This window comes from Polypterus senegalus, chromosome 18 (assembly GCF_016835505.1).
Source record: "Polypterus senegalus isolate Bchr_013 chromosome 18, ASM1683550v1, whole genome shotgun sequence".
NCBI lineage: Eukaryota > Metazoa > Chordata > Cladistia > Polypteriformes > Polypteridae > Polypterus > Polypterus senegalus.
Genome location: NC_053171.1, coordinates 75,701,468 through 75,816,001, shown reverse-complemented (window position 1 = coordinate 75,816,001; position 114,534 = coordinate 75,701,468). Strand labels below are relative to the sequence as shown.

At 39.7% G+C, this 114,534-nt stretch overlaps 3 protein-coding genes and 1 non-coding gene across 5 annotated transcripts; 2 read left to right on the top strand and 2 right to left on the bottom strand.

Annotated features, from left to right (window-relative positions):
• Positions 1-4,208: 4,208 nt before the first annotated feature.
• On the top strand, positions 4,209-4,280 carry trnaq-cug. The gene has a single exon. It is a non-coding gene; the product is annotated as a tRNA-Gln (tRNA).
• Positions 4,281-16,301: 12,021 nt separating this feature from the next.
• On the bottom strand, positions 16,302-41,960 carry LOC120518416 (serine/threonine-protein kinase pim-1-like). The gene is made up of 9 exons (XM_039741199.1): positions 41,912-41,960; positions 41,029-41,094; positions 40,280-40,372; positions 35,414-35,514; positions 28,298-28,342; positions 23,870-24,245; positions 23,610-23,777; positions 21,793-21,929; positions 16,302-16,958 (listed from the first exon to the last, which is right to left on the bottom strand). Exons 1-8 carry the CDS (start codon positions 41,958-41,960, stop codon positions 21,832-21,834), a joined length of 996 nt encoding a protein of 331 aa, XP_039597133.1. The 3' UTR covers positions 16,302-16,958; positions 21,793-21,831.
• A 13,365-nt stretch (positions 41,961-55,325) lies between these two features.
• rps9 (ribosomal protein S9) lies at positions 55,326-59,182 on the bottom strand. Of its 2 annotated transcripts, XR_005631278.1 has the most exons (6): positions 59,114-59,182; positions 58,256-58,366; positions 57,850-57,972; positions 56,744-56,930; positions 55,816-55,966; positions 55,471-55,580 (listed from the first exon to the last, which is right to left on the bottom strand). XR_005631278.1 is itself a non-coding variant. In XM_039741615.1 (5 exons), the coding sequence occupies exons 2-5, from the start codon at positions 58,350-58,352 to the stop codon at positions 55,403-55,405; spliced, it is 585 nt and encodes a 194-aa protein (XP_039597549.1). In that variant the 5' UTR covers positions 58,353-58,366; positions 59,114-59,180; the 3' UTR covers positions 55,326-55,402. The 2 variants fall into 2 exon arrangements, 1 of the variants encoding a protein (XP_039597549.1); XM_039741615.1 differs by lacking the exon at positions 55,816-55,966 and having other exon boundaries at positions 55,326-55,580; positions 59,114-59,180.
• Positions 59,183-64,800: 5,618 nt separating this feature from the next.
• Positions 64,801-97,664, top strand: mboat7 (membrane bound O-acyltransferase domain containing 7). The gene is made up of 9 exons (XM_039741580.1): positions 64,801-64,875; positions 66,832-66,931; positions 67,079-67,208; positions 71,088-71,214; positions 71,368-71,524; positions 86,072-86,267; positions 93,010-93,162; positions 93,303-93,479; positions 96,494-97,664. The coding sequence occupies exons 2-9, from the start codon at positions 66,856-66,858 to the stop codon at positions 96,861-96,863; spliced, it is 1,386 nt and encodes a 461-aa protein (XP_039597514.1). The 5' UTR covers positions 64,801-64,875; positions 66,832-66,855; the 3' UTR covers positions 96,864-97,664.
• The last annotated feature ends 16,870 nt before the right edge of the window (positions 97,665-114,534 follow it).

Sequence of the window (114,534 nt, the reverse complement as noted above, 5' to 3'; positions counted from 1 at the left end):
ACCTGAAAGCTGTGTTTATACGGCCAAAGTAATAATAAATGGTTAATTAATAATAAGAAATAAATACACAGCCAAAGCGTCTTAGTTGCGACACTAGAACCAGCTATTATATTGGGTTTTTCCTATCATTCTGCCGGGTTAGCTGCCCAATTTCCCAGCTCAGCACTTTACCAGATGCCAATTCTGTCAGGTGAGCTTTGTCCTAATGTTTTTTTCTAATTCCCGTGTTATTGGTCTAATGGCAGGAATCAACCTTCACAGACCAGATTCAAGATTAGAAACACGCACTGATACAGCGCATTGCCGCACCCACCACATGACAAACCAACTTAGGATCAGGATTTTTATGGTGGCTGGAGTGCCAATCCTGCCACCTTCCCCCAAGTTTTCCCTGTAAGTTAGAGGTCCCACTTGCAGGGCTGGATGCAGATTAAGGGTCTTGCTCAAGGGCCCAATGGAGTAGAGTCACTTTTGTCATTTTAAGGGATTTGAACCGGCAACCTTCCAGTTGCAGCACAGATTCAATGAATATGGCTAATTCTTTCCAGCTTCCCTGCAAAATACTGTGGACACACAATGCCGTGTAGTTCACATTCTAGTTTATTAGGTTACTTTCGCTATTCTTCTTTCAGGCTGTCACCACTCCTATGTCCCTTGATTTCTCTTGAAGAAAATTCCTTCTGGGACAAACTTTATAATCACTGTGGCTTCTGCATGCTGGCAGTTGTTCCTGTTCACACTGACATGTTCAACTTGGTTATTTTTTTTATAGCCCTGTTCACTAAGTACAAGGCACACTAGTTTGCACAGATTTATAGCAATGATGCAAATCCAGACAAATTCAACTAAATCATTCATTATTTACATACATAAACCATGCAAATTAGAGTGGACAAACAATTAAACAGAGCAATTTTAATGTGACTAATATAAACAGATTATTGTAATATACTGTAGCATTGTCATTATAACTGAGAGAAAGCCAGTGGACAAAAGCTTCAAGGAAACAAAACACTCAAGTCAGCAAACACTTCTGCAGAATAGAAACCTCGAGGGTGTCTATGATAATTGTAACATTAGAAGTTAGACAACCTCTGGGATTACACGCTGAACAGTCTAACAAGAAAATCTTTTCATCCTTGGATGTCAATTGTTCAGTAATCCTGCGTCACTTTCCATGGGTAGGAATAGCAGCTTGGCAGTATAGCAGTAGAACCAAGGCAAACAGAACAGCGAAGGGCATTAAAAGTTAATAATGAGTGTCATGCAAATGACGAACAAACAACAATGACTAACAGAGAGCAAACATGAGCAGCTAATCAGCAGCTCTAATCAGGGTATGCTAGACCTGGGGTGTCGAACTCCGGTCCTGGAGGGCCGCAGTGGCTGCAGGTTTTCATTCTAACCATTTTCTTCATTAGTGACCAGATTTTTCTGCTAATTAACTTCTTTTGCTTTAGTTTTAATTAACTTGACTCAGGTCCTTTAGTTGTTTCTTTTTCCTTAATTAGCAGCCAGACAATAATGAGACACAAATCAAGCTGCCACATGACCAGCTCATCTGTACCAATCACACAATATCTGAAAATAAAGAAGGGTGAAGGTCTCAGTAAGGTTGATCTCCCAGGTCACCAAAACACTTTGACGTGTTCTTAGAAAAAACATAAAAATCAACAGTTTTGGAAATGTCTGCTGTGGTAGAATGAGAGCAGCAACAAGCCATGGAATTAAATAACGGGTTTAATTAACAGCAAGAATCAACTTCTAATTAGGAGATTGGTTGAAGTGAATGTTGGACGTTCCAGTATAGCTTGTGTGGACGCTAGCAGCGCTGTTACCTCATTGAACCCACCAGAAAGACATCCAAGACACACTTTTAAAAGCACCAAGAATAATTTTAATAACTTTTTGAAGTAAAGTGCCCAAAGCACCGCACACTCCAAATCAATAATAATAACAATAATCACAATAACCAATCCTCGAATCCCAGCAGCTCCGTTCCTCTACCACCCAATTCAGGCTCAATCTGCTGGGTTTCCCATAGTCCTTTTAAAGTCCATGACCCGGAAGTATTCCTTCTCTGCGTCAAAAACCTTCTTCAAATATCCTGGAAGTGCTGCGGGTTTTCGTCCTCGTGACTCTGAAGTACTTCCAGGTTAGCGTCATTGTAATAGTCCCCAGGTTCTTGGTGAGCTCACCCCTGGTGGCACCCATGGTACCCAACAGGGCTGAAGAAACGGACTCCATGTCCCATGCTGCCCTGCGGGAATCCGGGGAGCTATTTCCATAGAGGGGAGCTGCCATCTGGCGTCCCGAGGAATGTAGTGCCCTGAAAAGGCTCTTTCTTTCAGTTGAGGGACGTCCCGGCCAGACTGAAACGGCGGTTGTCCATCACACTGGTCATCTGTTGGCTCATTTCACGTCTCATTTCTGTTTGGCTGTCATTAATGAAGAAAAGATTCAATTCAGAAGACTGAATCCTTACAGATGGGGCTATTAACATAAAGGGAGAAGAAGATAATTAGCAGGGAAAACTGGTCACTGATTAGGAAAAGAGTTAGAATGAAAACCTGCAGCCACTGCGGCCCACCTGGACCGGAGTTTGACACCTGTGTGCTTGACTAAATTTTGTGCATTTTGAATGTAGATTTGAAAGCTGAGAGTGAATGGGGCATTTGTTTATAAAATTAGGCAAATCATTCCACAGCTTGGCACCCAACTGTTGTTCTAATAATGTTTGACCTATTTAGTAGAAAAGTATTTTAAGAACATTCAATATGCTCTGTTATGTATATACTAATAAATTAAGAAAATGGGGCCTTGGCCATTGAAGCCTTACAGTACAGCCTTACAATATATGCAAGAAGGATTTTAAAATGACCTGGAAGCCAGTGTAACGCCGTAAGAACAGGAGTTATGTGCTTGTATTTGTGGTTCTAATAGTGTTTCTCTTAGCAGTGCTTAACTGAAAACTACAAATAGAACAATGTGAACTGCATATGAATAACCTATTGCAGTAGTTAGTGGCTGACGTAATTAATGTATGAGTACATTTTTTATGCACTGCATAGCTAGAAAACATCTTAATTTGACAATATATTAGGGGTGGGAAAAGTAGATTATAGCGAGTGTAGTAATGTAACAATGGTATTTTGCCGGAAAATTCTGATTGGGCCACACAGTCCAAGCAGAAAGATGGGATGAAGAGAAGCCATGCAGAAGGCGTGTGTATTTATGTATGTGTGAGTGAAAGTGAGGGGATGAAGCACTTTGAGATCAGAGCATGGGAGACCCACTCCTCTGCTTAAATCAATTGGCCTGGGTACATTGAGGCCAACAAGATGCATGATGGCTCCTGGCTTGGATTGGCTCACTGAGTTGGGGAAAGTGAGTTTAGATTGTGCTGCCTGTAAAATCAGATAAGTTGAGGTGGCACCAGAGGTGTGAACATGCAGTCAGAGGATCCATCCATCCATTTTCCAACCCACTGAATCCAAACACAGGGTCACGGGGGTCTGCTGGATCCAATCCCAGCCAACACAGGGCACAAAGCAGGAACCAATCCCGGGCAGGGTGCCAACCCACTGCAGAGAAAAAAATCATTGGAGTTGCCTGAATGGAACTATGGAAGAACAGAGTAGCAACAGTGGTGTTAAAGGGTGGCTCAAGAAGAATGGCCTCCAGTAAATATTGTGTGAAGCAGCAAGGATGAGACACTGAATTTCACAAAGTATTAGCTTACCAGTGATGATTAAATGCCACCAAAACATATTGTCATACAGTACAAGCAACAACAGATGGTATTAAAGGATATTTTAATAACAAAAGTAAATGGCCACCACCTAAAGCAAAACCTCAAGTGCTTGTTAATAAATTATATTGAATGGGCAAAATGCTAAAATGTAGGTTACTAATCAACATGATTCATAATAATGGTGACAACTACTTAAAAGTAGCTCTGTTTAAACTGTGTCACAAAATAAATTAACTGATGGATCGTTTAAAAGGGCTTTATCCTTCAAGTCCCAGGACAGAACTGAAAGGTTCAGGCTGGACGTGAGCAAAGGTTCAACAAGAACACTGCAGGGTCAAAGGGCCTGCCAGAGCAACCTGAAATCATGCTAGTGGAGCCTGGCGCAAGGAAAAGTTCAAATACTCAAAACAAATATATTTTTTTTTCTAGATGAGAAGTCGCATTAAGCATATCAGGTTCCATGGTGTAATGGATAGCACTCTGGACTCTGAATCCAGCGATCTGAGTTCAAATCTCGTTGGAACCTTCTTGTGGGCAGAGTGGTGGCTCTGAGGCTAGAGATCTGCACTGGCAATTGGAAGGTTGCCAGTACGAATTCTGTAAATGCCAACAGGGCCTCTGCTCTGTTGGGCCCTTGAGCAAGGCCCTTAACCTGCAATTGCTGAGCGTTTTGAGTAGTGAGAAAAGTGCTATATAAATGCAAAGAATTATTATCATGGAAAAATAGACAAACAAACATTGAACATGACAACCACGCTGAGTTTGCTGTAAACATATTAATCATGCATTCATTAACTTACCACTTGTCTGCTTTTTTGCACAGCTGCTAGGAAATGTAGGAAGAGTGAGCCACCTGCTCTTAATGCAGAGCCACCTCTGGTTTTTAAAATACTTACTGTTGTCAAAGATCAAAGATAATTCTGAATCCCCCTTAGACCCTCTTGCTCTCCATATCATTCTCACCACTTAGTTCAGACGCCCTTTCTTCAGGTTTAATTCTGTTTCCCCAGGTGTTCACTCTGTGTGCTACACTTGGCAATTCTTTGAAAGATACACACAGACAGTCCATTAGAGAGGATATTGATTGTTAAGTCATTCATGGTGGGAAAAGAAAATGCTGGTGAGGTAGTATGGCAAGCCAAATTAACATTTAGAGATATCTCAAAATGAATTTTAAGATATCTGGAAATGCATTTTAGATATCTAAAACTGAATTACAGATATCTAAAAATGCATCTATTTTAAGATATCTAAAAAGCATTTTATGATATCTCAAATAGATTTCTTTGAATGATATGCTGTACATTTTGAGATATCTGAAATGCATTTCAAGATATCTTAAATGCAATTCGAGATATCTCGAAATAAATTTCTGTGCATTTTGTGATATCTCAAATACCTCATATATACCTCGAAATCACTTCCTGTAAAATTTCCTATTCTTTCAATGGGACTTCCTGTTTATTTTAAGATATCTCAAAATGTATTTAATTTAAAATAACTTCTTGTGCATTTCAAGATATCTCAAATACATCTTGAAATTCATTGTTGCTTCAGATATCAGAAATACATTTTTAGATATCTAAAATGAATTTCATGATATCTTAAAATGGGTCTCTGTTCCATTTCAGATATCTGACAATGTATTTCAAGATATCTAAAATGCATTTTAAGATATCTTTAAAAGGACGCTCAGTTTTTTCAAGATATCTCAAATACATTTCCAGATATCTCAAAACAGCTTCCTGTCCATTTTCAGATATCTCAAATACATTTTCAGATACCTCAACATCACTTCCTGCTCATTTCAAGATATCTCAAATACATTTTAAGATATCTTATAATAAACAAGAAGTCCAATAATAGGCAGTTTTACAGGAAATGCTTTTGAGATATCTTAAAATGCATGAAAGGTCAATTTAAAATATCTGAAAATTCATTTGAGATATCTTGAAATGCAGACAGTTATTTTGAGATATTTGAAAATGTATTGCAGATATCTTAAGATGTAAAGGAAATGAATTTAAAATATCTCAAAGTGAGTTTCAGATATCTTAAAAAGTAAATTACATTTTAAGATATCTGAAATTCATTTTGAGATATCTCTAAATGTTAATTATTCAGACTGCAGAAGCAAATGTGTAACTTAGTCAGTGGAGCACCAAGCAGGAAAATGAACAGAACAAGAGTCACGTGGTACTTTTAATGGGATGATAAGGAGGCATCATGCCATCTCACTTATTGTTTGGTTAATGTTTTCTTTTGTTTTTATTTATTTATGTATTTTTTTAAAGGAGGCCCAATGGGTCACCCAATTATATTTTTCAATGTGCTGGTTAGCCCAAGAGAGGTTGTGTTCTTTACTACATTGTACTGCTAATCCTCTAAATGTACGTACTGTATTTACCTATATCTAAAACTATTTTAAATAAGGCAGGTATAATTGGGATCAGATTGTGACAGTGATGATCACTGGGGTCTCTCAGATCCTGCATGCTCTGCTGGACTAGATCTAGATCCGTTTCGACCCTGTGCTTCTTCTTACCAACTTTCCTTTATGCCTAATGAGACATTTGTGATGTTTCTGATTAAATCAAGGCAACTGAGACAGATGAGCCAGGCAGATGAGGACATATGTGCAGCCAGACAAGGGTTAGGTGCAGGGCTGGTGCCACCATTAAGGTGAAACCAGCATTTGCTTATGGCGTGCATCATTAGAGGGGTAAAAAATGAGCCACACAGGTTAGCTACCGAACAGTTGGTTGGTGCACTAATAAGCTTGGCCTAGGGCACAAAATAACCTAACACCGGAACTGGGTAGATGCAAAAAGGTGCCAAAGTGCTTTTATTTAAAACAATCCAAAAAGCCAAGCAAAATGACACCTTTTATTGGCTAACTAAAAAGATTACAATATGCAAGCTTTTGAGGCAAGAAAGCTTGCATATTGTAATCTTTTTAGTTAGCCAATAAAAGGTGTCATTTTGCTTGGCTTTTCTCTACATTCATAATAGCTAACACGGTACAACACCCTAGTACTACAAACAATCCAAAAACAAATCAGTGTCCAAATTATAGGGCAGTGCTCCATCCATTATAAATAAATAATCCATAAAATAATCGTGAATCTGGAGGTCACACTTCAAATAAATAAATCCAGAAAAGCAAGGTTAAAACATGGCAGGAATCTTCTCATTAAAATCACAGTTCCCGGTGCTACCCTTTAAAACTAACATCTCTCTGGCTTATCCTCTTCAGATCTCACAGCACGGAGAGACGTCATCAAACAGGCGCAGACAACCTTCAATCCTACTCGTGTACCCACTGCCCATCCCATGGCAATCCATGGGGTGCCACTGAGCAGCCACCCCTTTGACTCCCGCTGCCATCTCTGGCCTTGCGGGAGAGTCCATCATTGTTATGCATTTCTATGCACGTTCTTATTGTACCGGCTTTCGCTTGCTCTTGCACTTCTCTTCTGTCATTTAACCTTCACTCTCTCAAAGCTCTGCTTTTCATGATGTTTGTCCCCCTTCTGTCCCGGGAAGGCTTAACTCTGCTGTCGAATTGAGTGCAGGTGGGATTTCCATTGATTGAGGCACCTGACTGATCTGATCCCCCTATAATAATCTATACTAATAAAAGGCAAAGCCATCACTGACTGACTGACTGACTCACTCACTCACTCACTCACTGACTGACACACTGACTCATCACTAATTCTCCAACTTCCCATGTAGGTGGAATGCTGAAATTTGGCAGGCTCATTCCTTACAGCTTACTTACAAAAGTTAGGCAGGTTTCATTTCGAAATTCTACGCATAACGGTCATAACTGGAACCTACTTATGTACATATATACGGCTATAGCCTGCTGCTTGGTCGCTATGTGAGGCGGAGTTGCGTCCCGCATCATCACACCTCCCACGTAATTGAATGCCTGCCCATATAAGGCCGTCCATCAGCAGCTATACAATAGACACGTGCCGCGAAATATTCGCGGGTGAAGGACTGTGCTTATGCAAACAAAGATGAGATGGTCAGGCACAAACTCAGCGAAAGTGCGAGAGAAACTTTTAAGTGCCGGGTCTTAGCTAACATTAAATAAACCCGTGGACATCGCAAGATCGCACGACATAGCACAAGCACAGCTGAGAACCTTCAATGCATGTACTCCGAGCGGCTCACGTGAACTGACTTTGCAGGACTGGGAAAGGTAAACCCGTGCGTGCAGTGTGTGATGTAACAGCCCTCTGACACTGAACAAGCCTTTTGTACACATATCAATAGGAAAGCAAGGTGTAAAGCTTAAGTTTAAATTACGTTCACAGACACGCTGCCGCTAAATATTCGCAGGCAAATCCACAACTTAATACCGGGAATGCCTGTTAAACATCTTAGATTCACGAGTACCGATTTGGGTAGTGATCACTTCAATGAATGAAACCTGTTCAAAAAACGCATTACACGATTGAGAAGGCAGCAAAAGAATATGAAGTGAGTGATGCATACAAGCATATTCATAAGTGTAGCTACTGCGGAAACAAAGCACAGTGTAAATCCATCCATTTTCTAACCCGCTGAATCCGAATACAGGTCACGGGGGTCTGCTGGAGCCAATCCCAGCCAACACAGGGCACAAGGCAGGAACCAATCCTGGGCAGGGTGCCAACCCACCGCAGCACAGTGTAAACCTTAAGTTTAAATTAAGTTCATAGACAGGCTGCCGCTGGCGTTTGACATGCCTACGACGAATACGATATTCGCGAGATACAAGTTTAATGAGAAGACTCCAGGGTATAAAGGAGACTTTGATCACTTTGTAGCAGAGTTAAAATTGCTGTAACGGAGTTAAAATTGCTGGTGAAGGACTGTGCTTATGCAAACGAATAGGAAAGCAGGGTGTAAAACTTAACTTTAAATTAGGTTCATAGACACGCTGCCGCTGGCGTTTGTCATGCCTAAGACGAATATGATATTCGCGAGATAGATCACACAAGATAGCACAAGCACAGCTGAGAAGCTTCGATGCATGTACTCTGAGCGGCTCACGTGAACTGATTTTGTTCTGGCTTTAACTACTGTGAAATAAACAGACATAAACTGCAAGTGTGAGTCTGTGCCTTTTAATAATCTCGAGAGAGAAACATGGTGGAAGCGTAGGTGACGGAACTTCGCCAAAAGTCACACAAGTTTGCTGTTAAAAGTTCAGGACGCGGAGACTCTCACACGAAAGGAAAATGGAGGGTCTGAGACCACCGCTGGCATTAAGCCTCGATGCATTAAGACCTGGCGAAGTCATGGAGAACATGGAAGGACAAATTCAAATTATTCACAGAACTTGCAATGCCGGAGACAGAGGAAAACACTAAGGTCAGATTATTCCATTATCTTATTGGAGAGAGCGGCAGAGAATTGTGTCAGGCGCTGACTGGTGATATAAGACCTGATGAGTTAACCATGAGCTTGATGATACATAAATTTGATTAACATTACAACCCGAAAAAAAACTAAACTGTAGAGAGGTACAGATTTTTTTCAAGAAATCAGGCAAGGGGAGAAAATATAGATGACTATGTCACAAATCTGAGAGTGTTAGCAGGCACATGCAATTTCAAGGAGATTAAAAGTTCCCTTATACGTGACCGAATTGTGTGTGGAACCAGTGATGCAAGTTTGCAACAAAGATTACTGAGAGAAGACAAACTGACTTTAGAGAGGTTCGTGCAAATATGCAGAGCCACAGAACTGTCAAAGGAGAACAGCAGAACAATCACACGAGGTTCCCTATTCTATACTTCTCCCGGTGCGTCTCTCTAAACCCTCCGTGCGTGAACATTATAATAAGGCTTAACAATCCTATTGTTACACCTTCTACGTTCACCCAACCGTCCTTATTACGGAGTCTTCCTTGCTTTACCGCTGGCTGCTTCTTTCCATTCATCTTCCCAGCTCTTTATTTAAACAGTTTTCCTTCTCACTTTTCCGGTCCTTCGCTGTCTTCTCCCTTTTCATTCAAAATACGCGCCTCCTTGCCTTTAGCGATTTGGGTAGTGAACACTTCGATGAATGAAACCTGTTATCTTTACAACAGTTGACAAACACGGAATGTGACTTCAACATAACACATCCTCCAAATACGAACCTGATTGAAAGAAATAACGATAACCAAATCCTTGATGACAGCAACACTCATAACAGTCACAAAACGACTACATTAACAATCATGTTACGTTATTTTTAAAATGTTTCCTTTTCTTTTTCATAACTTCTTTAACACACTACTTCTCCGCTGCGAAGCGCGGGTATTTTGCTAGTAATAATAATAATAATACATTTTATTTATACAAGGCACCTTTCTAACAACTCAAGGACACTGTGGTGTAGCAGGTCCACAGCTCACGATGAAAGAGCCACTTTTAAATAAATAATCACCGTGCTTGCAGCTTAGTGATGGGGCGTGGTAGTGTGGCTGAAGCGGTCCCTGGGTGGATTCGTGCTGCGGTCGTTTCTCACCTAAGTGCACAGCTGAGAGACAGTCCGCTCCGTAATTGTTCCTGGGAACTGTTGATTGCCACAGCTGCCTCGTCCATTATAAAGAGAAGCCCGAGATGGTTAAGGAAAAAAAAAGAGAAAGAAAGAAGAGAACAGAGGTTGTGGAGAAAAAGCAGGAAGCAATGAGGAGAGAGAGAAAGTCGGTGCGGGAGAACAAGCGAGCGAGAGCAGGCTCACGGCAGCTGAGCAGGCAGCCTGGGTGTTTGGCCAACACCCGGGGGAGTAGTAGTCATGGTCGCTCCCGCAGAGTTTACTTTGAAGGACGGGAGTGACCGGAAGGCGGAGGACTCTCCACGGAAGGCAGCAGGAGTCGGGACTTGGGACGTGGTGTCCCCAGCGTGAGAGCCTTGGTCGTTGGGGAATCCCAAGTCGCTGATCGTAGAGCCTACCGGAGCCAGGAATCGGTAAAGCGACCGACCAGCAGCGAGAATGGACAGAAGGCCAGCAGCAGTAGGGTGACTCCCTTGTTGAGGAGCCCTGATGGGAGGAGTAGGGGAGTTACCACAGGAAAGAAGACACCGGGCTTTGTTGTTTTAAAAGATTGCTTCCTGTTGTATTTTAACCTCGTTATTTTTAAGAAGACTTTTTTCTATTGGTTTTAACCTCCACATTTTCACTTACTTTTATTGGATTATTTATTTATTGTCTTTTGAAACACTGCACTCTTAATTTGAACACTTTGTTTTGTTGATTGTTTTTACTTTTGCACCATTCTCTTGTTATGTTGTTGCCTCACTGCTAAGCTCATCGGTGACATTACCGACGGTGACGGGTTGAAGGGCTCCCGGACACCAGATGGGAGCATGGAACCAACCCGCATCGTCACAGACACCGAACAAACAATAAAAAAACCACAAACAACTTAAAACATCAGAAAATATAAAAGTTAAAACCAAACAAAGCCAATGTAATCATAGAGAAAAATCTATTTTAAACAGGTGGGTTTTAAGTTTACATTTGAAGGTTGAAAATGATTCAGTATTTCTAAGCTCAGTAGGTAGTGAGTTCCAGAGCTTGGGAGCAGAACGGCTGAATGCTCCACTCCCCATGGTGGTTAGACGAGCGAGAGGGACAGTCAGATGGATGGAGGAAGAGGAACTGAGGTTACGGGAGGGAATGGCAAGATGAAGAAGGTCGGACAGATATGGAGGGGTGAGGATATGAATGGCCTTAAATGTTAATAGAAGAAATTTAAAATCAATTGGAAACTTAATTGGGAGCCAATGAAGCTGCTGCAAGACCGGAGTAATATGGAGAATAGACAGGGTTCGAGTAATGATGTGGGCAGCAGAATTCTGGACCAGCTGAAGCTTATGGAGAGATTTATTAGAGAAACCAAAGAGGAGTGAATTGCAATAATCCACACGAGAAGTAAGAAGACTGTGAACAAGAATGGCAGTGGTGTGAGGAGTGAGGGAGGGGCGGATGTGGTTAATATTATGTTGGTGGAAGTAAGCAGACTGGGAGATGTTATTAATGTGAGATTGGAAAGATAGAGTACTGTCAAGGATGACACCCAGACTCTTGACCTGAGGTGAAGGGGAAACAAAAGAGTTATCAATAGCAAGTGAAAGATTATCAGCTTTGGATAATGTTGACTTTGTACCAATGAGGAGAACTCAATTGTGTCACTGTTTAATTTAAGAGAATTTGAAGAAAACCAGGATTTAATTTCAGCAATGCAGTCTGGCAAGGTAGAGCTGGGTGTCATCAGCATAGCAGTGAAAATTAATGTTATATTTACGAAAGATACTGCCAAGGGGAGGAAGGTAAATAATAAAAAGAAGAGACCCCAGGACAGAGCCCTCCTGAAGTAACAGCAGTGGGATGGGATGGGAAAATTATGCACGTGTGTGCGACGCGATCAGCCTGAACCTCAATTAACCGCAGATCAAAATGCACTCACGCAGACCCGCATCAGATTGGAGTCCTGCACCCTTATGGGGAAGCGATTATTTATTTAAAAAGTCACCCTGCACCACAGACCACTTGTCACACTGATGTGGTAGTCACAGTGAGCCATTATGAATGAGTACTGGTTGATCTACTCTAAGGGAGCCCCCGTAGTGTCCCTTGACCCACTTCTGCTGAATAATTCATTGGCTGAAAGTCCTCAGTGTTGGTGTGTCACAGACAGGATGTGCAGCATTGCTCCTAATGGCACTCAGTTTTGTTTTCATTTTCTCCTTTGCCACCACCTCCAAAGGGTCCACAGTGTGTCCCATAGCAGAGCCTACCCTTTAAATTAGTTTGGTAATTCAGTGGCTGTTGTGGGAACTGTTTTCTTGGCATTAATTAGAATTAAAATAAATGAATTGACTTATTACCATCTAAGTCTCATATTAATACCACAACATACTTGAGAATTTCTAATAAACATATGCACAGTTGTGACAGTCTGGGTTGGCGCCATGATCTTTGGCAGCAGTAGCACTCGAACTTGTCAAAAGTCAGGCAAATGAGGACACATAGTCAAGAGGTGGGGTAACGTGTAAAAAACAAAAATGGTACAAATAGTGCAGTGCTTCTTTATATAAAAAATAAATAATCCTCAATAAAACAAGCATCCAGCAGAGGTTAAAAAGTTCAAACATATTCCAATAAAACTGAGATCAAAAACTCATGGCAGATCCTTCTTCTTGAAATGCCACCCCTAATGCTTCTTTCTAAAATCTCGCATCCCTTCGGCTTAACCCTTCAGGGCCTTGCAGCAAGAAGAGACACCCACTGACAGGTGCAGTCAACCATTAAAACTGCCTCAGGTCCCCATTGTCAGTCCTTCAGCATCCATGAGGAACCACACTGAGCCACACGTGTGCCCCATCGCCAGTCCTTCTGCGTCTGCAGAGACAGCACATAACAGGCCTCTCTTACTCCCCAGCGCTGCTCAGTACAAGCTCCCTCTTCAGCCATATTGAGCACTGGCCACATGCACTCCTCACTCCCAGGCTCACTCCTGACCACATGCCTCCATTCCTCAAAGTATGAGCTCTCTGTATCCTGCTCTCGCTTACTCTTTCTTTAACCTCCCTTCTCTTTCTTCTCTTTTTGTTCTTCCACCGTTCTCTTACCCAGGTTCTCTTCAAAACCATGACCGGACACAGGTGCTGCAGTCACCCACTCTCAAGGCATTATTGAGGCACTCGACTAGCCCCCAAAAGCACATTCCTAAAGCCTGCATGCTCTGAATTATTTCTTTAAAATCACACATGCCGTGGACCTCCATATCACAACAGTTTCCCCTTATTGAAATTGATACTTCCAGAAGGATAATATGCTATGTCACTTGAAGCTGGTTCCATGAATGTAACTGTGATTTCCGCTCAATCGATTGGCCTCCAAAATCCACAAACCTTTTCTCCAATAAAGCACATCTGTGGGTGGAATGGCAGGTTCCCAACATGAACTGTGTGGTCAAAAATCTGCAGGACAGCCTAGACCAGAATCCTTAAGGAGCATTTACAGCACCTTGCTGAACCCAAGGCTTGAAGAATGTAAGTTGTTAAGGAGGGAAAACTGACTCCGTCCTGGTATTAGGTGGGTGGACTTAGTAAGTGGTCACTGACTGTATAACTTAAAATAAAGAATATTTTTGAAAATATCGACTTGACGTTATCTATCTCTACCTTTTGATGTTGAACTTTGGGACTGTTTAATTACAGACGTTTGTGTAAACTTGTTGAGCTTCTATACTCTAAGGATTTCATACCCTCCATGAACTCTGATTTATCCTACTGTCAACTATGGGTATCTGTACATACAGTATACTGTATCTGTGTATATCTCTGTGAATATAAGGCATTGTATCACTGTGTCTTGTTACATATTACTTTATGTTTTAACTGTTTATTTATAAATGTGTACAGCACTCTGTTCTTGTAAATTGAAGACAAGAATAAACTGACCTGAACTAAATGTTTAATTAGAAGTCAGTTCTTGCTGCTAAAAGTAAGAGGCATTAAATTAGATGGCTTGGACTTTTTTTTCACTCTGCTAAATCACTTCTTTTGAAATAATTGTTTATGCACTGGGGTGGAATAAAGACAATGAAATGCATGAACACTGAGTTTCCTTATCTTCTTTATCTTTTGTCCGCTCCCATTAGGGATCGCCACAGTGAATCATCTTTCTCCATATCTTCCTGTCCTCCTCATCTTCCTCTGTTTTCACCCAGCATGTCCTCTCCCCCCACATCCATAAACCTTCTCTTAGGCCTTCCTCTTTTCTTCTTCCCTGGCAAATCTATACTCAGCATCCTTCTCCCAATATACTCAGCGTCTCTCCTCTGCACATGTCCAAACCAACGCAATCTCACCTCTCTGACTTTGTCTCCCAACCGTCCAACTTGAGCTGACCCTCTAATGTACTTGTTCCTGATCCTGTCCATCCTCATCACACCCAATGTAAATATTAGCATCTTTAACTCTGCCATCTCCAGCTCTGTCTCCTGTTTTCTGATCAGTGTTTCTCCTTCAGTCACTTCTTCTTCTTCTTCTTCTTTTGTCCGCTCCTGTGAGGGATCACCACAGCAGATCATCTTCTTCCATATCTTCCTGTCCTCCTCATCTTCCTCTGTTACCCCCATCACCTGCATGTCCTCCCTTACCACATCCATAAACTTTCGCTTAGGCCTTCCTCTTTTCCGGCAGCTCTATCCTCATCATCCTTCTCCCAATATACTCAGCGTCTCTCCTCTGCACATGTCCAAACCAACGCAATCTCACCTCTCTGACTTTGTCTCCCAACCGTCCAACTTGAGCTAACCCTCTAATGTACTCGTTTCTAATCCTATCCATCCTCATCACACCCAATGTAAATATTAGCATTTTTAACTCTGCCACCTCCAGCTCTGTCTCCTGTTTTCTGGTCAGTATTTCTCCTTCAGTCACTTCTTCTTCTTCTTCTTTTGTCCGCTCCTGTGAGGGATCACCACAGCAGATCATCTTCTTCCATATCTTCCTGTCCTCCTCATCTTCCTCTGTTACCTCCATCACCTGCATGTCCTCCCTTACCACATCCATAAACCTTCTCTTAGGCCTTCCTCTTTTTCTCTTGCCTGGCAGCTCTATCCTCATCATCCTTCTCCCAATATACTCAGCATCTCTCCTCTGCACATGTCCAAACCAACGCAATCTCACCTCTCAGACTTTGTTTCTCAACCATCCAACCTGAGCTGAACCGCTGATGTACTCTTTCCTAATTTTTCTTATATATTTCTTAATTCAGTGAGCAATTGAATTATGAATGATCTCTTCTCCTATCAACATTTGTAACCTGATTTTGTATGAAAGTTTAAATTTGACATTAAAAGTCTAATGTACTGCAATCACTTCATAGGTTGCCCAAAATATAGCAAGACAGAATTCAAATGATACGTTTCATCAGCAGCAGCCCAAGCACAAATAGTTGACCGAGAAAATATTGATTCTTGCCATACTGGACACCTACTTTGTAACCACTTTGATTATATCCCTGCTCACAAGAAAGCTGACAAAGCAGGTTACTTCCATGTATACACTTTCTTCATTTCAGAAAAAGTGTGTCGATTCAATATAATACACTGTATCGTTCAGTGCACCATGGCTCTCGACTCCATCTTTTGGACAGAAAAGATATTGCAGGTTAAGAGAAGAATATCCACAGCCACAGAAAAACGGGCAGCCCCTGCATTGGTCCCTAACTTCCCAGCTAGGTGACACTGTACCCGCTGGATGAGTAAACCCATTTAGGGATGTGCTTGTGCTCTTCACAGTCATTTCAACAAGTCACCTCAGTGGCAAGGACATTGTCCCTCTATGGCTAGACAAAGTCGAAACAAATGGTCTTGTTGAATAATTTAATAGACAAATACGAAAGTACAATTGTAAGACACTCAAAAACGAACACAGAATCCTTCATTTATACATTAAGGAATCCTGTTTATGTTTTCCTTGCACCAGTTCTTACCACAGGATTAATTTCTGCAGAGATATTAATATTCATCTATGTGGAGAAATCAGACATAAACCCAAAAATTAAGGAGAAACGTGGCCATTAGATTAAACATCTTAAGCTTAAACTAGTTGCCTTTACTAATTGGGAGACTCCAAGTTCTGTGAGAAATGTCTTCCAAGTAACAATAAAGAGAATATTGGAGAGCTTTCAATTGTTGTGTTGGAACAGACTGCATGATGTATGCTGGTGCTTGTATGTTTTAAATTACAGTAACCTCATATTGTCCACTTTGTATGAAAGTTTATTTACTTTTACTATTAGTGCATCGTGGGATTCTTGATGTTTCCCTTCAAAAGCCATGTTTTGGTCTAATAAACTACAAATCCACCACTCCTCCACTCTTCCCTCAGCCATTAACGTCAGCCTGCATAAGCTTGCCATTAAACTTCATCAGTGACTTGTTTGCTTGTTCCTCCTGTTATTGTCATGTTTATTAAATATCCTGACATTTTTAAAACACATTATTTGTCCTCCTCTATAGCAATTTGACCTCATCTCCTTCCTTTTCCATTACAGCTCAATTTCTGTGTCTGTTATTCCATTTTCTTTATGTCACCCATTTGATGCACTAACTGGTGTTGCTGAACACCCTGCCATAAGAAGAATGTGGCCGAGTCAGAAGATTCCAGAATACTCCCCTGTTACTGATAGGACGCTTCTGTAGGGAGAGAAAAGGCAAAAAAAGAGACATGTAATAAGTATTTATGACTATAAAGCTTCAGGCACATTATATGATCAAAATATTTGGAGCCTAAACAAGAGTGTTCAAAATTATCAAGTAGATCGAGACAGACCGTCAATTTAAAATGAGTTCATGAGCCATCCTTAAGCTGCAAAAATAGAAAAAACCCATCTGAGAAATTGACAAAATCTACAGTTTGGTACATCCTGAGAAAGAAAGCAAGCACTGGTGAACTCAGCAATGCAAAGTATTAGAAATGAACATTTTATTTCCAGTTACAGTGGTGTGAAAAACTATTTGCCCCCTTCCTGATTTCTTATTCTTTTGCATGTTTGCCACACAAAATGTTTCTGATCATCAAACACATTTAACCATTAGTCAAATATAACACAAGTAAACACAAAATGCAGTTTTTAAATGATGGTTTTTATTATTCAGGGAGAAAAAAAATCCAAACCCTACATGGCCCTGTGTGAAAAAGTAATTGCCCCCTGAACCTAATAACTGGTTGGGCCATCCTTAGCAGCAATAACTGCAATCAAGCGTTTGCGATAACTTGCAATGAGTCTTTACAGCTCTGGAGGAATTTTGGCCCACTCATCTTTGCAGAATTGTTGTAGTTCAGCTTTATTTGAGGGTTTTCTAGCATGAACCGCCTTTTTAAGGTCATGCCATAGCATCTCAATTGGATTCAGGTCAGGACTTTGACTAGGCCACTCCAAAGTCTTCATTTTGTTTTTCTTCAGCCATTCAGAGGTGGATTTGCTGGTGTGTTTTGGGTCAGTGTCCTGTTGCAGCACCCAAGATCGCTTCAGCTTGAGTTGACGAACAGATGGCCGGACATTCTCCTTCAGGATTTATTGGTAGACAGTAGAATTCATGGTTCCATCTATCACAGCAAGCCTTCCAGGTCCTGAAGCAGCAAAACAACCCCAGACCATCACACTACCACCACCATATTTTACTGTTGGTATGAAGTTCTTTTTCTGAAATGCTGTGTTCCTTTTACGCCAGATGTAACGGGACATTTGCCTTCCAAAATGTTCAACTTTTGTCTCATCAGTCCACAAGGTATTTTCCCAAAAGTCTTGGCAATCATTGAGACGTTTCTTAGCAAAATTGAGACGAGCCCTAATGTTCTTTTGCTTAACAGTGGTTTGCGTCTTGAAATCTGCCATGCAGGCCGTTTTTGCCCAGTCTCTTTCTTATGGTGGAGTCGTGAACACTGACCTTAATTGAGGCAAGTGAGGCCTGCAGTTCTTTAGATGTTTTCCTGGGGTCTTTTGTGACCTTTCGGACGAGTCGTCTCTGCGCTCTTGGGATAATTTTGGTAGGCCGGCCACTCCTGGGAAGGTTCACCACTGTTCCATGTTTTGCCATTTGTGGATAATGGCTCTCACTGTGGTTCACTGGAGTCCCAAAGCTTTAGAAATGGCTTTATAACCTTTACCAGACTGATAGATCTCAATTACTTCTGTTCTCATTTGTTCCTGAATTTCTTTGGATCTTGGCATGATGTCTAGCTTTTGAGGTGCTTTTGGTCTACTTCTCTGTGTCAGGCAGCTCCTATTTAAGTGATTTCTTGATTGAAACAGGTGTGGCAGTAATCAGGCCTGGGGGTGGCTACGGAAATTGAACTCAGGTGTGATACACCACAGTTAGGTTATTTTTTAACAAGGGGGCAATTACTTTTTCACACAGGGCCATGTAGGTTTGGATTTTTTTTCTCCCTAAATAATAAAAACCATCATTTAAAAACTGCATTTTGTGTTTACTTGTGTTATATTTGACTAATGATTAAATGTGTTTGATGATCAGAAACATTTTGTGTGACAAACATGCAAAAGAATAAGAAATCAGGAAGGGGGCAAATAGTTTTTCACACCACTGTATTTAATTTGTCCAATTACTTTTGAGCCCCTGAAATAAAGGGATTGTGTTAAAAACAATACTTTAGTTCCCTCACATTTTTATGCAATCTTTTTGTTCAACCTACTGGATTAAAGCTGAAAGTCTGCACTTCAACTGCACCGGAGTTGTTTCATTTAAAATTCATTGTGGTAATGTACAGAACCAAAATTAGAAAAAAGGTTGTCTCTGTCCAAATATTTATGGACCTAACTGTAGATAGATAAATAGATAATGTGAAAGGTACTTTTAAAACTCTTTTGATCAATAGTTTTGGAACATTTTGGCTATTTGAGACCTTGCCATACCTGTTCAGAGTTTGCCTTACCTAAGTTGTCCTCTAGTGACTGCTTACCCAGACAGTATCCCACCTTGTAATACATAATCTAGGCGTACAAAGTGTGTATTAGAACATGTCTGCCTGTGGCTATTTGCCATCACCTGCTTCTCTCAAGCTTGGCACCCGGTCACAGAGCAATCTTAAAAACTAAATTACTGCAGAAAAAGTTAATAATTATTTGTAACTTTACAATAATATTAATATTTACTTCAAGTAAATTCTATATTGAAAGGTATTCAGTGATCTGTCCCTATAACCATAAAGAGTGCTAAAAAATCATTAATTAAAATGAATTCAAACTTCCTTGTAAGCAATAAAATGTTAATAACAACTTTTTAACATTAAAAATCTGATTAAACATTTTAGTGCACAAAAAACATTCCTAAATACATTTATTGTAAATGTAACAATTTGCAATCAGATTGCCTCATGTGTAAAACACATTTTGATTGGCCAGCGATCACCAAGTATAGTGTAATGGCAGTGGCCAGCGTGTCCGTCTGTGTTTTCCTGCTCATCGCAATAGGTTTGGACTGTGCTGAGGAGCCGTGAGCTTTTACTGAATTATTTAATGCACTGTAACTCCATTTTTAATTAGTTAATTTTTTCCAGTTTGGAATGGGCCAACACTCCAATCAGGATTGTTTTTTATGTTGTGCCCAATGCTGCCAGGATAGGCTCCTTCTGCATGGCCAATGCACTGAATTAGAGGCTTTTAGTAATGGATAGTGGATTTTGCTTTTTTTGCCTTACAGGTTTCCCATAATCAGCTGCACCAGACTTTTGCTTCTTTCATTGTTACCAGGTCCACAACTGAAATTTTAAATAAAGTGACAGTGCAGCTCATTTAATGAAGAACAGGCTGGGATTAGAGTAAGAACTGTGTTAGTTATTACCAAAGTGATTTTAAATATATAGTGACATGTGCTGACAGCTAATGAAACTGCAACATGGCCAATGAGGATTTATACACCTGTACACACTTCACTTTTTAGTTTAGTTTATTTTAGTTTAGTTTAGTTTTGTGTAGCGCTCTTTACTGAGTGCAGCTTCAGAGTACTGTAACAAGTTCACAAACGTTACAAATTGCTAATTACATGATGAGTGCAAATAAAGACACAAACATGTTTAAACTGGCAGGAAAGAAAGTGGTGTGAAATTGATTCACATAAATGCAAGAGCGGCGTTTGGGGGTGGCAAGTGGGGCGACAGCCCCAGGCCCCGTGCCTAAGGGGCCCCACTTTTGAGGTCCCGTTCGAGTGGATTTGTCAAGTTATAGTCTCCAGTATATGTATATTTGAGATGCTTCTAAGAGGAACCCTTTTAAAATCCCTCTGCAAGGTCAAGTTTTGTACATGTACACCTTTGAAAATATTCCACAGTCCACCTTCATCGCCCGAAAAGGGTTGCCAGTATAATTGGTATAGCCCATTGGTCACTGGGTTGGCTTCTGTTTTGACTTTGTAACAATTGATGGCTTGTTGCTTCTGAGTCATTCATGTCCGGAGAGCCTACCATCATTTCTTAGTCGAGTCTTTAGTTCAGTTTGCTACAGTAGGCCGAGTTGAAACAGGACGAGAAGTGTTTGGTAGCGGAGTGCGCGGCAACGTTTGATTACTGGTTTAGCCGTATCGCTGTTGACGCCATGAGTGAAAGAGATTGTGGCACACCTTCTTAATACATTATATCTTTATATTTTGATAAACTCCATGTGTTATCTTGCAAAAATTTAGCTGAATACTGTAATGAGAAAATCTGGTGTATGTTAACATTATTTTTATTAAATTTGTGCGCAGGTTTATACATTCCACACATACCGGTAACAGCGTTTGACGTAACCAGCCCCGTGTGGGGTTGGTCAGCACTAGGCCCTGCACACCCTCTGCATAAAGGGAGTCGAGCAATATCTGCCTATGAATTAATTGTTGAACTCTGGCCAGTTGATGATAGAGTAGTGGACGGGATGCTCTTTCACTCTGTGAATTAAATTTCAAACACTGTAGCTCCACATATTTTGATTTATTTATGTAAAAATGGTGGCTATCAGCATTGACATCTCATAATGCCACTGCTGCTTTGACTAGGCAACAACATGTCCGAGTATTTGAGAGACAGAAGTACATTGTCAGCCATGGAATCAGATAATTATAATATTAGATATAGGACACTATACAGATGTTTATAGGCAGGCAGTCTGGTGTAGTGGTTAAGGCTTTGGACGTCTGACCTGGAGGTTGTGGGTTCAAATCTGACCCTGTGTGACCCTGAGCAAGTCACATGACCTGCCTGAACTCCAATTGGAAAACCAAAAGAAATGTAACCAGCTTTATCATAAATGTTGTAAGTGACCTTGGATAAAGGCATCAGTCAAATAAGTAAGTTGTCATTTTAAAGGGTCGTTACTGCATGTGTACAGCGGACAGTGAACTTCTCACTTGCATGTACATATTATTCAAGGATCAGGTGGGCCAGAGTACATTTTGGCAGCTACTGGCCTACAGCAGGATCCATTTGTGGATGGAGCATCGGTCGAGGTGCCATTTCAGTTTGTCACAAGTTTACCTGGAATTCTTATCACACAATAGTCCCATGTTCCTAAGGTCACTTTTCATTCATCCAGGGATGCAGGAGGATTTCCTCTAGCCCTGGCCTATCCTCGGGTTCGTAGCAAAGACACCAACAAAGAAGATCCTGCAGCTCTGGAGGAAACACACAGAGAAAAAAGTATTACACACCAAAAACAACACAGATATTTTGTAAAGGAGAAGAGATGCATCACATATCAAACTTTGGCCATCACATTTCAAGCTCTTACTTAGGGCTAACACACGAGCATCGATAAAAGTCTGTAAGCTCCTTTGAAGATACTTTTTCAACTAATTATATGTTTGTCTACTAAAATGGCTTCCAGAGAGAAGAAAGAGGTGCAATTATAAAATTATAAACTGTTTCATCATATTCACCTTTTTACTTAAAATCAGGACTGTTTATTTATCCATGAAATATAAAAACACTTCACTGTCCAGTTACTGCAGTGGTTCAGTCATACAGTAAGGGGTGCAAATCCTGTTCAGGCGGCCATCTTTGTGGAGGTCTCCCCTTCTTTACAAATTTGCACTGCTTTTCTCCATCTACGACCTTTTTACATTGCATAGCCAGTGACGTGCATTAGCATATGACGTGTGACTTGGTTGTTTTTAGAGTTTTGTCTTTTCATGTACTATTACCCAACTTGCTGTGGGTTTTTGCCTTTCATCTCATATTGCCTGCTAAGATTCTGGCTTTCCAAGATCATGGATTGCAATAAAACAGTCTGGAAAATGAGTCTTCTAATGGTTGTTTTCAACATGTCAATACAGAGTGTGTGCGCGTCTGTGTGTGTGTGCAAGTACAAGAACACAGTTACGGGTTCAAATAAAGTGTATTGGGATCAGATAAAGTGTATTTTATTACACCAGATACCTTTCACAGGTTCTTCTTCCAACACTCCATTAATCGCAAGCACAATCTAATAATATATCTCCTCCACTCTCCTCCAGGAGAGCCTTGTCCTCTTCCTCCAAGGTAGACAGCACCTTTTTATGCCAGACCTGGGAGTAATTCCAGTGTCACAGCATTGCACATTGGAAACACTTCCAGGCCAGGCTCAAGTTCTCCAAAACAGGGAGGTCATCTCCTAGCAGTGGCCCCTGTAGGCTCCCAAGGACCCCAATGGAGCTGCTCCTTCAAAGTCCCATGGATTCTTGGGATCACACCTGAGATGCACTGCAACCTAACACATCGGACAATCCATATCCGAAACACAGTCTCCCCCAACCCATTTATTATTCTTTCTGCCTGACTGGGACAACAGCTGGGAACCATTTCTGTACAGTTGAACCATTTAATATGGCCTCCTGGTAGGGCAAGGTATTACACATCTATCCCAGTCAGGGTGCCAGTCCATCCGTGTCAGCATTCACAATATGCATATTGTACTCTCATCTACAATGTGTTTATCTATCTACAGTATGTTTTGTAAGTGTTTGTGTCTGGGTTATCACTTCAAATATTTGCGTTAAATGCAGGAAAAACTTCTTATACAGTTCATTGCATACTGCAATATTCTCAAATTGCTGTTAGTCTTTTCTCAGATTAAAGAAACTAGTATGGCTATCCAATGAGGGAGTGGCGTGAAAGACTGTCTTCTTATTCAGTCTGGAATTTTACCTTGCACCCAAGGCCACCAAACCTCAACAAAAATATCCAATTTTAACAAACCGCAGCACTTTATTTTCTTTAGTGCTAGCTGCTTTTCATACCAATCCTGGCACAAATCTTTTCACTTTCTTTCTGTCGTTTCGCTTTTCTCCAAATGGTATCTTTTCCTTGTGTCTTACCTTGGGAAACATGACTGGGAATGAAAATACATTCATTCTTTCCTGGCTCGAAAGGCAAGTGGCCACTCACAATGAAGGCAAGAGTCAAACCCAAGGTCCAGACAGTTGTTGGGGTGGAGTAGTACCCATGATTCTTCAGGCATTCAGGTGGTGCATATGCTTTTGTGCCTGAGCATTAAAAGATTTGTTTCAGTCTTGTTGTATTAGTTCTCTAATATTATAACATTCTATAATTATACAAAATAAAAATGGCATCCTACCACAAAACTCTTCATAAGCAGTTTCTTCATGCAGGTCACCACACCCAAAATCAATTAATTTTATATCATTGGTAGTCAACAGAACCAGTATGTTTGACGGCTTAACATCTCTGTGAAATACTTCCCGAGACTCGCAGTGCTGAAGGGCTTTGACAAGCTGATAGCAGAAGTGACGCGCGAGGGGCTCCCCAATTCTGCCCCGCTGCTTGATAAACGTGTGCAGGTTCTGGCACAGCTCAGGCCTCTCCAGCACAAGGACCACATGGGTGTCTGTTTCACACCAGTCTAGCAACTGGATGACGTGAGGGCATGCTGGGTTCCTGGAGACGAGCTTCATCAGTCCTACTTCAAGTGGGATGGGGTCTGGTTCATCAGGCTGAAAAAGTGAAGATAAAGGGCAAAGGGCAAAAAGAGGGGAAGACAGTTTCAGGAAATACTTGATTGTTTCCATCCCACCTGTCCTTCTTCAAGATTATATGGCATTATTATTATTATTATTATTATTATTATTATTATTACTGGCACCCTGTCCAGGATTGATTCATTGCACTTGAGGCTGCTTAGGTAGGCTACAGTCCTTGTGACCATGAATTGAATTATACAGGTTTGAAAATGTTATTATTATTTGTTGTCTGTTTATTCTTAATATCACATTCTTTATTTGTCTCATTTGATATTGTATTGCAGTTTTATTATCCCTCTAACATTTTTTGTGATGGTACATTCAGTTAATAAGCCTTTTATGGCATCCCACCCAAATTCATATGGGTGATTGCCAGCTTGTACCATAGCAGCGAATTTTGCGTCAAATTAGACCGAGGCATGACAGCATGATTACAGGTGTGAAACAAGGATGTGCGTCATCCTCTCTTCTGTTCAGCCTTGCCATCGACTGGTTGATGCATAGCACTGGTAATGGGAAAGGCCTACAATGGATAGATGGCAACCAATTGGAGTCGATGGAATTTGCTGATATCATTGTGATTGAGACTAATACACAGAGGGCACAAGACAAGATTAATCGCTTAGCAGTCACTGGGCAGAAACTAGGATTGCTCATCTCGACCAAAAAAATGAAATACTGCAGGCTCCTCCCTATACATCAACGACAATCGCGAGGACAATGTTCAAGAGTTCACTTATCTTGGCTTACACTATGGCTGAGATCAAGACAAGCATTGACAAGGCATCCTCTACCATAAGCACAGTGAGAAACATTTGGGATGATGAGCAGCTCTCCATATACACCAAGATGAAGGTATATAACAGTGTTATTATCCCAATTCTTCTATGTGGAGCTGAGACATGGTCCCTCATGACGGCACAATGCAGTAAACTGGACAGGTTTGATTCACACTGCCTACGCCAAATCATGCACATACGATGGCAACAAATGACCACTACAGATATGATCCAGACTAGAGCTGCCCAGTTACACATCAAACTGCACAAAAGACGAACAACAGCAGATTACCCAAACAAGCCATGCAGTGGGCCCTTCCTGGAAAACGCCGACCACGCAGACTAAGGACAACCTGGGCACAAAACATTAGTGAAGACCTTCACCTACTGGGTATGAATTGGACAGAAGCACAATCACTGGCACTTGACAGATCTGCTTGCGTCATCTTATGTACCACAGGGCAAAAAAAGTCATAAGAAAAAGATAGAGACATGCAGATAAAGGCACTATATACAAGATTCAGTACATACAGTATCTCAGTCTTTACAAGTAAACAATAACAAGAGCTGAACACGATAAAGACATAATTAATATGTCTTTAGACTTCCAAAAAGTGTTAGAATTCCAAGAGCCAAACTTAAAAGAAGTGGTGACGTGGCCTTCTGCTGTTATGCACCTAAAATCTGGAATAGCCTGCTAATAGGAATTCGCCAGGCTAATACAGTGGAGCACTTTAAAAAACTGCTAAAAACACATTACTTTAACATGGGCTTCTCATAACTTCACTGTAATCAAAATCCTGATACTCTGTATATCCAACTCATTATAATAACTATTCATGGTGGCTCTAAAATCTGTACTAACCCCTACTCTCTCTTCTGTTTTTTTTTCCGGTGTCCTTTTGGTGGTGGCGCATCTACTCAAAGCACCGTGATGTTCCAACAATGATGGATTAAAAGCCAGAAGTCTGCATGACCATCATCATCAAGTCTGTCCGTGAGAACCCTAACTACAAAGAGGACAGTAGAATGCCCAGAGGGGACTGAGTAGTCTCGTGGCCTGGATTTCATTTTTTTCTCCAGCCGTCTGGAGTTTTTTTTTTGTTTTTTCTGTCCTCCCTGGCCAACGGACCTTACTCTTTTTCTATGTTAACTAATGTTGTCTTATTTTAATTTCTTATTTTGTCTTTTATTTTTCTTCATTATATAAAGCACTTTGAGCTACTTTTTTGTATGAAAATGTGCTATATAAATAAATGTAGTTGTTGTTGTAATAAGTTGAAGGAAAAACAAATTACAACTTTTAATGCAACCTATTTAAAAAAAAACCACAATATTATAATTATATATTTTATATTACAAAAAATGCAAGTCTTGATCTGAAATTGTCAAATGGAGCATTAAACAGACATAAAACACATTTAAAAACTTGAATTTCCTCCATCCATCCATGATCCAACCCACTATATCCTAACTACAGGGTTACGGGGGTCTGATGGAGCCAATCCCAGCCAACACAGGGCGCAAGGCAGGAATAAACCCCGGGCAGGGTGCCAGGCCACTGCAGAACTTGAATTTCATTTATACAAAATACAGCCTTATAAAACTAACATACGAGGTGCAGTCGGTAATTCTCTACACTCTTGTAATAATTTTGTTTGGGTTGCCAGTACACAGTCTCGAAGTTTCAACTTTAATCAGTCAGTTTCTTTTGTTGTTTTTTAGGAGTAAACATGGCCACTCGAATCTCTGTACCTACAAAGAGGAACGAACAGTGATCCATTTTTTACAGGGGGCCGATATCCTAATCAGTTGTTAGAGCAAATTCACATCATTTTTAGGATGATTTCTTTAAGCCCATAATGTTATTCTATTGCCCTTTAAAAAACACTGTGCCATTGATCAGCGGTGCCTCCCAATGCTGAATGTTCTGCCAATTCTAAGACTTTCCACCAGTTTGCAAACCTTTCTTTGACATTGTGTGTTAATATAAGAGTCCGTCCTGCCAAAATACCAAATCAGATTAGTCCTTGACTGCACAATATTGAATTGAATATTGAGCAAACTACCTGTACAAACCCACAGAAGTGGGTTTCTTTAAGGCGCATGAATTGTAGACTAATCTTCCTTTAATTTTTGATTTACATAGGTGATACTAAAGTCTACAAAAGTGCTTATTTTGTATTTTAACGTATTATATTTGACTGTATCTTTTTTGTTTATTTCATTAAGATGATCAGTTGTCCATATTTCATTATTATTATTACCTCACTTATTTAATCTTCACCTGTTTGTTGTTTGGTAAAAATCTTGTAATTGCTATTTAACCCACTTCCTATTGTCCAAATTACTTGAAATTTTGCACACTTACTCACTTCCTATGACAATACATGAATCCATAATCAGTTTCACTAACTGATCAATTAATCCATGTTAATTAAGAAATGAAATTTTCATATGAAGAATAGTTAAAGATTTCACCAATAGATGGCGCTAGTAACGCATAGAACTATTAAAGGAAGTGTTAAAATATTGATTACAAAATTATACTAAAACAAACCCAAGACTAAAAAGTTGAAAATAATATATATAAATAAAAATAATTTTTAAAAACCACACTTATATTAAGTTAAAAAGTGTACTAAAAAGTAAGAAATAAGTCTCTCATACATCACTTGTAAAATAAATCAACATTCAAAAAACACTTCTTAAAATCATAGCAAAAGCACCCATGCTTTTATTTTACGAGTGATTTATGACAGACTTGTTTATTTTTTAGTACACGTTTTAACTTAATATAAGCGTGGTTTTTAAAAAGTATTTATATATATATATATACTTGTCCCTGAGCAGTCCCAGTTTGAGATGCTTCACGATAGCAGACTGTTCTCTGCCCACTCAGGCCTCTTCTCTGGTTTTCTAGTTTACCGCCCTCACAATTTATAAAGTGGTTCAAAGCTACCTCATACCTTCAAAGTACAGCACCTTGGCTTCAGTTAATTTTCAAACCAAATTCTTGTCCACTGATCCATTCACAGCCACTACCTCCCACCCAGCTGTATCCTACAACATCCCAGAAAGGCATTTTAAGGATGCAGTCCTTCTAATGTCACTCTGGAGGCTCCACTACTAAATAATTACTTTTAAAACATTTCAGAGTCTCTTCATAGATGTCAGTAACTCGCCACATTTTTTCTTCATGGAGTAATGAAGGATGATTGCATGAAAATGTATAAGTGCACCTACCAGTATCATAGTTTCACCATTCTTTTCAACAACTTTTAATGCAACCTATTTTAAAAAAAAAACACAATATTATAATTATATATTTTATATTACAAAAAATAAGTCTTGATCTGAAATTGTCAAATGGAGCATTAAACAGACATTAAACAGATTTAAAAACTTGAATGTCATCCATCCATTATCCAACCCGCTATATCTTAACTATAGGGTTGTGGGGAGCCAATCCCAGCTAACACAGGGCGCAAGTCAGGAACAAACCCCGGGCAGGGCGCCAGCAGAATTTGAATTTAATTTATACAAAATACGGCCATATAAAACTAACATACGAGGTGCAGTCGGTAATTCTCTGCACTCTTGTGATAATTTCACTTGGGTTGGCTGTACATAGTCTGGGAGTTTCATCTTTAATCAGTCAGTTTCTTTTGTTGTTTTCTAGGAGTAAACATGGCCACTCCACTCTCTGTACCTAAAAAGAGGAGCGAGCAGTGATCCATTTTTTATAGGGGGCCGATATCCTAATCAGTTGTTAGAACCATGGCACGGATTTGCTCAGAGCTGTCATTGGTAGTGGGCATGGATGGGCATCCTGCTCCTTCGTCATGTTTAACACTTGTCCAACCATTTTTGAACTCTTCAGGCCATCTGGAAACACTCCGCCTTGGCATGCCAATATTGTGCAGAAACTCCTTCAGCCCATAAAGAGTGGATCACTGCTCACTGCTCTTCTTTGGTGCAGTTGAGTGGACATGTTTACTTCTGGAAACCTACAAGAGAAACTGACTGATCAAGGTCGAAACTTTACCACTGTGACCACGAGCACACCGTATTTCCACATGTGCAAGGGAAAAAAGCTGTGCAGCCAACCCAAACAAAATTACCACAAACTCTGGATAATTATTGACTTACTATTGTATGACGCCAGATAATGAGTTGTTTCAAATATGGGATGATTCACTCCAAATGGATGGTGTTAGGGCATTCTTCATTTGAAAAGGTTAGTGTAGAGATTTTAAAAGAATAATTAATATACCATAGTATATTATTGTATTACACCACCTATCACTGCAAATGATTCCTGTCCTTCAGGTGAAACCATGTGGTGGTTCTTTACATCATCTCATGTGTTCATTGTGATCAGACTGTGGGTGGTGAACAAAAAGTTAAAATTGTGGGCTCAGGAAGCACATCATTTTCCATATGGAACAGTTGTGAGAGGCCAAGGATCTTCATAATCTAAGAAGATCCACTCGCCACTGGTTAACATCTTTCAAACTGTACAGGTGAGATCAGCTGACAGTCAGCAACCTAATGGGAACTCGGACACACATTACTGTATGTCTCACATTTGGTGAAGGAATAGTTCACAGTGCTAACGCTGCTGCCCTCAGCCGACTGAGCGGACTGGGTTTTAGTGCGATCTGGGCATTGTTGATGTGCATTTTGCACGCCAGCTCTGTGTTTTATTGCTTTTCGCCAAGTGCACTACTTTTCCTGGTATAGGAGGTATTTTCTGCAAAAATGAAAATGAAAAATTATAAAATGAAAATGCAATCTCTCTTTTGCAATTTCATTTTCAAAGTCTGCACGCAAGAATACTGCGAAAATGAAAATGAAAATGAAACAACCCCATTTGCAATTTCATTTTCAGCCTGATCCATTCGTTATGAAGCTGCAAAACTGAAAAGTAACATGCAAATAAGCACTGGCGCCACCTGTAGCTCATTGAATTTTCATCTTCCACTTCACATTTTAATTTTCAAGTTCTCATTACGCAAATAGTGAGGGTCAATGGGCAGGACTTGGTGATTTTCCTCAATTTTTTGTCCTTTGTACCTGTAGAGCCACTTCAATCGATAGAATACTTCTCACTTCGACTCTGTTTAATTCACATGATTTTGAACCTCCGCCCAAGGGTCATGACGGTTCTCGGCACCAACAGTACAATATAAAACTACAAAAATACAAATTATCCCATTTCCACTTTAGTGTAAATAAGTGTAAACTATCCATCCATCCATCCATTTTCTAACCCGCTGAATCTGAACACAGGGTCACGGGGGTCTGCCGGAGCCAACCCAGCCAACACAGGGCACAAGGCAGGAACCAATCCTGGGCAGGGTGCCAACCCACCGCAGAGTGTAAACTATGATGTAATAAAGTTAAATATTCCAATTAAATTGCACATTAATTTCTTCTGAACTACAATTATATGTGGTCGTCAGATTTTGTGAGATGGTTTCATTGTGAAGCTCACAATATGGGGGTGAAAAGATCAAAATCAAGTGAATTAAACACAGTAAAAGTGATAAGTATTTTATCGATCAAAGCAGCTCTACAACTGCAAAGGACAAAGAATTGTGGGAAATTGAGGGGCAAAACCCCACCTATTGACCTTTACTATTTGCAGGCTGAGAACTTGAAAATGAAAATGCAAAGTGGGAATATGTTTTACTTTTCATTTTTGCAGCTTCATTGAGGTTCAGACTGAAAATGAAATTAAAGAGGAGAGATTATGTTCTTATTTTAATTTTGCAGCATTCTTGCATGCAGACTTAGAAAATGCAATTGCAAAACAGAAATTGCATTTTAATTTTATAATTTTAGCTTTTATTTTCATTTTTGCTGAAAATACCTCCTATACTTTTCCTACATCTTCCCTACATTTACAAGAGAAATTCGCTTTAGGATGACAGACGATACGCTAGTCAAATGTAGGGGTGTGTGTGTGAACGTTGGCAGAAATGGACAGGTGTCCTTTCCAGTACTTGGCTCTCTGCAACTCTAAGATTGGATCATTACAGTTTAGTAATAGGATGAATGCACATGGATCTGGGTTTCTCTCAAGAAAAGATAAGAATTTCTTGAACAGGCAAAAATTAGTACTGTTTTTCAGGAAATTAAGGGGAAGTGCATTTAAGAGTAGCACTTCTTCATAAGAAAGGGCCAATGGAATATAAAGCAAACTACTTGTATAAAGCCACTCTGTAGAAGCAAAAAACTCAGCAAGTTTTAAAAAGTATTGGGAAGACATAACGATTAGTGTGGGGATGTGGATTTGTTCACACTACAATTCTACATCCCTCAGTCCAATCTCAACAAACCTTTCCACACATATCCCACTTTATCAGGAACAGATCCTAGACTACTTTGGAATCCAAAATTTGCACTCTATGGCTACCATTATTCTTGTTTTTTTTTTTTTTTTTACTTTTTACTGCAGTGGATGCACAAACCAGTGTGTTTCTTTGTGCTGGTCCCAAGCCCGGATAAATGTGGTTTACGTCAGGAAGGGCATCTGGTGTAAAAGTTTGCCAAATCAATATGCAGACAACAATACAAATTTCCATACCGGATTGGTTAAGCCCTGGGTTAACAACGACCGCCACCAGAGCTGTTAGTCAACAGAGTACTGGTGGAAATTGGGCTGCTGTTGGCCAAAGAAGAAGGAGAGGAAGAGGGAGGAGACGTGTCTGGAGGCAGGAGGAGAGGAGGAAGGTAAAGAGAGAGGAACTGAGGGTCGGAACTTTGAATGTTGGCAGTATGACTGGTAAGGGGAGAGAGTTAGCAGATATGATGATCTCTCCATCAAACACAATCTGCAAGAGACTAAATAGAAGGGGAGTAAGTCCAGGTGGATTGTAGGTGGATTCAAATTGTTCTGTCATGGTGTGGATGGGAGAAGAAATGGGGTAGGGGTTATTCTGAAGGAACAGTATGTCAAGAGTGTTTTGGAGGTAAAAAGAGTGTCAGGCAGAGTAATGATTATGAAGCTGAAAATTGGAGGTGTGATGATGCCCCACAAGTTGGGTGTGCAATGGGTAAGAAAGAAGATTTTTGGAGTGAGTTGGATGAAGTGATGAACAGTGTACCAAGGGACAGAAAGTGGTGATTGAAGCGGATTTCAATGGGCATGTTGGTGAAGGGAACAGTGGAGACGAGGAGGTGATGGGTAGGTATGATGTCAATGAGAGAAATGAAGAAGGTCAGAGGATAGTGGATTTTGCCAAAAGGATGGACATGGCTGTGGTGAATAAGTATTTTAAGAAAAGGAAGGAACATAGAGTTACATACAAGAGTGGAGGAAGATGCACACAGATAGATTGCATCCTATGCAGAAGAGTTGATCTGAAGGAGATTGAAGACTGCAAAGTGATGGCAGGGGAAAGTATAGTTAAGCAGCATAGGATGGTGGTCTGTAGGATGATGTTGGAGATCAAGAAGAGGAAGAGAGTGAGGGCAGAGCCAAGGATCAAATGGTGGAAGTTGAAAAGAAAGACTGCAAGTATGAGTTTAGGGAGGAGGTGAGACAGGCACTGGGTGGCAGTGAAGAGTTACCAGACAGCTGGGAAACTACAGCAGATGTAGTAAGGGTGACAGCAAGAAGGGTGCTTGGCATGACATCTGGAAAGAGGAAGGAGGAAAAGGAAGCCTGTTGGTAAAATGAGGAAATACAGGAGAGTACACAGAGGAAGAGGATGGCAAAGAAGATATGGGACAGTCAGAGAGATGCAGAAAGTAGACAAGAGTACAAGGAGATAAGGCACAAAGTGAAGAGAGAGGTGGTGAAGGCTAAAGAAAAGGTGTACGATGAGTTGCATGAGAGGTTGGGCACTAAGGAGGGAGAAAAGGACCTTTACCGATTGGCTAGACAGAGGGACCGAGCTGGGAAAGATGTGCAGCAGGTTAGGGTGATAAAGGATAAAGATGGAAACATACTCACAAGTGAGGAGAGTGTGTTGAGTAGATGGAAAGAGTACTTTGAGAGGCTGATGAATGAAGAGAACAAGAGAGAGAAGAGGTTGAATGATGTGGAGATAGTGAATCAGGAAGTGCAAAGGATTAGCAAGGAGGAAGTAAGGACAGCTATGAACAGGATGAAGAATGGAAAGGCTGTTGGTCCAGATGACATACCCGTTGAAGCATAGAGGTGTTTAGGAGAGATGGCAGTGGAGTTTTTAACCACATTGTTTAATGGAATCTTGGAAAGTGAGAGGATGCCTGAGGATTGGAGAAGAAGTGTACTGGTGCCGATATTTAAGAATAAGGGGGATGTGCAGGACTGCAGTAACTACAGGGGAATAAGATTGATGAGCTACAGCATGAAATGGGAAAGAGTAGTGGAAGCTAGATTAAGAAGTGAGGTGATGATTAGTGAGCAGCAGTATGGTTTCATGCCAAGAAAGAGCACCACAGATGCAATGTTTTCTCTGAGGATGTTGATGGAGTAGTTTAGAGAAGGCCAGAAGGAGTTGCATTGCATCTTTGTGGACCTGGAAAAACATATGAAAGGGTGCCCCGAAAGGAGCTGCGGTATTGTATGAGGAAGTCGGGAGCGGCAGAGAAGTACGTAAGAGTTGTCGAGGATATGTATGAGGGACATGTGACAGTGTGACGGATGCATTCAAGTTGGAGATGGAATTACATCAGGGATCAGCTCTGAGCCCTTTCTTATTTGTAATGGTGATGGACAGGTTGACAGACGAGATTAGACAGGAGTCCCCGTGGACTATGATGTTTGTTGATGACATTGTGATCTGTAGCGATAGTAGGGAGCAGGTTGAGGAGACCCTAGAGAGATGAAAATATGCTCTAGAGAGGAGAATAATGAAGGTCAGTAGGAACAAGACAGAATACATGTGTGTAAATGAGAGGGAGGTCAGTGGAATGGTGAGGATGCAGGGAGTAGAGTTGGCAAAGGTAGATGACTTTAAATACTTGGGATCAACAGTACAGAGTAATGGGAATTGTGGAAGAGAGGTGAAAAAGAGAGTGCAGGCAGGATGGAATGGGTGGAGAAGAGTGTCAGGAGTAATTTGTGCAGAGGAGAGATGCTGGATATATTGGGAGAAGGATGCTAAGGATAGAGCTGCCAGGGAAGAGGACAAGAGGAAGGCCTAAGCATAGGTTTATGGATGTGGTGAGAGAGAACATGCAGGTGATGGGTGTAACAAAACAAGATGCAGAGGAAAGTAAGATATGGAAGAAGATGAACCGCTGTGGCAACCCCTAACGGGAGCAGCCCAAAGAAGAAGACTTTTTACTGCAGTGGGTTTAAGAACAGTGCCACCTAGTGGTTTGCAGCAAGTGAAACACCAGAGCAGACTGAAACTGGGCAATGCCAGGGGCTGATGCTAGTATTCTATATAGTGCTCTAGTGCAATTTTGGTATCATTATATCATATTACCTTTAGGTGATCTATCATAGCACAAAGATTAGATTACGTCTAGACCCTAAAACATAATGTTAGAAACACAGAGTTAATACATTATGGTTTAGTGACATGACGGGGTCAGGGGATGATAAGACCTGTTAGTGAGTATAAAGAAGAGAAAGAGAGGCAGAGCAATCAAACAATACAGTCAAACAAACTTTTTGCAGAGGTGAAAGTTTACAGTGGTGTGGAGAACAACAGCTGAGTACCTCTAACAGGTCAGAAGATTTGTGAGATGGATGTTAATATGTTACATTAATATGTGCTCAATGGAATTGCAGGACTGGTATCCTGTCCAGGGATTGTTCCTGCATTACACCTGCTGTATTTTGGGATTGGCTGCCAGCTTCCCTACCTCCTGGTCCTGGATTTAGCTGTTGGATGGATAGAACTGCAGTGGACCTGTGCCATACACAAAGCTAAGGAGATGTGGAGGAGATGCATGTTGCTATTGCCTGATGTGAGGTGAAAGGAAATCAAGGCCATATGACAGGAACTAGAGTGAGGTTAATGACGGTTGTGTGCTCTCACCAAAGGCCCTGAAAACATGGGAGAGTCACTTGTCCTGGAGGATTCTGTTCATGTGCCTTTTCATAGCATGGCCATCAGGCTAATCTTTGAGGATATTGGATTTTTAGTGCTCTGATTGATTTCATTAGACTGCCTATACACTTACCTAACCTTTCCTTTTCATGATCTCCCTCATTAATTAGAGCACCACATCCCTACACTGCACCCATGCATTTGCTAACATTGGGTTATAATGAATATTAATGTGAATAACAACTTCACAAGCAAGATCTTTAACTTACTTCCCTCTCTTTAAAAACAAGAAAAACACAAGATCACACGGAGAGAGAATTACATGATGTAGGATAAAGCGATTAGATGACCAGTTTCCTACCCGCTGCTTGTCAGATTTTCTGATGCCTTCAAAGATGGTTCCTAGGCCCCCATTGGCTAGCTGCTCTCCAATCTGATATTTTTCATCAACATATACAAATCCTAAACAGAAACAAACACGTTCATGACAAAAATATAGATAATTAGTGTGTGACAAGTTCAATCCATTGGTGAATTACGAGGTGTTCAGGTTGTATTGTTGACTCAGCTAACCATGGCAGTGAGAGCTTAGGGTTGAACAGTGATGTCCTGACTCACCTTTCTTCCTTCGTTTCACTTGTTCCTCATCCCCTGTGCTAATGGATGTTTCACTATATGATCCTGATAAATCTATAATAGAACAGTTATTGTCATTGTTCAAAAGAGTATTTGAGTGAGGATTTTGTGTTGCAGAAGTGTGTCATTAAAAAAGACTAAAATTGGTAACGTAAGACAGGAAAATCTTTTAATATTTAATGTGATGTTTGATTGCAGTTCATTAATTCATTTATAGAATTAACCATAACAAAACATATATGTTATACAAAGAGCCGAGAATATTCCATGAATAATATAGCATTAATAAAATAATATTAAATCAAGTACGTCTATGGAAGCATATTGGTTTACATTGATGTCTCATGGTGTCTCCAGCACCCTGGGTTTGAACTGTTTGCAAGACACAACATGACGTCAGTGGTCCACATTGCCTCCTTAGTGCACCTCTCCAATCCTAAAATTCTCCTAATCCTGGGTCACGCATACACCATTCAGCCCCGCCACCAAAAAATCTTGGGCCCCTGACAATTATGTCTGAGCACCTGAGCCCCTGGTTCCATTCTACGATAATTTTGCCTCCCCAAGCTGATCGAGTGACGTGCCTATGCTACACTCAAGTTTAACGGCAATCACATTGAAATTTCACGCAACCGTAATAAAATTTCTATAATATCGTATACCATGTCGTGTCTCATGATGCGTGGAGGGTCTGGTAGCTCTGAATTAAAATTAGTAACGGAGACAACGTGTCTGTTTGTAACGTTTTTATTTCTGTATGTGTATCTCATGATATTATATTAACGATCACAATGCCTACCTTCGGACCTTAACATTTGCAAAATCAGATATGATTTCATCAAAATCGATATTTTTAGCAAGCTCTCCTCCGTGCTCATGCTCCAAAAGTTTAAAATTGGACATATGTTGTTTAGGCTTTCAAAACACTCAGACAATTCTGAAATGAAGGAATCTATCATAACGTGAAACATGCCTCTTCTGAATTATACTTCCGGATCTTGGGATTCCTGATCATCTGTTTCTGCGTCAGATCCTTTGGACTCAATAAGACGTCTTGGTCTTTTGTGACGCCAGCCTAATTTGAACACTGGAGGGATTTCCATTTCATTTGCTGTAGCTTTAGGTGTCGTGGTTGCCTCCCCCTGGTGGCGGCTCTGCACCATCCTAACCCAAATTGCATGACACACATGAGAGGGGAGGTGGACAACATTTTTTCAATAAAATGAAAGGGAGCTGAAACATTAGGGGGGAAACATTTTCAAACCAAGGGGTAGCAATGACTAAGAAAACTAGCATTATGTGAGTGAGGAGTGAGAGGCTGCAGTGGGGTCAGAGTGCACAAGTGGTCAGCAGAGCTACCTGTTTACCAAGACCTCTTAGCATGCTGCAGAAGACAAGACAGTCCTCAAAATTACCAGAAAGTTTCAAAGATTTTTGTAGACAGTCACTGCAGTGGTGAAGGCAAAGGTGAAAGTGTAGGAGCACAGTGTTGACATCATGGCTAAGAGAATTTTCTTTGATTTTAAATCCTCCAGTTTATATACCTAAACTGCTTCACACTTATTAACACCAGCTTTCAAACATATGTTAACATTAGCTTGAAAACAGTGAATAGAACAGCGATGGCAAAACTTTTGGGCTCAGCGTTTCAAAAATTCTGAAAATGCCTAACTTGGCTCTACTGGCATGTCGCCCTGCTAAACAAAAGAGAAACAATTTTTTACATATTCATTTATTTAAAAAAAAAATACAGCCCAATCATGTGTGGTGCTATGCATTATAAAAGTAAAAGAAAAATCAGGGACTTACAATAGAGAATATTATAATGTATGTGCGCAGATAATTGGGCTTAAATTACTGCACTAAAATATTACCCTACTTTTAATATAGTGACAAATCAATAAAATGACACCTTTTATTGGCTAACTAGAAAGATTACAATATGCAAGCTTTCAAAGCAACTCAGGCCACTTCTTCAGGCAAGATGTTTAGGACCTGAGTTGCCTCAAAAGTTTGCATATTGTAATTTTTTTAGTTAGCCAATAAAAGGTGTCATTTTGCTTAACATGTCACTACATTCATAATGGCTAAAACGGTACAACACCCTAGTACTACTTTTGATAATAATTTTAAATTGAACTGAAAAAAATATGAAACACATAGATAGATAGATATGAAAGACACTAAGATAGATAGATAGATATGAAAGACACTAAGATAGATAGATAGATAAATAGATAGATAGATACTGTAGATACTTTATTAATCCCAAGGGGAAATTGCATTTGATTTGGCATCAATAAATGTCTTTTTTGTTGCTGAGTTTTAATAGAAAAGTCTGAAATTGATGGTAGGTACTTTGTGCACATTAAGCTCAAGCAAGCAGCACTAACTTCATCTGGAAGTCATTTCTTTTGTCTGTTTTTATGTTGTTTAATGTCGAAAATAAGGTATCACAAAAGTGTAAAATGGAAAATAAGCCAGTTTAAGAAGGGATTAAGAGGGACAGTTGAGAGAAAACAGCAAATTATTAGAAATGGAGTCTACTTGCCCTTTGCAGAAGTGTAACCACGTAGAGAAAACGTCAGCACTATCCTTTGCAGACTCTTATCGAGATAGAATACCAAAATACAGTAGTTTGAGGTTAATAACGTCCTTACCTTTGCAGCAGTGTTGTTTGGTGAACCTCTGAACCACACAATCTCGTACGTATCCCATATGTATGTGAAAATATCATGAATGTAGTACGTACGAGATTAGGGTTATCCTGTGTACAATATAAATATATTTTTTTCATTGTGCACTTCAGAGCTTTCATAGTTTTTGAACTGGATCCTGGCATAAAATAATTCAATACACAAAAAACAAATACAAAAGTAGATTTCACGCAAATGCTGATAGTGCGCTTATTTTGGAGACTGCAGTTCCAGATATCACACTTGCGCCATGAAAATGAGCTTCAAGTGCAGTGGTGAGAAGCCAACTGAACTGTGCGGCTGCCATGATGACCAATGATGTGCTGTTCCGGGGGTGAGAATCCATTTTAAGCTCTGGGTGGTGCAGGGTCCATTATTTTTGTAATTACTTATATTTTTATTCGTTCAGTTTCTTTGGTAACTCGAGTCTTGGTGAACACTGGCGAGCATGTTGTAAGAGTTGAATTTGAATCCTGGTCCAATGGAGTCTCGTATCCTTCTGAGCGTATGCTTTTAAGCTAATGCTGTGATTTTATTATTCACTATGATAAATGCATTTTTTGTTATTTTATATAACCCTTAAGAGAACATGTTATATTTTAAGGTATAATCATTTTTCTATATTTTGCTTAGTACTGAGTTTCCTGTTGATGTACCCAGCTGGATTGTAAATTTAGACCATTGTTCTACAAACCATGAGAAACAGGATAAACATGAAAAAACTCACACATTTACTAAAATAAGTATAAAAATAATGCATTTTTAAAAAGCCATGTACACCCTAAGCAAACAGGACTATCAATCAACGCAGTGGATGGGGTTACATTGTGGTCATTTCAGGCATCAACGTTTTGTCGTGTCCCGTTGGCAGCTGGGTGTAGCCAATCATGTTAAAAGTTTTTCTGATTATGTATTCTTTTTTTTTTTTTTGGCCAATTGGGTAGTGACCTAATTAATGGATTGTATAAATATGGCGCAGAGGACACAGTTTTTGCCTCTTGCAAGATTTAGATAAAGAATAATGATTTACGCTTTCTCCTGCCTGTGTTTTATTGCTTAAATCGGGGCATTCCAATGGGAGGTCCTTCAAATTTTCTTCCACATTTTCACCTTTGATATTTGTGTCATAGGTTCGTCATCACTGGCCTAGCTGGTGAGAGGCAGGAGGACAACACATCTGTAGGAGTGACAGAGAGAGGCAGGGGGACGAGACAGCATCTGCAGAGTCTGTGCTCTTCTGTCCGTCACTGTACTGAGGTACTTGACTTGCAAATCAGTAGGCAATGATGCGTGTGCACCCACTGTGGCGCAAACGACGTTTGGTGTCTGGTCAATTGTGGTGGGCCATTATCAGCCAAATCCATCCATTATCCAACCCGCTATATCCCAACCAACATAGGAAGCAAACCCCGGGCAGGGCGCCAGCCCACCGCAGGGCACACATACATACATACACACCCACTAGGGACAATTTAGAATCACCAATGCACCTAACCTGCATGTCTTTGAACTATGGGAGGAAACCCACGCAGATACAGGGAGAACATGCAAACTCCACGCAGGGAGGACCCGGGAAACGAACCCGGGTCTCCTAACTGCGAGGCAGCATTGCTACCACTACACCACCATGCTGCCCTTCCAGCCTTAAATCATTAAAGAAAAAACACAATCCCATAGCTGAATAGTCCATTCTTGCTGATGACCTCTGGTTGATTTATTTAGATAATATTTGGAAAGTTTGATTTCTTCATCTCTATTAAAGTCATAAAAATGTCATTTAAATACACATTTAAGCCAAAAACCTGCTGGAGGCCATCACTCGCCATTTGTCACCTTGGGATAACTGGCAAACCTACACCTTCACTTGCTACATATTTATTAAAAAAAAACTTAACCTTGGTCTGAAGAAGCAGAGGGCACCAGCAAGTTGTTGTCCACCTTATCCTCCTCCTCCTCCTCCTTGTCAGTTTTTGATGACTGAGACGTACCTGACGACAAATGAAATGCTAATTGGTGAACACCAAAGCACTGAGTAAGAATCAAAGTTGGACTTGAAGAAGATTTCACAAAGTGGAAGAACCCCTAGCTTGTTAAAAATGTTAGTATGGCTGACTGATAACCTTAAAAGGAATCGACTGGCTGTGACAACAGAATGCTGGGTGAAACAAAGTTGATCATTTCAACATTTTCCCAGAATAAGGTAATGGTGTGAGTTTTATATCTGCAAACCCATCTTGTCTGTTAACTTTCTGAACCTGCTTATTCTAAATCAGGGTTACAGTGGGACATCAGGTGCAAGGCAATAGTCAGACCGGCTCATGCTTGGTCAATTAACCCAACGTCATGGCATGATCTAGAAATGGGAAGATCATGCAATCTGCATGCTGGTAGGGTCCTTACTGCTTTGAGCCACATGGCTACCACTGTGGTCATTAACATAGAAAATCTTCACTCTGAATATATTTCACCAGATGTACCATCCTAAAGAACTTTATATGCTTTACACAAAAAGCTAATAATAAACAGATTCTTACTACAGTACAGAAGAACAAACTCAACCGTTATGGCCATTTGACGTCACCAGGCTCTATTTTTAAATAGAAAGTCATTAGTCTAAAATAGAAAGCATTGCAAAGTCACCAACCTTCCTCACAAGAAGAACTTCCTGCTTTCACCTCTTCGCTCCTCTGCTCGTGCTTAGGCGCGCTTTCTTGAGAAGAAAATAAAAACTCGTTAGCAGCACAAGTCTACACTAGTAGAGCATCGCGTGGAGTAAATGCAGCTTAACGTGCAACTCACTGCAAAGGGCTGCAAGCTACGCCAAGAGGACAACATTTAAGACATTCGGTCTCAAATAAGATTTGTTTTATAGTGACAGCGCACCGCTAGATATCTGAAGAGGAGAAAAACAAAACTGCACTCCACCTCAGGAAATCCCATCCAGTATTTGTCAGAGAACATCGTCATTTAAACCTGAGCTGATCATCCATTGCTTCTGCAGTATTGCATTTATGTTTTCTGAGCTATTCTTGTCTTCCAGATGCTATCCATCACACTACACTGTGGATATCCAACTACTTGTTTTATTTCATTTGCTTTAAAACTTCCCAATCTCATTATAAAGTTATTTTAAAGTAGTTGTCACTGCGTAAAATATACTATAATAAAATAAAATAAGAATTAAAATCTGATTGAATGATAGAAAAGAAAGCAAATAAATACAATGCAATAAATATGCAATAATAATATGAGGCCCTGTAAATTTCAATAGTGAACTAAATAATAGAAGGAATAGTGCAGGATTGTAGGTTCATTTAAATCTTTGCTAAGGTTTGTGTTAGGATGACTGTATCCACTGGAGACCTGCACAGCACACCCGTTTCAGTGGTCCATCTCAGTTAAAGAGTCTTCTTTTCTCTTACAAATCAAAAAGAAACAAACACACACACACACATATACACCAACGGGCACCTTGTAATGTTTTAATTACACTCCCATGCAGTTTTTAAAGAAAACAAAACCTTTACCTTCATCAGCAGGGGTGGTGGTGCTGCTCTGCTCACTGAAGATATGCATGCCCAGTGATGTTTCCTAGGTAAGTAGAAACTCTTTATTAACATACAAAGAAATATATATTTTTTTTAAATCAGAGGACTCTGACAAGATGTGATTTTCAACACAAGCTCTTACAGAAGATAAAGGCGCCTTAGCTAACAGAGTGAAAGAGCAGCCAAATGATAGATAGATAGATAGATAGATAGATAGATAGATAGATAGATAGATAGATAGATAGATAGATAGATAGATAGATAGATAGATAGATGTGAAAGGCACTATATAATAGACAGATAGATAGATAGATAGATAGATAGATAGATAGATAGATAGATAGATAGATAGATAGATAGATAGATAGATACTATATTACAAGGTAATTCAGTCGTAAGCGAAATTATTTGTGAAAGTGAAGAAGTTGGTTACAAAACATGCAATGAATGCTTACTTTTGGATCACAGTGTGCCTTTGTTGATATTGTAAAGACGAGCGAGATAGTAGTGATATAGAGACACGGCTGAATTTTTTATTTTATAGAATAATCACTGCACCAGATCAATAAGTCTGATGGCGTGTATATGAATAATACTCTTACTGTTTACCAATGGGCGGAGGGTGGAGTGGTAAGAGTGAAGCTGGGCAATCCCATAAATGGAAGAGGTGACTCTACTTTGTTGGGCCCTTGAGTAAGACCCTTAGCTCCGTCCTGGGTATGACGTTAACCTGCATCCAGCCCTACAAGCAGATTATTCAACTTACAGGGAGGACTTGGGGGTTGGTGGCAGGATTGGCACTCCAGCCACCATAAAAACTTCACCCTGCTCCAGTGTGGCACTGAGGTGTTACCCGCTGCACTCGGGTCCCAATCCAGGTGGGCTGACGTGTGGCGCATGCTCCCCAACCTCTCTTTCTCTGTTTACCTACCACCTTGTTTTAAAAATGTTTGAGGGGTTAAGTGTATTTCATTTTTAAGTATTAACATTTTAATTAAGAATTATTTTTGTGAACTTTAAAGGCATCTATCTGCAGGCTAATACATTTGAAATGACACGAGGCTTCTGTAAGTCATGCAGATTTTTGAACTGTTGAATTCATGTTCACTGATATTTGTTATTTCTTTCCTAATAAGAACACTGAATGGATATTTAGGTGACATCCTTACACTTTGCCACCAATATATATTTGCACGTGTTTAGAGCGTAATTCAAAGGTAATTAAGCCATCAAGGCATGAGTAGAGGAATTCAGTTATGCTCTGCGAGAAGTCATTTGTAATGGACGAACACCTTAAGGAGTACACATCGAAAAACCCTATGCAGATACATGGTGAGCCTGCAAACATCAAATGAACAACAACAACGTGTAGTGGGATTTCAACCCAGGCATTGAGGCACAGTCAGGTCACCACAAACACAACCTAATAAAGGTGTTTACAAACTTGCTAAATACACTCGCATGTCCTGGGGCCACCTCTTCCGATTTCATGTGCTGCAAGAACTCAGCCCTGAATGGACTACCAGGATATCGCAAAGCAAACTCTTCAATATGCAGCTGCCAGTAAATGTGACCCGCACCTTTTCAAAGGAATGCCACATGTAGAAAGAACGGCAATAGAACAGATAGCCAGGACCCTGAGGCTGTGACAGTCCTAACCCCTACTCCACCCATGCAGCCTTTCCTAACATTCCTCCATTGTAAATATAAAGAACTCAGCTCACTGCACAGCACAACATACCCTGGTGGTCAGCATCCTTACCCTTCAGTTCTGCTGGTCCACATTAGCAGAAAGAGAAAGATTTAGTCCATGTGCTCAAATGAAGAAAATGGAAGTTCAACCAAGAAGGCTTTGTTTTTATTTCGATGAGATGGGGGGGTGGGGGTGCGGCCTGAAATAACTGCCAACTGGTGACATGTTGTCTTTGGAACATCAACATTAGAGGACATTAAAAGACACAATAAATCTCATTACTCTGTATAGGGGAAGAACAGAGGCCTCTGCCACAAAGCACATACCAGGTTAAGAAGATCTTCACTGCTCACATTCTGACTAATATACAAGACCATTTTTGAAAATCGGAATCCACTGGAATGCTCGGAGATATGCGAACAAATGCAAGCGCTTTAGCAGCACAGCACTACAACATCTGCAGAGAGTCTAAATTATGTGCCACTCCCAAGCCCAATCTGAAGCTGAAATGCAGTTCTATGTCAGTGACATCACAGTGACATAGCTGACTCCAGAATGACATCACAGAGTTGGCCACGCCCCCTTAGGGAGGAAGAGATTTACATTTAAAGGAGCCGCTCCATGAAAATGAGTGACATACAAAAAGAGGAAGGAGTCTGGCGATGGCTACATTTTTAACATAATTTAATTTTTGTAGGAAAATATATACATCATTATTTATGTATACTTTGCTTAAGGGGGAAATTTTGTTTTTTTTTAATATTTACTAGATAATAATAAATTATTTAAACAGTAAACACACCATTATCAGAATATAATGGAAGAGCACAGGGCCCAGAGGAGGGGTGTCATATTAGCTGTTGTAGCCTTGTCATTCTTAGTATGTGCAAAAGATGAAATATCAATCATTTACGTGAGGACTGGGCCGGTGCATGTCGGCCTGAGAATCTGAGAGTGGAGGCAGACATTAACCAATTGTTAACATACTTTTTATAAACCTGAGGGCACTGGGAAGCCAGCTCTGTCAGGTGGAAGGCAGAAGGCAACCTTGACTTTGATGCCAGTCCAGACACACAAACACTTAGAGGCACCACTTAAATCTCTCCTCTGGCAGAAAATCTTAAGTGCCAAGAGAAAAGCCCACCACACTACACACAGTGAGAAAAACATGCAATGGCCAAAGGCATAAAGATGTAGTCTTCTGTGAAAAGATTTGTTATTCATGTCCTTATAACAAGAATTAAAATCTGATTGAATGATAGAAAAGAAGGCCAAAGCACTAAAGAGAGTGAAAAATGGAATTATGGGAAACACGCTGACAGAACAAAGCAAAACTGTGGTCAGGGACAAGCAGATCTAAATACAATATAAAACTACAAAGACCTGGGTGTATTAGCATGCACACCCCCTAAATTAATTCTTAGTTGAAGCCCCTTTTAATTTTTTTACAGTACTGTCTTTTGTGTGACACAATAGTGCTGCTGCCTCGCAGTAAGGAGACCTGGGTTCGTTTCCTGGGTCCTCCATGTGTGGAGTTTGCATGTTCTCCCCGTGTCTGCATGGGCAAAGACATGCAGGTTAGGTGTATTGGCGATTGTGATTGGTGTGTGTGTGTGTCCTGCGGTGGGCTGGCACCCTGCCTGGGATTTGTTCCTGCCTTGTGCCCTGTGCTGGCTGGGATTGGCTCCAACAGACCCCCATCTTTTTGGGTAAGAGTGTATCAGTTTGGCATGTCTGGACTTGGTGATTTTTGCTCACTCCTCCTTGCAGTAAATTTCCAGATCTGTCAAATTACGAGGGCATCTCCTGTGTTCGGCTCTGTTCAGATCAACCACAGATCTTCAATTGGATTAAGGTTCTGGTTCTGGCTGATCCATTCCAGAACATTGATCCTCCTTTGATGAAGCCATTGCTTTGTTCATTTTGATGTGTTCTTTAGGTCGTTGTCATGCGGAAAGGTGAAGTTCCTCTTCAGCTTCCTAGCAGATGCTTAAATGTTTTGTGCCAAATAGATTGATACTTGGAGCTATTCCTGATTCCATCCACCTTTACTAAAGCGCCAGTTTCAGCTGAAGAAAAGCACCCCCAAAGCCTAATGCTGCCTGCACCATGCTTCACTGTGGGTATTGTGTTCTTTTGATTTTGTGTTGAGTTATTTTTGCACCAGACGTTCCTTTTAATGATAAAAAACACCCATGAGAAGCATATTGTTAATAAACGCTTCTTTGACTCAGCAGCAGCTTTAAAACTTAAAACATTCTAAGCAATCAGTCCGTTTATAGTGCCAACTATAATAGCGAGGATAATGTAAATAGTAAGGTGGAAAGATTTAATACTAAAGTGAGAGCTGCACCTGAAAAGACAGTTAAAAAATCTTCTAGCATTGTTATACCATGGAAGACCCAAAGAGTGTCTGATTTAAAGAGAACATGTCGTAGAGCTGAGCGTCAATGGAGGAAGACTAAACTAACTATCCACTATGAAATATTAAAAGTTAAAATAACAGAATACAATAACACTGTCCGTCTTGAGAGGCGCTGCTATTTCTCCAAGATTATAAATAACAATGCTAGTAATCCCAGAGTCTTATTTTCAACAATTGATCGCCTACTAAACCCAGGTAACTCAAAGGAATGCCTCCTAAGTACTTCCAGTAAAACCTGTGAGACTATCGCTGTATTTTTCAATCAAAAAATTAATATTAGAAATAACATAATATATCTCCCCAACACTAAGGATCCTCCTAAACCCCAGCATCCTGTTATAAACAAATTAAACTCTTTCACTAGGATAGATTTACCTGATTTACAAAAATAATATCTCAATTAAAACCCTCCACCTGCGTCCTTGACCCGATACCAACAAGGTTTTTCAAAGAAGTATCAGGCGTGCTAATTGATAATGTTCTTGACATAGTAAATTGTCATTAGATACGGGGGTCTTCCCAGACTGTCTTAAGACTGCTGTAGTTAAACCCCTACTTAAGAAACATAATCTTGACCCTCAGCTCTTGAAAATTTTAGACCCATCTCTAACCTGCCTTTCTTAAGTAAAGTTCTGGAGAAGGCAGTCATTATGCAGTTAAATGACCACCTAAATAAACATGCTATTCTTGATAAATTTCAGTCGGGTTTTAGAACAAATCACAGCACAGAAACTGCACTCGTTAAAGTAGTAAATGACTTGCGGGTAAATGCAGACAGAGGCCATTTATCTGTTCTCATCCTCTTAGATCTGAGTGCTGCATTTGACACCATTGATCATAATATTCTTAGAAATCGCCTTAGTCAATGGGTGGGCAGTGTCTTAAATTGGTTTGAATCCTACCTGACAGGGAGAAAATTTTTTGTTAGTTGTGGTAATTACAACTCAAAGACACATGATATCCGATATGGTGTTCCACAAGGCTCTATCCTGGGTCCGCTGTTTTCTCAATCTACATGCTTCCGTTAGGTCAGATTATCTCAGGGCACAACGTGAGCTACCACAGCTATGCTGATGACACACAGCTGTACTTATCAATAGCACCTGATGACTCCGATTCTCTTGATTCACTAACACAATGTCTGACTTGTATCTCAGAATGGATGAATAGTAACTTTCTCAAGTTAAATAAAGAGAAAACTGAAATCTTAGTGATTAGCAATAATGGATACAATGAGGCTATTAGAAATAAACTGGATACATTAGGATTAAAAGTCAAGACGGAGGTAAAAAGCTTAGGGGTAATTGTTGACTGTAATCTGAATTTTAAATCACATATTAATCAGATCATTAGGACAGCATTTTTCACTTAAGAAACATAGTAAAGTTAGACCTCTTATATCACTGAAAGATGCTGAGAAATTAGTTCACGCGTTTGTTTTCAGTCGACTAGATTACTGTAACGCACTCCTCTCAGGACTACCCAAAAAAGACATAAATCGTTTGCAACTAGTGCAGAATGCAGCTGCTAGAATCCTAACTAGGAAAAGAAAATCGAACACATTTCCAGTTTTGATGTCACTACACTGGTTACCTGTGTCATTCAGGATTGACTTTAAAATTCTGCTTATGGTTTATAAAGCCTTAAATAATCTCGCTCCATCTTATATATCGGAATGTCTGACACCTTATATTCCAAATCGTAACCTCAGATCCTCAAATGAGTGTCTCCTTAGAATTCCAAGAACAAAACTTAAAAGAAGTGGTGAGGCGTCCTTCTGCTGTTATGCACCTAAAATCTGGAATAGCCTGCCAATAGGAATTCGCCAGGCTGATACAGTAGAGCACTTTAAAACACTGCTGAAAACACATTACTTTAACATGGCCTTTTATAACTTCATTTAACTTAATTTAACTTAATCCTGATACTCTATATGTTCAATTTCCTCATAATAACTACTCATGGTGGCTCTAAAATCTGTACTGACCCCTACTCTCTTTTCTGTTTCTTTTCCGGTTTCTTTGTGGTGGTGGCCTGCGCCACCTCCACCTACTCAAAGCTTCATGATGCTCCAACAATGATGGATGGATTAAAAGGCAGAAGTCTACGTGACCATCATCATCAAGTCCTTCCGTGAGAACCCTAAATCCAAAGAGGACTGTTTCATTTATGTGAGGTAGAATGCCCAGAGGGACTGGGTGGTCTCATGGTCTGGAATCCCTACAGATTTTATTTTTTCTCCAGCCGTCTGGAGTTTTTTTTTGTTTTTTCTGTCCCCCCTGGCCATTGGACCTTACTCTTATTCTATGTTAATTAATGTTGACTTGTTTTCTTATTGTGTCTTTTATTTTTCTATTCTTTATTATGTAAAGCACTCTGAGCTACTGTTTGTATGAAAATGTGCTATAGAAATAAATGTTGTTGTTGTTTTAGAATTATGGACATATAGTTCAAGTTTGGTCTCATCATCTCATAATAAATTTTTCCCCATGGATGTGGGAGACTGGGTATACCTTTTTGCAGAGTTAAGCCAGGCTAGGGTATTTTTCTTTGTGAGAAAAGGCTTTTGTCTTGCTTCCCTGCCCCAGAACCCAGACATAAGAAGAATATGACTCATTAATGTTGTTACATGCAGGGAACAAGCAGTACTTGCCAGGAAAACCTGCAGCCCCTTAAATGTTACTGTAAGCCTCTTGATGGCCTCCCTGACCAGTTTTATCCTTATCTTCGCATCAGTCTTGGAGGGACGCCCTGATCTTGGTAGAGACACTGTTGAGCCCTGTTTTCTCCACTTGTTGATGACTGTCTTCATCATGCTCCATGGGATTGTTAATGCTTTGGATACTTTTTTGTACCCTGTCCTGATTGATACGTTTCAATAATGAGATCCTGTCCATGTTTTAAAAGCTCTTTGCCTACCATGGCTTTTGGAGTATGTTACAGCCAAGAGGATAACAGAATAATCCGAGATGAACAGCCAAACTTTATCTGATTGATGTCAGGTGTATACTAACTACTATTTGACATGAGACTTATTGGGATCGGTTGATTCTGAATTCAGCCACATCCTTGATTATTACCTACATTCTAATGACATCAGGTTTTTGGGGTTTTTTTCCCTTTTTTCACTAAACAGTTTCTGATTTGTTTTCACCTTCTTTGTCCATCCATCCATCCATCTTCTAACCCGCTGAATCCAAATCCAAATACAGGGTCACGGGGGTCTGCTGGAGCCAATCCCAGCCAACACAGGGCACAAGGCAGGAACCAATCCTGAGCAGGGTGCCAACCCACCGCAGGACACAAACACACCAAGCACACACTAGGGCCAATTTAGAATCGCCAATCCACCTAACCTGCATGTCTTTGGATTGTGGGAGGAAACCCACACAGACACGGGGAGAACATGCAAACTCCACGCAGGGAGGACCCGGGAAGCGAACCCGGGTGACCTAACTGCGAGGCAGCAGCGCTACCCACTGCGCCACCGTGCCGCCCTCACCTTCTTTGTATAGTTTGCAATTTGGCAATAAAGCTGGAATAAGTTTGGACAGGATTTATCTTGTTTTCATTTATTTATTACAGACACATCTGCGATTTTGGCAGGGGCGTGTAGACTTTTCATATCCGCTGTATCACATAGGTGTAGCAACAGCCATGGAAAAGATCAGCGCAAAATGAATAGAAGTCAAAAGACAGCAGAAGGCAACATTAAAAACTCCAGCGTCACTACATATTAATCCTACTCAGGGTCGTGGGGGGCAGCAGCTAATACCAGCTGCACTAAGTACAGGGTGAGAAGCAACCATGGGCAGTGTGGCAGTTCATTGTGGGGCTCCCCTACAGATACAGGTTGCTAATAAACCTAACATGGAGGGCTTTGAGATGTTGGAAGACCTGGAGACACGATGAGACTAAACACAGAGGTCAACCAGGAACAGGACTTGAGTGCAGGATGCTAGATCTGTGAAGCAGCTGAGTGCTAACTACTGCGCCACAGCACCATCCTGATAAAACATACGCAGAGCCTTCAGAAAGTGTTCGGACCCTTCACTTTGTACTCAATGTGTTATGGTACACCCTAATGCTAAAATGCTACTGTGTTTCACTTCCGTCTTGTCTTCATTTGCGTATATTCATGGCGAACACAGTGTTGCCAGTACATTACTTTTTTTGGTTGACGCCTTTATATACAAGGCAGCCTATAACATGTAAGACACAACTAAGGCAGGTCGAGTGACTTGCTCAGCGTCACTAGCAGGATGTGAAGCCACATCCTCAGGGTTTGAAGTCCAAAGCCGTCACCACTGCACCACACTGCCTTCAAACACTGAACGCAAGGGGGTCAGGCAATAAACGTTCAATCAGTCATTACAATCTAATATTCTAAATGTGCCAAAAAGGGACAGCAGATAAAAGGGAATGGCTGTGGCAAAGTGCCAGTGCTACAATGTGCCCATCTCGGGAGCTGTCATGGACACCCAAATGTCTCTTAAAGACTATACAGTTCCATCTGCTTCACTTCTCTCTTCAAAATGGATGACTTACTTTTTGTCAATAATCCTTTTAACATTTTAAAGAATATGAAATAACATAATAAAAGTACATTCCTCTATAAAAAATATCTATTGTTATCTATGTAAAAAGACGAAGGTAACAGAAAAGGAGCAAATGTTGAAAATTTTGAAAAACAACATCACGCCAAAGCTCACCCACTATGCCAGCAACTGTCGCAAAAGTGACCAGGCAATGACTTGTGGCATCGATGAGAGTTTATTTTCGAAAAGGAGCTGTTCAGACTTCTATGCCCCGTGCCTAACGTCAGCCACCACAACAAACTCAAATCCCAAAATCTTTTTCTAAAAACCACAAATATGCCAAACATTTGGTATTAACAAATGATCAAACTACAAACGTGTCACTTTTGTGCCCTTTGCATTCTGTCATTACAGCTAGCACTGCTAGCCCCCCAGCACTGGCCTATGGGTCACCACAGTCTTAACAACACACATCACACAAGCGTGTTTAGACATACTGAGCCTTCCATAGTATTTGGGACAAAGACACATTTTTCCATGATTCCCCACTCTGCTCCACAGTTTAAAATTATAAATCAAACAATTCAGAAATTGTGATACAAGTGTGCATTGCAGACTTTCATTAAAGGAGACTTGCACACATTTCAGTCACACTAGGTAGAAATGACAACACTTTTTCTGCACTGTCCCTCCATTTCAGACCACCGTGATGTTTGTGACTACTCAGGCATGTTTCATTGTCTCCAAACATTATGAAAGGCGCTGTAGTTCTAGAACAGTACAGGGAAATAATTATGCATTTCAAGCAGATGTATAACCATATTTTACAATTTCTTAACATATTTGTAGTGCAATAACACAATTAACTTTTCATGGCCAGACAGTGGTGACAGTATTATATGTTGGTTAGTCCCGCATCAATCCTACAACTACTGCTTCACTACTTATAGCTGTAGCTGTTAGCCCCTCAACTACTGGGTATATTTTCTTAGTCAGATGTGACCACATCCTGCTACACCTCATCCCAAATATGGTTATTTCATTCAATGACTTTCAGATACTTCCACTAAAATTTGTCTTCATCATTTGGTGTCATTTTTAATGAGTCCCTCACCTTTAATACCTGTGTCAGATCTCTCAATTGTCATTTCACCATCCCAGAAACTTATCAAGGCTTTGAATGACGATTACCAAGGCAAAAAAAGAAATGCTTGTCCAGATTTTCTCTCCCATCACCTACTGTAATAAACGTTTTTTACATTTAAGCAAATCTGCCTTCAACTGTGTGCAATTTGTACAAAACGCAGCCGTCAGGTTAACTAGATCCTACCAGAGGTCTCAAATTAAACAGATTTTGGAAGCCAATGCTGGGATGATAATTGAATTTAGAATCCAAAATCCTGGTTCTTACTTACAGCACCCAATAGCCCACATTAGTGACCTACTGCTGACTAAGTTCCAAGATCCAGAATCCAAGGTCTCATTTTTCAAACCACATACCAGGCTGAAAATATGCTGTGATCATACTTTTCAGTCTATTGCACCGAAGTATGGAATAATCTTCCTCTAGACTTGCACCAAGCTCATTTTGTTGAGACATTCAAAGGTCCATTTAAGATTGGCTTGTTTAAAGCCTTTTGAAAGCAACAGTACTGGGAGTCGTATTGTTCTAGTCGGAATGTCTTTTGTCCATTTATTTGTGCATCCAGATTTATCTACAAATGTTCATACAAATGTACAGTGCTTTGTGGCTTTTGCCTGTGAAAGACTAGTTTCACTTGCTTATCCAAAGGACCACAAGGAAAAGAACAGAAATACATTAACTATCACATCAAATGTGGAAGGTTACTGGGAATTCCCCATAAAGAACCAGGGACCTAAATGAAAAATTTGAGAGTAAGCTTACAAAACCCCTAAAGAGTGCAGATGAATGAGCACCCCCAGCCATGTGGCAACTGGATGTTGCACAGCACTACCAAGCTGATGCCATACTATCACTTGTGTGCACTGTCTGCATTTCTCGTTAACACCCATGTCTGCTCACCTTCTTAGACTGCACTTTGGCTGCTCAAACAAGATGTGAAATGTAAAGGCTCTATACACAACCCCTGATAAGGATGCCCAGAGAATTTGCTGGATATTTCAACCAAGTTCTTCATCCCATTTTACCTTAGTTGCAGAAGGCGTCACAACTGCAGTTTCTATGCTTGAAAAATGTTCCCTATTTGCAATGTACCAGCTGCTCTGGTATGATCTAAAAATCCGTGCAATTTCTAAAACTGCTTCAACTCTTGGCTTGTTGCAGTCTAGGGACCAGGAAGAGAGACATCAGGTTGATAGGCATGACTTGCACAGCAAATGCTCACCTAACCAAAGCTGCCTGCCATGAAAAGTTTACGAACAGCATCAGCCTTGCCCATTGAAAAATACAATTCCATTTCAAGCTTTGCACCTTGCAATAAAAGCACATGTACAGTGGTAGGTATTAATTCAGAAATGTAGAATGCAGAATGTTTAAGTGCAGCTGCTACACCTGCAGGCTCCAACTTTGTGCCACATTTTCAACTAGCTTGTCATTAACTGTCTAATGCACAACAGATGAACTTTTACTATAGCAATTGAACATTCCTAACCCAAAAAGGTCCAAACACTAATGTTAACTTTGTACACCAGAGGTCAAGAAAATGAATAGTTGCACAAGCATCACCAAAACCAATTTCCTGTTCTTAGTAACTTGCCATTTCTTGTGTAAGGATCAATGCTTTTGTAAGCTGGAGTTTCCATGTGTGATACTGACCAGTGATGTTTTTTTTAAGTAGGTGAACCAATGGCCACTAGCAATTTTCTTTAGTCTACAGTTCATAAGTGTGAACACGGTTCTATTTAGTCACTCGATTCATTACTTGTATGTGAGCACTTATGAAGTCAAAACAGTAGCACTAGCACCCATCCCAAATGACAAGCTGAATGTTCATACAATACACAAACTGTACTGTGCCATAAGGTTTACATTACATTAATGCCAGCAATGCCCATAAACTAATTTAGGAAAACTTTCTGGTTCTAAGCCAGGGGTGGCAAACTTCAATCCTGGAGTGCCATAGTGGCTGCGGGTTTTTATTCTAACCTTCTGTAGTTTTTGCTGCCAATTAACTTTTTGCCCCAATTTTAATTAACTTGATTCAAGCCCCTTAGTTTGGCAGCTAATTAAAAAAAACTATGACACAAGGTGCCACATACATGACCAGCACTCACCCGTGCCCAACACACAATAGCTGAAAATAAAGGTGAAGGTCTCAGTAAGGTTGATCTTGGGTCCCCAAAACATTTGACAATGTTCTGAGAAAAAAACAGAAATCAGTTATGGAAATGTCTGCTGTGTCAAAATGAGCGCTGCAACAAGCCATAGAATTAAACGTTTTTTTTTTTTTTAAGCAAGAATTGGCTTCTCATTAAGAAACTGGTTTGAGTGAAATTAGTTGGGAGTTTAAAGCCCCACTTTAGCTGGTCAACTGGTGACATGTTTCACATTTGACTTGTGTGGCTGTCATTTAATAAAGAAAATTCAGAGCACCGAATCCTTAAACAGGGCTATTAAAATGAAGGGGAAAAAATTAAAGCAGTGAAAACTGGTCACCGATTAGGACAAGGGTTAGAATGAAAACCTGCAGCCACTGCAGCACTCCAGGACTGGAGTTTGCCACCCCTATTCACCTGAACGATTCAAAAACCTGAGGTCATTGTTTTTAGTCCCGACTGCAAACAGGCTCCACCCCTTTCTCTTCCTATTCCAGTAACTTTGTTTGTCTCCAATCTTGGAATCAAAATGGATACATTCCTGAAAATGGATGCTCAAGTCAACAGCACAGTAAAATCCTGCTTTTTCCCATCTAAGACGAATCGCCAAACTCAAGCTCTAACCACCTCCTGGAATCAGTAATCCATGCATTCATTACATCCCAGCTTGACTACTCTAATTCCTGCCTTTTTGGTATCAGTAAAGCCATTCTTTCTAGACTCCAACTGGCTCAAAATGCGGCTGCAAGGCTTCTAACTGGAAGTAGCAGAATCCAGAACATTTCACTGATTTTAAAAACCCTACACTGGCTGCCGGTTAGATTCAGAATCAATTAAGATTCTCCTCCTAATCTAAGGCATTAAACGGTCTAGCCCCCGCCTATTTGAATGTCTTGCTCCATTGTCACAATCCCCTCGTGTTCTTAGATCCGCAGATCAGCTGCTCCTAACCGTTCCCAAGGCACGTTTTAAAGCTCGGGGTGAAAGGGCTTTGGCTTTCTCCATCTGTGCACCCAGGCTCTGGAACTCCCTGCCCTTAGTGGTTAGACAAGCCGCTTCAGTCGCCACATTTAAATCTCGCCAAAAATGCACTTCACATTGGCTTTTAATTCTTAACCTGTTTCATTTTCCACTTGCTTTTTGCCATTTTCTATTTTATTTGGTCCCCTGACCTGTTTTTAGTATGTTTTAATTCTCTTAATGTTGGTTTTTAATATTTTGCTTTTAGTCTTGCTTGTTGTAACTGTACAGCGCTTCGGTCAGTTGTAATGCTGTGTTTTTAAGCGCTCAACAAATATGGTACGGTATTCTTAGCTGACCATCGCTTAATTCTTTGTACTAGCCAAAAATATCACTTGCACGTTAACCTTGGTATCTGCTAATCTAAGTCACATTCAAGTTACTGCATATTCCTCGATAAAGCTTTAGACAAGGAAAATACCAATTGTCAAAAAAGGTTTATTTTATGTTTAACATTCCATCATTCCTAAAGCAGGTGATGGAATTCACATTTTTGTTTAATCTTCCTCTTCATCATCAGCTCCTCCAGCTCCACCCTGTCCCTTTTTGGCATTCTTTCTCTTCACCCGTCCAGGCCTGCCACCACCATATGGTGATCGCAAGGAGAAGTCTATATGCTTCTGGCTGTCCAGCCGGACCACGAAAGATGGAATATTGACAACTTGCTTGCGGACACTAAAAAACAAAACAAAAATTTCAGGAGAAGACAAAGCACTATGTTGATCAGTTTTGGCTAGACATTTTAGATTTACTTTCCATACCAGATTATAATGAGCTATCAAGAACAATGGAATCCAAAAATGAATACCCTCCGCCCCACTCCCCATGGGAAATGCACTAGAACAAAAACCACAGAGACTGACTCAGGAAGCAAGGATGTCTCAACATCCAAGAGGATTTTTAGTATTACCTGTCAAGTAGAGACCCGAGTCTGGCTGGAGCCATTCAGATATTCACAAGGTATACGGCTCACTGCCGAATTGACCTTGCTGAAATGCATTACCCCTCGCAGCTGTCAGGCAGCTTAACCACATTAAGGTTTTCAAGGGACAAGTAGTATGCTGGCAGCAACAAAAAGAAATACCATCCCATCAGCAAAAAGATGTCAAAACTATCAAGCTTTACCTTAAAAGGCCAAGGCTGGATTCAAGTCCTAATTACATAAAAAAATGACCTTATGTATAATTTAACACTACACTTAACACAGTATGTCCAATGGTCAGCAAAAAACTTGCCCAACTCCAGATTTACAGTGACAGGAATGTTTGAGGGACTGGAGAGGTTACATAATGACCATACTTTTAGTTCTAGCACCATGAATGATTCACACCATTACTATATCACAGTGATATCCAATTACATGTTCACAGGAACAAAGGGATATACACCACAAACAGTACTAATTCTTCACACTTGTCACTGCAAGGTCATTCAGTAATGTGAACCACTTAAGCCACAGCATGACCAACCTACTAAGGCCAAGCTTTACAAACATGCATAAATTATGTTACCCCCCATCACCATATACCATCCCAAGGGGTAAGGTAGCAGAACAATGCTTCCCAATTTGTTTTTAGCAAAATGCCATTATAGGTTATGCAAATGGTTTGTGGTGGCAATTTAAATTAACTTGAGCTTTTACCACTGAAACATTAAGCATAATGGTATATTTTAAACTCAAGTCTTACTCACATCACAAATCAAACCATTACCAACTAAAAGCTGTGTATAAACAAAAGCAAAAAACCTGGAGCCTTCCAAAAATTTAGCTACAATCCAAGTTAAGGACTACCAAATGCTTAATCAGAAACCTTACCATATACAGTCATTCTACTTACCGGATGTGTCTCTGCCTGATTAACACTCGGGCATGATGAATAGACTTTGCCAAGCCCAGTTTGAAGACCTGGGTCTGCAAACGTCTTTCTAAGAAGTCTTCTACCTTCAATCCCAAGATATAATCGAGCTTCATTTTGCCTTCATCAAGCACTCCAATGCGCACCAGACGACGCAACAAAGCATTGCCTAGAGTACAGGATGATGATGATCAACAGAAATACCTTTACATAAGCAGGACCCTGCACTGCACAAAATTAGAATATGAACTGGTGCAACTTTACCATCTTTAAAACTGCCATTGCTATTCCACAAAAGTATAACATTTACCATAAAACTCCAAGTAAGCCCCACATGTGCCACTGGGCAAAAAGATGCATTTTCACAACTTGGCAGGCATTTTGGTGGGGGTTGGTGTCAAACACTCTTTACAATAGGACTTTATATAGAGTAACATTTAGCACAGTAACCACAAATTGTGGCTGAAATGTTGAATTTTTATTCACAACATTCTAATCAACACTGAACCTCATTTTTATTTTCAGAGAGCTCTGCAGGAGTGTACTTGTAGGAAAGGCACTACAAGGCAGTTTACATATAGGGCATGTGGAGCTTAGTTTTGATAGTACTTCAGGAACTAAAGCTAGTGTGCAATAATCTACATATTTCATATCATTTTTCCAGTCAAAATTGGAATTAGGCATTAAAACCCATAAAAATTAAACATTTGTATTTTTACTTATATGCACGTGATACTCAAAACTGCACTGCAAATGTTTTTGTAAAACAAGTTTAAAGCAAAAAGCCACTTGGAAAATACCCTAACCGCCAACCTAAAAAAGTCTGAGCTGTTGCAGATCTCATTAACGAGGAATTCAAGTGACACCACAGAAAATCTGAAAAACAAATGTAATCATCGATCTGCAAGTCAGCCCAAAGATACGAACGATAAAACTGCACACTATGGCGGAGCAAAGGACACAAATGTTAACTTCAAAAGCTACACCTGTTACACACTAAACATTACATTCATACTTTAAATATGCAAAAGGCAGCTTCAGCAAAAGAACTAGCCAAATCTACACACTAAGGTGATTAAAAGACATACCCTCGAAAAGCCGCTTCGGGTCTTTCTCGTCAAGCGTAAGGAGCTCTCGGGCAGCTTTGCGGATCTTTGCCAGAGTGAACTTCACCCTCCACACCTCACGCTTGTTGCGGAGCCCATACTCTCCTGTTTAGAAATGAAAACAAGACGTTACTGGTTAAAAAGCCGCAATGTGCACACATATACTTGCCTTCAAAAAAACACTCTACAAAAGTTCAAATATTCGTACGTTTTCAGAGTCGCAAGCTACTTGAAAATCCGGACAATATCCATTTTGTAATCGCTATACAGCTACACGACTGCTCCTTAAATGCTCACTCAGAATATTCGTTTGAATTATACAATATTCTGCTAAAACGTGCATAAATCCACAACAAAAATTGCAAAATAGAAATATGCTCATACTCACCAATAAGTTTAAGCTCCTGGTCGAGACGCGACTTCTCAAATGGTCGCCTCGGAGTGACGTACGTCTTACTACACACCCAAGTTCTAGCAACGGGCATGACTGCTCAATTGCCTGCATGAGAAGTTAAAATTGGTAGGTTAGCACGAATGCCGCAGTTTAAACTGAAAACTTAATTTCTAGATTAAAATAAAACGATTCATCTTTTATCTAGATTAAAATAAAACGATTCATCTTTTATCTAGATTAAAATAAAACGATTCATCTTTTATCTTTAAACGTGTAATCAATCTAAATGAAATGTTAAGTGGGTTGGTACAGATCTCATTAACGAGGAATTCAGGTGACACCACAGAAAATCTGAAAGAATGGGTTTAATCATCGATCTGTACATCCACTCAAAATATGAACCTTACAACTGCCACACGCAAGGTCAAGGATGCGAAATATTCTTAACCTTGTGTATTATAAGCCACATTGCCACTTGAGAAAATGTTATTCACAAAACCGGACAGTTTAATTTTACACTTCAAGTAAAAATGCCTACTTCTAAACATTAAACTTCTTTCCCACAATCGTTAAAAACTATTTCAAATGAAATGTCCCCCAAGTATCAAACTAGATTAAGTCAGTATACCGCACATGGCCAACACAACGTAACACGAGGGACAGGCCAGGCGCCTTTTACCATGATAAAAACATACAAAAACAAAAAAACTGTGTAGCTCCGTAATATACAAACGATACATTATATAGCACAGTAATGTGGATATTAAGAAAATAGTCCTAATATGTACACGTATATCACATTTTTCAAACGTAAAATGAAATAAACGCCAGTCTCTAGCCAGCACTACATACCAACGGCAAGCCTCACAAGACGGAAAAGAAAGAAAGAACTCAATGGCACGGCCTTTTATAAGTAACACAGCCCACAACTCCCAAAAGCCTATTCGCGATACTTTCGCCATCAGTAAACGAAATGGCCGCAAGGACTTTTGGGAGAAGTAGTTTTACCACCTTCAGGTTGATTTGAAAAAACTTTATTTACACCGGGACTGCGAAAATGAGATCGTTAATGCGAGGTTTAGATTTTGCAGATAGGTATTCGAAATTTCTGTGAGATTTAAAATGTCATGACTTCGATGTCTCCAACTATCCCAGATATTATTTTGATTTAAGTTATCAATATTATAAACATTGGTAAATACGGAATAAAATAAATAATTGCAAAAAATCAATATTTAAATAGGGATTTATTTTTTATTTTTAAAAAGGGATGGCTTCCCCTAATCCGACTGAGACTTTAGCTCAAACATGACGATCTGCCGAATTTAAGCATATTTCTAAGCAGTGGCACTGTGGTAGCGTTATTGCCTTGCAGTAAGGAGAAGGAGGTTCACGTCTCAGGTCCTCCCTGCATGGAGTTTGAATGTTCTCCCAGGGACGGCGTGGGTTTCCGCTGGTGCTCTGGTTTCCTCCCTCAGACCAAAGACATTCAGGTTAGGTAGATTGGCAATCCTAAATTGACTCTGGTGTGTGTGTTCACCCTGGGATTGACTGGTCCTCTGCTCAGAGTTTGTTACTGGCCCCAGCACCCCCTGCAACCCTGTTCAGGACTAAACATGTTAGAAAATGACTGCATATTTAAATAGTTCTGTCAGTGAGCAAACCTTTACTATGATCTTAATGAAAACAATAATGTTGCGAAAAAGAACATGAAAGCTTGTGGAAAAAGTTGAATTAGAACATGCAGTTAAAATCTTTGGAGCCAGTAAGGTAGGGCGTGGACAATTCTGAAAGGCCACATTAAATAATGTAATAACATCTGTTCATCCAACCATCTTCCAAACCTGCTTAATCCTGGCTAGGGTAGTGGCCTTACACAACCCATGGACAGGGTGACATACCATCACAGGGTGAACACACACACTAGGGCCAATTTAGCCATTTGGACTGTGGGGGGAAAGAAAAAGTAGAACCTGGAGTAAGCCCACTCAGATACAGATGACACACGCAAAGCCCATGCAGGGAGAACCCAGGACAGGAACCCGAGGCTCTTTGTTGCAAGGCAGCAGCGCTAGCACTGTGCCACACTGCAATAATATCCATCCATCCATTTTCTAACCCGCTGAATCCGAATACAGGGTCACGGGGGTCTGCTGGAGCCAATCCCAGCCAACACAGGGCACAAGGCAGGAACCAATCCTGGGCAGGGTGCCAACCCACCGCAGGATGCAATAATATCATTAATGTAAAATAATGCTTATTTAATTGTTTAAGTATGCAATGCAGTCTTCTTCTACAATTCAAGTTTTTACTTGTTGAAACATTTAAGGGAGAGATTTGCATTGGTGTATCAAACCTTAATTAAATCTTTCGGGGCACAAGCTATCCTATGATACATTTAACAAGTGTTAAAACTGAGGTTCATTTAGCTACAATATTTAATCTTTATTTGTTGCTGCCTAAAAGGTGTGAAGACTCTACCCATCATCATTCCCCACTTCCTCAAAATGAGCAGACCATATACTTCCTTTTGGTGAACATTGTTAATGCCACTCTTTATTATTTACAAGTTAAATAACAATTAAAAATGTTAGCTACAGATAAAAAATAGAATGCAACATCCATCCCCTTACTCACCTGAGTTGGCTTACTCTCAGCTGGCTCACAACAGCCCTGCTTTCTTACCATGGGTTAATTTCTTGGAGCTTGCAAGTCGAACTCCCCTTTACCTTGTGTTGCTGCCTGCTGATTCCGACAACAAGCAATTGCTACTATCAAGTATGGCAGAATTTTGCAATCTACCTATTAGCTGTGATGTTGCTAATTTAAAAGGAGCAGCACGATTGCATTTTGTCTAGAACAGCAGAAGGGCATGAACTGACCCTGAGATCTGTTGAAGATATTTGTATTTACCAGCATATCAAAAAAAATCAATATCCTGAACAAAAGAGTATAAATACGCTACATTTATAGGCATGCATACATTAAAAGTTTATAATGTACTGTGTGAAACATAAATTTGTCCTTAATATAACAACTGACACAAAGGATTGTATCTTTATGTTTCAATTATGACACATTGCATTGTGTTACACATAACTTAAATACTAATTACACAGAATGTAACTGTACAAGCAACACATTTTGCAGTGTGCGCCTTCTTCGTAGTATTGTAACAAGCACTGAGATGAAAATACCAAGACACATACCAAATGAGAGTTAAACCCAAAAGCAGGGGCATTTATTTAACAATGAGCTATTCGGCGGTTATGGCTGTGGGAAACAACTCATAAAATAACAATTACTGAAACCTGCCAGATTTATTCCTTTTCTGCAGATGTATCCACTCTTCCATTGTTCCTGATTGACTTCCAGAGTCACATATGGTGTCTCTCTCCATAATGCACTTTATCTTCCTCGAAGCTGCATTTATCCAGTGCCCAGGGAGTTTCTTACCACTTTCTTGAATCGTCTATCCATGGAAAAACACTTATGTCAGGTTGCTGTTCGTTGACTATAGCTTTGTTTTTAATACTATTGTGCCCACAATCCTGGTGCTGGAACTCAGAGACCTTGGTCTGAGCAGCTCCGTCTGTGTTTGGACATTTGTCTTCCTGACAAATAGGCCCCAGTCAGTGAGGATTGGCAACAGGTACTTCTCTACACTGCACCCCAACTTTGGCATTACACAAAGCTGCTGCATTAGCCCACTGCTATGCTGTCTAAATCCTATGAATAAATAGAAAACCATGAGGAAAAGCATCATCAAGTTTATGGATGACATCACCATAAATTGGTCTCATCAGCAATGATGATGACCAGATGCATCATGGTGTGGTTTGGTAACTAGTCTTGCCAGGATAGCAGGTTCCTCCAAATACTGCCCATACTGGTTCTAATATAATTGGGGCTGACCTTCCACACCTTCATGCCATCTATTCCGCACACTATCTGAGGAGAGATGAATCCATAATTTCTGATGCCAGCCATGCAGCTCATCCACTGTTTTCACTGCTGTCACCTGGTAAACTCTACTGGAGCCTCATCACTTGCTCCATCTGCTTCAAAGACATCTTTCTCCTCTAGGCTATAAGGTCACTGAACTCTCGGTAACCTAAACTTACCTGTCGTATGCTGTACACAGCTGCTGGTTTGCTATATGCTTTTCCTTGTCTTCTTAAAGAGTCAAGGTTGGTGGGCTGTCAAAAGGCAGGGCCTGTTAAGCCCATTGTGGCACTTCTTGTGTGATTTTGGGCTATACAAAAATACACTCAACTAAAGGATTATTAGTAACACCTGTTCAATTTCTCATTAATGCAATTATCTAATCAACCAATCACATGGCAGTTGCTTCAATGCATTTAGGGGTGTGGTCCTGGTCAAGACAATCTCCTGAACTCCAAACTGAATGTCAGAATGGGAAAGAAAGGTGATTTAAGCAATTTTGAGCGTGGCATGGTTGTTGGTGGCAGATGGGCCAGTCTGAGTATTTCACAATCTGCTCAGTTACTGGGATTTTCACGCACAACCATTTCTAGGGTTTACAAAGAATGGTGTGAAAAGGGAAAAACACCCAGTATGCGGCAGTCCTGTGGGCGAAAATGCCTTGTTGATGCTAGAGGTCAGAGGAGAATGGGCCGACTGATTCAAGCTGATGGAAGAGCAACTTTGACTGAAATAACCACTCGTTACAACCGAGGTATGCAGCGAAGTATTTGTGAAGCCACAACACGCACAACCTTGAGGCGGATGGGCTACAACAGCAGAAGACCCCACCGGGTACCACTCATCTCCACTACAAATAGGAAAAAGAGGCTACAATTTGCACGAGCTCACCAAAATTGAACAGTTGAAGACTGGAAAAACGTTGCCTGGTCTGATGAGTCTCAATTTCTGTTGAGACATTCAAATGGTAGAGTCAGAATTTGGTGTAAACAGAATGAGAACATGGATCCATCATGTCTTGTTACCACTGTGCAGGCTGGTGGTGTTATGGTGTGGGGGATATTTTCTTGGCACACTTTAGGCCCCTAAGTGCCAATTGGGCATCGTTTAAATGCCACGGGCTACCTGAGCATTGTTTCTGACCATGTCCATCCCTTCATGACCACCATGTACCCATCCTCTGATGGCTACTTCCAGCAGGATAATGCACCATGTCACAAAGCTCGAATCATTTCAAATTGGTTTCTTGAACATGACAATGAGTTCACTGTACTAAAATGGCCCCCACAGTCACCAGATCTCAACCCAATAGAGCATCTTTGGGATGTGGTGGAACGGGAGCTTCGTGCCCTGGATGTGCATCCCACAAATCTCCATCAACTGCAAGATGCTATCCTATCAATATGGGCCAACATTTCTAAAGAATGCTTTCAGCACCTTGTTGAATCAATGCCACGCAGAATTAAGGCAGTTCTGAAGGCGAAAGGGGGTCAAACACTGTATTAGTATGGTGTTCCTAATAATCCTTTAGGCGAGTGTAAATTATATTGTATTGTATACAGGTATGTGCAATTTTATTGTATGTTATGCCATCTGCACTTTTTTAACTACTGTTAAACAGTGTAATCTATATGTCTGCACAGTTCTGTTTTGTATAATGCCTCACTATGACTAGAACTGCCAAATCAGAAGTTTTCTGTCTTAACACATTTTCTTTCTTTTTAGTCAGTATAGTGTGTGTTCAGACCAGTGTGTTTTTTTATTTATTTATTTATTTATGTATATATGTATGTATTTACTTATTTGAAAAGAATCTGTAAAAAGTTAAGTTTCCCCCGGGGACAAAATATATCTATCAGACAATTTGTCTACTAGTCCTACTTATCTACACATCATCATGTTGTCTTATTGTCTGTACATACCGCCATGTATTCCTCATCACAATTGTGGAACAAGCATTACACCATGCGGTATATGTGACAATAAAGATCAATCTAATCCAGACCCTCCTATCTTCAGGACATTATGCCGCTAGGAAAGTATTTTAAAATGCTGACTGATTGATTTGCTTACAAGTTTCATTTCCATTCCAGAAGTATTTTTTAATTCACTTCTTCATGTGACCGCATTGTTGTTGGCTAACAGTCAGTCATTTCACGCAACTGAGAAATCCTGGTAACTACTAACTTTTTCCATTCATCAATCTTTATAACCCGCCTTTAATTAGAATTTTCTTCTTAGATGAGCTGTTAGCAGAGTGGATGTTTGCATTACTCTCATTCTTAGCATAAACAGCTGGTTCCTAAACAGAAATAAAAAAAACAAATTTCAAGAATAGGAGAATTAGTACAGACTACGGCGCAGAATCGTACAAAATATATTAATGCTTCTTATGTTACGGGTTCAAGAAGCAGCAAGTTCAATGAAAAGCTCGACACCGTAACTAGAGCCAGCTTGTTGGGGGCGTGTTATGAATAACTTTAAAGATAACTGGCATTCATTGATCCAATGAGAATCGGTGCTGAGTAGAGAGGCAGTGTTAGCTGTCAACATCTAGCCAATAACAAACATTAAGTGCTCCGCTGATAGTTTTCCGGGTGCAACACTCTGCGTGGGAAGTAGTGGTTCGAAGGTTGAAAATTTGAAAAGGGGAAGGTGTGAGAGGCAGGGTATGTGTATTTTTCATTGCTACTTTCGTCTTTAGTCAAAAAGTGTCCGTTTCAGAAACACAATCGAGTAAAGTAGGAGAATTGTGAAAGTCGTTTTTGTGACAGCACTGTGTCATTCCTTCATTTTTGTTTTTGTAAAAGAGTTAATAATGCTTCGGATTGAGACGTGTGTTGTGAAATAGGAATTTCTGCGCGGTAGGAATCGCAGCTGCCTCATTTTACATTAATCGAATATGAACACTGCGGCTGTGTATGTTATGTGAAGCAGCTTGATAAAGTAAACTGTGCTCCAAAAAACCTTAGCTTTGTGTTAATACCATTCATACTTGATGTATTTGGGTACAGCGTGAAGGGAGGTACCCAGGTTCTTAAAATAGGTTAGGCGTCAGTCAGTGCCAGCTACTTTGAAGTAGTTTATGGATCTGGGGATTGGGCATATGGATTTTTCTTGCGGTTAGCCCAGTGGTTGATATTAATAGTGACCAGATAGATCCTACAGGCTGGGCAGAATGCCAATGTTTCTTTGGTCCGAAATGAACTATTACAGAAAACGGCCCACTATGGCAGGTCTTGATTTCTAATGCAAGTCGCGTAATTTCTTCGGTGATGTGTAATACAATTTTATTGTTAAAAAAGCCAGTTGAACATTAATCTGACTTTACAGCAAAAGGTAAACTTAAGGAATATAAAGTGTACTGTAAAGTCCGCTATAAGGTTGTGCTATTTACTGACATAATTTGAACCATGGACGTAGCTTTCTGTGCTTAGTTTGCATGGTCTCACCTCGTTAATGTGGGGTTTCTGCTGCAATACTAAAACATAATCTTAGACTGACTGACAACCCAAAACTGACGTTATGTTAGTGTGGACATATATGTAATCTGTATCCACAACTGGAAAGGTAAGACAGCCCTTAAAAGTGATGCTTTTGTATATTGGTGCATATATGTGGTGTCCTACCAGTGGTAAGTCGGGTAGCCTGTTGATTTCAGATGCATACAAACCAAGAAGAGATAGAGAAGAGAGTCCATAAGCCTCATTAGTGCTGCTTTTTCATACAAGGCTACAGTGTTTTTCAAAAGATTATTGTTTAATGATATGATTTGTTCACTGAGGTCTGAAGTTTCTGGTCAAGTCTTTCTGCTGATCTTGTGCTATCATAATTGCTAATTCTGTTGGAAATAACAACAGATCACCATATAATATGAGTAACTTCATACACTGGAATAAAAATAATAATCATCCAAATTGTCAATTTGGCCTAACCAATCTCCGCTTGCATCCAGTAAGACTTTTTTTTCTACAGCCTTTACATTTAGAGTACATTTAGAACTGCGATATTACGCATGGCTTCTTCAGTTGCAATCAAGACTATTGCACTTTTCTCTTTTCAGGTTGAAGTACTGTCATTTTTTTTACCAGTTAATTTATTACTACTTAATGCAGAAGTACAATCCAATTTCCATGCATTTTGACAGCTGTTTATGCAGTGCAGGCTTGCAGGAAACCAACATTTACACCAGCAACACAACTCTGCCCAGGGAACCATTCCACAGGGCACACTCACTCACACCAAACCAATTTAAAGTTATTAATTAACCTACACCTACTGCACTGCCATGCTTCCCTTAATAGCATTATGTTATTCATTATATTACAAACTCCGTGGCCACTAGGAACGTTACCTGCACATTTCTAGTAGGTTAATGTGTTTACAATAGTCTGTCAATCAGCCAAATAAGCCAAAATTAATAAAACATTAATTGAAACATGTTCATGCTTATTGTTGTGTTTTGTTGTATTTGTTATTATGACTGTTTGTTCAGTAACCTTATGAGCTGTGGATAAAAGTTACCTCTTAATCTTCTTGAGGAAGTGTGAATAGTCCTGCCTGAATTACTATTGTGATCAAAATGGAAGGTGCATAATAAAATTGTTTCCTTGTTTTGCTTATAGCCCAGCCCTCCCCTGGACACAACCATGACTCCAGACGAGCTGATTTATATAGCAGTCTTGGCCCTGTCAATTCCAGTTGGATTCATTTTCAGGTATCTAAGTAAGTAAGTGAGTCACTTGACTATTTCGCAACATCTTCCTATATCACCATGGGTATCTGCATAGTTATCCTGTGCAGGAGACCATAATCTCATGTCAGTCTATGTTTGCACTTATCTAATCTAAATTTATTTTGCATTTGCATTAGGTCCTCCATTAAAGCAAGCCGTATCACTCGTACTCGGCCTGGCTGTTGTTTTAACAACCTGTGGGTTTCATATTCTTCATTCACTAATTACAGTAATTGGATCCTGGGTGTTAATCAATTACAACTGGAGGTGAGAATTGTTGTTATTTCACAATTTTTTTTGCTAAAACTTACATGAATATATCTTTACTGTTTATTTTCATCAGTTTCTTCCTGTATTTTTAAGGTCAAATTTTCTCCTTCTTGCATTCATTTTTTGTCTGCATATTTCCTTATGGCCCAGCAAAGTTAAAGCTCTACTTTTCTATAAAAGTTACTCCCTAAAAAGTATATAAATAAATAATCAAAGCACACACAAAGAGACTAAACCTAGAATCAAGATATTAAATAAGAAAAAATTAAGCATTAAGCACTCCACTAGAACATCCCAAACTAACACAGGCTTCAGAAACTGGAAACCGCCTTTACTGGATACAGACAAGAACGGAAATGTTGGTTGGCCATTAAAGCATAATACATTAAGAGCCCTCCCTTGATAAATAACAAACAAAACAGGAGATGAGACTGAGATGACCTGGCAGAGATAACAACATCATAAAACCTGAGCCCTCACTTATACATAAATTAAGTGATGTGCAACAACTGCTATGCAGCAGACATTTTGGTATAAATTAGAACCTAGAGAATTTTGAGAATGTAATGTTCTTCTGCATGCTTCTTCTTTTCTTTCATTTAGTCAGTATTGCTGGGTATTGCACAAGTGGGAATAATATCTGTTTCTTTTTGGTATGTTATGACGAGGCTTTGTTACTGCTCTTGGCATACTTTTGAGGTTCTCAAAATAGGAAAAGATGTAATAAATTATATCCGTAAAGAAATATTTCTGACTCATGAAAAGTATATTCAGTCATTCAACAGTAAAACAGAACAAGGAAAATATCGTGTACCTATTTTATATTAATTTTCAGTTTTTTAAATATCTGTTTGATGGCAAATATTTATCACTTATAAATGGAGACCTGGGTTCGCTTCCCTGGTCCTCCCTGTGTGGAATTTGCATGTTCTCCCTGTGTCTGCGTGGGTTTCCTCCGGGTGCTCTGGTTTCCCCTCACAGTCCAAAGACATCCAGGTTTGGTACAGGTTAGGTGATCCTAAATTGTCCCTAGTATGTGCCTAGTGTGTGTGTGTGTGTGTGTGTGTTCTGAGGTGGGCTGGTGCCCTGCCAGGGATTTGTTCCTGCCTTGCGCCATGTGCTGGCTGGGATTGGCTCTAGCAGACCCCAGTGACACTGTGTTAGGATATAGTGGGTTGGACGATGACTGACTGACCTATAAATGAGTAGGGTTTAAGGCAGTATTTAAAAAGTTTTTTATGCCTCCCTGAATGGTCCTGTTCGATGGCATACCATTTAATTTTGAAGATAGTTTGAACAGTCTTGGGAGTTTGGACTTTGATTACAAGATAAGCTGGGGATATGTCTGGCCAGCATTATATTATGTTCAGAATTACACTATAAATTAGTACACGTTGAAACAGTTTCCACTAGTGAACTGCAAAATGTTAGGAGTCCAGTTTTTGGAGTGCAATTAGCACCACCCTTAGTCCTAGGAATATTATGAATTCCTCTTGGCAGGGACATAGTGACATGTCACACTTTCCACAGATTTAGGGTATAGTGACAGATCCCTCTTGTTTTTTAGATGAATGGACAGTTGTTATTCTGTCAGGTGCTGTCGTACTATGGTCCTTCAGTATAGATTATTTGAATCCTGGATTTATGGAAATAGATGTCCTCTTTTCCGCCTTCCAATCTGGTTAACAAATGTCCTCTGCAACTGTTGCTTGTCTTTTATTGATGGCAATACTAGAATTAGGTAGGCCGACTGCTACTCTTTCCAGTCAGATGGGGTTATAAACAGTAGATTATACATTCTAACACACCTTTCTGTATACTGTTGTTTAACTGTATGGTTGGGTGATTTTAGTCGGTCTTCAATCCTCTAGGATTTTTAACCCCCCTCTGTCAAATTAACCTTTGTGGACTATGGCCGGCAGCTTATCCCGGCCAATACCCCCAAGCCGCCGGGTGGAGTCCTCCCTGTAACGTGGAGATGCCCCGGGTTCCAGCAGAGCATCATGGACCTTGGAGTTTCCCTTCACAGCCCTGCTGGATACCATGGGGACCACCAGGGGATGCTACAGGGAGGCACAGGGACTTCTATTTGCCTTATAACCTGGAAGTACTTACCAGTTGAGGGGACAGAAGCAATGTTGTACTTCCGGGTCAGGTGAAAACTCCTTTTCTTTAACACGGAAGTGTTAAGAGTCACATGGGCTGAGGGACAGAAACACTTCCAGGTCGAAAAGTATAAAAGGACTATGGGTAACCCCAGCAGGGTGAGCCGGAGTTGGAAGTGTGACAGAGCTGCTGGGAGGAGTGGAGGATTGATTGTTTATTGTATTGTTTATTGGAGTAGTGTGGAATAGTGGTACTTGTGCACAGTATTAAAATAAAAGATACAAATATTGGACTTATATCAGGTGTCTGACATGTCATCGGAGGATTCAAGAGGCGCCTATATAGCTTAATTACAGCCCCAGGACTGCATGCATATTATTTGTTTGCGCGATCATTCTAGTGACTTAGCTCATTCTGTTTGCATAATCAGTAGTGTAAATGTGCCCAGGACCTGTCTCCACATTCCACAGATTCAGTTTGAATTTTACATGTGTAATCTAAAAATAGTTTTTTTAAAAAAAAGTGATTTAAGGAAGAGGAATAAAAATAATCAATCTGCTTTATTTTTAAAGTAGCTCAGCTAGACCACAACACAGACTCTGTCTGCCTTGCTTGTTAATTTTCTCCAATCTCATATCCTTTTCTGCAGACACACTCTATTGTGAGCACCCAAACAGATATTCTTAAAATGGACTGGGAGATGTGCACAATTATAAAAACTGAAACAAAAGCGTTTTTCTAGAACACTAAAGTATTGTTATCAAAAATATAATCCAGTAGGCTAAACTATAAGCAAAACCAAAACTACAAGGATTCATTACCATAACTACGAGAATGTCACCAGAACCAAAACACTAAGACTATGATCCAAATCAAGAAGTGGACAGCTAGGAGTCATTAACCAGATACCTAAGTCCTAGTTGAAGACTAACACTGTTTAAATATGTAATCTTGGACTGGGAGCTGAATTTTATAACAAGAGTGTTTGTGATATTATGTATAATTTCTACTAGGAGGCATTCCTTACCAACGGTGCAGGGCATCCTAGAATTGAACTTCACATTTTCTGTTTGTTTGCAAAAAAATATTGATATTAAATACATTGGAAAATTGGGGCCTATCCTTGAAGCATTGAACACAACACAGAAACTAAAAGTGATTAATTGATATGTAAGTCACACACACACATCAGTGAACCTAACTCTCTTTTCAGTTTGCTTATTGATGTAAAATGCACACAGTGCCTTTGGTAAGGGAAGCTACATATAATTAATGGACAGGTAATCAAATGGAATGGAAACCAACACATATTGGGAAAAATCCTTTAATTTTTTGCATTAATTCGATATACATTGCCCAATCTGCGCAATCAAACTTATGAGCACAGAGGCCAGAAACTATGCCAGTACCCCTGGATGCAAAACAGGAAACAGCCCTGGATAGGAAACCTGTCCATCGCAGGGTCCATTCGCAAGCACCTACACACAGACCAGTTTGGGTTTGTCATTTAACCTAACCTGCATGTCTTTGGGGATGTGGGGAAAACAAAAATGTGCATGTATGAGGTAAATGTACAGATTGCACACAGAGACCAGGGGTTGCAGTCTTCCCTATTGTGATCAAGCATAATGGATGAGATCAATTTCTTTATCTTGCTATGTTGAATTACGTCTTAGTAGTGTGGTGTGCTACAAAAAATAACTTGGAATGTAGTGACCTTATTTTTTTGCTCACCTTTTGTTAATCATTCCATCTTCCATTTTTCCCCAGGTCGGCCCCCAATCTCACTCTTTTCTGGACCTTCTCATACCTATTCTTTTTCAGACTTGTAGCATGGTTTGGACTTCCTTCTCCTACACCTATCACCAATGCCGTGCAGCTAATTTTGACCTTAAAGGTGAGAATGTGGAAGGTGGTCAGCATATTTTCCATGCCACTTTAATCAAACTTACTGCTTTCAAAGGGTTATCAAAAACTGCATTTAATATTATAGCAGTCATACAAAATATTCTGAGTTACTGACTCATGTTATTTTTCTTGATCATTTTAGATGGTCAGTTTGGCCAATGAAGTTCAAGCATTCCACTTGGCCAAGAAAGAAGAATCAAGCTCTTTTAGCAAGTCTGGAGTTGTTTGCTCAATCTTGCAACTGCCTTCACTTTATGATGTACTGAGCTATAGCTACTGCTATATTGGTATAATGACAGGTTGGTTATTGTCCTATTATTTTCATATGATAAACTATACATCCCTTTTTTAATATTTGTTTTCGGCATACATACTTTTGCTTTCATCATATGATAAAACAAAGCATCAAAGCACATCACATCACTTAATTCACACATCTTGTTTTGCTTTAGAAAACCTGTAAAATCGATCACTTTATAAAAAATTCCAGTGTATGTTTTATATATTTTCACTGTCTACTTAACCTGTAGGTGAGGGTTTCTTTTGCTTTTTTTTTTAAGATTAGAAATGTGGGGGTTGTCAATTTTAACATATGTCTTCTTCAAAACAAAATGCAACATTACCGACCTGATCAGCAACTTCTATGAATAGTAAAAATAAAAAGCTGTCTTTTATCAAACTAATTTTGGAAAGATGGATCATAGATTTTCCATTAGACAATGCTGCCTATCATCCAGTCCTTAGGAATCTCCATAGTTTTCGGGGACTTCCAAAAAGTAAGACTGACATTGATGGGAATACTCCACCTAAAAATGTATATTTTGTTATCTGTTACTTACCCAGCGTTGGTTTTACTGATGGCATATCCTCACAAGACACACATACTGGCACTATTCCTTGCTACGTCATTATTAATATTTTTTTTACTTTTTCACTCACTGGTGAGACTGTAATTAGGATGTAGCAGGTTTGATAACATATGACTGACTGACTGGTGAGACTGCCAAGCATGAAGTGCTTATGGTAATGTTGCTTGATTCCTGTTTGTAGTGCCCAGATGGTGTCTTATGCTATAAATGTATTGTGATGTGTCTTGTTGCTTCATGGACAGCTGTGAGGAATGAGAAGCGGGGCTGTGGTGAAACCCAGAGGAAGGCGCTTTTTGGGAGGGTACAGGACAGGTCTGTAGAAAGAGCGGAGTGACTGGGGTGAAGGACAAGATTGTGCTTTCTCGCCCAACAGGCTGTGCAGTTTAAACTTGTGCATCTAGATGTCAGTAGTAGACTGAAAACAAGATGGCAGTGCTGATGCTTACCTTTTATAGGGTGAAGCTGCATGGTATTTTGATAGGTCTTATTTTGAAACAACAGTTGCCTGAATATGACTAAATTTTTTTTTTTTTTTTTTTTTTTTTTTGATGTGCTGGATGCCGCTGCGGCCATTACCATAATAGCAAGGTAAAAAAAAAAATCAAGTACAAACATACATTTGACATCCAGCATCTTTAACCTAAGTTTGGATATACTCGAATGTTTACTAATTTTTAATTTGAATATTCAAACCTTATTTTTCTGTGTAATTGGACAGCCTAGTACACAATGTTAACTTTCCAATGCAGAGCAAACAGGCTTGCAAATTCCTGTGCAATTCCAGTCACCAGTTCACCATCGGAGAGATTGTTTAGTGCTAGGGGACAATGTTGTTGTGTGTCAACATTCTTGTCTGAAACCAGTAAAGTTGTGGATTTCTTGATTAAAAAAATCTGTAAAGAACACAATGAGTGTTGAGCAGAAGTAGAGGTATCAGGTATTATGTAAGACTTCTGTTTGGAGTAATTTTAAGATTTTAGCCATTCTGCACTATATCCTATAGTGGCAGCCTTTGTGGATTAAAAAGTTCAAAAGTTAAATGCTGTTATCTGCAAATAGATGTTTTATTTCAATTTCAATTCATAATATTTTGTGTAGCGCTTGTATTCTATGTCTGTTATATTTAGCGATCATGTTTTTGATAATTATTCCTTGGTTTGTCAATTTAAAAGCTAAATGCTGGAAATCAGTAAATGTTCTGTTGATTACAGATATTTAGAAGCTGATCCTGAGCCACAAGTCACAGCTTTCATGATACTTGTTCAATGTTTGATTGTTTTCCGTGTTTTATGCTAATTAAAAATGTAATAAAAACATCATTCCTATATTAGAATATAAAGCAGTTAATATTTTGCTGGTATGTCATGTGGTAATGCTCCATCATATTTTAATTCTGTTACACAGTGAATAGTGAACTGAAGCTTGATGTTTTTTAAAAAAAAAAAAAAAATGAAATCGCAAATCAAATTGTAATTGCAAAATCTGTTAGAAAAATCACAATTGTATATTTTCCCTAGATCATTTAGTCCTACGCTGTTTTCTGATTCTAATGAACAGTTGAAAATACCGCTAAAAAAACAAATGTGAGAAGCAAATGTGAGCGATATATTGTTGCAGGTGCTCTGTGTGTGCTCTCTGTTATTCACTGTTATGAGTGTGCAGGAGTTGATGCGAGTCTGAAAGAACTGACAGCTGTGCTTGTGAAAATATGAACTACAAAATATGCATTTGAATAAAGGGTCACACCCTGTCAAATAGACTGTGTGGACCACCAGGGGGGCGTACAGCCTCCCCAACCTGACACAGACAGGCAGAGACACAAGTTCAGGACACAACACATGTTTATTCAGAGTTGGGGAAGCACTTTGCCTCGCTCCCCTGCAGCAACACAGTATAAAGTACCAAACACACAATAGACAATACAGTCCTTCCTTTCCTTTTTTCTCTTCTCTGTTTTTCTTTTCTGCCTCCACTCCTCACTCAAGCTTCGTCCTGCTTCTTCCCGACTCTGGCTCTTTGAGTGAAGTGAGGCGGCTCCTTTGATACTGCTCCTGGGAGTGTTCCAGGTGAATCGTTAGGCAGATATGGGATCACTCCCAGGTGCGGTGAAAGCCCAATGTAGTGCTGTACAGCTCCCCCTGGCGGTCCCCATGGAACCCAACAGGGCTATCCCGAACTGCAATTCCCATGAAGCTCTGTAAGAATCTGTGGAACCACAGCAACTCAGCGGGTCTGTCCTCCAGCACACCAGGGGAAGCAGTGTCCTATGCACATCTGCTCTCCCGGTCCTTCCGTTATATCAGCCTCTCTGCCGGACAAGGGTTACAGCCATCCGTCACAACTGCTGTTAACGTAACTGATAATGAACCGCTACAGAATATTCAGATTTCAGTTCTCAAAACCCCAGAATCAACACATCTGTCCAACACCAGTAAAGCATGGACAAGGTGGCACAGCACCCACCTTCATGGTTTGAAGTGCCATGTTAGGAGTGACAGGTGTTAGCTAAGTCTCGGTAACTGTAAAATTATTATTTAACTTTAATTATGATCAAATGGGGCGGTAGTAGCACTGTTGCCTTGCAGTTAGGAGACCTGGGTTTGCTTCCCGGGTCCTCCCTGCGTGGAGTTTGCATGTTCTCCCCGTGTCTGAGTGGGTTTCCTCCGGGTGCTCCGGTTTCCTCCCACAGTCCAAAGACATGCAGATTAGGTGTATTGGCAATCCTAAATTGGTGTGTGGGTGTGTGTGTGCCCTGCGGTGGGCTGGCGCCCGGCTCGGGGTTTGTTTCCTGCCTTGCGTCCAGTGTTGGCTGGGATTGGCTCCAGCATGGACCCTCGTGACCATGTAGTTAGGATATAGTGGGATGGATAATGAATGGATGGTCAAATGACTGTCACCTTTGTGATGTTTACGAGTAATTTGTCATTTGTGTAAACCTGGAGCTTCCAAAACGCAAGTTTAAATACTTAAACTCAAAAGACAGTGTTTGCTTTTCTTCTTCTTCAGTTAAATACCAACAGAAAATGGTTTACAGTGGTGTGAAAAACTATTTGTCCCCTTCCTGATTTCTTATTCTTTTGCATGTTTGTCACACAAAATGTTTCTGATCATCAAACACATTTAACCATTAGTCAAATATAACACAAGTAAACACACAATGCAGTTTTTAAATGATGGTTTTTATTATTTAGGGAGAAAAAAAATCCAAACCTACATGGCCCTGTGTGAAAAAGTAATTGCCCCCTGAACCTAATAACTGGTTGGGCCACCCTTAGCAGCAATAACTGCAATCAAGTGCTTGCGATAACTTGCAATGAGTCTTTTACAGCGCTCTGAAGGAATTTTGGCCCACTCATTTTTGCAGAATTGTTGTAATTCAGCTTTATTTGAGGGTTTTCTAGCATGAACCGCCTTTAAGGTCAAGCCATAGCATCTCCGTTGGATTCAGGTCAGGACTTTGACTAGGCCACTCCAAAGTCTTCATTTTGTTTTTCTTCGGCCATTCAGAGGTGGATTTGCTGGTGTGTTTTGGGTCATTGTCCTGTTGCAGCAACAAAGATCGCTTCAGCTTGAGTTGACGAACAGATGGCCGGACATTCTCCTTCAGGATTTTTTGGTAGACAGTAGAATTCATGGTTGCATCTATCACAGCAACCCTTCCAGGTCCTGAAGCAGCAAAACAACCCCAGACCATCACACTACCACCACCATATTTTACTGTTGGTATGATGTTCTTTTTCTGAAATGCTGTATTCCTTTTACGCCAGATGTAACGGGACATTTGCCTTCCAAAAAGTTCAACTTTTGTCTCATCAGTCCACAAGGTATTTTCCCAAAAGTCTCATTGAGATGTTTCTTAGCAAAATTGAGACGAGCCCTAATGTTCTTTTTGCTTAACAGTGGTTTGCGTCTTGGAAATCTGCCATGCAGGCCGTTTTTGCCCAGTCTCTTTCTTAAGGTGGAGTCGTGAACACTGACCTTAATTGAGGCAAGTGAGGTCTGCAGTTCTTTAGACGTTGTCCTGGGGTCTTTTGTGACCTCTCGGATGAGTCGTGTCTGTGCTCTTGGGGTAATTTTGGTCGGCCGGCCACTCCAGGGAAGGTTCACCACTGTTCCATGTTTTTGCCATTTGTGGATAATGGCTCTCACTGTGGTTCGCTGGAGTCCCAAAGCTTTAGAAATGGCTTTATAACCTTTACTTGTAGATCTCAATTACTTTTGTTCTCATTTGTTCCTGAATTTCTTTGGATCTTGGCATGATGTCTAGCTTTTGAGGTGCTTTTGGTCTACTTCTCTTCATTTTGTGTGACAAACATGCAAAAGAATAAGAAATCAGGAAGGGGGCAAATAGTTTTTCACACCACTGTATTTTGACATTGCATATGTATTGTTACAGCATAAGAGTTCATATTAAAAATATTAAATGGATAAATATGTATACAGATGGGGATGGAATGCTTTTGCACACCATTTGGGGAAAAAAAAAAATTAAGACTAAGCAACAAGAACTAGTTCATGTAGTAGTGTAAATATAGAAGATGTCACATGCTAACCTTGCTAGAAAACACTGATGTCAGATACCCAGACTGTCAAACCTGATTTTACTTTCTTAACCATCCAAACACATGAACAAATGTTTGTCTTGTGAAGTCATCATAGATAGGTTTTATTTGTCCCCAAAGGGACATTAAAAAATCAATTGCTTGAGAAACATTTAGAAAACTGCTAAAAATACATCAAATATTCTTCAGTTCTCTGATACAGGACAAGTGACAGAAGCCCTTCTCAGCAGAAATGCATACAAAGCCAGGGACAGTATCTGGACTTGCTCATTTAAAATGAGAAATCAAAATTTTATGTTAATCATCCTCCTGTAGACTACTTTTACATTTTTAATAGTATGATACTGGTAATCATACTAATTTTTTTTTTTGGTAAACTGTGCAGCACTAAACATAAAAGTAATTCCTGGCATGGTTTGTATGAGTTTCAAAGAAACCTGTATTTTAGATTTGCTCCATTTAAGTGGCTGCTACTCAATTCAGTTTATTTTTGTTTAGAGCTCTTTAATGAGTGCAGTTGCAGAGCACTGCGACAAATTCTCAGGTAAAATGCTAGTATGATTGTACAAATTACTAAGTGCAGAATTAGTACACATAAAGACACATGTTTGTTTAAGCACATGGAAAACAAAGTAGAAGCAGATTAACATAAATGGAAACAAACAATATGTTTAGCATTGCTTTATAGCACACACCACAACTTTAAGTTTCTTCATAATCTGTTTAATTGCACCGATTAATTAAGCAATGTAGTTGAAGGTAATGATGGAGTTTGTTACATCGTAATAAATGCGCAGCACAATGGCCTGATCCACGTTGAACCTTCTAAATTTATGTTGGAAAAAATACATAATGATTGGATCTAAAATATATCTTGTTTGCATTATTTTTAATATTCTAGTTGGTTAATATTGCCAAGGGTTCTCAAATATTTATATTTTGACTCCCTTTTGAATCCTCTATGAGTAGCAAACTTTGGCCTATATGAAAAGACGTAATTATGCCAGTAGATGTCCATCGTATTGCCATGGCATCTACCATATGCTCAATATTTGAAAACAATGTCACTGGTTTGTCTCATATTGTTGATGTACAGAATGAATGTTAAGGAGTGGGCACTGTGATGCGAGGGTACCTGTACAGTATATACAGGCAATTGTTTTCTTTGACATCCTTACTAAATCCCCCATGAAGTGTAATTTGATGGTTTTAAAGTGGTGTGATGGGCTCTGACCCATCTGAAATCAGAAACAGACATTTCAGATCAGAGCAAGCTCTTTTGCATGTGTATTTCATTTTATAGGAGAGCTGTTGGCTTAAAGAATATCCAGAATAGGTGGGTGTGCAGGTCACACATTGGGAATTACTGGCTTAGATTTTGGCAACCTAAATTCTTCCATGTTTAAATTAAGTAGGCAATTAATACACAAATTAAAACTTATTTAAATGTTTATACAATTTCACCAAACATTCTTCAGTTTTGTATTAATGTACCGGTAATAATTCTGTTTCCTAATAAAATAAGGTTTATTTGAGTTTCTAATCAGAAATCCATTTAATTTATACAAGTAATAATTACTGCCACAGATAGAGAGAGACAGTAAGCCCACTAAGTAAGAAAGTTGGGCAGGTTTTATATCGAAATTCTACGCATAATGGTCATAACTGGAAGCAGTTTTTCTCCATTTACTGTAATGGAGATGAGCTTCAACGCCGTGGGGGCAGAGTTTCGTGTGACATCATCACGCCTCCCACGTAATCACGCAGTACATAGAAAGCCAGGAAGACCTCAAAAAAGCGCTCAAGAAAACATGCATTATATAATTGAGAAGGCAACGAAACAATAAGAAGCGAGCGAGTGACATATACAACCATATTCATGAGTTCTGCTACTTCGGAAACAAAGCACGATGTAAACCTACACTTTAAATTAAGTTCATAGACAGGCTGCGCTGGCGTTTGTAATTTAGTGCCTGCCCATATAAGGCCGTCCGCCAGCGGCAATCCAATAGCAAACTGCCACGGGTAAATATTCACGGGTGAAGGACTGTGCTTATGGAGACGAAGATGAGATGGTCAGGGTGGTGTTTGACACAAACTCAGCGAAACTGCGAGAGAAAGTTTTAAGTGCCAGGACTAAGGTAACATTAAATAAAGCTATGGACATAGCACGAGATGGCACCAGCACAGCTGGGAACCTTCGATGCAAGTACACCGAGTGGCTCACGTGAACTGACGCAGTGCACAGATAAAAGCAACAGTTCCAAAGAGCTGAACAAAACCGAATTACACAATTGAAAAGGCACCAAAAAATATGAAGCGTCTGATAAGCATATTCATAAATGCAGCTACTGTGGAAACAAAGCACACGGTGGAAAAAGTCAATGTCCCGCTAAAGGAAGACAGTGTAAAAAACCCGTGCATGTAGTGTGTCAGGTCTCAGATAAAGAAGAAGACGAGCTGTTTATTGATGCAGTAAGAAACGAATCGATGAATGAAACCTGTCATCTTTACAACGATTGACAAACACGGAATGTAACTTGAACACAACACATCCTACAAATACGAACCTGATTGAAAGAAATAATGATAATCAAATCCTTGATGACAGCAACACTCAGTAACACTCACAAAACAAATACTGTATATTGACAGTCATGTTACGTTTTTTAAAATGTTCCCTTTTCTTTTTCTACCTTTTTTAACACACTACTTCTCTGCTGCGATACGCGGGTATATATATATAATATACTGTATATCCCGCTCTACATACTCGAATAATGGATACTTTATTCGCCATCAATGATTGTTTTGGTAAAGCCATACTCAGTGTATTCATTAGATGAACGGTAAAAAAGTAAGAGCGAGGGGAAGATGACTCATTGAGGCATGCAGGCTGTAGTGCGTCAACTCTATCTGAATTGCGCGATCACATTTGAAAAAATATATCTTTTCAAGTTCTATTTATCCATATGTGTCAAACTAACCGGCGTGTAATTATATCTGGCCCGCGAGATCATTTTATATACTGTATTATTGCTATTAAAGCCCGGGTATATGAAGCGCTGGTAACACAATAAACTACAGATCCCATAATGCAGCGCTTCAGCTGCCTTGCCGAACACTTACCGCGTTAATCAAGTCTACCTTATGATGCTGCAAGTTATTGCGAAGCTAGAGTTATTGCGCACTGAGTTTACACGGCGCTTTGGTGACTTTGAAGAACAAAAAAAGTCCGTCTACATGCGGCTCAAACCTTTTGCATGTTTGGTAGCACATATCTGTGTGAGAAGCTCTTCTCAGTGATAAAGACTAACAAAACAGCACACAGGAGTCGCCTCACTGATGAGCACCTTCAATCCATCCTGAGAATCTCCACAACACAGAACCTCACACCAAACAGAAACGAACTTGTGGCCAAAAAAAGATGCCAGGCGTCCAGCTCTAAAGACATATGAGCAAAGACAACTGAATGATTTGATTTGTTATTGCACGTAAGAGCGGGAGTCAACCGTTTTAACAAACAGCGTATTGCACTGATACGAAATAGCTGTGTGTGTATATATGTAGATATATATGTATAGTGGAGGAAATCATTATTTGACCCCTCACTGATTTTGTAAGTTTGTCCAATGACAAAGAAATGAAAAGTCTCAGAACAGTATCATTTCAATGGTAGGTTTATTTCAACAGTGGCAGATTGCACATCAAAAGGAAAATCGAAAAAATAACTTTAAATAAAAGATAGAAATTGATTTGCATTTCATTGAGGGAAATAAGTTTTTGAACCCTCTAACAAAAAAAGACTTAATACTTAGTGGAAAACCCTTGTTTGCAAGCACAGAGGTCAAACGTTTCTTGTAATTGATGACCAAGTTTGCGCACATTTTAGGAGGAATGTTGGTCCACTCCTCTTTGCAGATCATCTCTAAATCCCTAAGGTTTCGAGGCTGTCTCTGTGCTACTCTGAGCTTGAGCTCCCTCCATAGGTTTTCTATTGGATTAAGGTCCGAGACTGACTAGGCCACTCCATGACCTTAATGTGCTTCTTCTTGAGCCACTCCTTTGTTGCCTTTGCTGTATGTTTTGGGTCATTGTCGTGCTGGAACACCCATCCACAACCCATTTTCAGTTTCCTGGCAGAGGGAAGGAGATTGTCGCTCAGGATTTCACGATACATGGCTCCGTCCATTTTCCTGTTAATGCGATTAAGTTGTCCTGTGCCCTTAGCAGAAAAACACCCCCAAAGCAAAATGTTTCCACCCCCATGCTTGACGGTGGGGACGGTGTTTTGGGGGTCATAGGCAGCATTTTTCTTCCTCCAAACACAGCGAGTTGAGTTAATGCCAAAGAGCTCTATTTTGGTCTCATCAGACCACAGCACCTTCTCCCAGTCACTCTCTGAATCATTCAGGTGTTCATTGGCAAACTTCAGACGGACCTGCACATGTGCCTTCTTGAGCAGGGGGACCTTGTGAGCCCTGCAGGATTTTAATCCATTGCGTGTAATGTGTTTCCAATGGTTTTCTTGGTGACTGTGGTCCCTGCTAATTTGAGGTCATTAACTAACTCCTCCCGTGTAGTTCTAGGATTCTTTTTCACCTTTCTCAGAACCATTGACACCCCACGAGGTGAGATCTTGTGTGGAGCTCCAGAGCGAGGTCGATTGATGGTCATTTTGTGCTCCTTCCATTTTCGAACAATCGCACCAACAGTTGTCACCTTCTCTCCCAGCTTCTTGCTAATGGTTTTGTAGCCCATTCCAGTCTTGTGCAGGTCTACAATTTTGTCTCTGACATCCTTGGACAGCTCTTTGGTCTTTCCCATGTTGTAGAGTGTGGAGTCTGCTTGATTGATTGATTCTGTGGACAGGTGTCTTTTATACAGGTGACTAGTTAAGACAGGTGTCCTTAATGAGGGTGACTAATTGAGTAGAAGTGTCTAACCACTCTGTGGGAGCCAGAACTCTTAATGGTTGGTAGGGGTTCAAAAACTTATTTCCCTCAATGAAATGCAAATCAATTTCTATCTTTTATTTAAAGTTATTTTTTCGATTTTCCTTTTGATGTGCAATCTGCCACTGTTGAAATAAACCTACCATTGAAATGATACTGTTCTGAGACTTTTCATTTCTTTGTCATTGGACAAACTTACAAAATCAGTGAGGGGTCAAATAATTATTTCCTCCACTGTATGTGTATGTGTATATATATATATATATATATATATATATATATATATATATATATATATATATATATATATATATATATATATATATATATATATATATATATATATATATATATATATATATATATATATATATATATATATATATATATATATATATATATATATATATATATATATATATATATATATATATGGCAACAACACTCATCACTCACAACAGTGACAAAACAATTACATTGACAATCAGGTTACGTTATTTTCAAAATGTTTCCTTTTCTTTTCATTGCTTCTTTAACACACTACTTCTCCGCTGCGAAGTGCGGGTATTTTGCTATAACATATATTTTTAATAATATTGTGCATTATGGTGATTTAGCTCTATGTACTGAAAATAGCTTCCTGGGGCCTCATGTATAAGGCCAGGCGTAGAACTCGCACTATAACATGGTGTAAGCACAAAAGCGGAAATGTTCATACACACAAAAATAATCCAGATCCATAAATCTGTGTGAATGCCAACTTCCACGTTCTTCCGCTACATAAATTCTGGTCAGCGTGAAAAGTAATGTACATGCACGTGCCTGCTGTCCTGTCCCGTCTCCTCCCAGAATTACGCCTCTTTGAATATGCAAATTAATTTAAATAGCCCTTAAGCTCAGCCTTCTGTGAAAAGACAATGGCAAAAGCACAAGGGAAAATTTCAGTGAATACCAAGTAGAGGCAAGGAAAAACGTACTATTTGTTAGTTTAAACAGTGGTATAAACAACAAAAGGAAGTTGACCGAGTGACATAGCGTGTCGGAGAAACTCGAAAGCTCAAGTTCAGAAAGTTGCACAGTCGCACATATCAAAGTCGCCATGAAAAGGCAAGTTGTAGCCCACCGTCTAAGTGTCATATGAAAGCTTATTAAGGTACAGAGAAAAAAAGGCACACAGTGGGGGGAAAAAAGCACGAAATGTCAACTTTAATCTTGCATTTTCCACTTTAATCACATAGTTTATTTTGTCTTTAAAGTAGAACATCATAAACTTAATCTTAAAATCATTTAATTTACTAGTTTCTCAAATCCCATTGTGACTAAAGTAGCATGTTAAATTCTTTGTTTTGTATTTGATCTTCTATGTGCTCTGTGTGGGAATCACCACGTGTTTCCGGGCTTTCTCTTCCTCCGACAGGACACAGAATCCATTACATTCGTAATATTACAGCTATCTGAATAAAAATACTGAGATGTATACGTGATATCATTTTCATGATGATGGAAGTTAAAGCATGTTATTAAACATGGGGACATGGTGGTGCAGTGATTGTTCATGTCTCACGCAAGATGCTTGCTGCGCCATGCACGACCTTCGATGAAGTACTTTATTGTAGCAGTACTGTCTCTTTCAAATGTACTAACCCCGAATCCCTGTCCTTAATTTTCTTTCTCCAAATACCCAATTGCCACACAATCAGCTCTGTAATAGACGTTAAGCCATCTGTAAGCTTAGAATGCCGATTCTTTAAAATATCTTCATAGTTCGTGTTTAATTATTCTATCCATCTATCCTTCCAATGTCGCATCAGCACCTGCAAGAATACAGCACAAGGCAGGAACAATTCATGAATGGAGCGCCAGCTCTTCACTAGCGCTGCGGCACCGTGTCCTCACGTTTAATTCTAAACAATATAGATTATTTAAATCAAGTTAAAGTTTTATCTGTATAATAAACATATTTTGCTGCATTTCATCTTAAAAATGATATCGTCATCATACTGTATGTAAATAAGCGCTTTATAAAGTGGCTGAGGTTGTGCAATATTATAACTGTATCACAAGTTTACAGTTAAGTAATTGTACTTTAAAAGTACAAACATTTGTACAAGAAGCACTTAAAGGACTGATTGTGTGTGTTTATAGTTCTTGGGATGAAACTGTTTCTGAACCGCGAGGTCCGTACAGGAAAGGCTCTGAAGCATTTGCTGCGTGAGAGCAGTTCAATAGACCGCATGGCTGAGGCAGGGTCTGCTATATGCTGTATACCGATAATTCTCTTTCCGATCAGCTGCCTTTTAGATCTGTGATTCCCCACTCGGATACAGTAATATAAATACTCCGAGTTGTGCAGTGAGAGTAATATGGAAAAAGAAGATCCGCTGTGGCAACCCCTAATGGGAGCAGCTGAAAGAAGAAAAAGAAGGTGCAGTGAGAGTAACAACGCTAAAGGAGCTATGGCATTTAAAATACTTTAGCTATTCCCTGGACCATTATATTGTTACAGGTTAATTACAATCAGATGCCGTAAACTAATAAACAATATGTGGTTAGTTTTAGTGTATATGATAAAGCCACGTCAGGAATGTGGATCTAAAAAAGAACGGGTAACCACACAGGAGCAGTAGCACTGCTTTGACGCTGGGTGCTGCCAGTTTGCAAAATCGAGCGGAGAACATACATACACCAGGGCTGGAGCTGCCGTGAAAATGTGTGTGACTTTACGCCAAGTTAAGGTTTTATCGTGATTTGAGCGTGGAAACATTCGTACGCAACATTTTTGTGTGTACACACCGTTTATACATGAGGCCCCTGGTATCTTGCTTTTTTGTTTTTTTTTGTGTACAAGATCTGAGTTTTTTTTTTTTTTTTATATGGCTGTTTATACACAGATCAAATGCATCCAATTCTACAAAGTATGGATGCTGACTAAAAGTCAGTTTCTCTGAAACTTCCAACTTTTCGATCTGGATATCTGTTTTCATTATAGTGTTGTCTCCCATGTCTGCTGTGTCTTGTGACAATGTACAGCGTTTTAGGGTTTGTCTTTGCCACACACTAATTTGGGCATATGTGTTTAAATTTAGAGAGGTAGGATGGAGTATTTTGTGGCATATTTCATTCTTATACAGTATATTACGCTCAGTGACTAGCCAGCTGCTACCATTTGTCTTGGAGTGAATGATAACTTCCAGCATTATTGGTCTTTTAATTTATTTTTTGACATTGCACACTGTAAAAGGTGTTACATAAAATTCATATTATATGATTAGAAGGACCGTAAAGTATGAGCGTTGCCCAGAAAGTTTTGAGAGACATTTTTTAATTTCTTGTTAATTTCTAATAGAATTGTTTGTCCATATTCAAAGGGTATAATAATAATAACACTCTGCATTTTCCCACATAGTCTCTTTCAACATTAACAACCTTGTACCAGTGAGACAAGGGCATGTCTCCCATCTTGAACAGAATGAATCCAGTACATCATCAATGGCCACTTGGCCTTTGTCTAAACCCACAGCTGGTGAAACCTACGAATAACTACATTTATCAACAACACTGTCTCAATTATTCATTTATTTGCCTGTGAATATTCCTTAAAGACCCTTTTTCTGCCACATGAAACTCTAACAGCCTGTTGTTTAAAATGCACATCACTGCAAGGCAACACTTTCCATGCAAACAGATAGCTCTGTAGTAGAAAGCAGCAAATTTTAGGTTGATCACAGAACAAGTCTCAGACTTTTGCTGTTAATTTTAACTGAAATACAGAGGTACAGGAAACTTTTTGGGCTACTCTCACAAATGCCATGCTGACTGATTAATAACAAGACCAGAGTTGCTTCCCAGTTAAATATTGCAGTGACTTCATACACTTAATTACACTTCTTCGTATGTACTATATTTTACATGACTTTACTTTGGAAAATTAAACTACTATATTGCAAATTATGGCTTTTAAAAATAACCGTAAAGCTATAATCCTCACAAAACATGAAATTCTATCATTTATTCATAAAATTGAGAAGTGTATTCAAGGAGGGATATTAAAACATAAAAATTCAATTTAAGTTCACTTTTCACTTCAAGTAATGCATTGTCTGTTTTCACAGCTATCCACATTTAATTAGTGAAAAACCAAATGAATAATAAAAAAGTAGTTTCCGGAGGTTATAAGATGTCTTTATATTGCACAGAATGGTAAATCATTAGTTCATTTTAAAGATTTTCTAAATTTTTCTGTCCGAAAGCAATTGATAAAATGGTAGCGGTAAAGGATGCTACTAGTTAGATTTCTTTCAGATTATTAGATAATTGGTTCTTGCAGAAATGTGCATTCAACATTTTGTATTACTATTATATATAATATTTATATTACTAACTTTTCATAAAGAAATTACAGCCTGACTTTTATGTATTATGTTCTTGCTTTTTTTTTTCTTTTTTTTTTTTGATTCTAGGTCCATTCTTCCGTTACCAAACATACTGGGATTGGCTGCAGCAGCGAGATCCAGGCTCAGTTCCAGGGTTGAATTATTGCCTAATACGTCTTCGCATGGTGCCTTTGTACGCCGTCCTCTTCACCGTTGTGTCTTCAGTGTTTCCTCTCAGTTATGTACGCAGTCCTGATTTTCTTCAGCAATACTATATATACAGGTATGGCTTTGAAAAGGAATTTTGTAAAATTTAGCAAAAAGAGGTGATTTCCCGCACAGAAACTGAACCATTGGATAAGTCTAATTTTTTGGAAGATGGTGACTTGGGAATTAACTAAAATTTTAAACAACTATAAGTGTTCTATGCTTGTCTTTGTGATTCTCATTGGAGCTCTCTGCCCCCTTAAAAGTGTACTTTTTTTTTTTAACTTATTTGATTTTTAATCTTCTTTTTCAAGTAAATATTAAAAGATGTATTTGGTATTAGCAGTTACTCTAGGAGAGCTGGAGAGGGCCATAGAAGGTCCATAACCCATCAGCAGGACCAGTATCTGCTCCTTTGGGCAAGGAGGAACAGGATGAGCACTGCCAGAGCCCTACAAAATGACCTCCAGCAGGCCACTGGTGTGAATGTCTCTGACCAAACAACCAGAAAGACTTCATGAGGGTGACCCAAGGGCCCCATGTCCTATAATGAAGTCTTTCTGATATATATATATATATATATATATATATATATATATATATATATATATATATATATATATATATATATATATATATATATATATATATATATATGTATATGTATATATGTATATGTATATATATATGTATATGTATATATGTATATATATATGTATATATATATATATAAATATTGTGTGTTATCTGTATGCCATAATATTATCATCATGTCCTGGGTCAACAGATGTTTGAGAGATGCTTTAGCATGCTGTTAATTAATTAAAAAATATGAAATGTAAAACAGTCCAAAACTGTTCTTCATTAAATGTGCCACTTCATTAACTTTAGCTACTCTAAATAAATAACTTTATATAATCTGAAAAATACTTAATTCCACTTGCAATTAGTATGAAACCTTATTCCCGCCACTCAAAAATGTATTGCATTAATTTGCACAAGAATTGCATTGTTTTGCAATAATTATTGCAATATTATATAAAGTGTTGGATTATTATGCAAATGATATTACCAGGTGTGGTGTGTTTCTTGTGCACCTGCATGCTCCACATGTCCTGTGACAGCTAGTCAAAGATTGAGAAGGTGCATATGTGTAATCAAGTGACAAGAAGTGAACAAAAGTCATAAGTATACATTTAATTCTGCCTGTCCTGAGGTCTAAATTTAATCCAACAAGTTTAGCATCACAAGGAAGTGAGCGATTATTGCAGCAGAATTTGGTGTGGGCTGCTGCGGTAACATCATGCATGCATGCATGCATGCATGAGGAGGCAGAGATGAAGAAAGCATGTAGCTTGCAATCAAGGGATACTAACTGAACAAAAGTTATAGGCATACACTTAATTGTAATCAGATTAAGGTTTAATAAGTTTGGTGCAGATGTTTTAAAATAGGTGGAGTGGTAGTGCAGAGTTAGCATTCCTGACTCGCGCCACCAGGTTCTGCAGTATAAGCAGGAAGCAACTGTGGTGGATGATAACACCGGTCCTTTGCAGGGAACCATCACAAAGCCAAGCTGTCCACTAACAGAACGTTATAAAAAAGTATCTGTTTAGTTTTAATCTAGATATTTACTGTAGATGTTTTTAATCCATGTTATCTGGTGGTGCATTTGCTAGCATTTATACATTGAATGTTCAGAGGTTCGGGTTGGTAAACTAGGAAGGGGATGGTTGTTATTTACTTCACAGCACAAGAAAGACTAAACATTTTTTTGTTAATTGAGAAGTGTTCTGGAAACATTTTAAATTTTTAAAGATCTTGCCTGCTTTTGCTGGTAACATGTGGCTTGTGCTTAGAGAGGTAGGATAAGCACATCTGTAGCATGCAATTAACTGACATTCACTTGCTAACCCCGTGTAGACCCCGGCACTTGAGTCAGTAATGCTGATGGGGAGGTCATCAGAGGTATTAGCCCCAGTTTCTCCCAGCTCCTATTGCTAAGCCTATGATTTTTTTATCTACCCTATTTTATTCTGCCCCGATCATAGAGCGAAAGGTAAAGATGGAAGCTCCATCCATCCATTCATTATCCAACCCGCTATATTTTAATACAGGGTCACGGGGGGGGTCTGCTGGAGCCAATCCCAGCCAACACAGGGGGCAAGGCAGGAAACAAACCCCAGTCAGGGCGACAGCCCACATTAGGGCCAAAGATTGAAGCTGTTTGAATTTATATATTGGATTGACAATCACGCAACTTCAAGAGGGAAGCCCCATGCCACACAATCCCTTAAACCACGCCCCAGGCTCATCGATTTGTGTTTGTTTATTTATTTATTTTATATCTGGGTAATCCGGGTAAGGCTGCACACAACAAATCAGATCTCTGCAAATCCTAATGTTGTACCTGCGCTATGCTACCACTGTACCTATATTAAAACGTCAATACCAAGCTTACTAAATTTGAATCTGATTAAAATTAAATATATGCCTAACTTCTGTTCAGGTATTGTCCCTTTATTACAAAATTAATGCTTTCTTCATCTGTACCTCCACAAGCATGACTAGTGTTATTGGAAGCAGCAGGTTCCTTCTTGCATTACACCCAATGCTGCTGTGATGATCTCTGGCTCCCTGTGACCCTATGCGGCAAAGTCTAAGGAGGATGGACTGGGATAATCTTTAAAGTGTGGAGAAGCAGTCGGACAAGTTTAAAAACACTTTACATATAATGCAGGACGGGAACATAACAAAATTATGAATTAATAGAAAATAATAAAAAAAAAAAAACTCCACAATGGGTTATTAAAGAGATGAAATAGAATCTGTAAAGAAAAAAAGGTATTTAAGACTAATAACTCCAACGTGAATCGTAGGGCATAGAAGAACATGATGGCAACCATTTAGAAATATATTAGGAAGATTAAAAAGAAGTTAGACAGCAATAAGGCAGATAAGGAGAAAGATGACCCAAAGAGATTCTTTTAGTATTTTAGGAGTAAAAGAGCAGACTAGGAGGAGGTGAAGTACATCAGTAATAGTAAAGGAGAAAAAAAACAGACAGATGCTCTAAACTCATTTTTTTGAGGTATTTACATGTGAGAAAGCACATAACCTCTCAGCAGTAAAAGGGACTACTTAGGAGGTAATTACTTATTAGGAAATTGTAGAGGGAGAAGTACTGCTCAGATTAAATAGGCTGAAATCAAACAATTCACAGTATCTGTGATTTCTTAAAATATCATCAAATTACAGTCAATATTCTGCACAGCTGTTGGAGGTGCTGTAAACACCATTAGAAAATGAAAAGAAATTAGCTGGTGTAACCACAAGTGGGTGCCACTGAGCCCCAAACCACATATGCAGTAATAGCTAACACAATTCCACGTTCAGATAAAGGATTTTATTTATCACAGACATCTTCTTCATAAGAACACCGGCAAAATACACCACTCCACAATTCTCTACTTCCACCTCCAAGAGTGTCTCTTTTAAATTCCACCCAGGAACTGCTTCTGGTGTCATGCCCAGGTTGTCCAGGGCATTTAAGGGAAACTAGAGTAGTCTTCCCCCGCCAGCACCCACTGGTGTTATCCACAGACCCCGACAGGGCTGTGTTCATAGACTTCAACTCCTCTGCCACCCTGCGGGTGTCCTAATCTGGTCCAGCCTTGATGAACACTGGCATCTGTCGTGTTGTGGAGTGAACGACTCCCAGTAAGTCAGTTCACATAGTCCATCAATTTTGACCCCCTGGCCAAGTATGAATCCATCCTTTATCCTGGCCAGGGTTACTGTCCTTCCTCCCTGGCACCTACACTGCACTTCCTGCTTCAATAGTGGGCACTTCATAATACACCACTAAATGAAGATGTAATGTAATTCAGTGATTTCATTGTTTGTTTGTTTTTCAAGTAAGAACATCTTCAAACTGCAAAGTAATGTCATTATTTTTGCCAATAAAAAAACATGTTAAGTGTTTTACAAGTAAAAGAGCATTAAATCTAACGGCAGCATTGCAAAATTAAACATGTTCACACTCTTCCCATCTGATTTAGTATCAACATGCTGTGCAAAGCAAGTTCTAGGTACATCTGGAACTCAATACTTTACCCCTGTAGAGGGGACCAATTGTGTTGACAAGTATAGTCAATATGGCATTGCTACATCATGTGTGCTGTCAATTGTGGACCCTTTGCTTAACCAAGATTACTGCATAATAATGGACAGTTTCTATACCTAACCTGAACTGCTAGAAATTTTTCTTGAAAGGAAAATGGACATATGCGGCACTGTGATACCAAACCTCCTCAATATGCATAGTGACTCTGGTGAACGTGAACTCTTCAAGTTGTAGCCTGGTGCAGTAGCTTTGTGGCAAAAAGACAAAATGACTTTAATCAAGTGCAAGGGCACAAAAAAATGTCTGCCTCCTAAGCACTGTTTATAATACACCAATTGTCAATTTTTATGTCAGAGGAAATGTGTAAGTCATTAATCCTGGTGCTGTAGTAATTTATAATAACACAATGAGTAGAATTGATCGTGCAGGTTAAGCACTTACATTCTACTCTCTGCAAGCAACAGCAGCATTTGTACAATATAATCAATCAACATCTGCTCGAACAGTGCCTATGTGTGTTGGACACTGTTTGAAAATATATCGCACAAAGCACATGTACTAAATCTAAATCAGTACAGCGCTGGACACTATACATACTTTACCTACAGTGATTATGTTGATATAGATAGAACTTTATTTGTCCCTGGGGGAGGTTTGTCTTTTTACAGGAGCTCTAAATAAATAAATCCCTAAATAGGTAGATCAATAAATATACACATACATTATGGTCTGAACATGCACTAGAATGTCTAAAAAGCAAGAAAATTAGAAAGAAAGACAAATTCTGACTCTGCCTTCACAGTCATAGTGAGGCATTATGCAGATATATTGCTGTTGGTGTAAACTATCCCAAGTAGCATTTCTTGACACACTTCTCCTAGAATGATTTATTGGCTGAAAGTACTTAGTTCTAGAGTGTCAGAGAGAGGATGTGCAGCATTGTTCAAAATGGCACTCCGTTTTGTTTTCATTCTCTCCTTTGGTAGGACCTCCAGAGGGTCCAATGTGTGTCCTATAACTGAGCTTACCCTTTTAATTAGCTTGTTGATTCAGTTGGCCTCTCTTGAAGTGATGTCACCAGCCCATCACACCACAGCGTAGAAAATTGCACTGACCATCACAGAGTTGTAGATGTGAAGGATGTCATTTCTCACATTAAAGGAATGTAGTCTCCTAAGGAAAAAGAGCCTGCTCTGCCCTTTCTTCTCTGCTTCCTCTGTGTTCTGAGACCAGTCCAACCTTTTCATTAATATGGACCTCCAAGAACATGTAGGCGTGAACCACCTCTAAATCCACTCCTTGAACAGTGGCTGGATATAGAGGCTCTTTGGTGTGGTGAAAGTCAGTAACCAGTTCCTCAGTATTTCTGATGTTAAGATTCAGACAATTCTCCTCGCACTAAGAAACCAACCTCTCCAGCTAACTCTTGGACTCTGTCTCGTCCTCTTCATCAAAACACTTCGTAAGTACAGAATCATCTGAGAATTTCTGTAAGTGACATGACCTGCTGTTATATTTATAGTCTGAGGTGTACGGAATGATGAGAAAAGGAGATGGGACAGTTCCTTGTGCTGCTCCAGTGTTGCTCACATCCATGTCAGAAACACAGTTCTTGAGTCTCAGAAACTGCAGTTTGCCCAACAAATAGTCCATTATCCAGGACACCATATGCTCATCCATCTGCATATGTCTGAGTTTTCCTCTTAACAAGGATAACTGGATGATATTGAAGGCACCGCAGAAATCAAAAAACATAATCCCCACTGTGCTGCCAGCTTTGTCCAGGTGAGAATAAGCCTTGTTGGGCAGACAGATAATTGCCTCCTCTACTTCAGTCTTTGCCCTTCAATCAGACTTCAGTAGGCCCATTTGGTCTACCACAAGAGGACTCGCATAGTCCAGGACCAGCCCCTCAAAGCTCTTCATGATGTGAGACGTAGGTGCCACCGGTCTGTAGTTATTCTGGCATTTAGACAGACCTCTTTTATTGTTGGATAAACAATCAGCACTTTCGGCTTGTTTGGTGGCAAACAACACTAAGGAGGTTAATTATTATGCATGTTAACTTTTTCTCCACACAATCTCTGCATCTGTATCAGATCTCTTCATGGCTTTTATATTAGTTGCTACTGTAAAATGTGGTGTTGTGTGTGAGTGTAATTGAGAGTGGGTATTTTTCTGTGAAAGCATTGAACTTGCAGGAGTTCTAACAATATAATGGATTTTAAAACTCTTTGATCTTCTTGAACACTGTGTACAACTTAAGAAATGTATAGTTTTACTTTTTTCTTCAAATAGGGTCTTTGATGTTCCCTTGTGTAGTAAAAATTGAATTATATTAATTCCCTTTATGACTATAATACACCCAATTTGTGATGTACCTGTATAATTGTTAGTCATGTTTAAAACTCCATTTTCTATGTCTTACTATCCTTATTAATTATGATGCTTGATATTCTCTGTTCTGTAATTTCATCCCATGCTCATTGCCCTGTGTAATTTAATAATCTAATTTCTGTTGAAATAAATATTTCAAGTATAATACCCTTGATTAAAACAGACCCACACCTTCATCACTTATGTATTGCATTTAGATTTAGAGGTAAAAATATACTGTTTATCTAGATTTGATCTGATGTACATCTGTATTTATAAATGTTGGGCCATTATTCTGCTTATATCTCCTATACAGGATCTTCTACATGGTGCCTATTTTCTTTGTCTTCCGTATGCGCTTCTACGCAGCTTGGAATGCTGCTGAGGCAGGGTGCATATCTGCTGGACTTGGGGCCTACCCAGAGGAGGCACAGTGCAAACCAGGAGGTGGACCATCTGTGGAGTACAAGTAAATATCATCTAATGTTGTAACAAGAAAAGTCTCATGGGTGGGACAGTCATAATAATGGTAGAAAAATCAACAGAAAAGTTTTGAAAACTTTTCAAAAATCATACTAACAGTTTTTCTTTTTGATAATTTTTCCTTAGCACTTACAGTGAAACTCCAGTTCAGTACAATTTTGAGGCAATCCGTAACATAGACTGCTATAACACTGACTTCTGTGTGAAGGTGCGACATGGCATGCGGTATTGGAACATGACAGTGCAGTGGTGGCTACACCAGTACATTTACCAGAAAGCCCCTTTCAGGAGTTATGTATTTCGGTAAGTAGTTGGATGCCTGCAACTCCACAGTAGTTTTTTTTGGTGAGCAAGAGCTAATTATAAGTTATCAAGCAAGTTTAATTTTACCCTGTGGAGATTTTCCACTTTCATGTTGGGATGTATCTACACCGTTCAAACAGGTATGATTCAGCTAAGACTTTGTGTGGGTTGTTTGCTAAAGCCGTTATTCACTGCTAATGTTTAAACGGTACATGTTTGGAAGGTGACAAAATGCATGAGGTGGACTGAATGTGAATACAGAATATTTATCAGATGCACTGAAGTAGCATACAGTGGTGTGAAAAACTATTTGCCCCCTTCCTGATTTCTTATTCTTTTGCATGTTTGTCAATGTTTGTGATCATCAAACACATTTAACCATTAGTCAAATATAACACAAAATGCAGTTTTTAAATGATGGTTTTTATTATTTAGGAGAAAAAAAATCCAAACTTACATGGCCCTGTGTAAAAAGTAATTGCCCCTTGTTAAAAATAACCTAACTGTGGTGTATCACACCTGAGTTCAATTTCCGTAGCCACCCCCAGGCCTGATTACTGCCACACCTGTTTCAATCAAGAAATCACTTAAATAGGAGCTGCCTGACACAGAGAAGTAGACCAAAAGCACCTCAAAAGCTAGACATCATGCCAAGATCCAAAGAAATTCAGGAACAAATGAGAACAGAAGTAATTGAGATCTATCAGTCTGGTAAAGGTTATAAAGCCATTTCTAAAGCTTTGGGACTCCAGCAAACCACAGTGAGAGCCATTATCCACAAATGGCAAAAACATGAAACAGTGGTGAACCTTCCCAGGAGTGGCCGGCCGACCAAAACTACCCCAAGAGCGCAGAGACGACTCATCCGAGAGGTCACAAAAGACCCCAGGACAACGTCTAAAGAACTGCAGACCTCACTTGCCTCAATTAAGGTCAGTGTTTACGACTCCACCATAAGAAAGAGACTGGGCAAAAACAGCCTGCATGGCAGATTTCCAAGACGCAAACCACTGTTAAGCAAAAAGAACATTGGGGCTCGTCTCAATTTTGCTAAGAAACATCTCAATGATTGGCAAGACCTTTGGGAAAATACCTTGTGGACTGATGGAACAAAAGTTGAACTTTTTGGAAGGCAAATGTCCCGTTACATCTGGCGTAAAAAGAAAAAAAGCATTTCAGAAAAAGAACATCATACCAACAGTAAAATATGGTGGTGGTAGTATGATGGTCTGGGGTTGTTTTGCTGCTTCAGGACCTGGAAGGCTTGCTGTGATAGATGGAACCATGAATTCTACTGTCTGCCAAAAAATCCTGAAGGAGAATGTCCGGTCATCAGTTCGTCAACTCAAGCTGAAGCGATCTTGGTTGCTGCAACAGGACAATGACCCAAAACACCAGCAAATCCACCTCTGAATGGCTGAAGAAAAACAAAATGAAGACTTTGGAGTGGCCTAGTTAAAGTCCTGACCTGAATCCAATTGAGATGCTATGGCATGACCTTAAAAAGGCGGTTCATGCTAAAAAAAACCCTCAAATAAAGCTGAATTACAACAATTCTGCAAAGATGAGTGGGCCAAAATTCCCCCAGAGCGCTGTAAAAGACATTGCAAGTTATCACAAACGCTTGATTGCAGTTATTGCTGCTAAGGGTGGCCCAACCAGTTATTAGGTTCAGGGGGCAATTACTTTTTCCATGTAGGTTTGGATTTTTTTTCTCCTTAAATAATAAAAACCATCATTTAAAAACTGCATTTTGTGTTTACTTGTGTTATATTTGACTAATGGTTAAATGTGTTTGATCAGAAACATTTTGTATGACAAACATGCAAAAGAATAAGAAATCAGGAAGGGGGCAAATAATTTTTCACACCACTGTAACTACTTGTATAATGACATCTTTGCTGTTCTTTGTTCATACTGAGTAAGTTTTATGCAGATTTCTGTAAATGTTTTGTTGTTTCATTTCAATTTACTATCTCCATCACCTCACTACTTGTACCCGTGTCTTTTAATAACCACTTACCTGAAATCAATGTGGCAATCATCAGCTCTAGAAAGGCACAACTTGCTAATCTAATATGGAATAACGATGTACTGAATTATTTAAATGAATTTTGTTTTTAATTATATGTACTACTTTTACCATTGTGTTAAATATGCAGAATAAATTTGGTGAAAAACCCATAACCCCATAACCCAGAATTGGACTAAACAGGTTTGAGTGTGTATATATATATATATATATATATATATATATATATATATATATATATATATATATATATATATATATATATATATATATATATATATATATATATATATATATATATATATATATATATATATATATATATATATATATATATATATATATATACACATACACATACATACATGGAAAACACGCCGGAAGGGGTGTGGATTCACTAAACCGCCGACAAGTAAAACACCTATGGCGCACGCAGGAAGGAGTCACGCCCAACAAATCCAAGAAGTAAGCAGTCTTTAAAAACCGAGTTTTCGGTTATGACTCACGACCGCGTGCACCATAGCAAACTGTTTTACACGCTACATACAGCAATTCGCATCCGCGACAAACATGCGTCGTCTTAGATGCTCCTGCAGGAACACGGAAAGTCTACGTGAATCACAGGTGCATCTGGACTGTGCAGAGACAACGACTCCAGTGACGAGTTGGAGGTGGGCACATGAGCGATGGCGGTCCGCCAGTTTTCAGTCACGGACGATTGTGTGTTGGTTCGTTCTGTGTATTGTTACAATGTTGCTTTTCTTGCTGATTTATTACATTACCGATTTTTCAAATGTTAATTTTCTCCCTGTGCTTAAAAATCATTAAAAAAACCGGCCTGATTATGCGGCGTATGGTATGCCGCGCGTTGGCTAGTATTATGTTATGTTTACAGCAGATTTGAAATATTTCCCTTTACCTCCATTTCTCTGCTCACGTAATATTTTTTTTTCTTTCTTTCTGTTTCTGTTTGTGTGTTCAGGGCGGCTTGGACTATGTTCGTCAGCGCCTACTGGCATGGCCTGCATGCTGGATACTATTTGTCCTTCCTGACCATCCCACTGTGCATTGCTGCTGAAACCTCAATGGAGAAGGGACTTCGGACACGACTAACAGATAAGGGCCAATACTGGTTTGACTGGGTCCACTGGTTCCTAAAGATGAGAGCCTATGACTACATGTGCATGGGCTTTGTCCTGCTGAGTGGGTCCGACACCGTATATTATTGGGGTTCTGTGTATTTTACCATTCACGTGGTGGCACTGTTATGCATTGGGTTGGGTAAAGTTTTGGGTGGCAGTGCAGAAAGAGGAGGCCAGAAAGAGAAACCAGTGAAAGGTGATGCGAGATAAGGTGGCTTATAAATATACAGCTGAGGCTGATTCCCAAGAAAGATGGGTACCCAGAGTATCCTTGATATCACTGCTAAACTGTTTACATTTTGTCAGATTGTCTGCCACTGCAACCGTTTTTTATTGTTTTTGGTTTTTTTTCCTCTCTCAAAAAAATATTCAGCTGGAACACTGCTATAGTTTTTATATGGGGTCTGATTCACACCGCAGAGCTGCATTCATGGAGGAAGGCAGCTTTGAGACACAGTGTGCAAAAAGAGTGTCAAACGTTCAAAGAAAGTTATCAAAGAACATTCCTGCAGTATGTCACTTACCAATTTCCTCTAGTATGAAAGACTACTGTTTCTAATTCAATGTCACTCTTTATTGTCACTTTTTATAATGCATATACTGTTAGCACACACTGTTATATTTTGTGTATTATTTTGTGAGTTAGTATTTTTTATATTTGCTGGATTTGAAGCCAGTTGATCAGTGTATTTGGTTTTTAACCTTATAAATTCAGCTCATTTACAGTTATTATAAAGCTCTATCAGTTTGGGAGTGTCTCAATAATGTTTTGCAGGGGATTTCAGTCAAGTCCACTGTGTATCCCACTCTCATTTACTGGTATTTGGAAGTATGTAAATGACACAATAAGGTGCCAGAACAGAATTAATGTCAAGAAGTTCCATCCTACAGCATCATGACTGTGTACTGGGATAATTGTAAAGCTGCTTTCCTTATAAAGGGATTTTGTTGAGTCATTTGATGCAGAACTATCCTTGTCCCTGATCTTATTAAAATGTTTTATTGATTAAGCTTCTGTTAAATCTGTGCTGTATATAACATCATATGACATTTATAAGTCTGCCTAATCCAATTCAGGGTCACAGGGAACTGCAGCCTGCCTGGGCAGCATTGGGCACAAACCTTCCACTGAACCCAGCCTAGTAATGTGTGGTGTAGAGATAATAAAGAAGTACCAGACTACCAAATGTTTTTAAATGGTACTATATCAGCATTATGGAAAATGTGGTAATCTTACTACATGAAAATGTGACCAAAATAGCTTTACTCTGCCTCTATAGAAAAACAAAATCTCTCTGTCTTCATAAAAGACATATAAAGCACAAATTAGGTGGTGCTGTGTTTGTGTGACTAGCAGTAAATCAGATTGTGCCAGCTGAGCTTTATTACCTACTGTTCACTTAATAAAAAAGGATAAGAAATGACTGATAACACTAGTCAACCCCAATTTGGATAACACACCAGTCAAAGTAAGGAAAAAAAAAAAAGTATTGTTAATTCTTTGATTGTGAGGCAAAAGAAAAAGTTGAACCTGAAGATATTACAGCACCCTCTTCCAAACTGTGTTACAAGGCTTGTCTCACCCAATGAGCAACACATCGAATGTTTCCAAGCATTTACTCCTTGCATATCCCAATGTCTTCCAGGGGCTCAGAGCGCGACAGGTGTGAAAGGGTATTTACAGTAAAAATGAGACAAGTTAAGATTAATAGATTTTGATGTGCAGCATTTTCACACAGCGCGAGTTCACATTTTTCTGAGCTTGTTTAATGAACAGACACAAACACAAAAAGTTCAGGCCTAATCATTGTGATTCTGTAAAGGGTGACGCAAAATGCCAAACTAAAATGTCTTCATCTATAGTTCAAGGATATTCTGAAAGGTGTTTTTTGCCAGGTTTAAATTTAAGGTGTCAGGAAAGATCATTCAACTCTGTTTTACTATTTTTATTTTAAATATTCTTATGTTTAGAAATTTCAGATACTGTTGTAATGACTGAGCTGGATGTAGCAGCACAGCTTCCGAGCAGTGCGCTTTCTGTTAGGACAGCCGGTGTTTGGTACTTTTTTGGGGGAAAAACATTAATTTTGCACTTTATTTTATGAAAAATACGAAGTTATCTGTTATTTGCTTCAGTATTGTTTTGGTATTAGTACTGAGGTGCGAAAACTGATATCTGTACTGAAGTCAGTTTTACTATCAATTGAACAGTAACACAGCCACACACAGTTCAGAGTCAATATTGAACCAAACCTGCCGGGAATGTTGGAGGACAAACAGACATGGGGGTAACATGCAGACTGTTGGTAGACAGCAGCTAGGCCCTTGATTAAAACTAAGTATGGTGGGTTTGCAAGGCAGCAGTGTGCCACCCCATGCTATATGTCCTGAGATACACACTGGTGTGCAGTGTACATGTGTATATAAATATATTGTGTGTGTGTGTGCGTGTATATATAAAAAAATAAAATATTCATAGTCTGAGTCCCGATCTGATTATATGGGTGGTTACCTACCAGTTAACGCATGTGGTTGGTCTGTCAGTCAGCAAACATCCGCCACGGGCTCTCTCAGTTGTGAGAAGCAGATCATAGAATGTTACATAGTTTACTGTCAAATAATGCAAAGAGTATGCGACACGTATTTCGCCCTTATTTGGTCTCATCAGGCGTACACACTCCACTGCACCCCTCGCGTTGATCGAACCTCAGACATCAGCATCAGAGGTGAAGCCTCTTTACACTGTGCCACGGTGTGTGGTTTGTTTATTTGACAGCCTGGAGATCAGAGTAATTACATTAGCATTCGTAGTCTGAGTCCCGATCTGATGTAATTACTCCATAATGAACTATTATTATGGAAGGATAACATGTCTGTGGACTACAAAATGTGACAAGCAATAAATGGTAGTGTTTGATTATCAAATCATTTTTAGTATGGAGTTTTCCCGTTTTCTCTTTTTTACATGGGTGCTCTACAGATACAGTATGTGTGCCAGGCTTACTAGCAAATCCAGTCCACCTTAGTGTGCGTGAAGGAGTGTGCCTGCAGTTGTAGTGGAAGAAGTCTGAAATGTTTAAACTGGCAAAAGAATTTTTATTATGGTTAATTGTATAACCTTTAACTTAAATGAGCAGTTGCTATATAAAAACTTGCCAGGTTTTTATAGCTTTTGTTTTGGAACAAAAACCTGCAGCCACTGCGGCCCTCCAGGAATGACTTTGCCCACCTATGGTTTAGTTTGTGTAGTTTCTGTGTAAATGAAAGTAAGAAACATAGTAAATCATAAAAAATGCAAACATCCTTGATAAATATTTACTAAGTCTTGGTGGAGGAATTTGGTAGAAGAGATAAAAAGAATACAATCCTTCCATGCATCCTTCCACATAGTCCAGTTCAGAATGGTAAGGGGGTGAGCCTGTCCCAGCAGCATTGGGCACAAGGCAAGAACTAGCCCTGGATGGAGAGCCAGTGAAAGAGTTAATGAGCTTTAAATTTTATAGAAACCTTTGTTTTTCATAGAGACTTGATCTAACTGAGATCCTGTTATGTTCAAAATCATAAACTGTAATTCTGCCACAAAATAGCTACTGCTTTTAAATATAAATGGAACTACTCTGAGCTATTTTTTCTTTGTTGCACATAAAAACACACAAGTCAGTATGTAAAGCTGCTTTACTCACTGCATGTCCCCGTTCCCAGTAGTATTCCCCCCATGTTGTGTAAAGTCGGCCAGCCTGGTTGTATACCTGCTCCATGTGATAGGGAAGCACAGTGAAGTGCACTTTTCTGCTGCAATTTTCTTTAATACTAGGGGGCTCTGCCCCCTACTCGCTTCGCTCACACTTCCCCTTCCCCCCCCGGAGCGCCCTACGTGCCATCCACTTCGCGTCTCTACCTCTGGCATTGTGAAGATGGGGGCTGAACACACACTAAGGAGATGCGGTTGCTCCTCCGAAACCCCCTCTTAAACGGTGATACGATGGGAAACAAATACATTTATTTTTTACCTCCTCTATGCTCAATCAGCTGGCTTGCGACTGCTGCTGCTTCGAACATTTGAAAGCCTTATACAGCAGCTGTCCTCCTTGTCTTGCGAGACATTAAAGTGTCTCCAAGAAAATCACTTCTCAACCCAAGATTTTTTTTTATATAATAGAGAGATATCAAATATTACTGTTAGAAAAGGGACAATGATGAACACATAGATGTTTATAAGATGACCGTTGTCATCATGGATGGCATGGGGGCACAGTGGCAAGTGCTGCTGCCTGAATGAGCCAGTTTGCACATTCTTTTTTTTTTTTTTTTGGGTACTCTGCGTATGTGAGTGTAGATGTTTACAGAGTGGGCCTTCGGATGGACAGGAGCTCAGCAGCTCCTGCTTTACACCCAATGCTGCTGAGATAGTGACTTTGAATTGGATGAAGAGGTTTTCAGAATGTGTATTTAGACATTTTAAAAGTAGTAAAGAAGTATTTATATTCTTACTTATCAAGAATTCACTGCTGTCATAGTTTAGGTCTGAGCTGATAAGAGATTTTTGTCAATTGATCGAAAGACCTTTAGCCTTGAACTCTTGGAGACTGTAAAACATGTGAATGAAGCATAAATGCCCGATATGGTGAAATGACTGACAGAAATATCAACGTGGAATGGTCTTTGCAGAAGTTACCATTTCGTGTTGATGTTCTCGTTGGTGAAAGCTGTGTGATGTGAGGTATTTAGCAGTGTTGTGGTGTTTTCCAGAGCTGACTCCTGGCTCGCTCAGTCCCTGTGTGCAGCTTACACATTCTCATCACTAAGGTTATTTTGTAACTCCTAGATAATTCTAGTCAGACTGTGTGTTTTACTGTTTGTGTGCACTCTATGGTGGACTGGGCCACCTGAGGAGGGTTGAATCCTGCTTCATGTGTGATGCATTTTCGTCACCTATAATGGAAAATGTGAGATTGTACAAATAATTTGAAGGTCAAATGTTTTTTTTACTCTCATTATCAGTATGTTTCTGTTTTGATTCATTTTTTCTTGTCCACTAGGAACAGGAGAAAAAGTCCTCAATTATTAAATAGATATCAATATGACAGATTCTTCTTTATCAGCCAAGGTAAACAATGACAGATAAATGGCAGAAATAAGACAAGGACCAGGAAATAAAACAAAAATCATAGTCTGAGAAAATCAGGGTCACAAGCCAGAAGATTGAAAAGATGAAAAAGTCAAATCCGAACACAAATAATAGAAATATTAGTCAAAGAACATACAAAATTCTGTCTCCCAGAATGGGTTTCAGTCCTAGCTAAATGTGAGTTTTGTCTTGAATACAGAAACTTGTTCACTGCTGATGGCACTCTGCCATTTTTGACACCATCAGCCTAATGATGTCACACATAGTGAGTTTCAGCTGCCACACGGTAGCAGTGGGGTTACGTCACTAACAGTAATGTGGCTGCAGCCATCTAAAAACATGCAAAATGGTGCATACACAGTCGACCAAAAAACAAAACGATGGTGCCGTAATGCTGTAAAAATAATTAAATGCCAAAATAGAAATTGTGTGCAGAAATTAATTTTAAAACCTTAAGAGAGTGGAAGAGAGGTGTCAGGAAAATGTCTCTGTATTATAAAAGAAAATCTTGAAACAAGACACTTGCCAAGAGATTTTTTTCAAGTCCCACCCTCTTCTCGGCCATTTTCAACCATGGCCACAGTCCTTTCACCTCTCATTTATGTCAATGCTTTTGCCAGACACAGTTCCTGTGCTATCAGCTCTTATAAATTTTTACTTTTTCCTAACTTTAAGTTCCCAATTAAAGAAGACTTATTATTATGTCCAAATCTTATTGAAGAATTTCATCCCAGAGGAAAGGAGTACACCGGTAATCCTATCACAGAGAAACCATGAAGACAAACAAATTAATGCGAAATTGTCGATCAGTTACATGGCAAATTGGTTAGATGCTTATAAATAGACTATGCTGAAACATTTGGTGGTGATGGCGCCGAAGATGAAAACATCAGCTTACAAATATCCCGCAGAATATCTACAACTGTTTCCACCGGCCTAATAACTGTTGAAAGAAGGATGTATCAAAATGTTATTGCTTCATTTATGTCTGAGTGATGGGCTATGCAATAAGACAAGATTAGTTGTATTCAAAATTGGTCGAACAATTCTGAAATATAAAGTTTTAACAGGCGACAAGAAAGGTAATGTAGTACATCTTTCGCGGATAACATTAGACACCAAAGGAGATCTTAATATGCCATTCGCATTAAAATGTTTACAGCTTTCTGTGAGAATAGCTTTTGCAAAGACAATTAACAAATCACAGGGACAGACATTTAAAAAAGTCCGTTTATTTATTAGAGAGAGAGAAACAATATTCACTTACGGGGCAGTTATACGTTGCGTTGTCACGATGAAAGTCCAAACACGGAATCAAAATTCAATGCGATATTGATGAAAAGTTTTACAGTAAATTGTAAGTTTAAAAAGTATTTGAGTATTAATTTCAAAGCCAAACAGAACGAAAACCTATAACGCCACAAATACCTCTAACGCAACATGAAACATAATTTTTTTCAATTTATTACGTTTTACTATTTTTTACTCTGGTTAATTACTCACTGTAATGTAAAATAGTGAGGTCTATTATGCATATGTAACAATTCTCATTAAAATAACAATCTGTTTAAATTGTACATCCTCTTCCTCATATGCGAGTGGCAGATCTGCCAAGTGGTTAGCGCATAGCACCTGCCCGGGGGTTAGCAAGTGAAGTGAGCAGGGGGCAGAGCCCCTTAGTCTTCATATAAAACAATCCGCTTTATATGGCCAATATTGTATTATCCTTGTGTTGGGAGAAACAGCTCTTCAGACATTAAATGGCAAAATCCGCAGTGTGTGTTCCAAAGGCCGCATGTTTCTGGCAGAACTTTAAGATTTGTTAGTTCATCGAAGGGAAATGCATACATTTTATAGGATTTTAGCTTGTATGCTAATTATTACATTAAAAACATTGAAATGCACTGTCCTTAATCTGTGAAAACACTGGTGTGGTCTCCAAACTTAATTTTGTTGCCTTAATTCTATTAAATTTTTTATATAGCTCTGAGAACTGTAAGCATTTGCAAATATTGTTTAAGTAGAAAAAAATAAAAGTGCAACATAATTAAATAAAGACTTGGTGATTATTATTTATTTCAGTACTGTAAGGAACCATCCATGTTGTGATGCACAGTATGTCATGGGTCTGATCTCTTCGGAGATGCAGTTCCATGACTGTTTCGGTTGGGTTAATTTTGTCCTAGGTAGCTGTAACACCAAGCAAAGCATCATCCGTGGCCATGGAGAAACCAAAGAAATGTGAAGGACTGCAGTTGATAAAAAGCAGTATGAACAGCCACAGCAGCAGCTCAAGTACAAGAGTACACTGAGGGAAAACTGGGACATTTTCACCTCACTGGACATATTCTGACAGATGGGGCTTCTCTAATACCAGTAGGTACTTTTAGGTTCCTTATCATGAAAGACTCTGCCTCTCGACCAATTTAGAAGGTTAAGAAATCTCAGCATATAATCTGGACTATAGGCATGAATACATTTTCTAAAGAAAAGAGGACCACAACTATTCGTGATTTTTCTTTATTACAAAGAAGACTTTAGAATTGTGTACACACTTTAATGGAGACAAATGTACAGTGGATTCTGAAAGTTTTCTGACCCTTTTACTTTTTTATTTCTTGTTACCTTGCAGTTTTGTGTTAAAATTCTCTAAATGTTTTAGTTTTTTCCTTAATCAAGAAATATTCAATACTCCCAGAGTGACAAAGCAAACACAGGATTTTAGAAATTTCTGCAAAATTATTAAAATCAAACAAACTAAAATAACACATTGAGTAAAGGGTCTGAATACTTGTGTCAATATTTAGTTGAAGCCTGGAATCTTGTAGGGTATGACATGACAAGCTTTGCACTCCTGGATTTTTAGTGAAGAAGTATTTAGTTGTATGGAATTAAATCAAATGTGAAAAGCTGGCTGTGCAAAAATGTGGGTGCCCTTGTAATTTTGCTTATTTGAATGCCTGTAACTGCTCGATTCTCATTACTTACAACACCAGATTGGTTGGATTGGCTCATTAACCCTTGAACTTCATAGACAGCTGTGTCCAATCATGAGTGGTAAAAGGTATTTAAGGTGGTCAATTACAAGTTGTGATTCCCTTTGACTTTCCTCTGAAGAGTGACAGACAGCATGGGATCCTCAAAGCAACTCTCAAAAGATCTGAAAACAAAGATTGTTGAGTATCCTGGTTTAGGGGAAGGCGACATAAAGCTATCTCAGAGGTTTAAATTGTCAGTTTCAACTGTAAGGAATGGAATCAGGAAATGGAAGGCCACAGGCACAGTTGCTGTTAAACCCAGCAGGTCTGGCAGGCCAAGAAAAATACAGGGGCGGCATATGACAGGATTGTGAGAATGACTACAGACAACCCACAGATCATCTCCAAAGACCTGCAAGAACATCTTACTGCAGAAGGTGTATCTGTACATCGTTCTACCATTCAGCACAATTTGCACAAAGAACATCTTTATGGCAGGGTGATGAGAAAGAAGCCGTTTCTGCACTCACACCACAAACAGAGTCGCTTGTTGTATACAAATGCTCATTTAGACAAGCCAGATTCATTTTGGAACAAAGTGCTTTGGACTGATGAGACAAAAATTGAGTTATTTGGTCATAACAAAAAGCGCTTTGCATGGCGGAAGAAGAACACTGCATTCCAAGAAAAACACCTGCTACCTACTGTCAAATTTGGTGGAGGTTCCATCATGCTGTGGGGCTGTGTGGCTAGTTCAGGGACCGGGGACCTTGTTAAAGTTAAGGGTCGGATGAATTCAACCCAATATCAACAAATTCTTCAGGATAATGTTCAAGCATCAGTCACAAAGTTGAAGTTACGCAGGGGTTGGATATTCCAACAAGACAATGACCCAAAACACAGTTGGAAATCTACAAAGGCATTCATGCAGAGGGAGAAGTACAATGTTCAGGAATGGCCGTCACAGTCCCCTGACTTGAATATCATCGAAAATCTATGGGATGATTTTTAGCAGGCTGTCCACGCTTGGCAGCCATCAAATTTAACTGAACTGGAGGGATTTTGTATGGAAGAATGAGGTCACAGATACCTCCATCCAGAATCCAGACACTCGTCAAAGGCTATAGGAGGCGTCTAGAGGCTGTTAGATTTACAAAACTGAGTATTGATGTAATATCTTTGTTGGGGTGCCCAGATTTATGCACCTGTCTAATTTTGTTATGATGTATATTGCATATTTTCTGTTAATCCAGTAAACGTAATGTCACTGTTGAAATACTACTGCTTCCATAAGGCATGTCATATATTAAAAGGAAGTTGCTACTTTGAAAGCTCAGCCAATGATAAACAAAAATCCAAAGAATTAAGAAGGGTTCTCAGACTTTTTCATATGACTGTGTGTGTGTATCTATCTATCTATCTCTCTCTATATATATATATATATATATTGCATCTGGAAAGTATTCACAGCGCATCACTTTTTCCATATTTTGTTATGTTACAGCCTTATTCCAAAATGGATTAAATTCATTTTTTTCCTCAGAATTCTACACACAACACCCCATAATGACAATGTGAAAAAAGTTTACTTGAGGTTTTTGCAAATTTATTAAAAATAAAAAAATTAAGAAAGCACATGTACATAAGTATTCACAGCCTTTGCCATGAAGCTCAAAATTGAGCTCTGGTGCATCCTGTTTCCCCTGATCATCCTTGAGATGTTTCTGCAGCTTAATTGGAGTCCACCTGTGGTAAATTCAGTTGATTGGACATGGTTTGGAAAGGCACACACCTGTCTATAGAAGGTCCCATAGTTGACAGTTCATGTCAGAGCACAAACCAAGCATGAAGTCAAAGGAATTGTCATAAGACCTCCGAGACAGGATTGTCTCGAGACACAAATCTGGGGAAGGTTACAGAAAAATATCTGCTGCTTTGAAAGGTCCCAATGAGCACAGTGGCCTCCATCATCCGTAAGTGGAAGAAGTTCAAAACCACCAGGACTGTTACTAGAGCTGGCCAGCCATCTAAACTGAGCGATCGGGGGAGAAGGGCCTTAGTCAGGGAGGTGACCAAGAACCTGATGGTCACTCTGTCAGAGCTCCAGAGGTCCTCTGTGGAGAGAGGAGAACCTTCCATAAGGACAACCATCTCTGCAGCAATCCACCAATCAGGCCTGTATAGTAGAGTGCCCAGATGGAAGCCACTCCTTAGTAAAAGGCACATGGCAGCCCGCCTGGAGTTTGCCAAAAGGCACCTGAAGGACTCTCAGACCATGAGAAACAAAATTCTCTGGTCTGATGAGACAAAGATTGAACTCTTTGGTGTGAATGCCAGGCGTCACATTTGGAGGAAACCAGGCACCGCTCATCACAAGGCCAATACCATCCTGTGGGGATGTTTATCAGCGACAGGAACTGGGAGACTAGTCAGGATAAAGGGAAAGATGACTGCAGCAATGTACAGAGACATTCTTGGATGAAAACCTGCTCCAGAGCGCTCTTGACCTCAGACTGGGGCGACGGCTCATCTTTCAGCAGGACAACAACCCTATGCACACAGCCAAGATATCAAAGGAGTGGCTTCAGGACAACTCTGTGAATGTCCTTGAGTGGCCCAGCCAGAGCCCAGACTTGAATCAGATTGAACATCTCTGGAGAGATCTTAAAATGGCTGTGCACTGAGATTGAGAGGTGCTGCAAAGAGGAATGGGCAAAACTGGCCAAGGATAGGTGTGCCAAGCTTGTGGCATCATATTCAAAAAGACTTGAGGCTGTAATTGCTGCCTAAGGTGCATCGACAAAGTATTGAGCAAAGGCTGTGAATACTTATGTACATGTGATTTCTCAGCTTTTTTATTTTTAATAAATTTGCAAAAACCTCAAGTAAACATTTTTCACATTGTCATTATGGGGTGTTGTGTGTAGAATTCTGAGGAAAAAAATGAATTTAATCAATTTTGGAATAAGGCTGTAACATAACAACATGTGGAAAAAGTGATGTGCTGTGAATACTTTCCGGATGCACTATATATATATAAAAGATCCTAAGCCTAAAAGTGCAATGATTTTATGTGATGTTTTTATTTGACATTTTTTAATGTCTTTAAATCTGGCTTATTTTAAAACCTACATATATATATTTGGTTTCATTCTTTTCAGAATTTAACAAACTTTAAAGTGATGTTGTTAGATTTTCAGATTCTTATTCTGTTTTTAAATTATAAACTAAAATATCAAGAAGAGATGAGACTGTGCCAAAAGATTTAACCACACCTGGGCCGGAAATAAAAGGCAAAGAGTAGGACAGCTGCTGTTCAGGCTTTTAAAGCGCCACATGGGATGCAGATCATGCAGCATGGCAGCAGCAGCAGAAAGCCAGCAGCTGAACAGCAGCAAAATCCATTGTATCACCGTTTAAGAGGGGGTTTTGGAGGAGCAACCGCGTCTCCTTGGGGTGCGTCCAGTCCCCCTCTTCACAACACGAGTGGCAGAGATGTGAACTGGCTGGTGCGTAGCACAGGCCACGGGGGTTGGCGAGCAAAGCGAGCAGGGAGTAACCCTCTAGTATTTAATAAATTTGCAAATTCCTAAAATCCTGTTTTCACTTTGTTATTCTGGGCTATTGAGTGTTGTTTGATGACAGAAAAAAAAATTATTTAAATGATTTTTTTTAGCACAAGTCTACAGTGTAAAAAATGATGAAAAAGTAAAGGAGTCTGAATACTTTCTGAAGGCACTGCATACATTTAAAAAACTGGTGTTTTACATTACTTCAGTTTATAATTCTTGTAATTTTTAAAATAGACTATAAAGTAAATATGCACTAAATCATAGCAGCAGCCATATTTCTTCTTCTTTCGGCTGCTCCTGTTAGGGGTTGCCACATTGAGTCATCTTTCTCCATATCTTTCTGTCCTCTGCATCTTGTTCTGTTACACCCATCACCTGCATGTCCTCTCTCACCACATCCATAAACCTTCTCTTAGGCCTTCCTCTTCTCCTCTTCCCAGGCAGCTCTATCCTTAACATCCTTCTCCCGATATACCCAGCATCTCTCCTCTGCACATGTCCAAACCAACACAATCTCGCCTCTCTGATTTTGTCTCCCAACCGTCCAACTTGAGCTGACCCTCTGATGTACTCATTTCTAATCCTATCCATCCTTCTTAGCATCTTTAACTCTGCCACCTCCAGCTGTGTCTCCTGCTGTCTGGTCAGTGCCACCGTCTCCAGCCCATATAACACAGCTGGTCTCACTACCGTCCTGTAGATCTTCCCTTTCACTCTTGCTGATACCCGTCTGTCACAAATTACTCCTGACACTCTTCTCCACCCATTCCACCCTGACTGCACTCTCTTTTTCACCTCTCTTCCACAATCCCCATTATTTTGTAAAGTTGATCTCAAGTATTTAAACTCATCCACCTTCGCCAACTCTACTCTTTACATCCTCACCATTCCACTGACCTCCCTCTCATTTACACACATGTATTCTGTTTTGTTCCTACTGACCTTCATTCCTCGCCCCTCTAGAGCATATCTCCACCTCTCCAGGGTCTCCTCAACCTGCTCCCTACTCTCACTGTTTTGTTTGATTCAAATGAATGAATTTGCTGGGTTCTGTACACTGACTTTCCAAAATGCCCAAGATGAAAAAAACAAACAGATCAGCTAGAAATATGAAGTCTAAGGTTTAGGAGGAGGAGGTTTGGAGCATGCGCTGATAGCATGTTGCCGCACCCACCACACAACGGACCACCCAGATTGGGACCCGAGGTGACACCGCAGCACCACACTGGAACAGTGGGAGTCTTTCTCCAGTGGCTGGAGTGCCAATCTTGCCACCAACCACTAATCTATAGGTTAGTTTGGTGGGAAAGCCAAGTCGTCCATTTTATAAGGATCGAGTAAAAGTAAGGTTCACATTTTACAAATAAGATGCACCCATCCTGTGTTAATATTTGAAAAACACTTAAGCCAAATGAAGTCATGCTTTTCCGTAAAGAAAAATAATGTAAATTCATCCACTGCGTCGCTTTGCTTACACAGTTAATTATTAACATAATAAGAGAAGCACCCTTTGGTTTTATAATGGAGGTATGTTAAGGTTTTATCATAAATATAAGCAGGCGTCTTCCTCATAAAAAGATTTAAGTTGAGCTTCCAAATAACATTTCCTAATGGGTACACAATGTGTGAAGAGAAGAAATAGTAAACCTCGTCTGTGAGTGAGAGACTTAAGCGTGCAATAAAGTGATTGATAAGTGTGAAATAAGCCATATAAGAACAGCGCCTGGGGGTCAAACCAGTGCTGGGGGCATTTATTGAAAAAATGAAGCTTTACTTCAACATAATAATGTTGTAACATCACTTACAATACAATTTAAAATGGCTGCTGCGCGGAGATCATAAAGAAGTTCAGACTGAAATGTCAAATGGAGGTTGCAGTTTTTAAGATAAAGCGAGTGATATTGTTTTTCTCAAGTTTTATAGAAGAATCCTAATTTAAAGTCCAGTTTGGGAGATGTAGAAAATGAATGCTGGACATGTTTCAGCTGGAGGTCTGATAACCCTGTAACATGATGGTGGGTATTGCCGTACAATGCCCCTTTAGGTAATTTGGGTTTGCCATACCACCTCCATTTTGTCTAAAGAAGACCCGGGGGTGGGATGGGCACTGTGAGGTGTGGGCTGTTTTTGACTTAAGATTGTGTTCCTTTTTATACTTTCTGTTATTTTGAATTTGATTCAGTAACAAGTCACACTTTATCAAATACACACAGTGCAATTATTTCAAATGAGGTTGTCAGTGGCCTATTAGCCTGTTCTACATCATACTTGATTAATCAATTACAGAATTTCCTGTTGTCATTATTTTCAGTTTAGTCAAGCAATATACTTGAATGTTAATGTGTTGTGATTTAGGAGAATGCAAATGTATGTGATCCAGTCTATTATTATATAAAATCCATAAACTAATTTCTACTTATATTTGATGGAAACGTGCCAGATAGTTTGAATTAAAAAGTGTCACTATTTGAATAGATTTGTCCAAGCATAATATACAAAGAATACTAAATACTTCACCCTTCTGCAGGAATTTGGAGGCCTTCTACAAGTAAAGCAATCAGTGCAATTGGATGCTAATCTGCTCCATTTTATAAAGTGTTTCCTGTGCCCTGTCCACTGAAGAGCTCGAGCAGCAGTCCAGTCCTGGAGGTCCCCAGTGTCTGCAGGTTTTCATTCCATCCCAGATTCGGGTGAAAATGTTGTGCGGAAATTGGAAGAACATGCAGACAGCAAGTAGCTAATGTTTTGGATCTGGATCTGTGAGGCAGCAGCACTAAGCACTACACCACCATGCTGTCTGCCTAACATTCTGAATATTCCTGATTCCTAATATAAACGATTTTATCAACGTTTAAGAGGGGTTTTCAGAGGAGTGACCGCGTCTCCTTGGGGTGCGTCCAGTCCCCCTCTTCACAACACGAGTGGCAGAAATGCGAACTGGCTGGTGCGTAGCCCAGGCCACGGGGGTTGACGAACAAAACGAGCAGGGAGTAACCCTCTAGTATTTAATAAATTTGCAAATTCCTAAAATCCTGTTTTCACTTTGTTATTCTGGGCTATTGAGTGTTGTTTGATGACAGAAAAAATGAATGTAAATGATTTTGTAGCACAAGTCTACAATGATGAAAAAGTAAAGGAGTCTGAATACTTTCTGAAGGCACTGCAGACATTTAAAAAACTGGTGTTTTACATTACTTCAGTTTATAATTCTTGTAATATTTAAAATGGACTGTAAAGTACATGATGCACTAAATCATCGCAGCAGCCATATTTCTTCTTGTATCGGCTGCTCCCGTTAGGGTTGCCACAGCGGATCATCTTCTTCCATATCTTTCTGTCCTCAGCATCTTGTTCTGTTACACCCATCACCTGCATGTCCTCTCCCACCACATCCATAAAGTTTCTCTTAGGCCTTCCTCTTTTCCTCTTCCCTGGCAGCTCTATCCTTAACATCTTTCTCCCAATATACCCAGCATCTCTCCTCTGCACATGTCCAAACCAACGCAATCTCGCCTCTCAACCTTCCAACATGTTGACCCTCTAATGTCCTCATTTCTAATCCTGGTCCATCTTCGTCACATCCAGTGCAAATCTTAGCATCTTTAACTCTGCCACCTCCAGATCTGTCTCTTGCTTTCTGGTCAGTGCCACCGTCTCCAGCCCATATAACACAGCCGGTCTCACTACCGTTCTGTAGACCTTCCCTTTCACTCTTGCTGATACCCGTCTGTCACAAATCACTCCTGACACTCTTCTCCGCCCATTCCTCCCTGCCTGCACATTTGCAATCTCTGTTTCCTGTGCCCTGTCCACTGAAGAGCTCAAGCAGCAGTCCAGTCCTGGAGGTCCCTAGTGGCTGCAGGTTTTCATTCCATCCCAGAAATTGGAAGAACATGCAGACAGCAAGTAGCTAATGTTTTGGATCAGGATCTGTGAGGCAGCAGCACTAAGCACTACACCACCATGCTGTCTGCCTAATATTCTGAATATTCCTGATTCCTAATATTCTTCCCCTTCTTTCAGTTTACCTATCTGTCCAGATGCTCAGGATAGTTTGTGTGTGTGTGTGTTACATCTCTAATTATGTTATTTGTTGAGGCTTTTCTTTTAGTAATGACTTCTGGTTTATCATCTTTTATTCTATTTAATGCTTTGTATATCCTGTCTTTATCTGTTGTAATGTTCTGTGCTCAAAATATTTGTATCCAGTGTTACATCGACTGGGTGTTGAGCAGGGTTGTGGGGTTTAGTGGCTGTTGGGCATCTGTTGGTGAGAAAAGATTCACTAATGTTGACTTTGCTGATGATGCTGTGATGTTCGTGGAGTCAATGGAGGATCTGATCGGGGCACTCAAGAGACTGAGTGAGTACTCTGAGTGTCTGGGCTTGTGATGAAAACCAAGAGCCTGGCATTTAATGACTTCTTGGGCACAGCCATCAGCAGTGTGTGTGTCTGCAGAGAGAGTGTCGACCGTGTCGAGAGGTTTGCTTACCTTGGCAGTGACATTCATGTCTCTGGTGACTCTTCCTATGAAGTCAGCAGATGGATTGGGAGAGCATGGGGGGTCATGAGGTCACTGGTGTGTGGTGCTCCTGATATTTATGCAAAAGGACAAGACATGGACGCTGTCCAGTGACGTGAGATGAAGACTGGACTCCTTTGGTACTGGGTCTCTTCAGAGAATCCTTGGGTACTGCTGCTTTGTCTTTGTGTTGCTCACGGAGTCCCAAATGAAGCACATCACCTGCATTGTTAGGGAGCGTCAGTTACGCCACTACGGCCATGTGGCGCGATTCCCTGAGGGTGATACGGCTTGCAGGATCCTCATTGTTAATAACCTGAGCGGCTGCACCAGGCCAAGGGGACGCCCACATAACACCTGCCTGTGACAGATAGATGGTCATTTCCAGAAGGTGGGACTGGATTGCATGTCTGCCTGGGGGGTTGTCAACCAGGATCCCGAGCTGTTTCATCGTGTGGTGGGTACGGCAACGCACTGTACCAGTGTATGCTCGCCAACCTGACCTGATTTGTTACATATACCCTGCTGCTCTTTCTGAGACTCTGAGAAGCACTATGAGCATGGGAAAGGCACTACAGTATATAAATAAAATGTATTACTACAAACCGGATTCCAAAAAAGTTGGGACACTAAACAAATTGTGAATAAAAACTGAATGCAATGATGTGGAGATGGCAAATGTCAATATTTTATTTGTAATAGAACGTAGATGACAGATCAAACATTTAATCCGAGTAAATGCATCATTTTAAAGGAAAAATATGTTGATTCAAAATTTCACGGTTTCAACAAATCCTAAAAAAGTTGGGACAAGTAGCAATAAGAGGCTGGAAAAAGTAAATTTGAGCATAACGAAGAGCTGGAAGACCAATAAACACTAATTAGGTCAATTGGCAACATGATTGGGTATAAAAAGAGCTTCTCAGAGTGGCAGTGTCTCTCAGAAGCCAAGATGGGTAGAGGATCACCAATTCCCACAATGTTGCGCAGAAAGATAGTGGAGCAATATCAGAAAGGTGTTACCCAGCGAAAAATTGCAAAGACTTTGCATCTATCATCATCAACTGTGCATAACATCATCCGAAGATTCAGAGAATCTGGAACAATCTCTGTGCGTAAGGGTCAAGGCAGTAAAACCATACTGGATGCCCGTGATCTCCAGGCCCTTAAACGACACTGCACCACAAACAGGAATGCTACTGTAAAGGAAATCACAGAATGGGCTCAGGAATACTTCCAGAAACCATTGTCAGTGAACACAATCCACCGTGCCATCCGCGTTGCCAGCTGAAACTCTACAGTGCAAAGAAGAAGCCATTTCTAAGCAAGATCCACAAGCTCAGGCGTTGTCACTGGGCCAGGGATCATTTAAAATGGAGTGTGGCAAAATGGAAGACTGTTCTGTGGTCAGACGAGTCACATTCAAGTTCTTTTGGAAATCTGGGACGCCATGTCATCCGGACCAAAGAGGACAAGGACAACCCAAGTTGTTATCAACGCTCAGTTCAGAAGCCTGCATCTCTGATGGTATGGGGTTGCATGAGTGCGTGTGGCATGGGCAGCTTGCATGTCTGGAAAGGCACCATCAATGCAGAAAAATATATTCAGGTTCTAGAACAACATATGCTCCCATCCAGACGTCATCTCTTTCAGGGAAGACCCTGCATTTTTCAACAAGAT

Coding starts and splice junctions, on each gene's coding strand:
- LOC120518416 (XM_039741199.1), bottom strand. CDS start 41,960: ATGCATATCTTCAGTGAGCAGAGCAGCACCACCACCCCTGCTGATGAA. Junction 24,246..28,297: donor ATGGTGAAACTATGATACTG/GTAGGTGCACTT, acceptor TCACTTTTTCAG/CCTGATGAACCAGACCCCAT. Junction 23,778..23,869: donor TGCTTATGAAGAGTTTTGTG/GTAGGATGCCAT, acceptor TTTAATGCTCAG/GCACAAAAGCATATGCACCA.
- rps9 (XM_039741615.1), bottom strand. CDS start 58,352: ATGCCCGTTGCTAGAACTTGGGTGTGTAGTAAGACGTACGTCACTCCG. Junction 57,973..58,255: donor CCAGGAGCTTAAACTTATTG/GTGAGTATGAGC, acceptor ATTTCTAAACAG/GAGAGTATGGGCTCCGCAAC. Junction 56,931..57,849: donor CCCGAAGCGGCTTTTCGAGG/GTATGTCTTTTA, acceptor CCTGTACTCTAG/GCAATGCTTTGTTGCGTCGT.
- mboat7 (XM_039741580.1), top strand. CDS start 66,856: ATGACTCCAGACGAGCTGATTTATATAGCAGTCTTGGCCCTGTCAATT. Junction 67,209..71,087: donor TTAATCAATTACAACTGGAG/GTGAGAATTGTT, acceptor ATTTTTCCCCAG/GTCGGCCCCCAATCTCACTC. Junction 93,480..96,493: donor TTCAGGAGTTATGTATTTCG/GTAAGTAGTTGG, acceptor TTGTGTGTTCAG/GGCGGCTTGGACTATGTTCG.